The sequence below is a fragment of the Alosa sapidissima genome, chromosome 20, assembly GCF_018492685.1.
Source record: "Alosa sapidissima isolate fAloSap1 chromosome 20, fAloSap1.pri, whole genome shotgun sequence".
Classification (NCBI taxonomy): domain Eukaryota; kingdom Metazoa; phylum Chordata; class Actinopteri; order Clupeiformes; family Clupeidae; genus Alosa; species Alosa sapidissima.
In genome coordinates, this window is record NC_055976.1 from 15628525 (window position 1) to 15753524 (window position 125000).

The 125000-nt window shown below is 43.4% G+C and overlaps 5 protein-coding genes and 2 long non-coding RNA genes across 21 annotated transcripts in view; 3 read left to right on the forward strand and 4 right to left on the reverse strand.

Moving 5' to 3' along the window:
- The window catches only part of rnf130 (ring finger protein 130), a 50871-nt gene extending 17713 nt beyond the window's left edge, over positions 1–33158 (forward strand). For 2 of the 4 annotated variants that reach the window (XM_042074125.1, XM_042074123.1), the window contains exons 4-10: positions 8436–8686; positions 14782–14853; positions 20067–20149; positions 26917–27013; positions 28088–28292; positions 29715–29808; positions 30949–31670. In XM_042074125.1, coding sequence (XP_041930059.1) covers positions 8436–8686; positions 14782–14853; positions 20067–20149; positions 26917–27013; positions 28088–28292; positions 29715–29808; positions 30949–30964 — 818 coding nt within the window. In that variant the 3' untranslated portion in view covers positions 30965–31670. Of the gene's footprint in view, positions 1–8435; positions 8687–14781; positions 14854–20066; positions 20150–26916; positions 27014–28087; positions 28293–29714; positions 29809–30948; positions 31671–31792 lie in introns of those variants that run through there. The other 2 variants (XM_042074124.1, XM_042074126.1) reach the window with 2 other exon arrangements.
- A 5038-nt stretch (positions 33159–38196) lies between these two features.
- On the forward strand, positions 38197–51623 carry LOC121694133 (arrestin domain-containing protein 3-like). 5 transcript variants are annotated; one of them, XM_042074107.1, is made up of 6 exons: positions 38197–38804; positions 39747–39807; positions 40217–40364; positions 40568–40664; positions 49437–49693; positions 50018–51623. In XM_042074107.1, the coding sequence occupies exons 1-6, from the start codon at positions 38549–38551 to the stop codon at positions 50666–50668; spliced, it is 1470 nt and encodes a 489-aa protein (XP_041930041.1). In that variant the 5' UTR covers positions 38197–38548; the 3' UTR covers positions 50669–51623. The 5 variants fall into 5 exon arrangements, with proteins under 5 accessions (XP_041930041.1, XP_041930046.1, XP_041930044.1 ...); XM_042074112.1 differs by having other exon boundaries at positions 38787–38809; XM_042074110.1 differs by lacking the exon at positions 38197–38804 and adding an exon at positions 38853–39030.
- A 652-nt stretch (positions 51624–52275) lies between these two features.
- Positions 52276–54366, reverse strand: LOC121694146. Its single transcript, XR_006025678.1, has 4 exons — positions 53378–54366; positions 53010–53281; positions 52851–52910; positions 52276–52661 (listed from the first exon to the last, which is right to left on the reverse strand). It is a non-coding gene; the product is annotated as an uncharacterized LOC121694146 (long non-coding RNA).
- A 1952-nt stretch (positions 54367–56318) lies between these two features.
- Positions 56319–81647, forward strand: LOC121694127 (TBC1 domain family member 9B). 2 transcript variants are annotated; one of them, XM_042074092.1, is made up of 22 exons: positions 56319–56608; positions 58345–58455; positions 59018–59136; positions 59512–59734; positions 62054–62312; positions 63721–63928; positions 64793–64990; positions 65341–65529; positions 66408–66558; positions 68873–69087; positions 70116–70233; positions 70571–70856; positions 71445–71574; positions 71788–71886; positions 72071–72139; positions 72604–72844; positions 74194–74259; positions 76008–76079; positions 76884–76934; positions 77946–78002; positions 78165–78262; positions 78411–81647. In XM_042074092.1, exons 1-22 carry the CDS (start codon positions 56491–56493, stop codon positions 79071–79073), a joined length of 3741 nt encoding a protein of 1246 aa, XP_041930026.1. In that variant the 5' UTR covers positions 56319–56490; the 3' UTR covers positions 79074–81647. The 2 variants fall into 2 exon arrangements, with proteins under 2 accessions (XP_041930026.1, XP_041930027.1); XM_042074093.1 differs by lacking the exon at positions 76884–76934.
- On the reverse strand, positions 63303–70176 carry LOC121694148. The gene is made up of 2 exons (XR_006025680.1): positions 69790–70176; positions 63303–63667 (listed from the first exon to the last, which is right to left on the reverse strand). It is a non-coding gene; the product is annotated as an uncharacterized LOC121694148 (long non-coding RNA).
- zgc:152774 (uncharacterized protein LOC553526 homolog) lies at positions 74284–99951 on the reverse strand. Of its 5 annotated transcripts, XM_042074095.1 has the most exons (18): positions 99654–99951; positions 99474–99546; positions 98353–98485; positions 97236–97456; positions 96065–96212; positions 94563–94722; positions 93357–93485; positions 92780–92899; positions 92372–92475; positions 90801–90956; positions 89695–89814; positions 88504–88581; positions 86956–86995; positions 86499–86692; positions 85539–86226; positions 83253–83503; positions 82497–82676; positions 74284–74304 (listed from the first exon to the last, which is right to left on the reverse strand). In XM_042074095.1, the coding sequence occupies exons 1-17, from the start codon at positions 99690–99692 to the stop codon at positions 82523–82525; spliced, it is 2808 nt and encodes a 935-aa protein (XP_041930029.1). In that variant the 5' UTR covers positions 99693–99951; the 3' UTR covers positions 74284–74304; positions 82497–82522. The 5 variants fall into 5 exon arrangements, with proteins under 5 accessions (XP_041930029.1, XP_041930032.1, XP_041930030.1 ...); XM_042074098.1 differs by lacking the exon at positions 74284–74304 and having other exon boundaries at positions 81868–82676; positions 99478–99546; XM_042074096.1 differs by lacking the exon at positions 74284–74304 and having other exon boundaries at positions 81868–82676; positions 83253–83497.
- A 9178-nt stretch (positions 99952–109129) lies between these two features.
- Positions 109130–117307, reverse strand: pmt (phosphoethanolamine methyltransferase). Of its 3 annotated transcripts, none has more exons than XM_042074104.1 (12): positions 117061–117307; positions 115953–116127; positions 114915–115070; positions 114492–114628; positions 113927–114072; positions 113347–113535; positions 112377–112466; positions 112164–112253; positions 111374–111496; positions 110867–110998; positions 110508–110624; positions 109130–109567 (listed from the first exon to the last, which is right to left on the reverse strand). In XM_042074104.1, the coding sequence occupies exons 1-12, from the start codon at positions 117074–117076 to the stop codon at positions 109457–109459; spliced, it is 1482 nt and encodes a 493-aa protein (XP_041930038.1). In that variant the 5' UTR covers positions 117077–117307; the 3' UTR covers positions 109130–109456. The 3 variants fall into 3 exon arrangements, with proteins under 3 accessions (XP_041930038.1, XP_041930040.1, XP_041930039.1); XM_042074106.1 differs by lacking the exon at positions 117061–117307 and adding an exon at positions 116948–117023; XM_042074105.1 differs by lacking the exon at positions 117061–117307 and adding an exon at positions 116666–116866.
- Positions 117308–125000: the final 7693 nt, after the last annotated feature.

A 125000-nucleotide genomic window follows, 5' to 3' on the forward strand; every position in this document is an offset into this window, starting at 1 on the left:
ATTAACCCTCAGCTCAGTCCACTTGGCCCTGTTGACACTTATAACTTCACTTTAGAATTAACTGGTCAGATTTGATGCTGTAAACTATCAGCAGCGGGGAGGGCAAAAGAAAGGGAAAGTGTCTACATCCTCGTGTTTGTCTGTGTCTGTGTGTGAATGTGAATAGTTGTTTGTGGATTTGTACATTTTAAAAGGTGTCTGTTTTGGATGAATGTTGAGCGATTTTGTTTACATTCATGTGTGCTTGTGTGTGTGTGTGTGTGTGTCTGTTTGAATGAGACTGTGTGTGCATGTGTGTGTGAGTGATCGTGATCACGATCGCGACTTTGTGTGTGTAAAATTGAGACTGTGTTTGTGTGTGTGTGTTAGTGAGGGAGGGAGAGAGAGAGAGCGATATCAGCTCGTCAGCATCTCTGTCCCTAGCTCACGCGGCAGTGACAGCTGCTGCTGAAGTGCTATCTCTCTGTCAGAGTCACAGACAGGTGAAGGTCGGCCCCGCGCTCCCTTCCCATTGGTCAGGTACACAGAGTGTTTGGTTGAGTCATCAAGGTAAGGTCAGCCAATCTGCTCCCAGCGCACAGCCTCCACACCTCTCCTCTTCTACTACAACGACACTCTCCCCTTTAAACGAACAGCCATTAAAGGCTACGTAAACGTAAACCAACCTTTGTCCACCCCATCCTTTTTTTTTTTTTAGAATGGACCCCTAATTTGTCATGTTTTCATTCTGAAATTCGGCGGGGTGGAGGAGAGAAGCTCCAGTGTTGCGTATTGCGCCGTCATTCCGTGGGTTATATTTATCCCCTGGCGCGGTGGGACGTATCCTAATGGAAAGACAGACATCATTTAAAGTGATGTGGAGCGTGGGCGGCCACAGCTGCCCCGTCCTCATTAGGCCATGCACGTTCTGCCAGAGCGCTTTGTGTAGGCAAGCGAGCAGTGAGATGCAGAAAACCTCAGACCTTCCCAACATGGTACCACTTACATTCCTGACTGGAACATCCGTGGGATTGGATCTCAGACGAAGAGGCTCAAAATCTTAAATTATTTGGATAGTTTAAAAGCTGACACATGTCTCCTACAACAAACTCATCTCTCAGAATCAGACTACACCCGTATCAAATCAGGACAATTTAATCACATTTTCTTAGCTCATTACAATACAAAACAAAGGGGAGTTTGCATTCTGATTAACAAAAGAATCTCATTCATCCATAACACCACCATCACAGACTCAGAAGGACGTTTTGTCATCATAAAAATCTCAATTCACAATACCCCTGTAACAATTGCTAATGTTTATGGCCCTAATACAGACAACCCAGTTTTCTTTCAGAACCTCTTCACCTCCATCTCAACTCTATCTGGCTGTCCCATCATAATCGCAGGCGACTTCAATACAGTGTTAGACCCCACAATTGACTAGATCTGATCACTCTAAAAGCAAACGAATCTGGCAATCCACAAAAACAATAAAACAGTTCATGAGCGATTCTGGCACCCAGACTCCAAATGCTACTCTTTTTTTCTCTCCGGTCCACCACTCCTATTCCCGTATTGATTATTTTCTAACCAGCAACTCTATAATGAAAAGTATCTCTGATTCAACAATTCATCCCATAGTCATTAGCGATCATGCCCCAGTTACAATTAAATGGAACATAACTAACCAGCAGCAACCATCTAGCAAATGGCATTTTAATACATCCCTCTTACAAGACCCAAATTTCATCAGCTTTGTTGGGAGAGAGTGGGCATTCTTTCTAGAAGTGAACGACTCCCCTGAATCATCTCCTTCCCTTCTGTGGGAAACAGGAAAAGCCGTACTCAGAGGAAGAATCATCTCCTATTCAGTATACAAAAAAAAGAAGGAAAAAGAACAGGAAGTAGAACTCAACAATAAAATTAAACTGTTAGAAGAAACCAATGCAAGCAACCCAGGCAAAACTTAGGAAACATAAATTCAAACTCAATGAAACACTCAATAAACACACTCAATTTATGGCAGGAAAACTTCCACCATAGCAATAATCAGGTAAATACTTAGCAAATCAAATTCAACGTAACAAAGAAAAATCAACAATCCCAGTCATAAAGAACTCGGCAGGGAAGCTAACCAGTTCACCTAAAAAAAAACATGTTTTTTACCAGTTTTACAATAAACTATATTCTTCAGAAATAAACCCCAACCAGGAATTCATAGACTCTTTCCTAAACAGCATAAAATTACCACAACTCATTGAGACCCAAATAAATAACCTACCATCCGCACCCCCCCCCCCCCCCCCAGCCCCCCTTCTTGTCATTCCGGTCATCAATTTCATCCCTGATAATCATATCTGTAATCATCCTGGACGCAAATCATCCTTAGCCTTTCTGTTATTAATGTTATGTGTGTTAATAAGCCATGTCAATGTGATGTCTTGTTAAGTTACAGTATGTGTTTGTGTAATGTACATCTGTTTGTCCGATGTAGTATTCTTGTGCATGTCGTTGTAGTGTTCCATTTTCTGTAATGTCAATGGTGTTTGCCATAATAAAAAAAAAATAAAAAAATAAGAAAAAGGATGACAGGGGCAAGCTGGTGGCTCTGCATCTCCCATTGCCAAAGAACGAGAACATTATTTAAGAATATATGAGTCATGGGTGGGGGATTGGTTAGCTTTAATGTTGTGTGTGTGTGTGTGGGTGTGGATTTGTGGTTTTCTGTGTGTGTGGATTTGTACTGTAGTTTTCTTTGTGTGTGCGTGCGTGTGTGTGTGCGCTCTTCCACCATACAAGTATGTGTATTGGTGTTTTTTATTATGTGCGTCTCCGCACACATGCAGTGTGCGCATGGCTGTGTCTGTTCAGTGGGCACAGGGACATGGGGACAGCAGCTGTCCAGCTGGGTGTGTTCGCAGCAGTCTGCGCCAGGGCAGCGCGGGCCGGTCATAAAGGTAATGATTTATGGGGATGTCAACAATCTGCCGGCCAGTTGTTTTGACTAGCTGTGATTCACAATCGATCCCCATGGCCATACAGGCCATAAATGCATGTAGTTCCAGGTAAATCTTTGTGGATGTAGGTTTGAGTGAGTGAGAGAGAGTGTTTAAGTGAGTCATGAAGGCACGTGTAAGTTTATGTGGGTACAAAGTATATGAGTAAGCAAATTTGCCACCAAGGTATCAAGATATTTATCTTAGAATCAATACCTTTATCAATTTTCTTATCAATATACAGCATTCGTCAGAGCATTCCTCTATTTGCTCTGCAGTAAATTAGCTTTTATGACATTTAGATCAAACTTGATCTTGTTAACTCCTGTCACTTCTATGGTACCATGTATGGATGTTTAATGAAGAGCATAGTGTCATAACTGACTCCATATAGACAGCTGAGTGTCAGTGTGGGTTGGTTTCGCTCCTCTTGGAGGAAACAGTCTTTGCAGTCATTAAGGCAAGACCCAAGACAGACCCAAGACTAATATGGACAAAGTAATGTAATGTGATAGAGCTGGGTACTACTGACAATAATCCGAATGCACCATTTCCACATTTGGTCTGTGGAGCTATTTTTGAAGCGACGACATGCCCTCGAGTGCTAGTGTTGATATTACAATAGCCTCACGATTCAAAAGGCCTGGAACAAATTATTTCATCACTGCCCCCTCATAGTCATCATTTTATGAGACGCTGCTGTCATTGTTATGGACCACCGTCCAGGAGTGCTGTCGTGCTGCAGCTATGGATGTGGCAGCCTCTGTGTGCAGTGCTGCAGAGGGTACTGTGCTCGTCGATGAAAATGCAATTTGCAAAGCCACCCCCACCAACCCCTAATTCCCAATGGAAGCAGACCTGTAGATCCAACCTCACCAATGTCAAAGCTTTGCTGCCAAGCACACTCTCTCCTCTCTCCCCTTCAACCTCAGGCTCCGTTGTACCATCTACACCCCCCCCCCCCCCCCCCCCACCACTACCAACACACACACACACACACACACACACACACACACACTCCATCTGCCCACCCTCTTCTGTTTGTCAGTCAGTACAACACAAAGGTGCCCCGCATCACATCACCCCCCTCCACACACACACACACACACACACACACACACACACACACACACTCATCTCCCATAGCGCCCACTGGGAGATTAGCCCAAACTGCTGAGTCATGCGTCTGTGGTCTAAAGGGCACCTTAAAGGGGCTTTCCTCTGAAAAAAAGAAAAGATCAATCTTTAATCTTTAATGACTTCACCTCCCTGTATTTTAAAAGCACACCGAGGTGCTGGCGAGGAAAATGTGCGAAATGCCCCAGGTTATCATAATGACACGCGGGATTGACAGAAACACGTAAAATATGTAAATGCTAAAAGACCGAGGGGGCGAGGGAGGGAAGATTCTGGAAGATGGATGTGGTGCAGTTCATGAATCAAAGCACATGTGGGGCGGGGCATGAGGGAGAAGGCCTGCCCCTCAGGCTCTGATCTCCATGGCGCTCTTCCGATGGCATCGGGCTCGCCGGGTGCCGTCGGAGGAAGCAATCTCTTAGCGATGCCCTTGGAGTCAAGCAACATGCAGCCTTTGCCAGCATTTAATCTGGCAGGCCTCTCCTTAGGGAGGGAGGGCTCCACAGAGCATACCTGTGCTTATATGCTTCATTCAGACAGATGACTGAGAGGGAGCAAGAGAGATCTGGACAGATTTGTTTCAAGAAGCTCATAAGCTTTCTGTGGCTTTCTGTGGCTCCTATTCTAAGTGACTATCTTTGTTTACAATTTACCAAACAGCACTTAATATTTTTCCAAGTGTGTTTGAAATGTGCAAGCCTATGAGTACAAATATCTGTTCTTGTAGCAGGTTGTATAGAAACGGTATCTGTTCTATGGCAACTCCTCGGAGCATGCAGACCTCCAGTCCATAGACATTCCTGCATCTCCACCTCTCCACCTCCACCTCCACACCCCTCCCTGTCTGAGTCCAGTACCAAAAGCGTGGATGTCAGTTAGCCACGCTCCGCTGGGTCTCACCGGCCGCTTCCCTGCGGTGATGTAGAGCTGTTGTTCCGGGCCGCGACGTGGATGGAGACAAACGGCGTGGTATGTGTCCCCTGCCGGCCTCATCCGTCACCAGCGGAGCGAGGCGGACTGTCCCCGCTACGCCCTGCTGTTCCCTGCTGACGCGGCGCTTTCTCTCCCTCGCCCTGGGTCAGCCAGGTGAGCTCCTCACAGCTCCCGGAGCGTCCTCCTCCTGCTGTCATCCCTTGGGTCGTAGGCGCGTGACTTTACAAATGTTACTCGACAAACATTATATTACAATGAAACTGCAATAAGGATAATAATGTGCCAGTTGCCTTCTGCACCTCTGTTCTCTCTCCTTCTCTGGTTCTCTTCTGGCTCTGAATCTGTCTCTCTCTGGTCTGCCAATGGCTGCAGTAACCTGAACACCTTCGCACCCGACACCTCTCTTCTCACTCTTTCCACACGCTTCGTCCTTGCACTCCGTAACCTTTGCATTTACTCGACGTTACGACTGAGCTGCATGTCTAACTGTCATTCCTAACTCCACACCAACAATACTAATGAGCAGCGTTGTAGTAGTTGAAGCTAGCTGAGATGAGACTATTTCTCCTCTTTCCCTCCCTAGCTCCCTCCCATTTTGTGATCTGTTGTGAAACACTCATCATCCTGTTGCTTGCGAGCATTGGGGCTTACTGCTGCCATTTGTTTGTTAATTTTGACGCCTTAGCCGGTTATCTGTTAGTAGTTTTTTTTTTTTTTTTTTTTTAAGTTGTGCCCTGTGTTGTAGCAGACCTTGAGCTGTGCCCAACTCTTCACAAGTTTGAGATTCAATGGCTCATACTGGTAAATGTCTTTTGCATTATGTAACAGCAGCTTTAATGACAGTCTTAATGTCTCCACTAATCTCGCCGACATTGCAAGACAGCTGGAGAGTCCGGGAAGCAGTTGTTGGTTAGAATTCAATGCATGATTTGTAAGCCTTTGAAAAAAAAAAAATAGTCCATCCTGAAGCTTTTTCCCCCAACAAGCACATGGAGAGCTTGTACTGGAATTCTTTGACGGCATGGATTCCTTGATGACTCGTCTGTTCTCCCGTCTCTAAATGGCCTCTTCTTAAGCATACTGTTCTGCAAATACACTCTCTCTGTTATTTCCGATTAACTACTGTGATGGCACCAAGGTGCCGTTGCGCTGGCAGAATCCGTTATCTCCGAACTCCTTTACCCCCTCCATGCGCTTGCAGACATTAAGGACAGATCACAGGCGGTGGCCAATTAAATTTTAAGACCCATTTCATGTGACGCATCAAAAGCACACAGCCGCCAAAACAGGGCTGCCTTGGTCGTCTCAAAGACGTGAATTAGCACGAGAATCAGCCTTGGTGTCCTAACTTGTTACATTCTTCAGTCTACAACACGAGACTACATGCACTACATGCACATGTCTCAGATGACTCTGGCTTACTAGGCCTACTTGTTTAGGCTCTAATTGGCTTGGCAGTCTCTGCTTTAATTAAGGTATCATATAACCCTTGGAGACTTTGGGACAATGCCACCATGGCCCGTGGCAGAGGAACATGGAACAACAGAAACCTTTGTGTACTGTACCTAATGTTATACACAGCCAGCAATAATGGATGTCTAAAGCTTAACTGTGTGTGAAAGTCATAAGATCAGAGGGTGTGTGTGTGACAAGTTGAGAATGATTAATGATTATAGAATGGTTGACTTGCATAACTTTTTAGAAAAATAATGATTGAAGTACACTGGAGAGTAATGTTGGTTTGATCATTATAATCTGTCTATCCCAACACTGTCTCTATTCCAAAGCACTTATCTAAGAAAACTTCCATTGCTCTGTTGTCCAGTCAGTTAATATTAGGGTGGTTTTGTTGATAAATGTTTATTAGATGTGAAACGACACACATCCTGCGTACCGGTACCTACACGGCTTTCCTCGTATTTGTCCCGGTGACGTCGTGCCTCCAGATCAATGGGCGTGTATGACTTAAGGTGCCGCCAGGGGAAATTAGATTGCGCCTGTCCTGCGCTTATCAGTCTTGGCCGACCTTGGCGTTTTTCATCGGTGTGCGTGCGCTTTGGCACCCGTCGGAAAATAGCACCACCGACGGCAGCAGCAGCAACAGCATCGTCGCCAACGTCACCACATCTGCATCCGCCAGCAGTAGCCCTGCAGTCAGCCCCCCCCCCCCCCCCCCCCCCCCAGAACACACACACACACACACACACACACACACACACACATACACACAAACACACTCTCACACCCTACTCCCTCTTTCACAACACATTTTCTCCCCATTCCATCTCCCTAAAAATAACAGCTGTTCTATTACCCAGCCCCTGTTAGTCATTCGCTCATGTAAGTGCCCCGTTCAGCACTTTTGTTTTGTTGCTGGTGATTTTGTAACCAGTCTTCCCTCTGGACCCAGCCGAAGGAGCCTGTCAGCCTGAGATGAGGGCAATCAGTGTTTGCTTGGCAAAGGGGGAGGCAGCGGGGGCTGGTGGGCATCAGCAGGAGGGAGGGAGAGAGGGGGAGTGTTCGGCGCTCAATGGGGGCCTGAGCTCAGATCAGCATGCGCCATCCAATATTTATCTGGGCTTGTTCTCTAATGCCTGCCACCATGCCACGGCCCCATGTGCCAACGGCCCAATGTTAAATAGGTTAGTTTCCCCGTGAGGGCAAGATGAACTCTGCCTGAAGTTTGATCGGAGGTGAACAGATAAGCTGTGTGTGTGTGTGTGTGTGTGCAAGGGAAAAAAGGTTAGCCAATAGTAATCTACCCTCTAGGAATTAGTGTTTGTACTTGTGTGGTAGGCTAGATATGTGTGTGCCTAATCAAATGAACATTGTGGTAAATTAACTGCCTTCTTTTTCCTGGCACACGTGTGGCTGTGTGCAGGTGTGTTTCTGTGTCAGTGAGTACACATGTATGTGCGTCTGCGTATATGTGTGGGTTTGTGTGCATGTGCGTATGTGTGAGGGTGTTTATTGTGCATGTGGAAATGTGTGTGGCTTTGTGTGTGTGTGTGTGTGTGTGTGTGTGTGTGTGTGATTTGTATGCTGTGTGGCAGTTTTGTGTTAGTCAGTGGGTTAATTTTTCTGTTTCCCATCTGTTCACTCTCTTTGCCACCTTCTCTCTCTCTCTCACTCTTTCTCTCTCTCTCTCTCTCTCTCTCACTCTTTCTCTCTCTCCCTCTCTCTCTCTCTCTCTCTCTCTCACTCTTTCTCTCTCTCCCTCTCTCTCTCTCTCTCTCTCACTCTTTCTCTCTCTCTCTCTCTCACTCTTTCTCTCTCTCCCTCCCTCTCTCTCTCTCTCTCTCTCTCTCTCACTCTTTCTCTCTCTCCCTCTCTCTCTCTCTCTCTCTCTCTCTCTCTCTCTCTCTCTCTCTCTCTCTCTCCCCTCAGGCACGGGTGACACGGTGGCGGTGATGATCACCGAGTCGTATGGAAAGGAGCTGCTGTCGCTGCTGGAGCGAAACCTGACTGTGCTGGTGTCTGTGACGGTGGGCTCGCGCGGGCCGCCCAAGAACATCAACCGCGGCTCGCTAGTCTTCGTCTCCATCTCCTTCATTGTGCTCATGATCATCTCGTCTGCCTGGCTTATCTTCTACTTCATACAGAAGATCCGCGACACCAACGCGCGTGACCGCAGCCAGGTGCGACCCGTAACCTACACAACACTTCCACTTCCTGTTCCCACGTCTGATTGTCTGATATGGCTCCACAGGCTTCCTTCCATGTTTATGAGATGAAGTTTGTGAGGAGCCCATGATTGACCTACTTCCGCCTTTAGGAGATTTAAACCCTCCATACTGCCATATGCTCTGGAGTTGCAATACTCCCCCATTTCACTAGTAGTAGCCCACATCGCCCCATATCCATAAGGGTGTCAGTGGACATAGCTAGGCATCAGGGCTCGACATTAACAGTTGCCCGGTTGTCCTTGGCAACCAAATTGTGACAAGTGGCAACCTGCTCATCACCACTGTTTGCCCTTGTGGCAACCACATATTGTAGCCCACTTTTTTTCTTATTACTTATTAAGATGATTTTCATTATTATAAATAAATCGATGGTATTTGAGCATGCGTTGCTGATGTTTAAATTTACATTCGGATTTGTTTAGGCTACTACTTTCCCGCTCTCAGATATAATTGTTATATTTCCCACATGCGCAGGGTTCCTGCCAGTACTGGTTTATGACGTCAACCGCTACATCTCTATAAACAGTGCCATGCGGAAAATGAATGAATGAAATGAAATGAAAAGACGCAGAATGAAAGATGAATGAAATTCTTTGCAGCTTTTTGAGACATAGGCTACTGTAGAAGCATGTCGGGACACTAGCCTAAGCCTACTATAGGATCACTATAGAGGGTAAGGATATGATGTTACAGAACCTAACAGAAGTATTATTCACAAGAACTACTATAGAAATCACTATACTAGTTGCAAATTACTATAGTTATTTTTTATAAACCAGGACATATTATTATATGTATTATCTCTTTTCCCTCTTTCTGTCATGAAATAGGCTATGTGAAATAAGGTGAAATAAATTCAAATGTGTGTCTAAAGACTAATTAGTGTCGTCATTATGTTAGTATGCAAACAAATAACAGGTCATAATGATGGAAACCAAAACCTCATGCCTGGTTGCCAAGCTGGCAACCACAGGATTATGGCCAGCTACCAAGCCAAACAGGCTTTTTTAGTGTTCAATATTAAGCATCAAGCGAATTAGCGAACCTACTACCACTTACTGTTTTTTGGTTTGGAGTTTATAATGGTTGTGGGAAAATGTATGGCTGATGACCAAGGGGAGACTATAGAATAGATGCACCTCTGCAGCAGGCAGTAAAACCGAATAAAGTGAGTCACTCTTTTTCACTGTTTCTAATCCGCTGGTTGACCCACAAAATTACTTCCCATCACTGCGGGCAAAAACACGAATGTGTTTTGCTTTTCACTATGGGATTATTTGGGTAGCCTAAGTGTCTCCGGCAAGGGCACAAAGCTTTTAAAAACACTCCAAACTAAGAAAAGTTGCCAGGCCCCGGCTCTAATGATTTTGTGTATTTTTATTTATTTATTTATTTTCTCTCAGACGGGGGTAAAAGCACACAAGAAAAATCTAGTGGAGAGCCCGTCTGACATTTATTGCACATTTTCAGGACATTATCGCTAAGGGCCAGTGCATAAAGCCACGCCGAGCTCCTCGGCTCTCAGTGTGCATCAGCACTTAACACTTGCGCTCGCCCCCCGCTTCCCGAAATGAGGAAAAACAGCATGGGGAGTGGCAGCTGATATTATTAGCCTTTAGCCTCCCCTGATCATCGCTGCTTGACCTTTACGTATGTGTGTGTGTGTGTGTGTGGATGGGTGGGGGAATGGGGGAATGTGTTGGAGTGTGGCGGGGGGGGGGGGGGGGGTGGTTAAGGGGAGGGGTTACGAGTGGGGGTTGGGGGGGTTGCCTTATGAATATTTGATGCGCTAAATCTCTGCGGCCGTCCAGCTTATGAAAGCTTAATGATGGAGGGCGGTGGTAAAACCTTGCCTCCTCAGCGTCTGACTCCCCTCCTCAGCGCTCCTGCCCCCCGGCCCCCCCACCTCCTCCGCCACCTCCCCTCACCCCCGCCTGCTCAGTGCTCCGCCTGCCACACGCCTGTAAGGCTACACCACCCTGACCCACGAGGGCACTGGCTCCAGCCCCAGCCCTTCCTTCCTCCACCCTCCACACAATGTAGGAGGCCAAGTACTAGTCCAGAGACGGGGGGGGGGGGTCCAATATTGGGCACCCTTATAGCCAGTTCAGGTGGAGAATACTGATCTGTGTAGCCTCTACACAACCAGACAGACACACACACACACGCACGCAAAGGTACAGAAATCGGCATGATCAAAGTAAACTCCTATGTCTTACATCCTCATAATTATCTGTCTCTGTTGGAGTCATTTTCAAAGTAGGTGCTTTATATCAAAGGGATTTGTAGGGCTGTAGAGGAAAGGCAGACAGTACATTTGATCTGTTTTTGTAGTCTATGGTAATGGTATCCATGGCATTTGCACTGTTTGCATCTTGTTCTCCCAGCCTGTCTACAGAAACAGAACGCCTACGCACTTGATTTTCAGATGTCAGAGAATGGACTTGCCAGATCACATATTACTCCTCTAATGAAATTAGAAATGGGAAACACACGGGTCAGAGTTAATCTACACATATTATACAACCCCCCCCCCCCCCATACACACACACACACACACACACACACACACATACACATACACACATGTGTATACATATAGATGCTTACATTTAAAGGCAGTGAGACAGAGGGATGCATCTCCTTGGAGTGCGGTGCTAAATCACAGGGGTGTTTAATCAGGGCTAAATGACTGGGCGCAGGAAACAGGATCCAGCAGCAACACACACACACACACACACACACACACACACACACACACACACACACACAGAGCCATCTCCACTCTCCAGACAGAGTGCAAGAGGCCTTAACTGGCCCTGAGCTGTCTGTCTGGGTAGTGATTAGCCAGCCCCAGTCAGACCCAGGCTCCTTTATGTTGCTCAGCTGTAGTTCCATCTGTCCTGTGATCGTAGCTGAAGTTGCATAGGAACTGCAGCAATGCTTGGCAGTTGCAATGACAGGCATATGCGTGAGGAAGCATGTGTTAAAGCATACCTGCCAACCTATAGCTTTTAAAATATGGGAGATTATTGATGCTATGTGAAATGTATGAAATGTAGCCATACCCTGCATCGTGATCTGTATTTGCATATTTAGCAGTTTCATACTGTAGCCTCGCCTACACTCCAATTGCAACACTGCATTTCATTTGTTGCTTTTACCTTCCCGAAAGCGGTACGCTACACCTTGCTTTTTTGGCTTTTTATGCCTTTATTTTAAGAGGACAGTCAGGAGAGTGTCAGGAAGCAGGTGGGGGAGAGAGAAGGGGTGGGATGGGGAAATGACCCGTGTCGGACTCGAACCCGAGTCCCCGTGGGCGCATGGACCAAAGTGTGGTGTAGCCTGTTGCGCCACAGCGCCCCCTATACCTCCAACACTTCAGCTGCTGTCAGATTAAGTTCCGAGGACACAAGTAGCCAATTGTGTATCAACAGCACTCAATAGTTTATGTGATGTGTAATCATCAGTCACGGCAATTGTTCCCTAACAATTTGACAATAGATATTTCTCAAGCATTCAAGACTAGCCTGCTTGCAAGAGTGGCTACCTAGTGCGCACACACTCCCTGATTCGGTTTTTGGGTTGCCAGGTTTTATGACAAAAGGGTTGAAATTGATATGTGTATGATGTATTTCACACACAATCTGGCAACATGGGAAATATCACAGAAACAGACAAAACTAAAGGATCTTTGAGTTTATAATGAAGTTTGATGGTCATGCAAATTATGTGAGTTTTCCGGGAGAAATAGCAAAATGGGAGTGCGCTGGGAGATGATCCTGAAAAACCCGGGAAAAATGATTGTTGGCAGGTATATGTTAAAGGCACACTAGCACAAACACACACACAGGCACACACACACACTAACATACAGTACACTTGCACACCAAAGTACAGTCAAGTATATGTCTACCCTTATATACAGAACACAGTGAACCAGTGAAATGATTTGCACTGATAAACATTAAATTCAGCTTCCACACATGGAATAGTTGAACAATTTACTGTCTACCCTTTCCGATATGCCAGTGCTAAATCCCACCACTGCAGGAAGGGCCATCTCACCTGACCTTGTTTGGGTCATCATGTCTGGCCATCCTGTTTGTCCTCTCAGGACATGGTTACACGGCCGAGCCAGGCTGTGGCCACCTCATTTGCATTTGCATTTGCGCTATTTAACGATGCATAACTGCACCACGCCACTCTCGTTTTGGAGTCTTTCCAGGTTATGGCCAAACCACATTGAGGTCAGCCTCCAAACGCACCAAATGATATCGAAGATACCACCTCTTTTGTGATTAGCACACTACTCATTTCTTGTTTGCCATTATGTCTGTATGTTTGCCTATCAATAAGTTTATGAAGCAGAACTGGTTAAAAAGTAACAATACAATGACGCAAATGACAATACAAAGTAAATGGTGAACTGGCCAATGGACATTTTTACTGAAGTTAGTGTGGTTAGGCAGACAGGAAAATAACATGTGTTAAAAACTTGATAGACAACATTGCTAAATAACATTTTCTGGAGAACTAGCAAGCTGGCAAGTTAGCCTACATAGAGTTAGAAATCACAAACATTAATTTTGGCAATGATTCAGGCCTAGAAATAGTGGATTCGATTTTAACCAAACAACCTCTGTTATTTTTGACTTAAAACTATGATAACTAATTAAAATGGTTTCTTTTTAGACTGAACCAAACGTTTCCTTTTTGGGCTAATGTTATTCATACCTAAATACATGTATACACTTTGCAAAGTAGTTTTGTATGTTCAACAGGGCCTGTTCTAGCTTACTACATTTGGGTGGGTGGGTAGAAATTTTGGTTGGGCAACATAGCAAAGCGGTCAAAAAATGGAACAAAATTGACATAAACACAAAACTCATTTTATTTTGTTGAAAAAAAATGGCTTCGTATTTTATATCAACATACTTTATAGGTGTATGTTTGAAGTTTAAAAACACTGCCAAATATGTTTGGTAAAACCAATAGCCTACTTCAGCATAGTTGTCCTGTTGACTGTTTGCAGGTTATGCCATGTCTCGTAGGCAGAGAAAAGAGACATGTTGCTCTCAAACACTTTCCACTTAATCAACAGTGTCAGTGTACTGATATATGGTGTGGCTAATGAATTTTGTAGTTTATTTTGATACACTTAAAATTAGGGTATTTGATATTTTATTTTAAAATACATTTTGATGTATTTTTGCCCATCCCTACCAAACAGCTAACAGCCAGGCAGCTACAGTGCTTCACTCTGGGGGCATCTTTAAAATCATGCCGCCCAGAGTGTAGCGCTGTAGCTGCCTGGCTGCTCTAACTGTTGGCTGCAGCAACTCAAGCTAGATAGCATCGATTGTTTTTTTTCTCTTACCAACAGTGGGCTGCTCAGTGACTTTGAGAAACAGAGAGCTATGTGAAAAATGGCGTTTTCCTTTGTCAGGAAGGGGGTTTACCTAACACACATACCTACTGCACACCTATGTACCAGCTAGCTACCATTACACTCAACACCAACTCATCCAAGCTGGGTTTGAGGCTGCACACTGCACAGATGCACAACAACTGAAAAAAAAACCTGACTTTGTTTGGGTGGGCAAGTCACAATGATTGGATGGGCCCCTGCCTAGTTGTCCGGTCACCTCTGTGGCTTTCATCCCTTGCTTAAAGTCACACCTTCAAGCGATCCTGGCGTACGTAAATGCATCTCCGAGCTCTGCTTGGTCAATGGACTAAGCCGAGCGAAGCACTGCCAAGCATCGGCATTCGCATGGAAATACGACAGTGGTGATGTAGTGTAGGGGGAGGAGAGCTAAGCCTTAGCCCCACAGAACCAGGCATATTAATCACACGGGCTGGGCCTTGGCTGCCCCGAAGTGCTCCAGTTTTTAGTTTTGTAGGGAGCTTTCACGGCAGATAAATAAGCATAACTATTTTGCTTCTCCGCCCTCATTCCTATTCAGTGGATCCTGGAAAGGTTTTTTTTTTTTTATCAGTGGCAGTTTGTTTTACTCCTTTTTTATTTCTATCGTCCACTGCAGAGGCGGCTGGGAGATGCAGCCAAGAAGGCCATCGGAAAGCTGACCACCAGGACTGTGAAGAGAGGAGACAAGGTAAGACCTGCGTCCCATCTCAGCCGTCACATCCATTAGGCGACCGTTGACCTGTTTGCTTTATAGCCCCAGGTGCGTAGTGTGTGTTTTCAACCCATGTGATTGATTGAGTATGTCATCAAGCGCCCCAGAGCTGCCTCCATCCATATCTCAGTCCCATCAGAGGCTATAAAGCACGCTGATCCATAATGGTTTACATGGCTGGGCCCCAGACCTTGGCCTGAGACTATAACCCAGGCTCAGGATGTAATGTTCAGTGGACAGTGTTGACCAGCAGATCAGCAGCGTTGTTGACATTGAGCCATAATTGCTGGATGGGGCTTTCAGACTTTCAGGGATGTGGAGATTTAATAGCAGCAAGTATTCTTTGTTCTTGGTTTGAAATGCATATTAACTCCGATTCACCATTCACCAAGCACCATAGCATTGTGTTCTCTCAATATGTTTCATTAAAGAGCCTAATACAGAAAGGCTGAATACACAGAGTTGCTCTATTAAAGGCCCGTCCACTCAAAGCCAAAGAGAACTGTACTGTAGCTATAACAATATGAACATCCACACAGGTATCCGATAAACAAAATCATTTCTCAGTAATGTTCCTCATGTTCATTAATGTGCTGTTGTTAATGTGTCTGAAATTCAATGAATTCAGATTGGCTGTCAGCACTCTCCAGATATGATGATCTCATTCTTCATGCTGTTGTTGTTGTAGTCTGTGGTCTGGACATTGCTCGTCTTAATAGATGGAGCATTACTTAAGACTGTAGTTTTTCCTGTTATCGTCATCGTAATCATTGGCAGAGTGGACGCTGCCTTCGTCCATGCTCTTGCATCACAGACCATGGAAGGGGCCGCTCCTTATTAGAGGCGGGAGGTCAAGTGGAGGGCAGAGGCCGAGGTCAGGAGCAGCTGCAGCGGCTCTCGCTCTGGGGTGCGGAGTGACAGCCGGTGGGCCCCCCGCAGCAGGGTGGTCTGGAGGTGGCAACCTCACAGCTGCGTCTGAGGTCTTGACGGGCGGGCGGGCGGGCAGGCGGCTTGTCTCTCTCCCGGGCCCCCAGTCAAGGTCGGCCAGTCGGTTGCGGACATGAATAAAACATTGGCCTTGGCACTGGCCGCCGCAAGAAATTGAAACTCTCCATCTAGAGGAAGTCGGAGGCGGAGAATGATTGAGCATTGCAGGATGAGAGAGAGAGAGAGAGAGAGAGAGAGAATAAGGGGAGGGAGGAAGGAAGGAAGAGTGATGCCATTCCATCCAGGGAGGCAAAGGATTTTAGTCAGCTACAGTGAGCAGTGCTTCGGAGATCACCAGAGATTGACAGTCATCCAGCCTGGTCATGCTAGGGAGGAAAGATTTGTCCATAACATATCCACCCAGCATATTTTCACTCCAATCACATTCTCCTCCCTCCTTCCTTTCCTCTCTCTCTCCCTTTCTCTTTTTCTCTCTCTCTCTCTCTCTCCCTGCCTCCTCTGCACTGCTGTCAAAATGTTTTACCATTTTACAACGAAAACAGCCATGCTTATCCAAGCAATAATCTATTTCTCCCCTCCTCTCCTCTACCACTCACACACACACACACACCGCCCCCACCACCACCTACCCACCCACCCTCCTTTTGCTCTCCTCTCTCCCTGAGTAAATAGGTTTTTGCAGAGCCTCAGTCCACATCTTTTTCACAGGTTTTCTCTGTTTCACTGCACTCTGTCTGCCTGCTGCAAAGAGCACATAAGACGTTGGTAGTAATTGTCTCCATAAGTCGGTCTGCCTGTGCCCAAAATGATGGCTGAATCTCCAGCCCCTTTGCCCAACCCTGTTCCCCCTCACCCTAACCCCAGGCTAGTCTCTTTTCTGGCGCTTCTTGGAGGCGGCCCCAATGGAATGCATCGACCGATGAGACAAAGCCCATTAGAAACAGGACACCCACCAGGCATACTGTGACCTTGACCAAGGCTGGGAAAGGGGTGCGTGTGTGTGTGTGTGTGTGTGTGTGTGTGTGTGTGTGTGTGTGTGTGTGTGTGTGTGTGTGTGTGTGTGTGGAGGTGACGGAAATAGCTGTGAGAACTGAGGATGCTACCGGAAAAGCAGTGTATACCCACACAACCCTCTTCAACACTCTGTGAAAAACAAGTTAAGTGGCCATAGGGACCTTATTGTAGGAACACATTGAAGTGAATGGCCTTCACAGAGATAACATGCAATTGATCAATATAAAGCCTCTCGCCTTGGGAGTGTTGACCTTTCAGCTTTTCAAAAAAAAAAAATGTAGAAATTAGAAATTAACAGCATATAAGAAGACAAAAAAAACATTCTCAGCCTTTAATTATTCCTCGTCAAGGTAATTAACATTGTTTACTCAAGTATCCCTAATGAAGGTCAGGTCCGTTACAGAACAGCATGGCACACGCCAGCGGCGTGCCTCTAAAGGCTCACAAATCTCAGCGCTCATTTTCCCCAGAATTGATTCTTAGAATGGCACTTCCAAAAAAACGCTGTGGGTCAATTCAGTGACCGACACACACCAGTGTGTGACTCTCTGCACAGAGACCTTAAGGATAACACCAGTGATTTCACTTGGTCAAACCTGGACACTGGTATACATACATTCACACACATTCTCTTGCATACATGCACACAAACACATACATACATGCTGATACATGGTCTTGCACACACAGTGTCACAGATGCACTTTTATCTTCTTCTTTTATTGCATGTCACACCATCTGCAGAGGGATGTCTCAAAGGAAGTCCCTTGAGGCCTCACAGGAAGTGTGTGCAGTGTGAGTGGTAAGAGCTCGCTATCTGTCATTGAAGTTGACAAGGTGCAAAAACGGACACCCCCCGATCATCACAACTCTGGCAAAAATGTTCCTCTTTTATAACCAATAAAGGAACTAATTCTTTGGACTTTGAGGATTGTAAACGACTTCTGAAAAGAAGCCTGGAGATGTCGAGTCAAGAAGACAGAACTTTTAAACATAGACTTGCCTTACAGATTGAACTCCTCCCAATTCTTCTCCTCTCTTTCCACACAGCCATACTTGGACAATTTCCCTCTCCCCAGGCCCAGACGGGGCACTTTAAAAATGTATCACAACCTAATGATGTACCTTTGTCATTCTGATGACAAGACACCACTCTCTCTCTCTCTCTCTCTCTCTCTCTCTGTGAGAGAGAACTATCTACCTGCCTGTGTAATAAATTGCCTTCAGCACATCAGATGAGAACTCATGCTGATGCCCTTTTTTAACAGTGAAGACGGTGTGTGAGAACTGCTCAATTCTCCATTAGGCCTGAAGGAGGGAGCTCTCAGATCGCACCGTAAATGCTATAAGTGTTCTGGCTCAAGTGTAATGGATGTGAATGCTACCTCTGAAAAGTCCACCTCCCCCCTTTTCCCTTCTATTTAATGTTCCCTCTAATCTCAACTGTGGTAAATTACATGACCTCATTTCACTACATCTCTCTCTCTCTCTCTCTCTCTCTCTCTCTCTTTCTCTCTCTCTCTCTCTCTCTCTCTCTAATTCTCTCTCGACCCTTCTTGTTCATGCAACATAACTGAGGCTACATATAGGCTTGCATATTTAATGGCACAAGATGTCACAGATGTGGGGGTGTAACCGACATCCTCCCCCAGGTCCTAGAGACAGTAGAGTGACATCCCACGTTGACCCCACCACAACCACCCCCTAAAGCTGTTAAAGGGACACCAGGCAACGTTTTCGTGTTAATTAATCATCTTCGTAAGTCGATATATGGTTAAATGACTCATTACGGGGCGAATGAAGGCTCTCTCGCCCGCCCCTACTGCCTGTAGGAAGAATATCCCACTTGCAAGTTCGGTGTATCCTACCCACCGACCGAAGGAGGATTAGTTTACAGCACAGAGGCAGGCTAACGAAACGCTAGAGATTGTTGCAAACGTGTGTATAATGGCAGAGCCGGCGAAGAAGCAGTGAAAACCCTTGACGGAAGACGCAAAGAAAAGGAAAAGCGCTTCAGACCGAGCAGAGGGGGAGTTTCGTAGAGAAAAAGCATCAGGCTTGCCTGGTGTCCCTTTAAGATTTATCGAGAAAGTGGCACCTCTTATTCACAGACTGGCTGTGTAAAGACAGCTCGGCCTGGTTTGCCATAGAGAGCAAGGCCGTAGAGCGTTGTCCAGTGACGTATAAGTCTAAGTATATATACTTTTTTGATCCTGTGACGGAAATTTGGTCTCTGCATTTAACCCAATCGGTGAATTAGTGAAACACAAACAGCACACAGTGAACACACAGTGAGGTGAGTGCACACACTAATCCCGGTGCAGTGAGCTGCCTGCATCAACGGCGGCACTCAGGGAGCAGTGAGGGGTTAGGTGCCTTGCTCAAGGGCACTTCACCCGAGGCCCACTGGTCGGGGCTCGAACCGGCAACCCTCCGGTTACAAGTCCAGAGTGCTAACCAGTAGGCCACGTCAGGGGCAAGGGGGGATAGGTGAGAGGAGGAGGAGGAAGAGGAGGAGGAGGAGGAAGAGGAGGAGGAGGAGGAGGAGGCGGCGGCGGCGGAGGAGGTCTTGTCCAGGTTTCCTGACCAGGCTATGGATCTGTGTGAGCAGCACGGCACCAGGATGTCCTTCCCCTCTGTGGCCACAAGCCCTCTGTCAGCAGAGATGGATATCCACCCCAGACCATAAATAACACCAGCATTGATCCATCCTTCCTCCTCTCTGTGTCTCTTCTCTCTCTCTTTCTCTCCTTTCTGCTGTTCTTTCTTTTCTCCCTTTATTTCCTATTCACTCTGTCCATCTCTCCTCGCTTTAGTTTATCTCCCTTATTTTAATTCCACTCTTTCTTTTGCTTCGTCCTCTGACATCTATTATTTTTTCTCTCTCTCTCTCGCCCTCTCCCTCTCCCAGTTTACTGTCTTTTTTTTCCCCTGGCACACCCCATCTCTCAGCGACTCGCATGAACTGTGACGTGCAGGCAGAGATGTCGCCTGCCGTCGTCATGGCGACGGTGGTTTTTTCCGTGGATGGTGTCGCGGCAGGCTAACACATCTCACCTGGGGCTCGGCTGTCTGTGTGCTCTCACATTTCATAACGGCAGATTATTTCCACCATGCTTGTCCATGTCTGCATTTAAGTCTTTAGCACTGACCTACATAGTTTCCTGTTTTTTTTGCTGCTTGGCTGCTTTAAAAGCGTTATGTTGTGTTTTGCTCTTTCTGTTTAGGAGACGGACCCGGACTTCAACCACTGCGCAGTGTGCATTGAGGGCTACCAGCTTAATGACGTGGTCCGCATCCTGCCCTGCAAGTGAGTGTGTGTGTGTGTCTTATGTTTGGGAGTATGTATGTGTGTCCTGATATCGAGTATGTGTCTCCATTGCTGTGAGATAATGAGTTTGTGTGTGTGCTTGGATACCCAAGGGGCTCTTGTTGTTTACCTGCTTGCTGTACTCAGCACAGAGACCTTGTCCCTGAAGTCGACCTCAAGCACATCTCAAGGACTCTTTCTCTCTTTCTCTCTCTCGTTGTCTCCTCCTCAGACACACACAGCCAGCTTGGCTACTTGACCTGTCTGTCAGTCACTGACACAGCCAGCTGGAGAAGACACTGTCACTTTGATTCTATGACACTAAGTCTCACCCAACAAGCCCCCCCCCCATCTCTCCAGTGCCAACACGCTGTGGGTGCTACATACACGGCCTCAGCTCAGCTCCCATTCTCCCATTCAGTTCCAGTCATTAGCACCTCGTGCTCGCAACTCACAACGCAGCCAGGAGTTTGCACCAGCGCTGAATCAATGCTAGAAAACATTTAGCAGCTTACTAGGAAAAATGTGAGGGAGAGAGTGAGAAATACAGAGAGAGAGAGATATAGAGAGAGAGAGAGAGATAAAGAGAGAGAGAGAGAGAGAGAGAGAGAGAGAGAGAGGGAGAGAGAGAGAGAGGGAGAAATAGAGAGAGAGATAGAGAGAGAGAGAGAGAGAGAGAGAGAGAGAGAGAGATAGAAATGGGAGAACTGTTGCTTTGAAACCTGAGGGCTTGTTTAGGAAATAGGGTCCCGGCCATGGCCATGAATCATAGGCACAGCCGGCTCGGTGTTATTTTTAGCCGTGCTTTTGCCAGTGACCTACCAGACTGCTTCAGGAGCCCTTCACTCAAGACACATGCTTACTACACACAGACTGCCTCTCTCTTTCTCTCTCTCTGTTTTTCCTTCTCTTCACTGTCTTTTCTTTCTCTTTCTCTCATAGATACATGCTGCATACACCACACAGCAGTCTTTCTTCATTTTCCACACTATTGTGTTGCTTGGTGTCTCTTTCTGACACACACACACACACACACACACACACACACACACACACACACACACAATTCCTCTTTTATACACATACACATACACATGCATACACACTCCTCTGAAAGCCCTGGTCACCATCTGCCAGGTCCCGCCTTGGCCGCACAACTGGAAGTTGTCTTGTGCCAGGGAATGATGAATGTCATGCAGACATTCAGACACACACACACACAGACACACACACACACACACACACACACACACACACACACACACACACACACACAATGTGCCCCCAGGGCTCCTTCTGACTCATGTCAGTGAGACATGTGTGTGGGAGATGGCTGTCAGTCAGGGGCAGAGTGTGATGTGACAGCCCTGACATGTCACCCCGAGTGGCGGCTCAGTGAGAAGGAGAAAGAGAGAGAGATGGCAGCCGCCACTGCTGCCCTGCTGTGGCCCAGGAGTCGTGTGTGTCTGTGTGTGTCTGTGTGTGTCTGTGTGTGTCTGTGTGTGTGTGTGTGTGTGTGTGCGCATGTGTGCGCATAAAGTCAGAGGGCATTACATAGCTCTTGGGTGCTCCTTGTTGGTCCTCCTTGCTGCCCCCCAATCCCAATCCTCCCCCACCTTTCTTATGCAGCCCTTGCCACTAGTGTTGCACGGTGTATCGATACTAAAAAGGTATCACAATGTCTTCACGCAAAAAACAATACGATTTCCGACGTTTTTAGAATCGATACTTCCATCGATATCGATAGAAAATAATAACGTTCTGTGTCTGTGAACTGCTGCTCTCACTGCTCCTTGCACGCATCTAGGCAAGTGGGCGTGTCAATGTGATGAAAGCGCAATGTTCACGCCAGAATAACATGATGAAAGCGCCATGTTCACGCCAGAATAACATGATGAAAGCGCAATGTTCACGCCAGAATAACATTACCATAACTTGTAAACAATCTATTTAATCTTCGGTCAGTACTATTGGTAATATTTGTCATGGCATGTAGACTGCAATTTGTTCAATAATTATTGCCCAGATGTAGGATAGGCTACCCGAAATGAGCTAATTAAAGCCCACAGCATATAATACCACCAAAGCATGTTGAGTCCTAATAATAATAGCGGGTTATTGTTACGTGAGCAAATCATGTGATCAAAGAAATAGACGTAATGTAGGAATGCACACAGATATATTGCAACAGGTAATGGTGTAGACCTATCTAACGAAGACCTGAGTGGTTGGAATGTCGTACTTGTACACTGGGCGCAAAGAAGACTATCCTCACATTTTTTCCCTAAAGTTGCAACTGTCAAGGAAATCAGGAAGGGTAGACTATACTGTACATCAGATGGCAGATTAGTAAAGATTAGCCCCCTCTGCATAGCATTCAGTGATTTGCATACAGTCATTTCAACACTGACCTTGATCTAGCCTAGTTTGGCTATTTAAAGCTGCTTTATTGCCAAAACACAATGTAAATGAACTATAACAAACAATAAAGGACTTAGTCATACAAAATAGGCCTACTATTTTACTGACTATAAAAAATAATAATTATCTAGGAAGTTTAGAAGTTTAGAACCCAGAATTGACCTGAACACTACAAAAGTGCACCGAATTCAACACAAATGACTCAATACACTTGGAGGAGGTATGAGTCCTTTCTTTTCCAGATATCTTAGGATTTCGCTGTGGTATCGTTTCAGTATCGAGCATTGTGATATTTATGGCAGGTATCGTATCGAAGTCATAATTTTGATATCGTGACAACACTACTTGCCACTTAATCTACTAAACCCCTCTTCTACTGCACTTTTTACTGCACCCCCCCCCCCCCCCCCATAAACGTACAAATAGGCTGACACCAGACATAATTTCACTGCATTTCTTACATTCAGTAACTATATGCATGTGACGATAAACTTCCTTGTATCCTTGTATAGGCCTGCACACACACTACTTCACCCTCACTCTCGTCTCTCTTTTTTTCTCTTCAGTTTCTTTCTCTTTCACTCTCCTTCTTCCTCTTGCTGATTAGGTTCAACAGGGCTGTGTCAGTGAAATATACTGTATATGAATTTATGATTACTGCCTCAGTACTTTTACTTTTGAATGTACATATCAAACATATGAAAAAGAATGAGGTCATGGCTAGCTCTGTTTTTTTTGTTTTTTTTGATATTGCCGTGCACATTTTTCTTCTCTCTCTGACCTGTAGATTTATGCCTGTCTTTTCATCTTCTGTCTGTATTTTGCTGCATCGTGTAATTCAATCTCTCTGTCTGTATGACTGCATCCCAATATGACAGTTTTCTTTATCTCCCTCACTCCCTTTCTCTCTCTCTCTCTCTCTCTGTTTCTCTCTCTCTCTCTCTCTGTTTCTCTCTCTCTCTCTCTCTTCTCTCTCTCTCTCTCTCTCTCTCTCTTTCTCTCTCTCTCTCTCTCTCTCTCTCTCCCTCCTTCCCTCCAATGCATGTTGACCCCTCGCTGGCCATAGAGCAGGAGCAGTATCAGTCTAATCTGTGGATCTCCCCTAATTGCATTGAATTGCTATGAGGCCTGCCACTCGCTGCCTCAGTTGTTGTTGTTGTTTCTGCTGCTGCTGCTGCTGCTGCTGCTGTTGCTGGGCAGGGTCAGCAGTGATGCGCTGGCAGCTAAAGCTGCTGTCTGTTGTCAGATCAGATAGAGGAAGCCGCAGAAGCCACGCGAGGGGCTGGGACCTGTTCTCAGAGCAGATAGAGGGTGGGGAGAAGGGTGGGGGTGGGGGGGGAGGTGAGGCTGATGGCCGCCACTGCTGCTAATGTGACTCAGGCTCAGGAGCCTAATCCAGTTACGCTCTAATGGCCGCGGATAAAACACGCACTGGGGAGAAAATGAACAGTTGAGGGCTTTCTTCCCTTTTTGTCAACATCAGTGTAGGGATGTGTATGTGTGTGTGTGTATGTGTGTGTCTGTGTCTGTGTGAAGACGCACACATGTGATGGTGCGAAATAAACTTGGGAGGAGTCTCTAAATGGCTGCTCTAGATGCGTATCAAGAGAGTGTGATTAAATGGGTATTCGAGATACTTATCTGGCAAGGGGAGAGCAGAGGAGTGGAAAAGAGAATTAATGTCCGAAGATTAGAGGAGTGTAGGGGGAGAAAAAAAACGTGGAAGTGCATTTGGCTCTCAGCGGAGGGTTTTAGCTTTAACGAAGACGACGACTTAATATAGTCGAGAGCGAGGGAGAGAAAAGAGGGGTGGAATTAGAGCGAGTGAGAGAGAGACAGAGAGAGAGTTTTGAGGGGAAAAAAAGTAGTCACACTCTGTCATGGGACATGTTGGCCTCTTATCACATGGCCACACCCAGCGTCCACGCGTCAACAACAACAACCAGCCGTATCTCGGCCTGTCACGGCACGTCACGCCGCCCACACACACCGCCGGCGTCCCTCCCATGGGCACACCACCCTCCCACAATCAATAGCCAAGAGCGTAAGTAATGGCAGCACACTTGACCCGGCTGGGGCCATTCAATTTACGTCTTCCTGCATTACCCCTGCCTACCTACCTCCACTAACCCCCCCCACCGCGGCCTCCCTCGGGTCGGGCTCGAGTAGACAGGCTGCAACTGCTCATCTGCTTCCTGCCCTCAGGAGCAGTTCCATGGTCATTAATGACATCTGCCTAGGTTAGTCCAGTGCAGCCCAGTGGAAGGGTTTTGGTAGGCCAGCTGTAGTGGACTGGTCCAAAGCAATGCTGGCTGGCTGAACTGATCAGTAGTTTTTCATGGCGTGCAATGTGTTGTAATGAGAAATGAGAATATGAGAAATATCAGTTCACAATATCGGTCTACACATTTCAGAGTGTTGCAGGATATGCTGCAATGGACATAAATTAGCCTCCAACCTGGAGCTAGCATACTGTAAGATTTAAGATTAAGACTTAGATTAATATTTCAGCTTCCTCCTCTTACTTGTGGAGACAATTTTATCTCTGTTTTACAGTCAAACACTTTGACTTCTTCCTCCCCTGTCAGCCTGTCTCGTCTATGGTATATTTCATGCCCTCTTTAAGAGCCATTGCATTGTAAACAATCTCATCATTAATTCATAGAGCCCTTGTTTGTGTGCCGACTATGAAAGCCAATAAAGCCGCTGGCCTCTGGCTCAATGTGACAGGGCGCATGCTCTCCTTCAGGGCCCAGACAGGAACGCCTCTCATGGACCTCTATTGCTCTCTCTCGCACTCTCTCTCTCACGCTCTCTCTCTCTCTCATGCTCTCTCTCTCTCTCGCACTCTCTCACACTCCCTCACGCTCTCTCTCTCTCAACCAGGGCAGCCAAGTAAAGGGAAAAAAGAAGACTTGCAGACCCACGTCAGTGAAGCTCATCCTTCATCCTCGCTCACTCAACCAAACAACTTACAGTAGCCCCCTGTCTTTCCCTCCGCTGACCAACAGTAGCCGGCATTGTACATCTTTATAGGGGAAAATGCTTTAACTTCCCAGTCTGCCCGTGCACACTCCAGCAATAAAGTGCTGTCGGATCTTTATAAATGACTCAGTGATGTCTGACGAGCCCTCAAGCAAGTCTAAAATAACTAAACATTCTTTTGCTTTTCTCGCTCAACCAACAAAAAAAGTTGAAAAAAAAAGAAAAAAAGTTCAGTTAAATGTCAAAAAATCCATCCGCAGAATGCATCGTCCCACCTGGCTGCCTGCTTTGTATAACGAGAGCGATGAGTCGGCTCTCTTGGTCACTGTCCAGGCCGAGACGAGGCTTGCCGAAGGCACTTAGCAGAAAGAGACATTCCTTTTTAATGACATCCTCAGGTATCCTACCGTGATGCATTCCTTTAATGCTTTTGCAGCACTTGCACTTAAAGGAGTCGGGAGTAGGCCAGCGCGTTCGCTGTGTTGTTTTGTGTTGTATTAAGTGATTGCAGGGGGAGGATGAGGAATGCTTTGTTCAAGTAGCATCAGCCAAATCTGTTTGATGGATAGTCTTGGGCTTGGGGTGTACAGGGATCCCACTGCACAGCAGACAGTGGAGGATTCTCTCTCTCTCTCTCTCTCTCTCTCTTTTTTTATCTCCCTCCACTGTGCAACCTGACAGAGGTCATTTTGGCCACATAAGCAGCTTTGTCACCTCTCCCACCCCTCTGGTCAAATGGTGGCGTTGTTGAAGGGGCATGTAAACACCGTCTTCCTGCCCTGTGTGGATTACAAGCCCCTCCCTCCGCCACGCCAGCCCAGGCCAGGCCAGCTCCACTGTGCCCAACAGGGCTGTCTTTGTGCCGCCACGGAGGCCCGCAGGGATGAGGAAGGAAGTTTGAATAGCGCACTTTGATGGCCCACGCAGATCCTTTGAGTTCCTCTTTCCTGCCTGTCTGTCTCTCTCTTTTGCTCTGTGTCTGCCCGCGTTGGAGTCCTCCCCGCTGCGTCTACAAGCCAACTGACAATCGGCCCTGAGAGTCTCTCTCTCTCTCTCTCTCTCTCTCTCTCGCACGGCTTCCTCAGAGTGATTATACGCTTCTCTTCCTGTAAGAGAGAAGTCTTGTCAGGTTGTGTTGTTTGGTGCTTGGGGTGAAATGTCAAGCCCACGCTGAAAAGGAACTGTGCTCCTTTCATTTCCCATGTAGCAATGCACCCAGAGCAGCCTCTGTTGTGTTCCCAATACTGAATGGCTCACGGTCTGAATGGCGTGCAAATCATGCGTCTGCAAAAAGCGGCAACATTGTTAGACATAATGCTGAATGAGCGTTTGGTCTTTTTTTGTGTGTCTCTCTCCCGCAGGCACGTCTTCCATAAGATGTGTGTGGACCCTTGGCTGAACGAGCACTGCACTTGCCCCATGTGCAAACTCAACATCCTCAAAGCCCTGGGCATCATGGTGAGTTAGACCCCCCCCCCCCCCCCATCCCCCGTCACTCCTCATCAAAGACAGTCCGATTCTGCTGGACTAAAGTAATCACCTTGGAGGACTGTCAAGAAACAGCTGTTTGCTGTCAGCATCGCATCATCACCCCCACAAGTCAATAATGTCAATGTATAGCTGTAAGGATAGCCTTTAGTTGCCATAAAAGGACCCATAATGTAATTCTGAGAGCCATCAAGGCAAGAGATGGAGTGTGCCTCTGTTCATGAGCTGCCTTATAATGCCCCCTGCTGGAGATAAAGTGTAAATTCACATGAAAAGCCATGACTGCACAGTATTAAGGGCTTTTCAGATGGAAACCGATCCGACTTCTCTGTCCCGCACCCTCCCGCCTCGTCTGTCATCTGTCACAAGACAACTCAAAACTGAAGTGGCCGTACCGCCACCTCCAGAACTGAACATTTTTTATCTTGGAGGCGGGCAGGCAGGCGTTCTCAATTCGTGCACACAAGCGGCAAGAATGTTGGAAATGCGCCTGCCATGCCGCCACTCAAATCGCCTGCTCTACCACTTTACCGGGCAGCTTCTCATTTGAAAATGAATTCAATACTAGCAGGTGTCGCTTGTCATGTGGAAAGCCCTTTACTCTCCACTTCCACATACAGTCAAATGGGAATTTTGGTGTAATATTATTCTGTTCTGTCTGAATGAACATTGTCATTTTGTTTAGGTCGTTTTTTTTTTTATTTTGAGGCATTAAACTCTGAGAAGTTAGTAGAACTGTGGGCTGGTGACATCAAGCCATGAACACAAAATAATACAACAAAATAATTCAACAAAGACATTCATTTGAAGAAATGTATTTTATTGTTTTGGCAATTAACTGTATGGGATAATGTGTAGTGTGGGATAGACTGCCTGTCAGTGTTGAAAATTAAACCTCTTCAGGACAAAATAAGACCGCTTTTCAGCAAGTTGGGTTGCTGATCATCTTGTCAGTGTTGTTTAGATCTATTCTGGAGTGTATGTATAGTTGATTGTTTTAAGACATAATGGCCCCCTCTTTGCACACATACTGTATCCATTCAGCCCAACCTGCCTTGCGTGGACAACGTGGCGTTTGACATGGATCGGATACCACGCAGTCAGACCTCCAGCCAGCGGACGGCGCTAGTGGACCTGTCCAGCGAGACCACCATCAGCCTGGAGCCGCTGCGCCACTCTGGCACCTCACAGATCTCCTCCGAGGGAGAGGTCACCCCGCGCACTGGAGAAATCAACATCGCTGTTACCAGTAAGACACACACACTCACACACACACACACTATTGCCAAATGCTACACTTGCTCTCCTTTTCCTCTGAACTGGCTCCCTTCTCACTTTCTCAGCAATTCGCGAGTTCAAACTTCACCAGTGTTTTCTCTGTCTTCTGATAAGATTAAGTCTGTGTTGATTCTTGCTTCCTGTTTGACTCGTTGCCAAAAGGTTGTCCTGTGTGTGTGCTAAGTGCTGTGAGAAAGTCAGCACAGAGAGATCAGAGTAGCGAAAAAAGCTTAACTAAAAAGGCTGGATAAGGAATTGTTTGTTGTCATCTGATCCACTGGTATAGTGTTTAATGAGTCACTGTATACTTTGAAGGCAGAGCTACACACACACACACACACACACACACACACTTATTATGCTTTCAAACTCTATGCTTTCTCCATGCTACCTCAGTCATTTCACCTCACAGAAGGCTTGTCATTAATCCTAGTTTGTCAGCAAAAAATAAAAATAAAAACTCTGTGTCTGTGTAAGACTTGAGAGTGGCAGACAGACCCACTGCACTCTGTGGTGGATGGGGGACTACGGTGCAGACACTGCCATTCACTTGGCCTTGGTGCTCGATGGATCACAGGCAGTCTGTGTCCTCCACCATCACACCCCCCTCTGCTACTCCTTGGGCTTGTGTGTGGCCTATTCCCCAGACGCACACAGCCTGCACAGTAAGCACTCTAACCCGTTGGCAGCCCCAAGGGCTGCTGTTGGAGGATGTTCCCACCCAGCCAGCCCACCCTCCTCAGCATTCTCTTGCCTCTTGTTTTGTCTCCCTTGGTTTATGCTCCTCTCTACCTTTCTTCTTTTTCTTCTTCTCTCTCTCTCTTCCTCTCTATATTAATTTTAAGCAGCTCTATTCAGATGGTTTGAATGTTCATTCAGCAAACACACAAATGTGACACCATTTATGTCCAGGGTTTCCACACACTGTCTGTTGCAACCACTTAGAAGCTGTGTTCTGTCAAGCCGTCTCTACTGCCTACCCTTTAGAAGAGGTGTGTGTGTGTGTGTGTGTGTGGGGGGGGGCAGTGGGCGGGAATGTATTGCCTTTCTCTCCTCTTTCTGTGGGCGAATCTCGCAGTCGTGTGATTTTTTTTCCCCTAGAGGCTCCTTCTCTCACTGCTGTACACTGCCGCTCGCTGGCACTTTCTTCTCCTCACTCGCAGGCAGTGGACGCTCTTCTTTCGCTTGTCTCTCTGCCTCCTCAACTTGTTCCTCCCTCTTTGCCATCCTCCTGTCGCCACGTCAACTCGCCCTCCGATCCCCCACCCGCTCCCTCTGCCACCCGTCTTCGCTGCCAACCGCCAGGCAGATGGGGGGGGTGGTGACCCCCCGTTCCCCCCCCCCCCCCCACACCCAGAAGTGACCCCCTCCTCCTCCTTTCCTCTGTTGACAGAAGAGTGGTTTATAATCGCCAGCTTTGGCCTGCTCAGCGCCCTCACACTCTGCTACATGATCATCAAGGCCACGGCCAGCTACTCCAGCCTCGAGTGAGTGACACGACACGACACGACACGACACAGAGTAGGGATGTACAATTAGTTTTCAAGTACAATTTTGGCTTCCAATGGAAAACACTGATTATGTGGCTACATTCCGTCTTTTGACGATTTAGAAATGTACTTTTAAAGTAAGAGTTTCTATTTTCAAGTTACAGAAATAGTGCTGCAGTATGTTTCCAGAGTCATTGAGTAATAGTGTTAAATAATCTCGATTTCAATGTATTCGATTTCAAAGCACGAATTTCAAAATAATCGTGATTATGTTTTTTGCTATAGACGAGCCGCCATACTCTAAACTTGCTACACACACAGCTAGTTCCAATTATCCTGAGAAATCCATGGTTGAGCTCATTGGTCACACAGGCTGTGCCTTAGGTCCCAGGGAGTTGAAACTCAACTTATGATGCTGTCTAAACACAGTTACCCATTACCTCCCTTCACCTGCTCCCGGTTCAGTAGCTGACCAGATAGCTGACTAATCCCTTGTGTGCTTCCACTGGCCTTAATGATAAATTTAGCAGCTCTGTGAACCTAAGGCATCAATTTGTAGTGACTTGGTGTAACTTCTAATTCTAACATTAAGCATGCACTATAATGTGTTAACTGATTTGTGTGCCTTGTTGCTTCAGACAGTTCTCTTAACATAAAAAGGTTTTAAACACTCCAACCACTGTTGAAAATTGTGATATTTTTACACTTAAACTTTACAGAATCTTTTGTTAGAATGTTGAAAACTCTCTTGCTGAAGGGTTAAGGAATGCATGTTGTTTACTCAGACACTTAATTCATAATTCAAATGAAATGTTTGTAGACGTTCTGTAAATGTTGGGTTCCAAAACACTATATCCTCCATTTTAATGAATTTTCATAAATATTTTTTTTTTTTTGCATATTGTTTTCCAAGTAATTTCAGTAGAACTGTAATTGGGTATTGTTGTGTGATTTATCTATACTCAATCAAAACAACACAACTGCAATTTTATTGATATTACCTGAAATACATAATTAAGTGACATGACATTTAACATTTCTAAAAAAGGAGATATAGCGTTTTGGAACCAAACTCTTCAAATGTGGTTACTATTCCAGATGCTCATGCTCTTGTGTTTTCTCTCTCTTGCTTTCCAGCATGGAGGTGGAGTGAAAGAAGCCTGTCAATATTTTGAAAAATGAAGCCTTCCTTTCGGCACAGGCTCCCACTGTCGCTATTTTACTGTGCCATCTTTTGTGCTGCTTTTCTGAACTTATATCACTGTGCCTATTTTTAGATGTTTGAAATGAAAGCTTTTTGGATCAATTAAACATGTCGATACCCTCTGTACATTGTCTCACTGTTATTAATTTTGCCAATTAGCATGTAAATGTTTAAAAAATGTGTAATTGGAATTGATATCCATACCTTTGTGACAGTGACTGTTATGATATGTTGGAACAATTGGATATGAAGGCGGGAGGCCATTGAACAGATACCAGTCACAAGGTTGACTGCTTCACGTGTCCTTGCAATGCACAATGTTGCCACTGGATGTCACTTTTGGCACTTGTCAGACAGGAAGTACATTTGTGAGGGGCCATGTTCTTACTACAGAGGAAATGGGAAGTTAAGTTGTATTCTACCCAATAACAGCTTCATCCAAATACAGTCTACTCGTTCCTAGTGGTGAAAATAATACTGTGTAGTAATAAGGAAACCTTAAAAATCAGGTTTTGAAACGGTCTCTTTGATAATTGTGACCACAAATACATTTCCATTTGAAGTATATTCTTAATGTTGCAGGTTATTAATGCATCATCCTTCTGTGCATCAGTTTGTGTACTTTTTTCTGTGAAAATAAATGATTTCTTATGTATTCTGTTGAATTAATTTACTTAATTATTTATTTGAACACCTACTCTACATTTTCATTGTTAATACAATCTGTGTTGCATACATATAACGTTGTCCCTTAATGCTTTCTTTGTCTTTATGCAGGTGGACATTTTTTCAACCGAAATTCTCTGTCACCACGAAATGTCGTTTGTGAGATGGAGCTTCCTGATATTCAGGCCTCCCTGGACCTGTACGACGAGAACAAGTCGTGAGATTCAGACTGGTACCCCAGCCCTTCACAACACCCCTAGACCACCTCGATTCCCAACCCAACTCCGCCACCGTACCTCTTCAATTCGTCCCTGCATTCCCCCGTCTGGTGATAAGGCCTCGACAGGATGACAAAGAAAAACCCGACACCGACAACAGCAAACTCGGACTTTCTAAGAGTGCAGAATGTAACTGCTAAGACCATGAGGTGGTTTGGGGCTGGTTTTGTTCACCCGAACGGGATTCAGCCTTATCAAACACACTCAAAACTCCTCTACAAACACATAGCTGAAGATTTTTCGACCTCTCTTCTTCTCTAGAATACTTTTTCTTTGTTCGCAAAAGACTCGTTTTCTGTATTCTGTTCCTAGGTGAGGGTACTGTTGAAAGTGACCTTTGAGTTCCTCTTGCTCCATACATCAGTTCCAAAAACAAAACAAAACAAAATCAGCTCTTGGATTTTTGTTTGTGTGTTTTAAAAGCTTCTTGCCTCTGTGTACCTTAGTAATTGATTGTCCTCACTCTCTCTCTCTCCCTCTCTCTCTCCCTTCCCTTCCCTTCCTTCTCTATCCAAAAAGAAGCTCTTTGTTTTTACTGATGGCAGTGTTAAGAAAAAGGATGCAAAAACAGACTGAGACTGTGTCTATGGGCCAGCTGGCTGTATTGTATTTTGTGTGATGGTGATGACGGGGGGCCTTGCCAAGTTGACTCGTGTGTACTTGGCCAACCTCTCTCCACTCTCTCTATTCTACTCATTTTTCGAGATGAATGGAGGGGAACAGGGACATCACTAATAACTAGAAATCAGCATTTGGGACTCTGAACAAACAGCATTACCCCCTCCCCCTTAGCAACATCAGAGTTTCTCTGTATATATATATATATATATATATATATACAAAGAAAAGCATTTTAAATGTGTATTTAAAGAGATGCTAATGAAATACCCTCAGCGAGTATGAATCTCCAGTGTGTCTCCTATATGGGGACTTAGTGTATATATATATATACGGTATTTGCATATATACATATATATATGTATGACTATATATCTCAAGTGGCCTCTACGCGCTGTTTGTCCTTCTCGTCGTTCCCGGAGAATGGGGTGGAAGGGAGTCCTCTGTTCCATGCTGTCTCTTTGTGTTCCTGTCTTTGTATCTGATTTTGGGATGAACTTGTGACCTGCTCAACATTGGTCATGGTTGTGGGCTAAACATGTTACATACTGCCTCAGCATTAAACTTCTTATAATTGCCTACCAGTGTCTCAGCCACAGCCTGATCTGTTTTGCAGGGCTCAACTGAAAGCTGCAATGTGGTAATGCAAATGGATGTTGTTAAGAAACAAGTGGACACAGATTATTGAGACACTTTGTGAAAGCATTAGCCTACTTTGGAGACTTACCATAAATAACATGTAACGTAACATATCGTAAATAATATGGTGGCATACTTCAAGCTATTCAAGGCTGTTTTCAGTAGGCATCATTTGTTGTGTTCGTTTGAAAAAGTCAGTTTATAAAAAAATCCATGGCAAACATGTTTTGGAGATTTAAGAAGCAATGTATCAATAAATATCATGATGCATTTATACAAAAAATAAATAGAACTAGACCTAATGCAGACACTATTCCAGGGAAAGAGACTTAACATTTACATTTATTTATTTAGCGGACACTTTTTATTCAAAGTGACTTGTCAATTATATTACAAGGGATTACACAATTTGGGCTTAAGTGCCTTTTGGGCTTAAGTGCCTTTTCATGCTACCACCGCCCACATGTCTAAAAATACAAAATGAAAAACCTATATGGTGTTTCGGTAGCTTGTCTGTTTGTGGGTTATGGTAGCCTACTAACAATAAAGGTAGACTGATGAAAAATTATATCTACATTATGCAATATAATGTAGGTCACTTTTAAAACATCTCAAAAAATATGTGCAATAAATACACATATAATTTGAACATTTGCACAGTAGCCACCTTTCCTCATAATTGCACTTGGTAAACAAAAAGAATTCTACCTGTAGATTGGCCTATAATAGTCATCAGGGTCTATCAATCCCAAGTAGAATACATTTCAAAGTGTGCTTGTTCTGGAGCAGTTCAACGGTAGCAGACAGTGCAATATGCTCGGCTTTATTCAAGGATTCCCAATAGTAGGTCATTTTTCAGCACCGTGCATACAGGTCAAAAGTTACGTGCTTTAACACACATCCGAAACGACATTTTTGCTAGTTGCAGCGCCCCTTAGAGGTGAAAGGACACCAAATTGTATTTGTGTCCTCATGATGGAGTCCCGAGTTTTGATACATTAAAGTGTTGCTGAGATATGACCTTACTCTCTGTTTGGCAGCAAAAATCCTTCGGGTAACTTTTGTGACGCATGGTCTGGGGGCAGTGGGAGTGTAGTGGTTAAGGAGCTGGGTTAGCGTGTATTAGCCTGAAAAAGTTGTGGGTTCAATTCCCAGCTTCCACTGTGCCCTTGAGCAAGGCACTTAACCCCAAGTTGCTCCGGGGGACAATAATATTGACATGTGTGAGTCACTTTGGATAACAGTGTCTGCTAAATTAATTAATGTAAAATGTAAATCTGAAGATCGGACAAAACTTGTGTCCTGTGAAAATTTAGTTTCCCTTTCCCTAAAATCCAATATGTTGGAAAATCCAATATGGCGGAAATTGACGTCAGAGGGTGCATTGTAATCGGCTTGAGCCAAAGATTCTTGAAAACCGAGCATACGGGTCAAAAGTTATGTGCATTAACGCAATGTCCAAAATGCCTTGACTAATTGCAGCGACCTCTATGGATCAAAGTCTCCCCCCTATGGATCTCAAATGGTCTAGGAGCGGGAGGTGGCCAAAAAAATGGGCTTCTGGGAATAAAAATAATAATAAGAAGAAGAAAACTTAAGAATAACTAGCGTCCCTGCTTTAGCAAGCACACTAATGATACATTTCTAATACAAGGATTTTATTTGTCACATACTGTACAGATTGAGATACTTTGTAAAACATGTAATGAAATGGCATTTAGCTGCTCAACTTTCCTGTGGACAGGTATCACTAAGTTTAAAGAAGAAACCCAGCAAACACATACCCTTTAGGGAACGCTCAGGTATTGCAGAAGTACCAATGCTTCCAAGTACTGTTGATTTGATTGCCAAAGTCTTTGATGGCTGTTTGATTCAAATGGGGAACTTGGTACTTCTTGGTGACAGATTTCATATTGAAACAAACACATAGTGGACATAAAGACATAAGCAAAGACATCTGTGAGTGCTTGAAGAATCATTAAAGGTGCCATGTGTAATGTCAGCCAAAAAATCAATTCATACTCCACATTCCATTAAAAAGATGGGGGCAGTATACCTACAGAAAGTGAGTTGGTTTACCCTAGCGTAACAACCGAGAAATGGCATAGTCCCTCCTCCGATCCAAGCCTACTGTCTATGCTCCGCCTCTACCTTCACAACATATGACACCTGTCAGGCTGTGGCTAGTAATTTAGCATGCTAATTCAGGTTGATATCTCTGCAGCACTGTGCCTCAATTCTTACACATGGCACCTTTAAAGTAATGCTTTATGAGTTGTGACAGACAAAGTCCAGCAGTACAACCGTGCATGGCAGGTGAGATCAGTCCCTGCCATTCTGTCGTAGGCCTTCCAATTCATAAACAAATGGGATGATGTTTATTTATGTTCTCTTTTTACCAATAATGTTTAATAGGATTGTTTTTCCTCGGGTTTTTGTTTGTCATTCTCATCATGCCCTCACCCCCTCAATTGTATTTCGTAAGCTACTTCTGCTTTTTTTCAACTGGTAGGCCTATTTCATGCTTATTCTAAGTTGTCCCATGTACATGTGCAAGAGAGGATGACTGTGCAAGGCAAACCAATATTTTCCAGGCATGCAATACTTGTAATTTCCTGTAATCAGGTTTCTTCACTTTTGATGATCATCTCAACTCAATCTCTTTCTCATTCAGTTATTTAACCATTTGGCATACCATTTTCCAGTTTGTGATTAAAAGTGATTGTTTTGGACAACAGTGAGTACTTGTAGCATAACAATTTACATATGTCTTGATATTGGAGAGGTCATCTTCGCATTCTCAAACTCGAAAAAGAGATGCCAGATTTCAATGGGACTCACCTGTTAAAATAAAGGATAAATAAGATAAATATAGCTGCAAGCAGCAATGAGGGGGCCAAGCAGATAGGCCGGAGTAACCATGGCAACGAAATGCTGTTAGCTCAATGCTGCAATCAGACGTATGGCCATAAGCTGTCAAAGCAAGTTTCACGTCTAGCACGTCAAAAGTTACAAGGCAAAATGCATTTTTGCTAATTGCAGTGACCCTAGTGGTCAAAGGTCACACAATTTTTTCGGCATTCACCTGATGGGGTCATGAGTGCATGTACCAAGTTTGGTTTTGATACATGCAACGATTGCTGAGATATGAGCTCTCCTCCTGTTTGGCGGCTTCGCCACAAATTTCGATTGGATGTGACGGGCGAACGCTTCTATCAATTGTTACAGAAATACATGAAGTGACAAGGCATGGTCTGAAGATGGTCTGTGCCAATTTTGGTGAAGATCAGATGAAATTTGTGACCTGTGCGAAATTGTTGGTGTTTTTGATCAAATCAAATATGGCGGCCGAATAAATTATATTGATGTGACAAGTTGCCCTCAGTTGACCTAAGGACCTTTCACAGTATTACCAGACACCACTAGTACAATTTAATTCTAAGCACAGCAGCAGCTACAGGCCAAAAGGCATGTTTGTGAATTACAGCGCCCCCTAGAGGTCAAAGGTCAATTTCTTGAGGGTCTTCCTGATGGGGTCATGAGTCAATGTACCAAGTTTGGTTTTGATACATGCAAGGGTTGCTGAGATATGAGCTCACTTCCTGTTTGGCGGCTTCGCCGCAAATTTTGATTGGCTTTTACGGGCGAACGGTAATACTTCCGAAGACAAAAAGTGATAACTTTTGTGAGGCTTGGTCTGAAGATGATCTGTGTCAAATTTGGTGGGAATCAGAGAAAGTATGTGACCCCTGATACATTTTAAGTGTTTTTGATGAAATCCAAAATGGCGAAAAATCCATCATGGCGGAAAATGACGTCATAGGATGCGTTGAACTCTGCTTGGTCCAAGGATTCCAACAATACCTGAATTTTGAAAATCGGACCAACAGGTCAAAAGTTACGTGCATGAACGCACGTCCAACTTTGGCCTGTTGGTGGCGCTAGAGGGTTCGAGTTGCCGACATGAAACTTGGTGACATGAATCATGGGACCGTCCCCAATCAGTGTGCCAAATTTCCCAACTTTTTACCATACGGTTCTATGGGCTGCCATAGACTCCCATTGCATATAATAATAACTAGATGTACCGCAGAGCGGTACAAAATATGACCGCCGCCCAGTCCAGCACATGTTTTCCACAAAAATAAGTCACGCTGAAAGGCATATATGATTCTAACTGTCTCACTGAATTGCATTATGCACACTCAATTCTCACTGGTATCTGCTAGACAACAAGTACCAAAACATGATTAGTTCATAGATTTCACATGTAATATACATTTTATACAACCCCACCCCCATCTTGCCTGGTCATAATTCTGAGAAATTCTTGAATTGTGTGCATGTGTGCGTGTACATGTTTATGTTTATGTGTGTGTGGGTGTGTGTGCGTGCATGTGTGTGTTTGCCTGTTTATGTGCCTGTGTGTGTGCATGCATGCGTATATATGTCTACTGTGTGAGTATGTGTCATACATACTGTAGGATTACTGTGAATGTATGTGTGTGCGTGTGTATCTGTTTATGCACATGTGTGCATATGGAATGGGTTTACATGACCGATGGTTCCATGCTATCCATGTGGGGTTACATGCCCACCAAGTTTCGTGTACCCCGGTCTTACAGTGTCCCGGGAATCCTTGACGGAAATTTGGACATGCGGGAAAAAAAAGAAAAAAAAAAAAATCTGACTAAACCTATATGACCGCCGCTTCACTGCGCGGCGGTCATAATAATAGGAAAACGTAGAAACACAACGAGGTCCTCGCAGCTTCCCTGCTTGGCCCCCAATAAAAAAATGATCATGTGCTGGAGCAAGCAAGCTACATTGACATGGACATATCAGTATAGGCCAGGCCTATTTGAAGCCAAAAGTTGTCTGCTTATCAACTAACTTCCTGCTTGTGTGTGAAGATAATGTTAGTTGAACTATGAAGTGAAAATAATTGCTTCAACATTTTTGGGATTGAGAATAATTTGCATGTTTATTTTGTAACTGACGTGACATTGCTGATTATTTTGCTCTTAAATAGCCTAGGCTGCAGTTCTGACTCCTATGAAACATCTAGGTTAATGTTCCTCAACTATTGAAAGCATTCGGGGTGGGTGATTGCCATGATTGCACAGCTTATTTTACTGGGGTTGTGGGCTACATTACAGTGTGCAGTTTTTAGGTGCAGCCTTTGGGGGCGGAGACGACGGGGTGCTTATTGGCTACTACAAGCATTGCCTCTTTGCTAGGAGCTCATTGAAGTAGGCTACTGACAGACCGACGAAAACAGTCGGAGGACGCTATGTTCGTTTTGGGACGTCCCTCTCTTCACTGATTGACAATGCCGGGAACTGTGAAAGATTTTTCAGTGAGCTATGATGCCATAAACGAAGAGAACACGTTCACCTGTGGTGATTGTATTAAAGGACGTGTGGTTCTGCAGTTAGGAAAGGAAGCCAAGATAGAATATTTGTTCATTAAAGTCAAAGGAGACGCAGACGTCCGCTGGACCGAACGACACGGCGATGACGACCGAACATATTCAGCTCACGAGAGATACTTCAAATTGAAACAAATGTTAATATCAGAGGAAGCTGGTAAGGTAACTGAAGGTTGTCTAGTTGTAGCAAACTGCTAAAGTCGTGTTTGTGTTTCTTGCGGATGTAGCATTGCAGCAGTGCCTGAGACCTCTTTAAGAGTTGTGGGCTATCGTGCTGCACTCTGGTAACCCAAGAGAGGGAGGGCCTGAAATAAGGCCAGCAAAGCCCACTGCAGTCATGTCTTACCTTTTTGTCGTGGACGGAATATTGTCGTAAATATCCGGTAGGCTACTCCTTAACGATTTTTTCTTAATGTAGCCTAAACAGACGTTGAGTAACCCCATGCCTATCCGTTCGATAGTTATTTATTGACTCGTGTAGCCTGTGTTAAGTTACGCCCACAGCCCGAAGACAAATGTAAATTTTGGCCAATTTTACATGACTAGAGCGACAAGTTTGCACGACCCAGCTCGCGCTGAAGGTATGCTGCACCATTTCAGATGAACTTTCTATGTCAGTTAACATACTCTCTGCCCTTGTCTTGACTTCAAATAATGGGAAGATGTTTATCTGGTAGGCTTAACTATTTGGGTATTGGGATGCAGTGTTCTAACATTACGCTCGGAAATTCAAAAGGACTATAGATGCCATGCATCTGTAAACAGCAAATCTGAAAACAGTCTGTGATGTAGGCTAGTTAATAACCTAGTCAGTATTTATCCATTGCCCTGAAGTTATTCTGAAACGAGTTCTGGATTAATTATATTAAAACACAACCATGTGTTTTAATATAATGAATCCATAGGTCTTATGAATGTTGGAAAATTGTACAGATGAATGACAAGTAACAAGAGAATTAGAGGAACCAAGGCTGTTTTAAACGTTTTGGTAGATGAAAGGAAAACGTACGTTTTATGTAGTTTATTTCACGCAGGTATATTGGCTCCCCTTTGTCTTAAAAACATGCCTAAAGGTTATATTTGTTTTCATGCTAAACAGAGAATACTAAAGTGATCCCTGGGACGCATGTGTATCCATTTTGCCTACAGATTCCTGAAGGGTAAGATTATAAGCATATATATATATATATATATATATATATATATATATATATATATCAATATACAACAACCAGGGCTGCAACTAATGATTATTTCCATAGTTAATTAATCCGTCAATTATTTTCCTGATGTTAATTGATAGAATGTAAGAAAATGCTGAAACAATGTTAATCAGTGTTTCCCAAAGGTCAATAATATGTTCTCAAATGCATTTTGTCCATTAGTTGACTAATTCAGTAATCAATTAATTGTTGCAGCCCTAACAACTCATATTTCAGATTTTGAAAATGCAGCAGTCTATTAATCACTCACCCCCACTCACATATATTAAGTCCAATTCAGTGCAAGTCCTTCCAATTGCTGGTATGGTCTAATTTGTCTTTTCTTTCAAATAAATTTGGTTTCTAGGCACTTTCCATCATCCTTTGAGGGACACCATGGCAACATTAGATACAAACTCGAGGCAAAGATGAAGCGATCCTGGAAAGTGAAAAAGAAAGCATCAGCCAAAATAAACTTCGCAACCAAGTTAGATGGAGACACTGCTCAGCTAATGGTGAGTGTCCCAAACAGATGAGAACATAATAGTAAAGCTAATTGCATAATAATAATAATACATCATGAATTTAAGCCATTGCTTTGCACAGCACAATTGGCTAAATAATTGAACGTGGATGTAAAAATTGTTGTCTGCTCTACAGTGCTCTCTTGTGGGTAAACTTTGTACTCTCACTTCTATGCTCTTGTCTTTATGTGCAGTCACCCCAGTTCGGAGAAAAAGACAAAAAGATGAATATATTCTCCTCTGGTAGCCTTTCTTTTAAAGCTCAGCTTGAAAAGACAGGATACGTGCCAGGTAAAGAAACATTTGTTTTGTCTATACAATGATGTGCAGTTGCTAAGGGACTGTTCAGTATTTATGGAATGGACCACCGGATGAAAATAGGGGAGGGTCATATCTTTTTATTCTTTGTTGAGGGAGGGTCACCCAACGTTTGTATTCATGAAAACAGCAAAATTTGGGCCATTGCCCAGGGCCTCGCGTCTGATGGCCCTCGCACCTGGCCAAAGATGGCAAGTATTCTTCATTCACGTCTATTATAGCCTAAAGCTTAACGAGGCTTAACGTCCCAAAACAACTATCAATGATCATCAAATTTCTCTCTCATATTGCTCCTCATAACCACCCACCACGTCTGAATCCCAGGACGTAACGCACGGGACCTCATAATAGGCTCAAGATATAATTCCAAAGGAGACAGATAGGCTACTGCATTTAAAACGTAAAAAGATTGAACAAACCTTCCCGATCTTTGAAATTGCGATCAGTGACTGGCATCAGGTGAACGAAGCTTTTCGAAGTTGAATAGGCTATTAAAAACTATTTGCGCACCTCCATGTCACAGGAGAGACTAGTGAGCTCGCCCTTCTATGAATTGAAAAAGACTGAGTTTTGCTGAGTTTGCGGCAAGGTACGTGTAATAAAGTGACTAGGCTTCACGGTTAACTTAAAGCCCCCCTGTGTAAGAAATTCTCCCATCTAGTGGTTAGGAGTTATATAGCAACCAACCTCTCAAGCGCTGCCTCGTTTAGAACTACGGGAGCCGTCACACATCAAAACTGACACTAGTTCTGGAGTCCTAGCACGTTGAAGCATAAACTTCTCTCTGAAAGCGTAACTCTCGCCAAAATGCACCCTAGGGTGTATTGTGAATGTACACGAGTCAAACGTTCGTTTAAAAGCATAATTATGTCTGAAGCGCCACTTTCAAGCTTGTCCGTGTTGTGGAGTTTTGAATGGGAACTATTTTTTTGATACATGATCGCGTCAAAATCGCTATTTTTAAAACACTGAAAAGGCTCGACACAGCATGAAACTTCGATCGAAGTATCATCAGTGTCTCTACACATGAACTCGAGCATTGAGAACATTGTTCGTGTACACAGTGTTCACTAAAAGAAAGGTTTTGAACAACTCACTTGGGTTTTGTGCTCGCTGCCATCAGTCAAGGAGTGAGTTGTCCAAAACCTTTTTTTTAGTAAACTATGTGTACACTAACAATGTTCTCAATGCTCAAGTTCATGTGTAGAGACACTGATGATACTTCGATTAAAGTTTCACGTTGTGTTGAGCCTTCTTAGTGTTTTAAAATAGCGATTTTGACACATCAAAATAGTAGGCTATACGACTCCCATTCACGAAAGTTTGACTCGGGTATATTGACAAAAACACCCTAGGATGCATTTTGGCGAGAGTTACGCTTGAATAAGCAATAACAACATATTCATAACATGTTGTGTACTATTTTATTGCCATTGCTTGTGTGCAATGCCAATGCAACTCTTTCGGACCGAGCTAGCTAGCTATCGTTAGCACAGTGAACGGAAAGTGAATGGGAACGGCTAGGTAGTAGGCTACCGCAGCTAAGGACTTTGGTTAAACTATATTGTTGCAAACTAAACTGAAATAACACGTTCAGCAACTTTGTGGTCTATTAGTCCTAGCATAACTATGTTAGGTTAGGTTGTCAACTGTCTCTGGGTCTAGAAACTAGAGATCAAGTGAGTTGGTGACAGATCATGAACAAAGTTAGTTCTCTTTATTTATTTCGTTGGAAAATACAATGTCAATGTCGGACTGTTAGGAAGATATGACTTGTAGAAAATGGGCTCGTAACTTACATTGCTAAATGTAGGGAAATTCTGCAGATGAATCCAAGCTAATGTTTTTCTATGAATCCAGACGCCAAAGACTGAGCTGTATTCGCATGGTATGTCCCTTGCTGGCCACCGGTATTTTAACATGGCGCATGTACACGGCTAGTCGCCCCTGTGCTATGTAGATTTAAATGAGGATTTCTAAGCCAATAGGTATGCTTCGAATTGGTGGCGGTCATAATTAAACATGAATGAGGCCACATTTATGAATGGTAAATGTTGATTTAGTTAACAAACAACTGAAAACGTTACACAGGGGGGCTTTAAATGTGTTTATTCCTTCCAACTTAAGGCATACTCTACATCACTCTAGCATCCTGTAGATCACTCTCTGACCTGACTCACTGGACCCCCTAGTGGTTCTGACTGCCTAACATTCACGATGCAACATTGAACATTCCCTCCCCCCATAGTCCACAAAGACACTTCTTTTTTTTTTTTTTCAATGAACAACAAACTCTAACTACGAGGTAGGGGCTGACTACCCTCCTCGAGGCACCTACAGGGTTTATTCTGCCCCTGAAAGGACATAATCCTTGAGATAAGTAGGTGCCTTCCTAACTCTCATTTGATGACGCACACCCTCCTCCAGACACTGTTCAGGAGGTGCTTGCTCAACAGTCTCTGGTGCCCGATGCTCTGCCAGAGGTGGGCCGTCGGATCCACTGGTAAACTTTCTTCTTGGAGACTGGTGGCCTCAGTCAGTTTCTGATCATACCGTGGACAAATTTGATCCTGATTTCGTCTTACCAGCTTACCATCCTGTGTTTTCACCTTTCGTGATACTGGTCCCGTCCTCTCTATGAGCATTGCCAGAATCCACTTTTCTGGAGTCCTGATTCTCCGGTTCATGAGGAGCTCAGCAGGTGTGACTCACTAACCCAAGAAGGACTTCAGCTGTGTTGGGTTCGTTGGTGGAGGAGCGTTTGTAATTGCTTGAACTTTGTCAGCCACTGGTCTGAGGGGTTGATCGATACTTAAACAAGAATCTGGATAGCTTGGTCTCCACACTCCCCTCCCCCATCTTCTTAATTCCGCCCTTGAACACGCGCACAGCACCCTCTGCACAGCCATTTGAGGACGGGTGGTAAGGTGCTTTAGTTATGTGTTTTATGCCGTTTTTCTGTAGGAATTGTTTGAACTCAGCACTGACCATGCTTGGCCCATTATCGCTGACCACAACAGCTGGAATTCCATGGGTGACGAAGATGGTCCTCAACTTTTCTATGGTCGAGGCTGACGTTATGGTCTGCATTGAGTGGGCCTCAATCCACTTAGAGTAGGCATCAATGACAATCAGAAACATTTTTCACTACTATTTAACACTGGCCCACAAAAATCCAGATGCAGCCTCATCCATGGTTGGTTAGGCCACTCCCACGGATGTAACGGTGCTGATGCTGGGGTGGCTTGGTTGGACTGACACGCATGACATCTGCGCACTGCTGTCTCCAGATCTGTGTCCATGTTCGGCCACCACACATAGCTGTGGGCCAATGCTTTCATCCTAGAAACTCCTGGATGGGCTTCATGCAACTCTTCAATCATGGTCTGTCTCCCTTGAGGTGGTATTACCACTCTGCTCCCCCACAGTATGCACCCATCCTCCACGCTGAGTTCATGTTGTCGTCTCACATAGTGCTGCATTTTAGGGTCTGTGCACACATTAGGCCAAGAGCTTTGCATGAGCCAGTGCTGTATTCTGGACAGTACATGGTCTCTCCGAGTCCAGTCCCGAATCTGCTTGACTTGCAGCGGTGTGCCATTTATGTGTTTCAGGAGCATCACCACCTCCCCTTCTCTGTGTGTGACCATGGGTGTGCTTGGCAGCGGAAGCCTGCTCAGAGCATCTGCATTCCTATAGCCGCCAGTTGCGGGATGCCCTTGTTTTCACCCAATAGGCCAAGCAACGGCTTGTGGTCTGTGATAATGGTACAGTGCTTTCCAAACAGGTACTGGTGGAATTTCTTTAGGCCGAAAATTATCGCTAGAGCCTCCTTCTCCAACTGAGAATACCCCCGTTCTGCTGATGACAGTGACCGTGACATGTATCCTATGGGTCTGTCTGTGCCGTTTGGAAACCTGTGGGATAAAACTGCTCCCACACCATATGGTGATGCGTCACAGGACAGGTAGAGGGGTTTAGTGTCATCAAAATGCACCAGCAGTTGCTCTGACTGGAGACACGCTTTTGCTGCCGCGAATGCCTGACTTTGACATTTTTTCCATTTCCATGGTGTTTCTTTTCTCAGGCGTTCATGTAGAGGCTCAAGCACGGTGGACACATTTGGCAAGAATCGGTGATAATAATTAAGCATTCCCAAGAAGGACTTCAGCTGTGTTGGGTTTGTTGGTGGAAGAGCGTTTGCAATTGCTTGAACTTTGTCAGCCACTGGTTGAATCCCTTTGTGGTTAATTCTGTACCCCAGATACACAACTTGCCATGAACAGACATTTGTCTCTCCTGAGACGGAGTCCTGCTGCTGTCAGTCTTTCCAGTACTGTCCCTAAGTTCTGCAGGTGACTGGCATCATCGTCCCCAGTCACCAGGATTTCGTCTACTCTTACCACTACTTGAGAAAGTCCTTGTATTAAGTTATCCATAGTGCGCTGAAAAATGCCTGAGTCCTGGTGTACTGGTAGAGTCCACGATGTGTGTTTATTGTTGTGAATCTTTTGGAATTTTCATCCAATAGAAGTTGCTGGTAAGCCTGAGACATGTCTAGTTTTGTGATCCTCTGGCCCCCTCCCAGCACCGCCAACAAGTCCTCTGTCTTCGGAATTGGGTAGTTGTCTAACCTGGACACTGGATTCACTGTGACTTTGTAGTCCCCGCATATTCTTATGGTTTTGTCTAGTTTTACTATGGGAACTATTGGGGCTGCCCACTCCGAAACTCACAGGCTCTATGATGCCTTCTCTCTGTAATCAGGTTAACTCTGTTTCAACCTTCTCCTTTAGTGCATATGGCAAGGGCCTAGCTTTAAAGTACCGAGGCTTGGCCTCTGGGTCTACGTAGATCTTAGCAGTAGCACCCACTAACGTGCCCAGCTCACTTTTAAACACTTCCCCATGTTGTGAGAGTGGAGCATTTAACTCCTGCTGCTGACTTACTTGCAGTTGGAAAATGGCTGTCCAATCTAGTCTAATCGCCTTGAGCCAATCTCTGCCCATCAGGTTTGGACCCTGCCCTCTAACCACCAGTAATGGCTTTATCTGCCCCTCCCTTGTAGTTGACCTGTACATACATCTTGCTTAACACATCTACTCTGTCTCTGGTGTAAGTGTAGAGGTTTATTTTAGCAGGATGAAGTTTTCCTCCCCCCATCTGCCTATATGTTTCCTCATAGGTGCACGCCTGCACCTTCTCCAGCATGTTGGCTGCACCCCGTGTGTTCCCTCTGTTCTGTCTGGGCTGCCTGCATTTTCTCGCCAAATGTCCTTTTTTCTGGCAGTTGTGACAAACTGCGTCTACAAAACGGCAGTCTGCAGGCCCGTGAGTTCCGCCACATCTAAAACACCCTGCAGCAAACGGTTTCTGACTTGAGTTGAGGCCACAGGCTGTAGTTTGTGAACAGGCCCCTCCGTTCCAGGCTGCTGCAACTTAGCTACATCTTTCATCGCTGTTTCATCGCTGTTTCCATAGCTGTCGCTAAAGTCAGTTTATCATCCGGTTCTGCTAACAGACGGCGTTGAATGTGGTCGTTGTTTATGCCACACACCAGTCTATCCCTAAGCATGTCATTGAGTGATGTTCCAAATGCACAGTGTTCTGTGAGTCTCCTCAGTTCAGCTACAAAGGCTGCGACTGACTGGCCTTGTTGTCTGACTTTTTAATGAAACTTAAAACGTTCTACAATGATGCTGCGCTTTGTGCGAGCTCAAAAGCATCAATAAGTTTGTCAGGGAGCTATCTCCCGGCTTACCCGGCTGACACAAATTCCGCAGAATGGCATATGTCTTTCCTCCACATGCACTCAGGAATATGGCCCACTTTTGTCCTGCATCCGTGATTTCATTAGCCGCGAAGTAGAAATCCAGCCGTTCAACATACTGCTGCTAGTCATCCGCCTCCTGAGTCAAACTCACCAAGTTTTCCATAGGTGGCCATCGTAATCCTCTACTGAGTTTATCCTCGTCGCCAATGTAATAAAGTGACTAGGCTTCACGGTTAACTTAAATGTGTTTATTCCTTCCAACTTCAGGCATACTCTACATCACTTTCTAGCATCCTATAGATCAGTGTTTCCCAATGACTGGGTCGTCGCAGGAGATTTTATTTGGGTGGTCAGCACAATTTATGTTGTCTAATACAGCGGTCCCCAACCACCGGGCTAACCGGGCCGTAGCCTACGACATGAGTTTAAAAAAAAATGCATGCAAACTAAATTAAATTTAATTCGCAATAATGTCACGTTTTTACATGACATAGGCCTATATGCAGTTTTTTGATTGCACGCATGTTTGCATTTTGCAAGGTCTATTTTCTTACGTCTGTCTGTCCCGCCTTCAACACTTTTACATATTGCCTTCAGCGCTGCGCAGCTTCAGGTCAGCTCACTTCACCTTCTTAGCGAACGGTAGTGTCACACGGAGTTAGCTAAACTGCTAGAATGAGCAACAAAAAACAAGCATCTTTAGCAGGTCACTGGCCAGAGTGTTTGAGTTGCGAGAGCCGCTGCAGAGATTTCTTACAGAAAAAAAGTAACCGTTAGCTGCACATTTTAGTGATGAGGACTGGGTGTCAAAACTCGCTTACCTGTGTGACATATCTCACACCTCAACCTGTCACTCCAGGGGAGAATGACGACTGTCTTTAAACTGGCAGATAAAGTCGCTGAATTTAAAGCCAAGCTTGATTTGTGGGGACGACGAGTGGCCCGGGGAGTATTTGTTCCAAACAGTAGTGGGGGTTTTGGGAGAGACTGAGGCAGAGCCCTTTCTCTCGCAGCTGGTGCGCGATCACCTTGTTGCGCTTTCAAATGAGTTTGAGCGTTACTTCCCATCCTCCAAAGATCCACGGCAAACCAATGAGTGGGTCCGCAACCCATTTGTCAATATTGAATAGTCCTAACTTGTCAGCGCAGGAGGAAGAGCAGTTGATCGAAATTGCAAATGACGGTGGTCTTAAGAGTGTGTGTATAAGGAAACCTCTCTGGCGGGTTTTTGGATCAAAACCAAAGCAGAATATCCCGAGATAGCCGTAAAAGCGCTGAAAATGTTGCTACCATTTCCCACCACGTATCTATGCGAGGCCGGGTTTTCGGCAATGACTGCAACTAAGACCAAATTGCGCAATCGACTGGACATTTCAAACACACTAAGGGTGTCACTGTCTTCCATCACCCCCAGATGGAACCTTCTTGTTGCAGGGAAACAAGCACAGGGCTCCCACTGATTATATTCGTAATGCACGTTTAGTTCCCATGTTTTGTTCCCATATTTTGTTAAGCATGTTCACACTTATAGATGTAGCTTCAAGTTGTTCAATATTCATAGTTCATATTGTTCAATTTTCACTTCTTCAAGTTCATGTTTTTCACATGTTTAAGAGATCGTTACCTTCACTGTTCATACATAACTGGAGCTAGTTCTTTTCAAGTAATGCGCATGCACAACGCATATGGAACATGGAACCCCCGACCCCCCCCCCCCACCCCCGCCGGTCCGTGAAAAAAACAATTGGAAACAAACCGGTCCATGGTACATAAAAGGTTGGGGACCCCTGGTCTAATAGGCCTAACTTTTACCATTTAGCCAGGAAAGCTATTAGTTTTCCATTAAAATATAGTTTGTTTACCACAGTCACTGCAACGCAACGTAGCCTACAACATCACTCTTTAGAAATACAGGAACAGCCACTATGCTGAAGAGTGACAACTGCGTAGCATGCAAGAATACCCCTAAGAAAAGTTTGAGAACCTGTGGCCTAAACAACAATATGGTTGCATGCAGGTTGCATGTTAGATCTGAAGTGAAATGGGTCGCGATGGTCTGTCATTTTTAAAAAGTGGGTCCCCATAAAAAAAAGTTTGGGAAACACTGCTGTAGATCACTCTCTGACCTGACTCACTGGACCCCCTAGTGGTAACATTCACGATGCAACAGTACGCAAGAAAATGTTTCTGAGTCAGGATATGGCGAGTCAATGTCATTTATTTGTCCAATGTTAGCCCAATGTTACAGACTATAGTGCACATCTTATCAATAGTTTGAATGTCGTGTGTGTTTCTGCTCATTGACAAATAGCGTGCAGCACAGTTCGCCTTTGTTAGGCTACACTAGTTTGGTTTTGTGATGTAATAAATGGCTTATGGCCAAATATGTGACTCAGCTAATGTTATAGGCTATACAATTTCCCAAGCTGGTGTAGGCTATTAGCCTACTATTAAAATGCACCGACAATAGGCTACGTGTAAAGTAGGCTATCGCATGATTTCATGCACGTATAAGTGAAAAGGGCCTCGCACCTGTTAAGTTCGCACAGGGCCTCGCACCCCCTTGTGACGGCCCTGCAGCTCCTCCTAAGACAGCGGGAAAAAAGTTAAAATATGTGATAAACCCGTAAAAAAAAGTTGACAGGTATGTTTCGTCCCGGTGAATATTTGTGAAATTGTGCAAACGACAGCCTTTTTAAGGCATTTCAAGGAAGGAGTGGTAGCATGCAAGCTCCCAAATTGACCCAGTACAGAAGGCATCAATAAATTGTTGGGGAGGGTCGTGCGTTTTTTCTCAATCACTTTGGAGGGTCATAGAAAAATTTCTTGCTGGCAAGGGAGTGTCACGTCTTTTTTGACTAACGCTCCCAAAACTCCTCCGGTAGCCCCTTAAATAAATAACGAACAGTCCCTAAACTGAAGATAACATATTTCAATGTAAATTGTGTAATTTTATTTTTTCCCTCTTTTAGGAGAAATGCTTGTCGTTCAAGCAGAGATTGATAACTCTTCATCCCGTAATCTCAAACCTAAGTACAAACTTGACAAGAAAATCACATACATTGCACATTCATCAACCAAAATAGAACGAGGCACTATATTCAAAGAGGAGGGGTCTCCAATCCCATCTAAAGATCATCAAACCGTCACCCAGGAGTTGATGATTCCCACGTCCCTTCCCCCAACCATTTTGTTCTGCAAGGTCCTCCGACTAGAATACAAATTAAAGGTACCCTAACTTCCCCATTACTTTGAATAGAGATGGGGTCCCTTGATAACTGTGAGAGACAGTGTTTATCCTTTTTGTACATAAAGGGCTGGTTTCCTGGGTAAAGATGTTGCTTAATCCTAGACTAAAAGTGAGCTTTTATAAAGAGCAACATTGGCAACAAGCTTTTAGTCTAGGACTAGTCTTAATCCATGTATGGGATACTAGCCCAAACGTGTTTACAGGTAGCGTTTCAAATTGAGTGAAGTTGTTGTCTGTCAGAGAGAATACAGTCTGAAGCTGCTCCGAGAATGTTGTAGTTGAACCACTGCCACCTTTTTACAGGTCTACATTGATGTTCCATATGGTTCAGACCCAGAGATCAAATTCCCTGTGGTTATTCTGCCGGTGCACAGACATGGTCCTTGGATGTCAGGAGGGCCAGTACCCTTTGGCCAGCCTCCTCAACCAGGAGCTGCTGGACCTCCACATTATTTGTACCCACCAGAACCAGTGCGCTATCCCCATCCAGGTCCTCCACCAGCAAACCCGATAGCAGCCAATCCAGGCATGCAACCGCCTCCATTCTTCAACCAAGCAGGAGCAGCAGCATATCCAGTCCCAGCTGTTTCTCTACCAATGCAACCAAACGTAACCGACCAACTGCCCCCACCACAGTATGACCAGGTGACACATCCAGCGCCAAGTGCACCACCTTTGTACCCTACGCTACCTACATCCGATTTTCTTTCATCTCCAAGTGCACCGCAGTACTTTCCTGGGGCAGCTGGCCATGATTTTCTGTCCAACCCAAGTGCCCCGCAGCAGTATCCAGGGCCTGCTGCACCTTCGTTCTTATCATCCCCCAGTTTGCCGTCTGCTGACCCTGGGTATGATCCCCCTACCTATGAAATGGTGTTCCCCAATCCACCGGCATCTGGAAGCTCTCCAAACTCAACTGCCTCAGATCCCACACCAACTAAACCTCCATCCTAACCAAGCAATGCCTATTTCCTAAGTGCCTAAGTCCCACCGAGGTGGTTAGTGTGATGACATCAGTAAGGTATCCATTCATTTCACTCCATCACAAATAAGTGCTTTTCATACCACAGCAAATTGTATGTACAGCTCCAAGCAAATACGTCATATGTCATCTCAGTGGAGTTACACAACATGTTCACAATGTAAATGAATCCAAGAAAAGGAAAAATAACAATGAAAACGGGTTGCTAGTTGTCCCCGATAGATATAAATAATAATAATAATAATAAAAGAAACACTGGCTTTAATTGTATACTGAAGCTCTAGAGTCCTTTAGTCATATTCTCATGTTCTCTCTTAGCTCTATCACCCTGTAATCAATGATAATTCCTAGTTCAATGCATATGAGACCACTTCTTCCATTGCCTCTGAACATGGAGGGTTGTGTCTTGTATCAGTCATAGGCTGCATGTTATGTAGAGTTCATTTCATTGTCTGTCTTGCATTAACAAACATCTCAGTACAAATCAATGTATTTATGTAAAAGCAAAAATTCATTTCACAAAGGTGCAATCACTGCTGCCCGGTTTTACAAAGTAAACCTCGAAGAAATACACTCTGGAGGAACACAGAATGCACTGCAATGTTTATCCGGCTACGCATTCATTATTGTAAGGGAACATTATCTAAGAAAGACATTTATAGTTTTGTAGCAAACCAGTAATATGATTTTATCTCCAACTGGACTTAAAGGCAGCAAAATGTATATTGTTTGAACATAGATTATGCATAACATGCATTATTTTAAATAGTAGACATCTGAATTTATAGTCATTACACTTTTGTACCTGGCCAGTGTATTAAGCAAGCAGTTTCATGAATGTAGTGGACTACATGCAAACTTGCTGTTCATTACGTTCATTGCGAGATTTTGTGTGCTAAACAAAAATAAAGGTGTATAAAGAGTGAAGTCGTTATCTTTATTGGCCATTCTACACTTTGTAGTTTGGCATTTTAGCCACTGACATTCCTCTGCTGCTTTGACAACCTCAGACACAACCATCGACACTATTGATGTTCATGCTGTTATATACCCTGTTATATTGTCAAACTTGTAGCCCAGTATCTAATGATCCCTGTGTATGTGGTAGTGGTACAGGTACAGACACCACATTGAACCACATACTTGTGTTTTCCTAAGGCTGTATCATATGAATTTGTTATAACTTTATTTGCTTTCTTTGTCTTATATAATTTGGCTCATTGTTCGCCAAAAATAAGTTGATAGGTTAGCACCATTAGGTCTACATCATCATTTCATTGACATATCAATAACATTAATGTCATGCTATTGTATAACATCATGTGTACTGTTATATGAATATTTTTTTTTGTATGTACTTTACAGTACAAGGGGAGACTTTGAACTGCAGCTTTAATCTCAGGCGGGTTTGGTCAAAATAAGCAATGGAACAGTGTGGCACCAAGGTTACTTCCCATCTACAGTATGTGGGCCACAGACAGCCCCTGCCTCTGGGTCCTCACTTCTGCCTGAGCTTCTCTGTTAATCGGTTTGCCTGTACCAGCAAAGTACACAAAGGCTTTGAATGGAATCTAAACAGCATTAAGATGTAATTTAGGTACCGGTAAACATAAATGAGACCTTGGTATTTAGGTAACTGTCAGGAGTGCTGTTCTTTTTTCTGTAGGCTACACAGAAGATAATAGGAAAGCTTACTAGGGCATTAATCTCACCCTTTTCTTGATTATTTTAGTTTTTGTTATAGCCTACATCACAATAGACCCGAACAAATATACTGTAAACATTTTTATTTTATTGCAGAATTAGTGAAAAATGTAATTTTACTGTTCTATACAAAAGGAACATTTGAAATCCTGTCTGAAAGAGATGTCCTCTTCATTATTTAGAACCTTATTTTTGTACTGAGACTATTCTCATGTGCGTCCAGTTGATGAATTGGGAGTGGAAGCAGACATGGAACCTAGGCTGTAAAAGACAAATACAGTACAGACATTACACTGCGCCAGTGCATTTATTAGTGGTCCAGTACACACTTGGTCCTGATGTGGTTATTTAGGCAAAAAGCTGATAATAGTTATTTAGGCAAAAAGTTCCAGCGCTTATAATGCCCCGCTGGAATCCTTATGCCCTGATATTTTGTGATGTTGGGCATACCTGTGTGTCCAGTTGGTGGTGAGTACATGGGGACTGGAAGTAGATAGATGGATTCCTCAACTGTAAAATAGAAGCAGAGAATATAAATTATTACACATTATGCTGTGTGTTGTGGCAGCAATGCATGTTAAATGGACACTTACTCAGTTAACTACCTACCTGTCCAAACCCAAGTCCCCACTGACACACATTTCTGTTGTTATCCTGGAGGTGTAGTGTTGTCTGAGCAGTATGGGCACATACTGTAGCTGGCATACTGTCGGTGATGTGGCATCTTATGTGAAAACCAAAATGTGCCACCTCTTTTCCTGTTATTATCGTGGGTCCTTCTTCATATCATTGTGCTGGTGCACTGTAAGTAGTGACATGTTTGTGTGTGTCCAGTTGATGCTGAGAAAACGGGGCCGGAAGTAGACAAATTGACCCCTCTGCTGTAAGAGAAGAGCACAGAACACTAAAACGTGAAACGTGTCTGTGGCAGCCAAGCCTGTTAATGGACACTGACTCGGTTAACTATGTAGGCCTACCTGTCTAAACCAAAGTCCCCACTGACACACATTCTATCATCCTAGAAGGGTTTTGTGCTCTTTGTGTGCCCGGATTGATGCCCGATAGCATAGGTGTCACGATTGTCCCTTGCTAGACGTCGTAGGCGTCTTCCTACGTCGGTAGGTACTGCTGGGGGCTGTGGTGGTGGAACCGGTACCAGGGGAACGATTCGGGACGGCTCTTCTGCAGGGACTGCCTCACGTTTGCGGCGCCTCCCCCTTTTCGGGCGCTTGGGTCTGCTAGGCTCTTTGGGCCTCATGTCTGCAGGAGGCAATGGTTCGAGTGGGAGATCTCTGGGAGGCACAGCGGATGTCAGGTAGTTTGTGGTGTGCAGCCTCGGGAGGAGCCTGGGCGCGGTGAAGGTCAGGGAGTCAGGTGCCGGGTCGTTTGTGTGAAGCCTCGGGAAGGATGTGGGCTCGTTTTGTTTGGGCCTCACACGACTATGTGCTGCAGGGAAGCTGTCCTGCTGCACCACCTGCGGGAAACGGGACCTCGGCTCCCACTCACGAGGCCACCAATCCTTGCGCGCGCCTGGATAAATGGTCTCCGGTGCGTCCTTACCTTGCTTTCCTCTGTCTTTCATGGTGATACCTTTGAAAGATAGAAGCCCAGTGTAGGCCTAACTGTCTGGTAAAATAAAGAAATGAACTGATGCTGCCTCAGTTAAGAACTCCCACTTAGTTTGAAAAAGTAGCCTATAGGCTTTGTTTCAATTTAACGTTAGATGTTGTGAAACAGTCTATTCTAAATGCAAAATCAAGATAAATGTAGGCTACTGTAGACTATCTATTAGACGTTTAACAAATTTGATCTTCAGATTATTACGTTTTTCGAGAATTGTCTGAAATTTACATCAACTGAAATTAGCCTAGATGTGTATTAGTCTATTCAAAATGAAGTATAGTCTCATCACGAAAACTAGATTTTCTCTTGACTGATTATCTCTCGTATGGGACAATAGCCTCATCTGATTTTATTAGGCTAAAACAAAGTGTAACGATGACGTCAAAGAAATGCATTATGGCCATTATGACATAGCTCATCATAAACTGTCTGCGCTTGTATGAAAATGAACGTCACTGTTCTGAACAATCTAACTGTCTATTTCAGATATTCAGATTCAGAGAGATTTATTCATCACATACATAGTTATATTAGTATATAACAAGCAGTAAAAATGTAAGTCTGGTTAGCTTCATGACTGTGTAAAGTAGAAATAATCTAAGTAAACAGATAAGATTAAAAGCAGAAGTTAATAATAAATAATTCAAATAATAATAAAGTGACAATAATAATAATAATAATAATAATAATAATAATAATGTTATTAAAATGGGATGGAGTCCATGGTGTTCATAAGAGTTGGCATGTCCATGTTGAGGAGTCTAATGGCCTGAGGGAAATAGCTTTTCCTTAGTGTATCAGTTGTGGCCTTTAAACTGCAGAAGCGCTTGCCTGACTTCAACAAACTGAACAGACAGTTACTGGGAGTCCTTTATGATTTTAGTGGCTCTGTTCTAGCAACGGCTGATGTATATATCATGCTGGGAGGGAAGAGAAGTCCTAGAGATGCGCTCGGCTGAGCACACACTCTCTGCAAGGCGTTGTGGTCTTTTTCAGTGCTGTTGGCATACCACACAGTGATACACTGCGTCAGTATGCTCTCTATGACCCCAGTGTAAAAAGTTTCAATTTCAATCATATATATTGTATATTGCCATATTTATTCACATTTTCTTATATTATTCATAAGATGAAGCCTTGTCCCTTGGGTTCACTGTCATTTCCGCCTGTAGCCTACTAAACAGAATCCTGGGATCATTGTTGTAGGTCTGTATAGTAACCATTACCCTGGAATAAGTAACAGCCACTCCACAGGGGGTTACATGGATGGTTACTTCCATATTCCATACTAGGGGGTAATACAAGGAAGAAAGTTCCAGGTAAAGATGAAATGAGAGTAGGCCTATGTTTATTGGGCGTCATTCCAAACGGCTCCGGAAAGTATTCTGACCCTTTCAAGTTTTCCGCATTTTGTTATATTTCAGACTCATCTTGAAATGGATTAAATTAGTTTTTTTTTTCTCATCAATCTACACACAATACTCCAACACTCCACAAAAAATCAGGTGTTTGGAGTGTTTTTTAAATTTATAAAAAAAAAAAAGTCTGAAATATTCCATTTACATAAGTATTCAGACCCTGGCAGTTGGGTTAGCCCCTTGAAATATAGAAGAGGGTGCGCACATCTGAATGTTGAAAAGTAGGTGCTGGACTCAAAAAGCGACGATAAAATGACAAAAAAGTCCGCACACTATAGAGCTCCATTATTTTTTTTTCTTTTTATTCACCACATGTGACAGTGGTGCCCCCCCCCCAATCCCATCCTCCCCCACCTTTCTTATGCAGCCCTTGCCACTTAATCTACTAACCCCCCCCCCCCCCCCCCCCAAACTTCCTTGTATCCTTGTATCCTTGTATATAGGCTATGTGTAGGGTACTATTTAATAAAATGCATTTGGAACAGATGTTAAGGTATTTTTGCTTGAAAACACAAATGTTGTTGTGTGATGGAAATGACAGTTAGACTTTTGGAATAAAATGGCAAAAATAGGCCTAGGCCTATATATTATTTAAGAAAAATCATCACAGCCAATATTAGGGCAGGACGTTGAAGAATTGAAGAAAAACAAGGTTTATGGGCAGGTTATGGAATATAAAAAATAAAAATATAGTGAGTCAAGCAATTATACAGAACCTCAGATATATTGTCAAGGCATGCCGTAGGCCTACATTATTTATTACAAAATAAATTAGACATAGTCGTTCTGTGTGATTTTACATTTTTTTTCCGTAAATCAGCTACGTCAGGGCGTACAGTGCGTAGGGGCGGATCTGCACGCTGGTAGGAAGCTACTGTCTATGGTAGGAAGGGACTGATGCAGTAACAAGACCAAGCTGACGGCCCATGGGCTCCAACTCTGCGCGACAGACAGCAAGTCTGTCAAACCGAGCTTCTCAAGTATATATTTGGCAAGAAAACCGTTAAACAACTTTTTTGGTTCAAAGTCATACTAAACTGGTCACCAGTATGTGGATAACACCCGAAGAGGTGTTGCTTGCCAATGCTCTATGGGTTAGCGAAAGGGCGAACCCCTTCTTCATTCTACAGCGAAGAAAGGGACATGGTAAAGGAGGAGGCATCACTGGTATGTTTGTTCGTGGATATAATGGCGCATGACACAAATGCTACCACCTAAAAACGTGAAAGACATAACATTTCAATGCGATTCGTGTGATCCTGTGGTTAGATGGCTAAGATTGGTAACGTAGCTAGCTTCTGGTAGCCTGTGTTGACGTGGTCGGACGGACAGGCTAATATAAAGTATCCCTGCTAACAGCTGACTGGCTAGCCAGACAGCCTACCTACTACCTGACTTTGTGTTTACATTGTCATTATTTGCATCTTTCTGTCTGCAATCACTTACTGTTCGTCAATCTAAAACGCACTCGTATCTAAATAAATGCCTAGAGTAAGCTCTTCCATTGTCATTAATTATAGGCATTTGATGTGTGTCATGGGACTTGAACAATAGAGATTGTTTTTAGCTAGGATTCAGATCAGACGTCTTGTTGTTTACCCCAGAACATCAAATATGTTTGCCAGTTAGCTTAGCTCCTGAGTTATTCATGCTGCTCGTCCGAGCTAACGTTCTACTGTAGTGCACATATAACCGTGGCGCCCAGAGTTGTTATTCATAGGCCAACTATTTCAGAAAGGAAAAGTAAACAATGAAAAGCCTCACACTTTGGTTAAGTCCCTATTTTATACTAACCTATATTTAAGCCTACAAATTCAGTGTGTTATGGCTCCTATTTAAAAAAGAAACACAAACTCACAGACTTATCTTTATATAGCCTATTATATTATTGGTGGCTTTGGTGACTTTAAAATCGAGGCTGTCTTAATGAAGTGAATTATAGCAACAGGCACCTTTTTTCAATTAACCAAGAATATGCCCTGTGGTATTCTGAAATGTCAGTTGTGGCCGTGTTGATGATTGCTGTTCACTATTAATACAGTTATTTGAACAATGTTGAGACTGAGGTACTGTAGTATAGTGAAAGGCTGTCTTGCTGTTTTTTTGTTAACATGGCATACCTGTGTTAGCTCTTGGTTTTACACGCTTGAGCTGCACATTAACTAGTCATGTGAGTCCACTAAAAAGTGCAACTGGCATGGGAATAATGCTCATTTGAGATGTTTCTTAAAAACTTGCAATGGCTCCAATAGTCACTAAGAATGTCAGGGTCAAAGAGGGAAGAGAATTGAGGGGGCTTGGGATTTGTGCAAAACACAAAAAAGGGCAATCAGTTCTGTTGCTAGTCACAGAGGAAGTACGCCTAAGTTACAAGTAGGGTCTATTTCAATTTAGGAAAGAAAAAAACTGTGGTCTGGCCTAATAGCTTAATGGTAACATTATTGTCTGTAGTGTCCAACTCAGGGATTTGGCTATTCAACAAGGCCCACCTGAGCCAGCAGTTAGTGGTGGGTCTTTAATCTAGGCCAAGTACTGTTGTGTGTCATAAGAGGGGCAAAGAATGTGTTGAATTAAATGTTTGTTTCAAACACAGTCCTGAAATAACACTATAAATCAGTGAATGAAATGGTTTTGTTGAAAAGTTGAAAGCCAGGCTCTTTTGATCTGTAGACTCCTGTGTGTGATGAAATGATGCACTGTAAGAAGATGGCCCTGAAGCAGTTCTCTTGTCTACTTGTTTCTTAATAATTCATCATAACTGATTATGATGAACTGTTAAATGTACGTGTCTCATGATTTATAGATGTAAATATGAATTATAGATTTTTCAGAAAGAAATTTCTGTAGTAAGAGTTTTTTCTTCCCTCTATATTACCCCCCCCCCCCCCCCCTCTGTGTATCAGGGTTGCTAGTGGGGACGCTGGATGTTGTATTGGACTCAAGCGCTCGTGTGGCTCCCTACAGGATCTTGCATCAGACTGGGGATTCTCAAATCTTCTGGAGCATTGCCTGTGGTGAGTCAACAAAGCATGAGACACACACACTCTCACATCCACCGTCACACACATCACACATCACTCGGCAATGTTTTTTTTTTCTTTTGTGTGTTTGTTTATTGTATTCGGTTATTTAGTGATGATTCAATAATGGGCTAATAAATCTCTTTCCGGGTCCAACGGCTTTCAGAGCCGCTCGTTTTTCTCCATAGACAGCATAAATAAACTACTAAGTAGCCTTTAAGAAAATTGTCATCCTACTACTCGCCTCAACCTAATAAAATTCTATTTTTTGCGGAAGCATGGACTTGGTTGTATCATCTGGCTGCGCAGCTACAGTAATAACTCTATTAAAGTTAAGCGATGTTGTTTTACTCTCACTAAAGCGGAGGTGATGGTGACAAGGTTTACAATTTGCGAAACGTTTTTTTTGATGAAAAAGCTGTTGGGCCCGTGACGCCAGACTTAACAACCGAATTGATGGAGTATGTCATAGTAAAGCACTGATCTGTGATCCCCCTGATGTCATCAGGTGTTTGAGTGAGTCACTCTGTGAGGTGTCTGCCTCTGTGTTTTGCAGGCTCCTCCAGAAAAGAGATCACAGAGCACTGGGAGTGGCTCGAGGCCAACCTGCTCCAAACGCTGTCAATCTTCGACAATGAAGATGACATCACCACCTTTGTCAAAGGGAAGATCCAGGTGAGCCCAGACAATGCCAGTGGCATGTGATGTTGTACGTAAGTGTTATATCCCATCGTTTCTGCCTCTGCTTTTCTGACAGGGTTTTATGTCCTGCCTTGAGTTGCTGTTAGCCTGCTGTTTCTACTTATTTATCTAATACTCTGTAAGGGTCCCAGGGGACCTAATTTAGAAATGTCAAAACATGTTCACAATACACTCAACAAGCAGTTCACGTTTTTCTCTACCCTCTCCTCTCTCTCTCTCCCTCTCCTCTCTCTCTCTCTCTCTCTCTCTCTCTCTCTCTCTCTCTCTCTCTCTCTCTCTCTCTCTCTCTCTCTCTCTCTCTCCCCCTCTCTCCCCTCTTTTGTCTTCCTTCTTCTTTCCCTCCTCCAGGGCATCATGGCGGAGGAGAATAAGAGCCGGCTTGCGCAGGAGGACGAGGACTCGGGAAAGTTCCGCGAGGCGGAGCTGAAGATGCGGAAGCTGTTTGGGATGCCTGAGGAGGAGAAGCTGGTCAACTACTACTCCTGCAGCTACTGGAAGGGCCGTGTGCCGCGGCAGGGCTGGCTCAGCGTCAACCACATCTGCTTCTACTCCTTCCTGCTAGGAAAAGAGGGTGAGAGAGAGAGAGAGAGAGTGTGTGTGTGTGTGTGTGTGTGTGTGTGTGTGTGTGTGTGTGTGTGTGTGTGTGTGTGTGTGTGTGTGTGTGTGTGTGTGTCTCAGAGAGAGAGAGAATTTGTGAATGGAATGTCAAAAATTCCCTATTGTTAGTCATCCTTAAAACGTACAAAGGCCTTAAGAAGGCTTTCTGCAAAATACTGTATAAGAAATTACCAGTATTCTAAAGAGGAGAGAGGGAGGGAGAGAGAGAAGGGGAGAGAGAGGGAGAGACACATCCTGAGGAGAAGTGAAAGAAGCTGAATTTTAAATTGCTGCATCTTGCAAAACAAAATGAAGCTGGCTGTGAGGAAGACAAAGCCTCTCGCTGTAAATCAGGTTAAGGGGAGGGTGGGGTGAGGTGGGGGGAGCAGGAGACATTAGTGGAGAGACCAATAGGCAGCAGTCATTTATGACCAGTTCAATCCTCCAGCAGTTACCTGCCTAATTCACGAGCATGATGCGGAGAATGTGATGCAGTTCATTATGGGAAACGCATTTTTTTTTTGCCACGAGTTGTGATGAGCGTGAATCAGCGTGCTGCCGTGGCAATGAGTCAGAGAATGAATATGAATGAGGCTTTTACAAGAGTGAATGAGAGAGACTGACAAAATGGGAGTCTGAGTAAGTAGGAGATGAACACCTCACCTAAATGCGGTACGCGTTACTTCTCCCTCAAATTCCTCAGTGAAATCTAATTTAGCTTAATGGACTCGGGTCAGACCGGCTTTGTTTGCTGCTACATGCTTGAGTGTTTCCTCTTTAACCTAAACACTGTCTCTTTGTCCCTCTTGCTGGTATGACTATCACAGCCTCCCCCTCTCTACCTTTAAGCAATGCATATGGCCCCCTCACTGTGCACTTATTCTTTGCTCCTCTCTCTCTCTCGTCTCTAATGCCACGTCTACACGAAACCAACAGGTGTATTTTTTTCTTACCACTTTCACACCTTAGGTATTTTTGGTGAGTTTAGAGCTCCCTCTAGAGTCCCGATGTGTTTATATGTTACTCTGCTGTTGTAAATAGCAAACTTCTCGCGACTTATGCCCCCAGTACACAATGCAAATTGCTTTTGTTGTGGAGGTGAATGATTAACAAAAGGCAAAAACTATCTCCAAAGAGCTATATCTACTGACAAGGTAACGTTTTACGATTCTCACGAGTTTTGGCGGGGCGCTGCTCTTGGAAGTTGCATGGCTGGTTTTCTCGGTAGGGACTTGCTACTTCTATGCTCTATAGCTATACTAGGTGAACGATTCACCTATTACAAGTTTGTTTACCATCAAATTGGCTTCATAAAGGTGTAAATCTTGCATAGTGTGCCTTTAACGATACCGGTAAAGAAAAAACTTGTGTGCACACAGAGATGAAAGCGGCTAAAAGTGCTGTAGTGCATCTGCCAGACCAGTCGATGGCGCTGTTGTTAAAGCAGTTTATTAAAGCAGTCGCATGAAATAAGGAGACTACAGACAATGGTTTTCAATTCAACTGTTAAAATAATAAAGTTAATTTTCGAGGTATGTGACAGCTATGTGGAATTTGAACTGGTTTTACGTTTTGCATTAGGTCTGGTATACTGTAGAGCATGTTACACTGGAGAAAACATTAACATGCATTAGTCATAGGTTGTAGTAAGCTAATGTTTAACTAAGTGAAGCTAACGGTGTGCTTCTTACTTAGCCACAAAAGGCTGATAGCTTGTGCACATAAATCATGACCGGGGAAAGAAAAAACATTTTAATATGACAAACAAGTGATTTTGGTTTGTTCTGACAAGCAGCGTGTCAGGTTGAGTGCATTGGCTGAGCTGAGGGGTGGGGCTACTGTATGTCATCATAAAATTGCAGGCTTTGCCGTCTACACGGCAAAAGTTAACAGGCGGTTTTGAAAAAATCCTACTTCGGAACCCGGTTTCCAAAAGCGATCGGTTACAGCCTCCTAAAATGCCGGGGTCGTGTAGATGCAAGGCCTAACCGATAAGATAAATTCACCGGTTTCAAAAAACCAGCATCGTGTAGATGGGCCCTTAGCCTCATATTTTATCTTAACATCTTCTACATCCTGTAGATTTGTGCAATTACTCTGTATGTCTTGCAGTGCCACACACACACACACACACACTCTTTCTATGAGCTGTCCTTTCCTCTTCTCCTCACACACCCTCATTCACAGACTCACTCACACTCTTGCAATTTTACAATGAGCCAATCAATCTCTGTGACCCGTGAAAGGCGGCAATTGAGATACTCACACTCTCTTTCTCCCCCCCCCCCTGCAGTGACCCTGATAGTGCAGTGGACGGACGTGACTCAGCTGGAGAAGAACGCCACACTGGTATTCCCGGAGAGCGTGCGTGTGAGCACGCGCGACACGCAGCACTTTTTCTCCATGTTCCTCAACATCAACGACACCTTCAAGCTCATGGAGCAGCTGGCCAACATCGCCATGCGCCAGCTGCTGGACAACGAGGGCTTCGCCGCTGACCGCTCGCTGCCCAAGCCCTGCAAGACTCTCAAGAACGTCTCCGCGCTCAAGAGGTACAACTATGGATGTCAGGGGGAGGGAGGAGGGAAGGAGGATCGCAGGCTGACTAGTCCGTCCCAAGGGCTGGCTGTTATCGCTGCTAGCATAATTAAAATGTCAAAAAGACAGAGCGGGAGAGAGACTGAGGGTGTGTGTTTGTGTGTGTGTCTGTGTTTTTGATGTGTTTGCCTGTGTGTGTGTGTGTGTGTGTGTGTGTGTGTGTAAGCTGTGTGTGAGAGCTCTACTCTAAATGGACCTCCTTTAATGAATTTGATTATCTTGAGAGTACTGCCAATACTATTTATGAGGCTTTAGTGGCCCTGAATGAAAAGACATCCTAGCCATTCCCTGTATACATGTGCTCTTTACCAACTTGCTTAGTCACACAAATGTCCACATCCCTCCACTCCCCTTCGTAGAAATCAATGCTTTTGGAATATGGCTGCCCATGCATGACCCGGCTGTGGCATGGCACTGTGTGTTTGTGTCGTAGGGTGTGTTCTGTCACATGGTTGCACTTCCTTATCGGTTTTTCAAACAGCAGTCATGTGGGTCGGGAGAAGTGTCCTCAGTGTGTTCCGCTGTTTGCTCACTTCTGCATGGGAGTGCAGAAAGTGGTCGAGCCAGCCAGCTGACCCATCCTGTCATCCACTTCCATATTGCAGTTGAACTCTGACCCCTCCCAAACAAAACACTAAGCAAAAAAACAAAAACAATAAGTGCTTGAAATCTATTTTAATTGTACAGCTAGATGCTCCACACAGGATATACTGTATCTTCTAGGCTGGGGTGCTGAAGCCTGGTAAAGCCTGTATTCTGTATTCATCCAGAAGCACACAACGGTGTAGGGAATCACACTCATGTCAATTACTTTGATAAGGCCAAATTATCCATGGTAATAATTAAGCTGTTCCCTTTAATAATTAAGCTGTTCCATTAATAATTAAGCTGTTTCCTTAAAGGAACAGTTTGCAATTTGGTTTTGGTTTTGGAAAAAGTTGTTGATATTTGAGCTCAACGGCCTATCAAATTACACCCTCCCTTCTGTGCTCCTGAAGCTCTGTGTTGATTGGTTGGGATTGTTTATGTTATGGTTCCAAGTCTGAGACACTACTGCTTGTTTGTATTCTTTTTACAGAACCTGGACTGTGTACAAACACCACAGTTCTTTTTAGCAGCAACACTGAACACTTGACTGCCAAATTCAACAAAAACAAAAAACAAATATACCTTTTAGTATTTTCTGTTCTTTTCCTGTTTGTTTCTTTTGTGGTGAAGTGCTCCCTCGTCTGTTTTGAAATCCTCAATGAAACCCTCTGTTTTGGCCTTTTTGTAGTCTTGAATGAGAAGCTGTCGCAGAGAAATCCACCTACAGAAACACAGAATACTGGTGCATGTTATGACGTTGATGACCCGTTCTAGGGACCTGGATGCCAGGGCGAAGAACGAGCGCTACCGGGCCCTGTTCCGCCTGACCCACGACGAGCGCCTAGACGGGCACACCGACTGCACTCTCTGGACGCCCTTTGCCAAGATGCATGTGGTGGGCCAGATGTTTGTGTCCAACAACTACATCTGCTTTGCCAGCCGTGAGGAAGACATGTGCCAACTCATTATCCCTCTGAGGGAGGTGAGGGAAGCCTACTGCACACACACACACACACATTTCGCACACATGCACACACACACACACACACACACACATTTCGCTCACATGCACACACACACATTTCGCTCACATGCGCATACACACACACACACACACACACACACACACACACACACACACACATTTCGCTCACATGCACACACACACATTTCGCTCACATGCGCATACACACACACACACACACACACACACACACACACACTCACACACACACACACACACACACAGCATATACACACTCACTCCTGTAGACACGTGTGTATGTGTAGACACTAACACTACACCTTACCACACAGAGCAGAGCAAATTCTGTGGAGAATGTGCACAAATTAATGATTAGTTTAGGAATAAATTATATACAACTACTTAAGCATTATTATAATGTACTTGCAGTCAAATAGGCTTGATTGTTAAATACTTTGCCCATTCGTGCTGGATGCTGCACGACGCAACATTGAATCTCCCGCCGGTTGCTGCATAGCGCAACATTGAATCTCCCGCTGGTTGCTGCGTAGCGCAGCATGCTTTTTATTTCATGTTTCTAGGTGTACAGAGGCTTAGATATTAAGGTTTTGGTAGACGTTGACAATTCTTAGTATTTTTTCAGAAAACCCTCAGGAAATAAGGTTATTTAGTCTAGAATGTCATAGGATTCTATAGGCGTTTTTAGCAGGCATTTTAGGAGTAAATGGGTTAATATGTGGTTGAAGTCTTGATAAGCTTGTTGTGTTTCAGTAACACACTTAAGTGTAACTACATTAGCAGTGTAATCCCAGTGTAAACACGAACCGTAATTCCCGCACGCCGTGTCCTGCTCTGTCCCAGGTGTCCATCGTGGAGAAGGCGGACAGCAGCAGCGTCCTGCCCAGCCCCTTGTCCATCAGCACCAAGAACAAGATGACCTTCCTGTTCGCCAACCTGAAAGACCGCGACTTCCTGGTGCAGCGCATCTCTGACTTCTTGCAGCGCACGCCTGAACGGCTGTGGAGCGAAGGCGATCAGCTCCCGCTAAGCGGCCAATCAGTGAGTCAGTCATTCAGTCGCTGGAGCCGACAATTGGCCGAATTAGCTGTCAATCAGCAGGTACTGACTATCACTGCCTGTGTACCCTGATGTGGTGTGACCCATCCCTCCCCCACCTGAAGACCCCTCCAGTCCCTCTGGTAGTGGTTTGTTGTGGTTGTTGTTGTTGTTGTTGTGGTTGTTTTTGTTTACCTATTTACCCAGTTTTCCCCCCTCCAACCTAATTACTGCTACATTGCTTGCTTGGCTGTGTCTTATCACATAATTCACATACGTGCGTTTACAACTGAGCCGCTAAGCGTCTGATTCAAACCGAGTGTCTTCTCTCCCCCTGACCGCTCGACCCGTAGGGGACGCCCAGCCCCACCACCCCCACCTTTCCGTCCAGCCCGCTCTCCTTGGGGGCAGGGGAGCCCCTACAACAGCACCAGCCGCAGCCGCAGCAGCGTTACTACTGCCCCGACCTGCCCACTGCCAAGCAGGGCCTCCTCCGCATCTACCAGACGGACGTGCCTGAGGAGATCATGGGCCCCAAGGCTGTGAGTTCCATACTGCTGCTCTGTCCACCACCTAGCTTCTCAGGGGTCAGGCCGTGTGACATGGACTGTCCATGGCTGTGTCAGGGTCAGGGACGCCGTGTTTCCTTTTTTGCACTTGTCACCGTCAGCTTGAGGAAGGTTCATGCAACCCAACATCAGTAGAATGCATTATTTCCTGGTGCTTTCTCTGATGCTCAAATTTCCTTCATCAGAACATCCCAGAATGAAATACCTGTCCTAGTTGGCTTTTATGTGATGAAGGTGTGAATCAAATCCATTGATCCGTATAGATTCTGGATGTAATGCTGACCACACAAACATTCAAGTCAGCATGCTAATGTGCCTTCAATTTAACAACATTTGTTTAGACCTTGATATGTACTTGATGCATTCATTGTCACTTGATGACTTTGGAACTCCAAAGTGAACACTGACCTAATAAAAAAGAATGCTCTCATGTTGCTCTTTTTGCCTTTGTGCCCCCTTGTGGACAGTAGTATGCATAGCATGAAAAGAAAAAGTTTCTTTCCTACTTTCTTTCTTTCTTTCTTTCTTTCTTTCTTTCTTTCTTTCTTTCTTTCTTTCTTTCTTTCTTTCTTTCTTTCTTTCTTTCTTTCTTTCTTTCTTTCTTTCTTTCTTTCTGTGTCTCTGTCTGTATTTCCATCTTCTCCTGCCACCTCTTCATTTCCCTTGTTGGAAGTCGCTTTGGTTAAAACACGTCAGCAAGTAATGCAATGTAATGTAATTTCCTCTTCAGTCTACACACATCTTTTCATCTGTCTTTTTGTCTGTCTCTATCTCTCTTTAACACATCCACTTGCCCGGTCGTTCCGTGTTGTCTTACAAAAAAACCTTTTCTCCATCTCTCTCCATCCCAGACAAAAGAGAAGATGAAGGAGGAGGCCTGGAACATCCACTTCTTTGAGTTTGGCCGAGGGGTGTGCATGTATCGCACCTCTAAGACCCGGGAGCTGGTGCTCAACGGCATCCCGGAGAGTTTGAGGGGGGAGCTGTGGCTACTCTTCTCTGGTAGGAGCCCTACCTTCAACCAGGGGGGCGTGTGGGTGGTGGGGGGGTTGGTTCAGTTAAGGTCAGTTGCAGCTGAGTCTACAAGACCGTAAGGTGAGGCAGTTTGAATGGGGGTTTTTTTTGATAGATGATCTGCTTTGTGTGTGTGCTCGAATGTCAAATGACTGTGAGTGTGTGTGTGTGTGACTGAGTGAGATGAACATCTTATTTGCGTGTATATTTACCGGAAAGATGTGGGTGAAGTGTAGAACTTGTGTGTGTGTGTGTGTGTGTGTGTGTGTGTGTGTGTGTGTGTCTCTGTCTCTGTCTCTGAGTAGGAGCTGTGGGTGAGATCTTATCTGCTTGTATATTTACCGGAAATATGTGGCTGAGGTGTCGAACTTTGTGTGTGTGTGTGTGTGTGTGTGTGTGTGTGTGTAGGTCAGTATATTGTGCCATTACGTGTCATGGAAATTCAGGTTTTTTGTCAGGGAAAAGTCATGGAATTTAGAGTGGGAACCCAGGTGTTGGCCTTGTTGAAGCGTGCAGTTGTGCGCTCTACTGATTGGCGGTTAGCCAGTATTGGTTTAGGGGCAAATAAGGGTGGAACCAGTGAGAAGTGTAGTGAGCCTAAACAATGCCAGGAGCAGTCTGCGCTGATTTTTAGAGTGAGGGGTAGCTGTCAATCATCATTGAGAAGGCAGAGGCAGGGGTTGGGTTGTGTGTCAATACCAAGTAGTGATGATGACGTTGCAGAAAATGTAACTTTCAAGAGAAGTGTCTGATTGGGATGCACTCTTAAAACATGCACATTTTTAATTCATTTTGTTTGAAAACATTTCAAAGGCGTAGAATTGATCTTAACCCTCACATTAACACCAAAGATAGTCTTGAACAGCTGAGGAACCATCTCTATTAAAGGAGAATTCTGGTGTGATATTGACCTAAAGTGTATTGAAACATGATACCGAGTGTGAACGTATGTCTCATAGCCCATCTCGACTTGTCCCCTGCACTCCAAAATCTGGCGCTAGTTAGCCGATGCTACCAACAACTTTTTCAGTAGTGGTGCTTCGGCATCGGGCTAGCCATGCAAATAAATCACTGTTTTACACCCATTTACGAGGCTCAATGTATCTCCACACTTCATTGGTAGACTTCCTAGGGCCCTGACATTTAAAACGAGACATTGAGAACTTTGAAAAAGCACTGGTAGTTTACTTACAAGACGATTTATACAGACAGTATCTTCACGAAGTTTAACATTTGCAGCCATCTTGAATTTAGTCACGATAAGTCGAGCAATGAGTAAGAATGAACAGGTATGATAAGGGATCAGATTCCAAAAATAATTCAGTGGAAATGCATGGATTCCAGTTTCTTCCAGTAGCAGCAACTGGAATCCATGCATTTCCACTGAATTATTTTTGGAATCTGATCCCTTATCATAGCTGTTCATTCTTACTCGTTGCTCGACTTATCGTGACTAAATTCAAGATGGCTGCAAACGCTAAACTTTGTGAAGATACTGTCTTTATAAATCGTCTTGTAAGTAAACTACCAGTGCTTTTTCAAAGTTCTCAATGTCTCGTTTTAAATGTCAGGGCCCTCGGAAGTCTACCAATGAAGTGTGGAGATACATTGAGCCTCGTAAATGGGTGTAAAACAGTGATTTATTTGCATGGCTAGCCCGATGCCGAAGCACCACTATTGAAAAAGATGTTGGTAGCATCGGCTAACTAGCGCCAGATTTTGGAGTGCAGGGGACAAGCCGAGATGGGCTATGAGACATACGTTCACACTCGGTATCATGTTTCGATACACTTTAGGTCAATATCACACCGGAATTCTCCTTTAACACACATTATTTTTCTATGTGTTTGAGTTTTTCAAACACGTTTCCCACTAATCATCTGACTCTGTGGAGAGATACTAAATGGAACTTGCCCTTACTTGGCTAGTTGCCATGGCAGCTGTGACCGTTGTTCCAACATGAACTTGTGACCTTGTTATGACTCATCGTTTCACATGATCACCTGATACTTGCCCTGTTCATAGCAGCAACAACATCATTACTAAGAGGTTTTGGCGTTAAGGGAGTGTTCCAGGGCACATAACAATAATTCAAACTACTTGGGTATCAGCCTGTGCTGGAAGACATATTGTAAAGCAAGTTGGCCATGATGTCAGAAAATCTTGCCATTGTGTTTTACAATTCCTTATTTTCTTTGTTTTCCCCTTTCCTCCCTTCATTCTTCCTTATTTTCTTTCTTTGTTTCTGTCTGTCTTTCGTTCTCTCTTTCCCTGACCCTCTCCCTCCATCTTCCTCTCTCAGGTGCCCAGAATGAGATGGCCACCCACCCGGGCTACTACGCTGAGCTGGTGGAGCAGGCCATGGGCCGCTGCACGCTGGCCACCGAGGAGATCGAGCGGGACTTGCACCGCTCCATGCCCGAGCACCACGCCTTCCAGAACGAGATGGGCATCGCTGCTCTCCGCCGCGTGCTGACCGCCTACGCCTACCGCAACCCCAACATCGGCTACTGCCAGGTGGCCACTCGCAAACTTATCTATGGCATACACACACACACACACACAGATAAAAACACTAGCATAGGCTACTACTAAGTGAGCATGCACACTTAAACATGCAGGTGCTACAGTCTCTACTAAGTGAGCATGCACACTTAAACATGCAGATGCTACGGTCTCTACATAGTGACCTCAGTACTAATATTTGCTTTGTCCAAGTGTATGAATATAGAGGGAAATTACTGACTAAAACCTTATAGTTTACCATGCTCATTTAGTACTATAGACTAGTACTAAATGAGCATGCACACTTGGACACGCAGATGCTACCGCCACAGCCTAGTGACCTCAATATGTGCATTGTCCAGAGGGAAACTACCTACTAAAACCATATAGTTTACCTTTCCTGTGAGGTTTACAGACACGCATACACACCACCACACCACCGCACCCCACCCCCTGCCACACACCCCACACACACACACACACACACACACACACACACACACACATTCAGCAACAACAAACAGTCAAACACTTGAACCGTTGAAAGCAAACATAACATGACATGCTTCTGGGTGTGTATACAAACACTCCCACATTCCCAACCCTCAGCTACCAGTACTACAGAAAATGTATGTCATTTACCTACTAAGGGATTCACAGCATGTACTGTACATACCCACCAACACACACACGCAAATACATAGTCATACTCACCATCTAGGCTGACCACAGTCTATTTCGACCCTCTTTTAAGCAGTAGTAGGTCAAGGGTACTTTCCAGACCACAGAAACAGCTTTTAAAATTAGACTCCAGAGAGTAACTTCCATCTTATCGCTCATGAAATATGCATGTGTTTTCATCTGGGTGTCTTATGGGCACAAGGACTGCTTTGTAGTATCTAGTTACAGCTTTACACCATCAGATGGATTTGCATCTGAAAATGTTGATGCATTGTGTTGATGTTAATTATCTCTCTCTCTCTCTCTCTCTCTCTCTCTCTCTCTCTCTCTCTCTCTCTCTCTCTCTCTCTCTCTCTCAGGCGATGAACATAGTGACGTCTGTGTTGTTGCTGTATTGCACTGAAGAGGAGGCCTTTTGGCTGCTGGTGGCTCTGTGTGAAAGAATGCTGCCGGACTACTACAACACCAGGGTCGTAGGTGTGTTTGTGTCTGTGTGTCTGTGTGTGTCACATGAATTTGTAGAAGAGAAGCATCTGGCATCTGTATTTTTTCTGTTGAATTTTCTGGGGTGATACTGAACGCCTGGACTTCTGGGAATACCACATACCGGTATATATATATATAAGTTACTAAAACTATGAACAGCTACACCTAAATCCTGTGTGTGTGTGTGTGTGTCTGTCTGTCTGTGTGTGTGTGTGTCTGTCTGTGTGTCTGTCTGTGTGTCTGTCTCTCTCTCTCTCTCTCTCTCTCTCTCTCTCTCTCTCTCTCTCTCTCTCTCTCTCTCTCTCCCTCCCTCCCCCTCGTCCCTCAGGGGCCCTGGTGGACCAGGGTGTGTTTGAGGAGCTGACGCGTGAGTGTCTGCCACTGCTCTACGAGCACATGCAGGAGCTGGGCGTCATCTCCACCATCTCGCTCTCCTGGTTCCTCACGCTCTTCCTCAGCGTCATGCCCTTCCACAGCGCCGTGCTGCTCGTCGACTGCTTCTTCTACGAGGGCATCAAGCTCGTCTTCCAGGTCTCCCTGGCCGTGCTGCACGCCAACATGGAGCTGCTGATGGCCTGCAACGACGAGGGCGAGGCCATGACCATCCTGGGAAGGTGATAGAGAGAAGGAGAGAGAATGGGGGGGAAATGCTTGCACCGTATGATTCATGCTAGTCATTTGTGCTATCTGAAACTCCTTGACATATAAGTTCATGTTTTTTAATTGTGTATTTCAGGTAATATCATTACAATTGCAGTTTTGCAGTTTTGATTGATGAAAGATAAATCAGATAACCGTAACTCAATTACAGTTGCACTGAAACTACCTGGAAAACAAAATGTAAAAAAATTATTTATGAAAATTCAGTTTAATGGAGGATATGGCGTTTTGGAATCAAACTCTTCATTTAAAAGAGCCAACATGTTTTCATTGGTTTCCACTGTAGTTGAGTTAATTACCATTGAAGAGTTAGGAACAGTGAATGGCCTGTTTTTTTTATTTTTTTTTATTTCAGTAATGTGTAGAAGCATTTCTGATATATCACATGACAACTCTTACCAAAGCCATTTTGGTATGGTTCGATGGCCATTTTTCACAATAGATGGATGTTGATGTAGGTATCGTTAGCTGGGGAATAATAATGAGAGGCCCAGCCATTGTGTTGGAAAAGTAATAATAACCACTTCCTGTTTTCCAATTAGGTATTTGGATAATGTTGTGAACAAGCAGACCGTGTCTCCGCCCATTCCCCACCTCCACGCCCTGCTGACCAGTGGGGACGAGCCACCGCCAGAGATTGACGTCTTTGAGCTCATCAAGGCCTCCTATGAGGTGAGACTCTGTTCCTTTGATCTGTTTACTTTACATCTAACACACTTGGCATTAGTACGGTTTTCCATCACTACTCATTTACAAGGTCCTCATTAATCATCTGTGTTCATCATTTCTCTTTCTCTGTCATGCACAAATACAAACTCTCATACGCCTACACACACACACACACACACACACACACACCATCCTCTTCTCTTTGGCCTCGAGCAGAAGTTTGGCAGCCTCCGTGCAGACGTCATTGAGCAGATGAGGTTCAAGCAGAGGCTAAAGGTCATCCAGTCCCTGGAGGACACGGCCAAGAGGAGTGTGGTGAGTGTCTGAACTGAGCATGCACGACACATCACTAATTAATGATGTTTTTGCTTGGCCAAGCTGGAACTGATTGGTGTGTGTGTGTGCGTGAGTCTGTGCGTGTGTGCGTGCGTGTGTGTGTGTGTGTGCGTGTGCGTGCGTGGGTGTGCGTGTGTGTGTGTGTGTGTGTTCATACTTGCAGGTGAGGGCCATCATGACTGATTCAGCCTTCACCATTGAGGAGTTGGAGGAGCTGTATGTCCTGTTCAAGGTGAGCTGGCGTGTTTGAGCTCCCTGGTAGCTGCATTCAGAGCAGTTGTCCAAGCTGGTGTGTTTTAGCTCCCTGGTAGCTGTACTCAAAGCAGTTGTCCAAGCTGTATGTCCTCAGGTGTCCAGAACAATAAGATCATGTCCAGGCATCTTAGAGCGTTGAGGCTCATTAAAAAAGCTCATTAAATATTTGTTGAATTTTATAGAACTTCCCTGTGACCTACTTTTGATGAAAGCATACTGCCGGTCATATTTCACACAACAATGTGCAACAAAAATGACTTGCTCTAAAATTGCTTGAAGTGTGTCTAAAATGTGGTTCTGTTTAGGTCAATGTTCCTATGTCTGCATGTCATCCCATGATTTATTTGTTGTGTGTGTGTGTGTGTGTGTGTGTGTGTGTGTGTGTGTGTGTGTGTGTGTGTGTGTGTGTGTGTGTGTGTGTACATCCTTGTGTGTATTTAGGCCAAGCACATCATGAGCTGCTACTGGGGTGCGAGCAGCACAGCGGCAGAGCGCCACGACCCGAGCCTGCCCTACCTGGAGCAGTACCGCATTGACCTGGGTCAGTTCTGCCAGCTCTTCTCCGCACTGGGTCCCTGGGGCTGCGGCATCCACACGCCCACGCTGGCCTCGCGCCTCTTCCGCCTGCTCGACCAGAACAAGGACGGCCTCATCAACTTCAAGGAGTTCGTCACGGGCCTCAGTAAGCGGGTTAGGGGTGAATCAGAGTCTTGGGGGAATATTGGCGTCCTGGCCATATTGGAGATGTAATGTAGGGTCTGAACTAACACATTTTCCATGTCATCCAGATCAGCGATTCTAATAAGTAAGTGAGTGTTTGAAACAAACACTGGGGATGGACTTAAAAATATAGCTAAAGATATAAGATTGAGTTGAGTTTGGTTCATATCTAGAATGCACTGTTGCATTGAGGTTCTCTCCCTGCTACTGATGGCAGTTCCATTTTCAGGGAGCATGGGGTTGGTGAATGTATTGCGTGACCTCATGCTGCCTGGAGTACTGGTAAATAAGGCTGTCAGATGGATAATGGGAGTGCTCGCCGACTGTGGTGACCTCCGCTGGTGTCATTGTTGGTGCTGAGTCATGCTGCAGTAACAAACATACCTGGATCATTCCGTGTCAAATCAGATAAGGTTGTTGCTGCGTCTCAGATTTTGTTCAAACCTTGTCTATATCATCAATGGGTCACATATCATGTCATCAAATGCTATGTTGTGTTTAACCTGAGGGGGTGCCAAAATCTATTTTTTATTGTAAATGTTTATTTTGGTGTTCCCAAAACACCTGTAACTACATGCATTTATTCTGTGAATAGGACTTGGGACAATATTGGTACTTTACACACTAAATGTCCACATACTTAACTATTTCCACATAGATTTGTATGGTCCTACTAGCTACCCCACATACCATTTCAGTTGCATGAAAAGGACACAAAAATACTAACATGCCTTGTTGTATCCTTATTATTGTCACGGCCTTTTGTTTTGGAGACTTCACATGTTGGGACAACATTAACAAAAGATTATATTTCTAGAGAAAATACTGATTGATGGCTGTTGTGTCACAACAAAGGAGTTTTAAGACTCGTTTTGCATGTTTTTTTCTGAAACTAGGGACTTCTATAAAACCAATGAGACTGTGGTACAAACTTTTAATGATTGAATCGTACTGAGAACATGTTTGTCTTCCATTCTACAAAGTTTGGTCAGGCTAGGAATAATACTTTTTAAGATATGAATGTCCAAACATAAGATAAGGCTTTTTAGAGAGTGGAAACAATCAAGGACAATTCCTGGATTTTGTCTGATTTGACACGGAATGACCCACCTACTGTATGTACTCCTAAAAAGGTTGTCCTGCACTTCTTTGAGAGGCCTAGTCATTTGAGAGGTCAAGACTTTCTGTACATCCTATGGAAGACTGATCAAGAGTCTGTCTTTCTTCTTTCTCTCTCTCTCTTTCTCTCTTTCTTTCTTTCTTTCTTTCTTTCTCTCTCTCTCTCTCTCTCATTGGTCTCATTGGTCTCAGGTGGAATGTATCATGGAGACATGACCGAGAAACTCAAGCTCCTCTACAAACTCCATCTGCCTCCAGGTAAGCAAACACTTATCTGTTTGTACTGACATTGTGTGTGTGTGTGTGTGTGTGTGTGTGTGTGTGTGTGTGTGTGTGTGTGTGTGTTCGTCCTAATGGTAAATGGAATGCAATCATTATTGAATGGCAGCAAGGATGTTTGTGGTAGACTTGTTTCTGTATTTCTGAGCAGAAGGAGAAGCAGTAAAGTAAGTTGTTAAAGTAGTAGATCTAGAAGAAGAGGATAAGAAAGTATGAGACCCAAGACTAGACCTAACAGTATGATTGTAGCAATTAGTAATATAACTGGGGTGTGGTCGAGCAGCAGTAGAAATAGCACCGCCTTAGAAACAGTTGACCCAGGGTTGATTCCTGAACTCAATGCTGCGAGTCCCTGTTGCTTTGGAGAAAACTCTGTTAAATCCAACTCGTTTTGCTTTCACTCACTTTAGAATAGTCTATGTTCTTAACCAAGACTGTCTGACTGAGTGAAAGTTAACAGAAGCCAAGCTGTGTGTCGATACTGGGTGAACTCCCACATTTTGGAGCCAGAAGTCAACTGACACAACAGATGCAGGTTTCCTCGCCTGATAGTCAGCACAAGTGGAGGAAGTCCGTTATTTGGAGTCAGCAGGCGCTTCTGTGACTGCGTGACAGAACAAAGCTGTGAGGGCTGCAGTGTGTGTGTCCAGAGGACACTGCAAATGCATTTACACTAGACACTCAGGGCCAGATGTACTAACGCTTTTGGGCCCACTTCAGGCGTATTTGTTTCGCAATGTGTGTGTAAAATCATTGCGAGGTATGTACAAACAGGCCGCAATGATGTAAAAGCGCAAACTGCCTGTCGCCGGTGCTGAAAGTGGCAGATTGCGTTTGTCATGTCATGCATATGCATTCATGGGAGGATCCAGGGGAAAGTGGGAGTTTAGCGTAAAAAGATGGGAGGGGAAGAGTAAAGAGCGCTTAATTATGTATTCCGGGGTATGTACAAAGACTGCTCCTGAAAGCGCACGTCTATTCTGCGCCTAAATACTTTCTTCTTGTAAAAGCAGGTGTTAATCCAAATTGCAGTTCAATGTGTCAATAAGAGAACCTTTCAAAGACAACAGAATCGCTATTTAGAGCACCAGTTTTTGTGGTGAAAGTATTTGTACTACCAAAAGCAACCTTAATTTTCGTTGGCCTTTCGAATGTCTTACTTTCACTTTCACGTCATTCACTTAAACTTTCCTACTTGCTAGATTTGACCAATCTTCCATAGCCTATGTGCACAAGTAGTTTGAGTAGAACTACTGATCTTCATTATCTCCCTACTTGTTTACATCTTATCATGTATGGTATTATTTCATGATCGCTAAACGTTTGATTATTTTTAATGTTGTCATCAGTTAACTTCATTCAACTGCGCTTGTATGTAGGCGCTGCCATTCAGTTGTGGACGTTCGTGAATTGCGTTTACGGGCGGAGAAAGGCAGAGAAAGGTGCAGTTTACACTAAGGATTGAACGATTGATAAATACGACGGAAACTTGGGTCTGACAGCGTTCGCAATCTGCGGTGTGTCCATGACGCTGATAACGCTATGTTCGCAAATGTACATACATCTGGCCCTCAGAGCTGGAGCTGTTTTTGTTGATGTGAATTTATTTTCTTTTTTTCTGTGTGTGTTTGCAATGTGTAATATTTTTAAGTGTATTTACAATGATGATCCTTTTCCTCTTTCTCTGACTCTTTCTCTCTTTCTTTCTTTCTCTCTCTCTCTCTCAGCTTTGTGTCCAGAAGAGGCAGAGTCAGCACTGGAGGCAACACAGTTCTTTACAGATGATGACACACTCCAGGGTATAGACATTTTCTCTACACACACACACACACACACACACACACACACACACCCCTCCAATCAGTTTCTCTCATGTACATAAGTAAACACATTCAGTCATTGGGCCTAAATTTGCATACAATGGCTCAAACCGTTAGATTTAGTGCAGTGTGCACTAAGTGAGCTCTCTCAATAAACAAACAGAATTAGAAACCTTACGAACTGAACCACTGTAGGTCTCCACATTGTGAACGGTCCCCATAAGAGGTTGTCTCCCCTTACTCATAGGAATACATGTATCTGTGTTCTGTGTCATCTTCAAGGGTACCTAGAGAATGTCCCTCTGAAACTCTGCATGTGTGTTTTTTCCTGTGTATCCTCTCCCCTCGCATGTTTGCATGGGGAACTGCCAGTCCCACTAACGTGTAACATGACAGAATGGATGTTGAGCTCTGTTGAACCTCATTTTCCTCATACTCTTGTTTCATCTGTCTCCTCTCATCTATTCTCTCTCTCTCACTCTCACTCTCACTCTCTCTCTCTCTCTCTCTTTCTCTCTTTCTCTCTCTCTTTCTCTCTCTTTCTTTCTTATTGCTATCTCCTTCCTTTACTTTCTCTTCCTTTTCACCTGCTTTCCTCATCTTCTGCTCTTTCTTATCTGTTTCCTGTGATCTCTCTCTCGCTCTTGTGCTCTCTATCTCTTGCTCTCACTATCTTCTTCTCCTTCCTTCCTTCTTTCATTCCTTCCTTTTTTCTTCCTTCACTCGTGCTCTTCCTCTCACGTTCTCTCTGTCTCTTTCTTTCTCATTGTCTCGCCACTCCAGATTCTCCCTTCCTGTCTCATCTGGATTTCCTGGTGCAGGAAGTTACTGAAGGTTTGTTTCTGTGTGCCCCAGTAGAAGTGAAAAGCCTCACGACTTGGTTCACAGTTTTACTGGGGAGTTCCACTTGAGGCCACCCACCACATCTGCTCTCACACATTAGTAGTCTATTGTATGTCATCCATCAGTGGTGTTGGTATGGTGTTGTGTGTTTTGGGTGAAAGAATATTGAGCTTGATTTCATCTCACTCATTCACATTTACATTTTATAACACATATGTCTATCCACCCGGGATCAGTTGGGGGTGGCTTTATGGTTTTCTGTTCATTAGAATTCCGTTGAATCAGTCCATCCTCCCTCACTTCACCTGACCTCATCGTAACCTCAAGCTTTGTATCACTCCTTTATCACCACTGTTGACGGTTACCTTTTCATTTCATCTCTTCTCCATAACTCATTTCCCTGTTGAATTTCCACATTCATAATCTGGTGTAACCCTCCTCTGTGTGTTCTAACATGTTACCTCTAACACCACTCAGTATAATCCTGGCAATCTGTTTACCTGTTGTAAACTAATTTCACACCGCGGTGAAGGGTAGTTGCCATAGTATACTACAAATCAATATTGTGTGTTGTTATGTAAATTGCTCTCAGTCAACTTTCATAATTAAAACATTTCAATATTAAAACATTAAACACATTTTACAAATATAATGTATTCAACCAAGTTATTTGTTCTGGAGAATATTTGGTCTAGCATCCATGCATATTTTGAGGCCTATGATCCTTTTAACTGCTGTGTATAAACGACCTGCAACATCCTTTAGCCTCAGTCTAAACATGATGCAGAACTGTGTAAATATAAGTTCAGGAAGTGTCCCACCCTCAAAGTCCCATTGAAATACAGACCTATTCTGCACTATGGCAATACTAAGGTCATTTTAAAAACATTTACATGTATTAATTTAGCGGACATGTCTCTATTACTTTGGTGAGTGTGTGTGTGGTGGGAAGCTGACTGCTAGCTGGCCTGCCTTTGCTGATGATTGATTGTGTGTTTGCAGGTGAAGAGGTGAAGGAGGCAGGAGACTCTGGAAATGGCGACTCTGAAGACAAGAAAGGTGCACTGCTTAGCAGAGCAAGCTAATATTTGTAACAATTTGATGGAGATCTGTGTGCTCTTGATATTCATTTAAGTGGGCAATGAATAACTCTGACAAAGTTATTGATTGGGGTTTAAGACAGGAGTAAATAGCCTGCTTTCTACCGTTTTTCTCTTGCAGAGGAGAAAGTGAAGGACTATAAATATTACCTAAGAATGTGGGCCAAAGAGAAGGAACCCAAAAAAGAGACGATCAAAGACCTGCCCAGGATGAACCAGGTACCCATTACAGTAGTTGACCTTGTTTGACTGTTGTGTGAGCTTTCATACTGGTGTATGCAGTTCTATATTGAGGCTGCTACCTGTTCTGGGTCAATGCTCTGTGTAGTGTTGATGGCCTTGTCTGGTTTTTGCCGTCTCTTCACAGGAGCAGTTTATTGAGCTGTGTAAGACGCTCTACAACATGTTCAGCGAGGACACCCTGGAGCAGGAGCTCTACCACGCCATTGCCACTGTGGCCAGCCTCTTGCTGCGCATCGGTGAGGTGGGCAAGAAGTTCTCCAACAATGGGTCCGGCAAGAAAGTTCTAGAACCCCCAGCCCAGCCCCAGCCTCCGCCTTCAGCCGACGGCCCAGAGAGGGAGGACTCCAATGGGGAAGGCAGCTCGGGGCAGTCCCTGATCTGCAAGGCTCTGGCGGAGGCCCAGTTGGAGACGGTGGGGCCCCCTGGAGGAGGTCCGTCAGGAGCCGGAGGCTCGGACGAGGAAGGGAAGGACGACACCTCGGTCTCATCCTACTCGGTGGTGAGCGCTGGCGAGCTCCAGTGCGAGGACATCGCCGACGACACCGTGCTGATAGGCTGCGGCGGAAACGGGGCGGGGGATAAAAGGCGAGGGAGCGCGCCGGACGCCGACTGGTCCATCACCTTCGAGCAAGTGCTGGCCTCCATGCTGACGGAGCCGGCCCTGGTGGACTACTTTGAGAATAAGCGGGACATCCAAGGCAAGATGGCTGCCTGCAAGACCCAGAGGGCTGTGGAGAGGCAGATCAGCTCTTCGAGTGACCATGAGCTGGCCCAGCTGTCCACCTGAAAGAACGCCCACCAACAGACGCGGCCGAGTTGCACTCTCGCTTACACATACACCCATACACACGTGTGTGTATTTGTGAGGGAGAGTGCGCGTAGACACACATGTATAATAGTATGTGTACAGTACGTGTGAATGCAGGCCCATATCAGCAGGCGAAGGGGAGGTATGTGGCTACGCAAACATGCATGTCTGATAATAGCATGCAATTTTCCACGCACTTCTGTGTACTTTACACGTGGGTGTGTGTCTACGTCAACGTATGCAATGTGATGGGCAAAAGTGTTTATTTGTAGACACAGGCAATGACCTTGGTTTGCTATGGAACCTCCATTCTATTCCATCCCATTCTCGTTATCAGCCCAGATATGTCAGCCCTGTCCAGGTCTGTCCCTCCACGGGGAACCAGACACCGATTAGATCATGGCTCCACAGGCTGTATAGTTGCTTGTCGTTCTTCAGCCATGGGGAACCATCCATGAGTTGGGCTCAGGGCCCAACAGCTCTGATTCAGTTGTTGATATTTGGGGTCTTGTCACCTCATCTAAACATGAGGCCTTGTACCATTTGGGTTTTTTTTGTGGCTTTGTTTAGTCTTTTCTTCTGTTTTTTTTGTTGAGAGACACTATACACACGTCTGTAAGATGGGGCTGTCCCAGTTCAGCAGGTTCATCTAGACCCTCATCACTGTAATTTATGTGCCATTACCTGGATGGATCTGTGCAGTGAAGCAGTGTTTCAGTACGGTTTGTGTCAGAACTAATCTTACACTAAAGCTTTGGTTGGTGATGCTAGACTGTAAGATCTTTGTTTTAGAGAGGGACTCACATTAGACATTCCCTGCAGAGGGCAACAGGATAGGGTTTTGTTTAGCTCTTGAGCAGTGTCTGGATGCCAGCATGTCATCTTCAAAGTGTCATCTTCTGTGTGTGTGTGTGTGTGTGTGTGTGTGTGTGCGTGTGTGTTGTTTGTGTGTGTGTGTGTGTTAACATTTAAAGCTTCCTTGACGCTGTTGAGGACTTTGCCTAGCAACCTGCAACGCTCACAACCCCAGTACAGAATAGAGAAAGTGGAAGTTCCATAAGGTTGTTCCTGGGCCAGTAGCATATGCCGTGGTATTATTTTAACTCTGCCTTTAATTGGCAAAATGTCTGTCATCAGCAACAATAAGAGGTTATTTGTTGAGTTGGTCAGTATTAATAGGTTCTCTTCTTTATGTGAAAGTTTTTCCTGTAAATCTCTACTCCGTTGCTATAATTGGACCATAGCTTGGTAAAAATGTAATAACGCCAGGCAAATCTTTATTGTTATTCAAATACGTAACACTATCAGACGGGCCTCATAATCACAATGCACAAATTGGTTTACACTACTACTGGTAGTTACAACTGTTTATTTCTAATCAAGTGGAAATACCATTGATTACACAGTATTTGGAAATGGTCCACAGTGCAGTTATCTAGTATTACATATGATGGGCAGGATCTGTTCGGCGGATGTCGTTAGACCAATCTGTATTATTTGCTTATAAATTGCTGGCTTTTAGAGTTTCTAGTCTGTGCATTTGTTCAAAACATTTCACCAAATCTAAGCAGGTCATGTAATTCCATGTAACATTTTTGTTTCTATCAGAATTTATTTGGGATAACTGATTACTTTTACTCACTGCTCAAACACACATAAATGTATGTGCTAATCTTTATGCAAAGCTATTCATTTGTCTTAAGCTGTATATAGAAGCATATCATATTTTCTTATATAAAGTGTTTTATTGTTAAAAGTCTATGTAATACAATGTAACTTTTATCCTATTTTAAAAAGCATCCTCGATTCTCTTGATTTTAAACATATTTTACATTGTAAGCAAGATTGTTATTCAATAAAGTACCTTAATTTTACTCATGTTCCTACACCAAATACAGTGGCTTATATCTCTAGCTGCTTTTCATGGATAAGACATGTTCCACTGTGTTGAGACTGAGAACTAAAAGTGTACTGCGTCCGGTGTCCCTGTTACCGCAGGTCTTTTGTGAGTTTGCCTGTAGCAGTTATAATTAACTCAATAATTCAATCTCTGACTTTTGATGTCGTACATAATCCTCATCAATGGATTTATGCCTGTAAGACTGAAGCCTGGTAAAGAGGTGTAATGTGTATGTTTTCCCCCATTGAGATTACATTTGTATGTTTTATTTTCCTTCTCACTTTAACATACTCTCCCTTTACTTACCCAACACACTGATGGTGAATTAGAAAAGTCCGCCTTGGTATGTGTCTGTATTTCCACGTGCATCTTAACTGTGAAAATGCTTTAACAGAAACAGACTGCTTGTGACTGGCTACTTCACGTTTACATGCTTACAGGTGTCTCACAGTAGTTACCACACACCCACCCCTTTGCCAGTTCCATGTGAAAATGTTCACCAGTGTCGGTGTTTGGTGCCTCAAATACCAAGTATCGTCTCCACAGACTACATGGAGTTATTTATTTCATAATGCTACACTAGGTGGTTTTCGATGATTATTGAACTGTACTGTATCACATCATCTTGTGTAATAAACGAAAGTACCATTAAATGAGTCGTGTTGTCGTGCTATTTTGTCTGCATGCTTTATGGAAGTAGCAAGGGTGCAGACTGTACACAGCTTGGTGCTATGGCAACCACATAAAGGGGTTACCATGGTCATAGTACAACAACAAATCCTCACAAAAATGATTAGCTAACAACAGAGAGGGTTAAAGCGGAGCTAGTAATCAAGGATCTTTGCTAACAAGACAAAAGCGTAACAAAGACTAAATAATAAAAATTGTTTTATTTATTTTTAAAAAAAGTCTGACATGAAGGATATGACACTGAAAGAAAGAAGTGTGTTAAAACTACCTGAGACACATATTTGGCATATGTGTGTGTGTGGATTTAATGCTGCGTTGATTTTTGCTCTTTCACTGACAGACTGAAGGCAAGAAGATTTTGTTATGGTTAGATGCCCATGTAGAAGTGGACTACTGATGCATCTTTCTTTCAGCTTAAAACCTGTTTGGAAGCATAGGACCTTGTTCAAAGTACACATGAATTATCATATACTATGTACAAATGCTTGCATTAGTGGCATGTAATTTACAGATGCAGTCCCCAATTTGCTTTTAATTTTGCTAGACGTTGATATTTGCAGAGCTGCCAAACTACTGGTAATTCAACTCCTCCCTTCCTGGGCTTGTCTGCTTCTCATTTACAAAGCCAGAGATAAACTCCTGTTTTGTTTTGTTTTTAGCGCAAACACTACACAGAGAGCTACAAGGAGCAGTTTCCTGAAGTATACTAGGGTTAGAATCACAGACTGCACATTTACACAAACTAAGGATCAAAAGAAAATCCAGCGAAGCAAGTAAGCTTATACAGTAGGGTGTACACCTAAACAGACAATGTGTGTGTGTGTGTGTGTGCTTGAGATCAAAGGCTGTTGGCCTCAATGATCTGTTGAAGGATGCTGTCCACGTCGCCCGTGTCGTAACTGATTCCCTGCAGGTCCAGGTGGGGCAGTATGGAGGACAGAAGAGCCACCACGTTTCTCCTCATGGTACGCAGGCGCTCCATAGTGACAACGCTGCCACAAAAGAAGGAAAAAGAAAAACGTTTTTTTTCAACACTACTAAATAAAGCTAAAGATGGAGCTCTAATGAGAAGACGCACACACGCATGTGTGAGTCACTTCCTCAAACAAACTAACCACCAACCATCACGCCTCAAGTGAGATGAGAGGCAAGTGTCAAGTGTGAATGTGTGTTTCTTTGACTGTTGGTGTGGGGTTTGTACTTTCGTGCTGTACACTTTAGGTGTAATTAATTTTCACATGGGGACATCTCCAGTAGATACTTCCTGCTTTAATGTGTGTGTGCTTAGTGTGGGTGTGTGTGTGTGCGTGTGTGTGTGTGTGTGTGTGTGTGTTTGTGTGTGTGTGCGTTCCACCCAGTACAGTAAGTGGGTTGTGTATGCATGTGTCTGTATACATGTATGAGAACATCTCTCTCATTCACAATTACTGCAAATTATCCTGTGTGCTGTGTGTGTGTGTGTGTGTGTGTGTAAACATGCATCTGTATTCATGCAGGTCAGGACACGTCTCGTGTGTGGGCAAGCACAATTACTGCAGATGATGGCTGCGTGACCTGTGGTCTCTCACCTGTCAAGTTGAGTGCTGGTGCTCTGGTCTCGCGTCTGTCTCTCTCTCCTCTCGGTCTGCTTTAGTCTGGTCAGCAGCGCCTCTTTCTCCTTCTTCAGCCGCTGCACCTCGGTGAGCAGGGGCTGCTGCAGCTGCGTGGCGGGGTACTTTTTGTTGAACAGCTCATCCGTGGGGCTGGACTGCTGCTCTCCCTGTTGACCCATCTGAGCGACGCTCTTCTGAGGCATCGTCGTCTGGTCATTCTCCTGCAAGAGACAGGGACATACATTCAGGTAGCCGCCAAACAGGAAGTGAGCTCATATCTCAGCAACCCTTTCATCTATCATAACCAAACTTAGTACATGGAGTCATGACCCCATCAGGAGGAAGCTCAAAAAATCTGGTGTCCTTTGACCTCTGGGGGCGCTGCAATTAGGGAACATGCCTTTTGGCCTGTAGCTGCTGTTCTGCTTAGAATTAAAATGCACTAGTGGTGTCTGGTATGTAGGTGAACGGGAGGTGTTCACTTTTGGTTTTAAGGCTTTTTCCATCCCCACTAAAAAAATGTCAGAGTGTGTAAATGGCATCATACGAGCATCATTAATCAAACCACTAATAGCTTTACATTGCATAAAAACAAAACGAAAGGATTGTAATTATAGTTACTGTATATGTAGTTTTCTGCAAAAGAATGTAGTTTTGCTCCTATTTCATGGATAGAATGTATGACAGCATATGTCAGAAACTACATTTGCATTAGTGTGGTAACTGCATATTTAGCAAAGTTAATCACTCACTCACTACCCAGTAAAAGCTGCCTTTGTAGAGCTATAATTTCTTCTTTGATCTGCCTATCGTCTCTGCAAATCAGTAATCAGAAATCTAATGGCCCTGTCAACACCTGAATTCCAGCACAGTGCATGAGAACTTCAAGCCCTGTGCCTACAAAGCCCTGTGCCTACAAAAGACAGTTACATCTTAGCTTACATTGACATTGTAAGGTAAGGATGCTTGAGGAAGGGACGTAGCCTACTATCTTAACTCTGCAAATGCAGGTTTTATTGGGTAATGAGTCACTATTAAAAGTTAGCATTTTTCACGGATAAAGTGGAGTCAATTAGAGTCTATATTACTCCTAATGCAACTTACTCTGAGTCCCTCACCCACATCCTGATAGTCTGAACCAGTTTTATCCCATTACATTTTCTGAACATTTAGAAACTGTGTCTCATATGAAAGTGTCTTCCAGCCCTCTTGATATAGCACCTACAACGGCAATGGAATCTGTTGGCGCTCTGTCTATAATAGTTCCTTGTTGATAGTGTTCCTGATTATTTTAAAACTGCTTGTGTGAACCCACTGCTTGAAAAAGCTAGGCTTGATCTCTCTCTTCCTCAAAACTATAGACCAATATGTACCTTTTATATCTAAAATTCTGAAAATAAAATAGTGCCCCAACAATGTCTCTTTGCACTGGAAGATGACAATATCTTTTAAAGGTTTCAATCTGGTTTCTGAAAATATCACAGCACTAAGTCAACACTACTGGAAGTCACCAGTGATCAGCTGATGATGGCATGTGCTCTGTCCTTGTAAATCTTTAGTGCACTTTTGAGACAACTGATCACAACACACTGTTAGATATACTGAGGCACTGGGTGGGAATATTTGCCTTAAAATGTTTTTTAGCATATCGGCCACATGTTCTGTGTCTCTGTGAACAATGATGTATGCCCATTTTATTCTGGTGTACCACAGGGCTCCATTATTGGGACCAATTCTGTTTATACATCCTTCCCCTTGGGCACATTCATTAAGAACATAGTGTACCTTTTCTATGCAGACGGTACACAGATATACCTTCTTGTTAACTCCTCAGATCCAAGTATGATGTCTTTATGATGTCAAAAACTGGATGTCAAATCCTTTTTTTTTCAGCTAAATTCTGCCAAAATAGACATCCTTGTGATTGGGTCCCAACACATGGGGAAATAAATTCTGCGATCTACATATCATATCAAGCCTGTCGCAAAGAATCAGGAATCTGGTTTGACAGTACCGGTAATCTTAAGTTTTGAACACATCATGAAGCTTGTACAATCATGGCCCCTAGGCTCTGGAATTAGTTTCCTCAAGTTGCCCGTTTTTCTTTGTTTTTTTATAGATCTAATTGTTTATATTTTGCAACGTTGTTTTTCTTTACAAATAAAGATTATTATTATTATTATTATTATTATTATTATTATTATTATTATTATTATTATTATATTAGTTATATTAGTATTATTCATTTCTTCATTGTTGTACCTTTGCTGCATCTGTTTGCTTTCCTGCAGTGAGCTCCATCAACAATTGCCCCGTGGTTGTCAGGTCAATAGTTGGCACTGTGCTTTCCATATCTGGTGTGGCACACACACTTTCTGCTGGGGGCACACTCTTGTTTTCCACATTATTTTGGCCTGAGACCAGTGCCTCGCTCGGAACGGTCAGACCCTGCTGCTGACCCTCCGGCTGACCGCCGCTGACTGCCACCTGGGCAGCCTCCGCTGCTTCTGCCATCGAGCTGTTCAGGCCCAGCTTCCTGCGCAGGCGCTTGGCCTCGCGCTCCAGCTGGCCCAGCCTCTGCGAGAGGATGGAGCGGTCCAGCTCCTCCTGGGCCAGCGAGCCCACTTTCTGCTGACCCGTACGGCTCAGTGGCGGCACCACCACCGTCTGGGCCGAGGCAGGCGTGTGCGACCCCGGGGGCACCATGGGCGCGTGTGACCACACACCGCCGCCAGACAGTGACCGGCCCTGCGGCGACTGTGGCGGAGCGACGGCCTGGGCCTGCTCGTCGGCAGAGGGCTGTGAGGACTCAGGTTTGCTCTCACTGGCCTCTGTGGCCTCTTCGGTCCTCTCCTTCTTTTCTCTGTCTGGAGCGGCGTGTTCAGGCTGCTTTTCTGAACATAACTTTTTACTCATTTCATTTTGAAGCTCCAAAGATTTCCTCTTGTTGCTGAAGGATAAAAACAGAATAAAAGTCTGAATAAAATAATGTGATGTGTGTATGTAATACCCAATTAACAACCAACTTTTCTTCATGCTACCCTTTATGAGACCATACATTTCAATGTGTAGGCTTTGTGAAGTGAATGATATTGTATCAGTATGTTGTTTCGGTATCAGTGTCAGAATGCCTGCTATACCATCCTAAAAATGTATATGTAACATGAGAACATTGAAGACTGAAGTCATTGTTTAATTCACAAACAGATGGGTGTCCCGAACCTGTATGTCCTTCTCTCTTTGGTCCCTATGATTTGAATTTTTTCCTCCATATCCTCCTCCTCTTTGGCTTCCTCCTCTTCCTCTTCTTCTTCCTCCTCCTCCTCCTCCTCCTCCTCCTCATTCTCCGTCTCTTGCTTTGCCGAGTCAGTCCGGGACAAGCCTCGAGCCAGGGGGCGCCGGCCTCTCTTCCTCTCCTGTGAAGCCATGTAGACACACATGGGCATGAGCGTGAAGCACATACGGCACACACATACCCTCACAGACACACATCAGGGACTCTGCACAGGGAAACAAACTGAGAAAAACATTGCTGTGACTGATTAAGTCTCCAGCATTCAGTGATCTCAAAGAACCACTCACACACACAGACACAGACACACAAACGGCCACACACACACACACACTTACACACACCGTCATACAATGCACAGTGTATTTGCAAAGCATAGTAATTTACCTCCTGAGACTTCCCTCTCTTCCTCACACGGACCTGATCCCTAGAGATAAGGTGAGAAGAAAATTACAGTAAGTTATCACCACATTATTCTTGCAATGATGAACGACTTTTGAATGTTTTATTTATTTTCTTATATTTTGGATGGCTTTATGCCTTTAATCAGACAGGGGTGCATTTCTACAAAAGTTAGCAACGATGTTGCTTAACCACCATGGTGTGACGCAACTTGCGCTCAAACAACTACTGTATGGTGTAACATCTGTTTCTATCGTACCTGTGGTGCAAATCACTACGTTCAAACACCGTAGTTCCAACAACGTTGTTGATGGTGCAGTGATGCACATCATTGGTGGAAACGGTGACAACTACCCCCTAGAAATTCTCTCCCACAGCCTATTCATGGGTTTCATCAGATCCCTAGCAATAGGTGTATAAAATCAAGCACCATGCAGTCTGCATTCATACTGGTAAACTAGGTGCTTGATTTTATACACCTATGACGTCCCTTACCTGATGAAACCCATGAATCTGTGTCAACGTTTTCTAATTTAAACCACAAGTGATTAATGCTGCCATTGTCATTAGCAAAAACCTAAACCTATTGTGAGCAAATAAAACAGTTTAGTCTAGGCTAAGTGTCAAAAAATGTATAGCCTGCATATCAAAATTTGACGTTATCGCCCAACAATATTGTCTGTCTGGTGGCTCAATGGTAACGTGGGAGAACTCTGCTCGCGTGATCGGAGTTCACATCCCACCTGTAGCTTAATCACTTTTGACTAAAGTAGCCTCAGCCTAGTCACAACAATAATTTTTGACCCTACACATTTATGTACTACAGTGGGTTGCATAAGTTTACACCCCCATGCTAAAGTTGACTAAAAAGAGGAATACAAAAATCATCTTTTGGAAATTGACCTTAATGAGGAAAAATCCAACCTTTAAGGACACCAATTTTCTTTGTGAATGAATAATGTACCGTAAATAAATAAATGTTCTTCATTGAAATACAGGGGGCATAAGTATACACCCCCCTGTAAAAAAATTGCATTGAGAGATGATCTTATGGAAAGTACCCCATTCCAATATCTAGGTATAGTGAAGGGTATGTGATGATGTGGGGCTATTTTAATTCCAAACGTTTAGATTACAACGGTTTGTTACTAGAGAAATGGCTGCAGTAGTGGAAGTCAGATGGAAACCCCCTCTACAGAGACAGCTTCAAGGGGCAGAAAAAGAAGTATAAAGGCCATCATGTAGTGTAGTTTAAGTGTTGGTATACTTTAAATAGCCAACAGTTAGAGACTGCTTCTTTCGCACACGCACACACACACGCACACACATAGAATGCAGTTGAGTGACGGATGTGGTCACAAACCACAGGTGAAGAAGTCAACAGACGCCTACATGTCTGTTCCAGAACCTGTACTTGCTCTTTCACATCTTCACTCACTCACTCACTCACTCACTCACTCACTCACTCAGAAGGCAGACACACACACACACACACACAATTATCCATGCACCATGCAGATACTGTGCCTTAACTGTTTTTTGACGGTCTTCTCGTAGCTGGGGGCTAGCTCCTCTTCTGTTTCCTCCGCTTCCTCCGGCAGATCACAGCTCCTGTCGGCCACAACCAAGTCACCAACACACATCAGCATCGACACACACATTTGCCTCAACACATTATGCTCTCTGGAAACACACAATTAGCCAGCACTACACAGGGGGCATTCTTGCACGTACTGTATGGTAGGCTCCTGTGCAAAATTAGCTTGATCTTATCACATGTCTGTGAGGGCTTTAGCTGCAAGCTTAGCTTTTTTGAACTGTGGGAAAACAGTCTGACGCATTTAGTAGCAAATATCTACAATATCATCAATGTCCTTCACAAGCATCTTGCATATGACAAGTGTGTTCAGGCTGTTAACAGTTCCTTTTTGAAGGGTTCTGGTTATTGCTAGTTTTAGCCAAGTCAGTCTTGCTTTAGGGACCATAAAATTGAATATTAAGTTTTAGAACATTTTTTTTTGTTTACTAATTATTCTTTATTTTTAAATGATTTTACCTTGTGTGTTCCTTGTGTGTTTTATGTTTTCTTTTTATTATCTTTACCCTTTGAACTATTCTTTGACTATATTGCCCTTCTATGCTTTTATTTGGTTTTGTTTATGTAAAGCACATTGAATGACCTCTGTGTATGAAATGCACTATATAAATAAACTTGACTTGACTTGAATATTCTTTTCCTGTAACAGTGCTGTACAAGAGGTAAGTGGGCTGCATTTACATTTACATTTGCACTTTCCTACTCCTCAGAGCACTCAAAGCGCTCTGCAGGGTAACGCCTCACATTCTCCCATTCACTCACACATTCATACTGTACATCAGTGGAGGAGGCTGCCATGCAAGGAGCCAATCAAACATCAGGAGCAGTTTGGGGTTCAATGTCCTGCTAGAGGACACTTTGATAGGGTCAGGAGAAGACGGGCTTGAACTGGCAACCGATTACTAAACGAGTCCTTAGACACCTTGCTAATTAAATTGACATCTAATCGTGCAGATTATTATACTACATTGTGTACTACATTGAATGCCAGGCCCTTTACATGCAAGTAGTGGCTGCAGACCAGCAGAGGTTCCTGGGACCATCAAGGGGCCACGCTCACTAGCTTACCCAGAGATTGGCTTTGCTCATGGGGCTTCCAGTGGAGTGGATGGGAAGTTGGCTCTTACCTGTTACGTGTGATTGGATGCTGGCTGCAGGTCCATCTGTCAGGAGCTGATCCAGAGAGAAGATGGGCCGGCACTCCCCGCCACTTCAAACAATCTTCACACTGCAACCACGCCACCTCTCTGAACACACACACACACACACACACACACACACACACACACACACACACACACACACACACAGATAATGAACTACTGAGAAGAAACAAGGAGACAAGGAACGTCTGAAGGGGTGCACTGATTATATTTCCTATTTTTGCCATTTATTCAGCAGGCTGCTAATACAGATTGATTCCATGGACACAAAATCACTGTGACTGGCAATGTCTCACTGCGTATGTTTGTTCTCAAAATAAGAAAGTTGATGGCAGAGACAAGGAAGAGTTTTGCGTGACTACAGTGACTACAAGTACATAACCATATGTAACCTCTTGGAAGACAACAGTAGATTACACAGTCAGCTAGGCCGTATCTCATGCACACCATCTATTCAAAGATGAAGTGCTTGAGTGGGTTTTTAAACACTAAGACAAATATGTGTTTATTTCTGTGCTGGACAGTAATTGGAACATTGCAAGAGTAGAATGTTAATATTACTCTGATCAATAAGCACAAGACTACTCTGTGCTTGAATAGATGAATAAAAAACGTAAATCACAATTTATATTTGTAAAGCAATGTCATTTAAATCAGGACACAACATATTGAGACCAGGGGAGTGAAAGGGATACAGGGGAGAGAAAACAGATACTGTCTAAGGCATGTGGGTTGGATTTCCCTTTCTAGTTCCGATCCATCTACTTGCTAATAAATACATCCTTATAAGGATGTCTTGTATTTGATCTGTTTGGGTTGTTGAGAACCGTTTTGCTTGAGATGTCTGCTGTGGTAGTTTTTTGATTCAAGTGTTTCTCAGATTCAAGAGTTCTAAGAAACATACACACAAACACACACACACACACACACACACACACACACACACCACACCACACCACACCACACACACACACACACACCATTCAGGTGTTTCCTTGGGTATATAAACTCAGAGGAACTAGGCGGTTTAACCGCGTCAGAGCTCACACAGCTCTCCACGTCTCACTCACTCTTTTCCAATTTCCTCCTCTTCCTCCTCCTCTTCCTCCTCGTCCTCCTCAGTGCTGTGCTTGCACAGCACATTAAACGCTCTCTCTTTGGCTTTCTTCTCCTTCTTCTCTCGCCAGTAGTCGTTGAGCTTGAGTCCCAGAGCTGCTAGCGTCAGTCTGTGTGAGGCAAGCCCAGCACAACACAACACATTCATACCAACAATACCCAATCATCCAGGGGTGCGTTTCCCAAAACCATAGTTGCTAACCTGTTAGCAACTTAGCTGATTGGCAATGGGAAATTGCATTGCAACCAACAAAGTTGCTAACTTAGTTAGCAAATATGGTTTTGGGAAACGCGCTCCAGCATTACTTTAAACAAGCTTTAAAATCTTTTGGTAACACTTTATTTATGTATTTAACATACATGTCATATGTACATGTAAGTAATTAACTGGTACACTTAATAGGTTTATTCCACTGTATCAAAGAGTAACAAGGTTGTAGCAGCACAGCTGTTACATGTACACTGAAGACAATGAGGCCTTGACTGGAGCTAAGGATGGTTTGTATATCAAATCTATCATGACCAGATTTACCCCATCCAGCAGGTCTCAGGTCAGCTCTTTGCCTCTGATGAAAATTTAGGCAAATTACCCACAAATACATAATACAAGTACAATGATAGTACCTGATAGTACATGTTGTTACACAGGTTGTACCACTGTACCTAATTAGGTAGGTACACTGTAACAGCGACACATTAAAATAAAGTGTTACCCAATTGAGATTGGTTGTGTTATGATTCCCGTTAACACTTCTGTGCTTACAGTGGACCATTGATAAAGTATTTTTTCCATCGATTATGATTTTTTTTCCTACTGTAAAACATTACCAGAGTCAATCGAGAACATTTACACAAGGGTTTTGACATAATTTATGAAGACATATGACTGGAGAGGCTCTGAGCTTAATGAAGTGCATATGTAAGTATGTAAGCCTGGTGTATAGGATTTCAATAACAGTGCACCTCTAGGGTTCAACCACTAGAGAGATCTTTTCATAAATGGAGTTTTAAATGCAGGCTTGGGAAGAGATATTGACCAGGTCTCTCGTGTCTCCCAATTTTGCTGTTCGTCACAACAGCAGAAAAATGTCCCCACGTTCTCCCCTATCACCACTTGTTTTCCTTCTCAGTTGGGAATTACATGCATGGATCCTGTTCCACTCTTACCTATGTAGTGACACATGCACAAACAAACACCTTGCTAAACAAATGCATCTGTTGGCATAATTAAGGCCTCTCTGGATCTCAACCACTCTAACTGAGACAGAGCATGCGCCCCCTGCCTTGTAGTGGGCTTTGTGAGGGTGATAGGCACATACAAGCTTAAGAACTGCCATCAGCTGGATTTCAAATGTGTTTTGGACAAGCCTTGTATCTCTAGTTGTGTTACTAAAAAGGCCACAGTGTTTTTGTGAGTGGTGTGGAAGGGACTATTCTGAAGGGGAATACCAGTAGTCTACTGTGGTACACCACACTGGCGGCACAGTGTGTGGTCAGGATGGGAAATGAAAAGTGATGACCAAACCTGTATTCTTTGGTGTACTCAAAGTCCTGCTTGTTGTGAGCTGGCTTTAAGAAGTTACACTCGATCACTCCGATGACTCCGACTCCGGACCGTTGGCCTGAGGACTGAGAGACCGATAGAGGGTATTGGGTATTGTCTTCATAAAAAGACATGAAGGAATAAACAAACAAACAAACACAATTTGCATTGTTTTTAAACACATTTGTGTCCAGATAGGAACAACACAGTTTGTGTTGTTTGCTTTTTATTTGTTACGCAATTTATGTTGAAAATAACACAACTTGCATGGAAAACAACACAACTTGCATTGTTTTTTTAACACATCTGTGTCCAGATAGGGACAACACATTCATTTTTTCATTCATTCAAGAGTGCAGGGCTGTTATAATACGTCAAGATAATCCTTACTTTGATTTGGCAGCCCACTTTCTCATAGGACTTGATTAGTCGGTTCTTGTGGTACATCATAATGCCAAAGTGGTCCTTGTTCTTGCGGTTAAAACCGAAGGTGATTCTGACTCGCTCGTTCTGTTTGTGCTATGTCAGGAGAACAACGAACATGGCAAGCACGACAAGGTGCCAAACTGGCTAACATGTAAATATCTTCACTCATGGCCACCCTCACAAATATGACTCACAAATACTGTGGTTTGATCATCAAAATGATATACAATGTAGGAGTATGGTGTCATTTGCAGAATACTACCCCTTTGTGGCACCGAGGATCTCTTAATTTTTTAATTAAATGTTTTATGTATCTGAGATAAAAAATATCCATAATTGAGATGACTGAAATGAACACGTATTTGAACATGTACACCACCCAAAGTTACATTTTTTTTTTTAAAATGTAATGCATGAAAACACGAAAATGAAAACATGAATTTGCTACGAGAGGCTGAGAGCAAATACTTGACACAGATGGAGAGGCAGCTGGAGAGGTCCAAGGCAGCCTTATCGTTCCCAGGACCTTGAAAGAGGATACAATAAAGTGTGGCTTGTAGACATCATTCTCAATCATGGACAGGTTTTTCGCCACCAGTTTGGTATGAACTTTCCGCTGTCTGAGAATGATCTGAATCCTTGGCTTCAGGTAAAGAATACTCAAATATGCCTGGAGGAGGAGGAGATACAGAGAGAGAGAGAGAGAGAAAACTCAGGCAACTGAAAACACTATAAAACAGCTATCATTATCATACCATATCACATAGTCTAATGCAGCACTCCTACTGTATTGTTATTACAATGTGATTTCAAAACATCCCTCTACAGCCTCCTAAAGTACATGAGTGTGCCAAGTGAGAGGACTGCAAATGGATCATTTCAAGCAAAGTGTGTTATTACTACTATTACTAATTGCATACAGTGACAATATGCTGGTAAAAACAAAAAAAGGATTATTTTGTCTGACTACACCTTGTAAGGAAAAGTAGGTTCTAGAGCTGCTGTTTGCCTAAAGTATGGTAGCCTGGGTGGAGACGCTGTCTCCAACACAGCTGATAAAACACATTAATCATTAGAAGTTGGTCAAACAGAAACAAGCTCACTTTCCTGGCACCTGGATAAATATGGGTCATTTCCACAAACTGCACGGCACTATGTGGTACTGCGCGGCATGCAATTACTTCTGCCCCCATTGTCAAAATCTGCGCACTGTACCAAATACACCGAGTCGCGCCGATCTCCTTTTTGGTACCCCTCCGTTGGGGTACCAAGATTATTTGGTCCTGGTACGGTATGGGTATGCAGTCATTGACTGGGCGACAGAAAATCGTCCAGATGGAGAGGCAGGCGTAGCCGAGTTTCACAGAAGCAATTTGTCTGTCTATGGAGTTTGAATGGGAGTAGTCTATGTGACTTTGCATACTCTTGTACAATCACTACATACGTGCTATGTCCCAACAAAATACAGATTCATGCAAGTTGCTTCAAAGAAGTACTGCGTCAAGACCAATGCATTACTCAGAATTATGGATAATTGCTACATGTATAAAATAGCAATTACCTCACAATGTTTTAAAAAAAGAGTGTGAAAAACACACAAATACACCCGGTATAAGACACTTGCACGCATGCAAACACATACACCCACACAAACCCATCACTTTGCTTCCTCCGTCTACTTTTAACTCTGCATCTCATCATGCAACGTTTCCTCCACACCTCCCTCTGCAAGGCCCTGGTGACCCACCCTGAGAGAGTAGTCCATCTCTGGGATGATCTGGTCGGTCCGGCGGGGGCCCGAGTAGCTCTTCTTCTTCTTCTTCTCCATCTCCACGCTCTGGATATCTGGCAGTCGGATGTCGTGCTCGTCCGTATCAAAGTCAAACTCCGGCTTCCCGTCTTGGTTCCTGTTTGTGACAGACAGAGACCAGACTATATTGAGGCTTGCTTGTAAGAAAGATTAGTATGAACATGTAAGCTACTGCACCACACATTAAGTCTAAGCAGCACATTTAGTCTACTATGCTGACTATTCATGAGATTTGATGTGCCACAGTAAAGGCTAGTCCAGTGAAGTATGTTTGAATTGTAGCTTTCAAATCTGCTTTCTCACTTTTCAATGCAGTATCCGTCATAGATGTTATCCTTCACTGATGACTTAATTTATTTTCATTTAACCAACTTATTTTCTAATCTAGCACTTCTGCATGGGATTTCACCCTTTTCAGTCATTTCACCTTTGCCTGGGAACCCAGACGAATCTGAGAGCGCAATTCAACTTGCTCTGACAGATCTGTCTGGCCTCCCATTCAAGCTGATTTCCGAGTCACCAAAAGCCCAGGAACCCAAGGGCTTTATATAATGACAGACAGTAGGAGGAGGATGCTTACTGATTTTGTACACTATCAATGGTACAACGATCAATGGAGGATCAGTAAGCATCCTCCATTTCCAGAGACTTTCTAATGAGGAGACACAGCACTCAGAAAATCCTCCATAGAAATACATGGGGCTAGTTTGTAACGGCAATATGTCTACACATATCCCACCCCTTCCTCGGTAAAACGTTGACATGTCAATACATTGAGCCAATCATGTGGTGTGATGTGAATACATTGAGCCTATCATATGGTGTGGTGTGAAGACATCATGCCAATCATGTGTCGTGGATTCACGCCCAAAAAGCGTTGCAATATGGCCACCGAGTGGAGGGACTTGCCTAAAAGGACTTTGGTTGTACTGACAGCTACATGTATTTTCTTTGAAAATGAGTAAACAACTACATTTAAAACCTTTGTTTCAAGAAATATGTGCTTACTGTACTTCCTAAAGGATTTAAACATACCAAGTACAGTAACCACCATATGTGCTTACTGTACTTCCTAAAGGAGTTAAACATACCAACTTAAAGACAAAATCTGGCATAATGTTCAACCCAGGGACTATTAAACCCTAGGTTGTTAGACCGAAGTTTCCCTTTAAATTCAAAAATTGTCAAGGCCAATTCTCTATTGAGAAGTTTGGTGTTAGCCAGGTAATTGTTACCCTTGAATGCAATTTCTTCACAGCATCACCTGTAAAATAGTTTGGGTCTATGTGCCCGGGTTCCATCCCAGACCATCTCTCTCTTCCGCTTGATTCCTATCACTCTCAACTCTCTCTTCGAAAGGCGAAACCCCCAAAAATATATTCTACCAAAGGCTTATACAAGGCTTTCCATCTGAATCAAAAAGGAGTACTGATAGTGACCTTCGGATGTTCCAAATGAGAATCTTGGTGCCCTTCTTCCCAGGGATGGTGTCCAGCTGCTGGTGTAGCTCCTCCTCGTTGTTGAGGAGGGAGTGTGTAAGGATGGCGTTGAGGCTGGCCTCCGAGTCGTCGGTCACTACTAACGCCTGTGAAGCGGTGGTTAAGGCCACAACGTCCAGAGTGGATAGAGACAGATATATATTACATGAATCTATCTATACATCCTTCTCGTTGCATCAACATACACACATGCACGAACAAGATCCACACACATACACAGACACACACAAGAGCGACTTTTGCCAGGTTCTATCTGTGTTTCTTCATTTTCTTCCATACATAACCTGACAAAAAGTCCTGTCCTTCCACTTCTGGCTCATGGGATCTAATCTAGGAAAAAAAGAGGCACGTTCGACATGCTGCACTGCACAGATCTGGCTGATAGTGATGCATGCTGCACTGGCAGCACTGCATAAGGTCGAATGAGCCTAATATGAGCGGTACTCGGTAAGTTGAGTAGTTGAGAGAAAGTAATTATTTTCTGATCCCGTTTGAATTGTGACATGAATTTCACATATGACATTTGGCAATCTACAAGATTATTTTACAAGTCAAGAAAGTATTGTTCATTGACAGACTGCAAAAGATACATTAGGTTTTGTGTGAATCTGCTCAGTGGACTACACATCTCGTAAGCCTTAAACAGTATACGTCAACAACGTTGTAAAACAATAAAGCTGAGCTGTCAAGCTACAGCTTGTATGTTTGCACATCCCAGTAAGGCTAATGTTAGCTTCAGTTATGTCGCTGTAATTACGAACTTAATGCTATAATTCAATAGTTATAAGACGTTCTTTACCAGAAATATTTGTCTTTTGACAAACATCATATCTGTAATTCAAGGCACAAATTCAGGGCCAGAAAATAATTGGTCTCTCGCCATTGATTATCTTTCATAATTTTTTCACAAAACACACACACACACACACACACACACACACACACACACACACACACACACACACACCCACACAATCCACATCCATTCATAAAACTCTCGAAAGCACTACAAAGCAAAAAAAAAAAACCCATCCCTCACAAACACATGCACACATCACATCCACATGCAGTACTACAAGATCAGCCACTGCACTGGACTATGGGAGGATATTGGTCTGCTGGTTGAATGGCGCAATGGGCACCACCACAGCCTGGGCCTTAATGGCCTGCAGGAAGCTCTGAGAGAGCATGCCCACGCTCTGGCAGCCCCCATTCTTGGTGAAGATGAGGGCATCCAGACCCAGGCGCATGGAGCCCGACTTGAAGCCGTTACCATAGACACCGATGGGCTGGTGGCTGCCCTTCACAGAGCCCTTCTCGGTAAAGCCAAAACTGTATGAAGATGAAACGGGGGAATCACTCATTATTCATACATTATACATTTCATGTATGAACTCACAAAATGTGTGCACAATACTGTATACAGAATGTACTTAAACAACATGAGGCAAAAAGGGAAATGAAACTGAACAAAAAAAAAATACTACAACAGGACAAGATGATGGCTAGAGGAAGACAGTAGCATGCCTTTCATTACTGTACATCTGCCATGCAGATACTGATGCCATCAGCCCTGCCCATAACATGTCGACAACCTGCTAGTAACTAACAACATAATTGGTGTACGTGGTCCTTGATATTCCTTTCATTTGCTTTAACACGCAATCATGCTTTTGGAAAACAATGGTCTGTAACACATAGTTATGTTATGTTATTGCAAATGCTTTTATATACCCTTGAGGTACTATAGAGCGCCTGTATTGTTATATAAACATGCCTTAAGTACAGCATGTAAACTGGATAGACATTCACACAAATATTTAATGTGGTCATCTCACTTTCCTCATACATGCTTTGTCACATAAGTACGTACTTGCTTTGGAATGTGACTGGATGGGTGATTTATGGTTTCGAGAAAATACCAGCCCATTAAAACCAACTGGGATCGTTAATGAAAACACACAACGCTAACGTAACTATACATTTTTGTATAATCTTTCATTTGACTGTACTTTTCATTTAACAACAACAACAACAACAACAACACATAGATGCTGTGAGTGCTCTACATCTTGTTGTTTTTTGTTGTCAAGATAAAAATAGAGCTTTCATGGGTATACTGTACATAACTAATATAACCATTTGTTTGTTTTTTCTCTGGGCTAAGGCCATATCCCAGACCTAAACAGTGTTCAGTCTGATCTCAGTATGCAGCTGTTGCGACGTACCTTAGCATTTTGTGCAGTTTGTTGGGGGTCATCCCACTGCCATTATCTGTGAATGCCAAACACTGCTGGTCCTTTACTTGGACTACATCTATCCAAATCTTTTTAGCAGTGACACCTGGGTCTGAAGCATTGTCTGTTTAAGAAGAGACAATAGTGGCAATTTTAGTCAATTGTATTTGTATAGCACATTTAAGAACAGGACATTTAAGAATTTAAGAACCCCCCCCCCCCCCTTCCCCCACACACACACACACATACATGCCCACGCACATGCAAGCACGAACAATGATGACTTTGCTACAGATGTCTAACATGGAAGGGGATAAACACAAACATCGAATGCTCCACCCTGCACATCTGCACCAATACCAACACACAGAGTGGACTGGAGTCTTGTCTCTGATTGGACAAATTACAAGAACAAGGTAGCAATGTGTTGACACATTGAATTAACATATTAATTTCCAATTTGGCATCCAATTTGGCTCGGAATTGTGTCTGAACTTTCCTATCCTTTTCACCTAACAGTCGTATAGCATTACTTTAGCTCATGTTAAGTAGAATTGCCTTGGACAGCCAGAAGGTATTGCTAGTTTAGCCTACTGAGACAGACATGTGGACATATGCAATAGGAAAAACTTAAGTAAAGAATAAAAAAACATTACATGCGCAGCTAAAATACATGAGGCTATAGGCTACTGCCATTCACGTCAATTGCAGAATAGACGATTACTGTAACCGTGACCTCTAAACATACATGTCGCTTGGCAGTTACATATCCCAAAACTTCTCCCCAAAAATAGAAGTTAGTGCAGTTAGTAGAATGTAGTGCAGTTATATTCTATATGAGCCCAACAAGATTCCAAGCATGCCCTTGGTGGGCTGTTGCAACAGCAAGAGTTCTGTATGCAGGACTGAAGCAGCAGGTGGATTTGGCATTCAAAAGAACATAAACAACGGCAACTCCTACTTCTTTAACCTGATTGAAAAAGTACACGGAAGTAGGCTAACATAACTTCTTTCGTTTTCCAACAGCCTATTGTCAAAGGCATGGGTTAATCACCGGCTTGATGAAACGCCAAAGGACAACTCATGCCTACTCACTTATCTCACGTTCATACCTACTAGTTCTGCAACTGCACTGAAGGGCCATGTGTGACTTGTTGAGTTGCTGTTCAGGTAAGACGGACTCATCTGAAAGCATAAAATAGCATTCATGGATAGGCCTTCATGGTACACGGCATTTTGAACATAAGTTATTGAATTTTATTATTGCAATATAAAGTATAATGAATACTTACAGAACTTAAGCGAATCCCATGTTCGCTTAACCTCGCCATTTTGTGTTATGGTCGTTGCGCAGTCCTCCACACGTCACCTTCAGTTTGTGCTCGCAAGTTTAACAATGCGCACATTTAGGACCTGAGCGACACCATGAGTTGCTTCCTCTTCTTAGCCCCAGCTTGCCGTGTTTGGACGCGTAGCGAGTTTGCATAATTATTCTCGGGAACATGTCAACCGTAAAGCGAGCTCAGTGTGTCGTTGGATTTGGTTACTGTTTGCAAACTCCCGTGAGAAGATATTGTTTGGTAAACTATATGTAAATGTATTTTCGTAGGTGTGTGCGTGCGCTCGTGCGCTAAGATGTGTTCTGCATAAAGCAGGATATCCGCAGAAACGGACAAGACACCTTAACTGTTGTCATAGTTAACCATAGATTCAGTTAGAATAAAGATATCGAAAATCGAAGATATCGAGAAAAAAAAGATATCGTCTACTGAGAAAACAAATTCGGTTATTGTAGCCTATGTTTGTTACGCAATAGGACATTGTCACACTGAAGGATTGGTTGCATTAAAGATAAAGTGGTATGTGATATTCTGTAATATGTGTAAACTTAAACTTTAATACAAACAATATAGACTAGGCTATGTTTTTTTTTTAACAAACAACAACAAAAATATATACACTATGACAGCTTCCACACTGACAAGTTGATATGAAAGTGTCCACTCTCCCCTCAGCCTACTTTAACCTGATTGAAAAAGTCAAAGACAATGCATAGCCCACAAGTAAAGAGTCAAATATCTACACATTTCCCTTGTCATTCTATGCCAATGACTAATTTATTACATTAATGGAATACATAAGCAGTTGCATTACATTATTCCTGTGTTTTAAAACAATAGCAATTCATAAAATGATTAGACTGGTATTCACCAATGATATACTGTTCCAGTTTATGTTAAACAAAACAATGAGCTTACTGTACAATGAGCTTCAAGGTAGTCATTTAGTCAACCAGTCATGTTACTGAAACTCCCTTAGAACCTCCCCCATATGTGACATATCAAAATATTATTGTCTTTCTTAATACTTCTGTCTTTTGTCTTCATGACATTTTAAATCAGAATGTATTTTTCAACAAAAAATGCCCCTTATTGTTGTCTAATATTTTGTCCTGCAGTGTGACAGTACAGTAATCACACCGATGGACATGTCCTGTCACATTAAAGGATGTTTCAGCCTTTTGGGTCATCTTATTATTCAGTCAACAAAAACTTTTGCATGATTTTCGATAATTAACTTAGGCTACGTTTATACGGTGAAGATGAAAAGAGAAGATGCAGAAGTGGCGTCTCGTCTTCATTTTTTTTATTCGTGTTTAGACGAGCATTCTCAGGGGGAAATCTTTGTTTATATGAAGACGCAAGAGTATGTAATATTCGATTGGATATGCATTCCAGACCGCTGGGTGGTGGTGTGATAGAACCCCGGTACGTCACGCGCAGACATTCTAATTTGACAGTTTAGCCAGAGAGGTAATCAAAGATCTTTGGTTTAGCCGTTTAGACGGAGACGCAACCCGGGTCGTCTTCAAAACTCTACACTCTGGAAGGAGTCTTCAGATTTTTGCGTCTTCAAGCCCTGATGGCGGGGGCGCCGTGTAAACGAAAGGCACTTATGATAAAATATTTTGTCGTCTTCCTTCACAATCGTTCTCGTATAAACGGACCCTTAATGTCAACATAGAGGTACCACACCAAAGGACAGCAAAACATACCAATTTTGAGACAAAACTTATCACGGGCATATGTCTTGGGCTTTACAAGTGGCTTCAGTGACATGGCCTTTAATGGGGTCCTTCAACTAAATACATAAGATATGGTGTCACACTAGAAGACATGGTTTTCAGTGACATAATATGTAAAGTTTTACTCTTTCATATATGGTGGAAATATATAATCACTTTTCTGTTTCTCATTTTAAGGTACAGATATGCAAAGTATAATTTGTTGAACCATGTTTGAAACAGGGTAGAGACATGATGGGCCAATCTTGAGATTTGTAATACAAAGGAAAAACATCTGAAGCAAAATTGACCATTTTAGCATTTTAAATAACATTCATTGCTATCTTCTGACAATGCCATGCCACATCAACAACCCATTGATAGAAAATAAAACCATGTGAGAAATTTAGAGGGAAAATTACTCTTAATGGAGCTGTGAGCTAACCTGACAAGCCAGACCCACATCAAGATGTAGGGTCTGGGGACTCACCATTTCCAGTGCTCAGTCTAAGGGGTAGGATAAACAGTTGTCTTTCAAATTCCCTCTGCACACAATAGGATAGCTCTACAACTCATGAGTCCCATGCGTTTTCCCACCAGTGGAGCTAGTTGGCTAGTTTTTCAAACTTTTGCCAACTTAAAAAAAAACTTAACTCGTGTCACGCTGTTCACCAACAGCAACATACATCTTCTTTGTTTTCAAGTAGAAGGGAATTCACACAGAACCATTGCAACTCTGCCATCATTATGTTAAGCCCGCCTACCGACTCTAGGCCTATACACGATGTGATTGGCCTGGTAGAAGTTCTGAGGGATTTTTCCAGCTCGCAAGCCAACGGAGAGTTGCTAGACTACCCTGACAGCAAATTGCATTTGCTGCCGCTAGGGTGCGTCTAGATTTCTAGGCTAGCTGTGAGCAGTAAAGAGACTGAAATGTGACCCAGACTAGACACTGCTTTTAACTAGATGTACCGCAGAATGGTACAAAATATGACCGCCGCTCAGTCCTACACATTCTCTCCGCAAAATTAAGTAATGATTGTCAATTTGTCTTCATCTCCTACTCCATCCCTTACTTTTGTGTATGTAAATGAGTGTGTGCATAGTGTGCTGGTTTTTGTGTATATGTGTGCTTCTGTGTGTGTTGTAGCAGACCGCTAACGATTCTTAATAATACAAATATCTGTTAGTATCTATAGTATTCAATAGTATTCACTGGGCTTATCCAACTGGGTTGCTTAAACGTAATTGGGGTGTTAACGTCCCGCAGTCGGCTGACAATAAAATGCTGCTTGGCCAAACCTGCATGAAGAGGGCAGTAATGCTGGTTTTTGTGTATATGTGTGCTTCTGTGTGTGTTGTAGCAGACCGCTAACGATTCTTAATAATACAAATATCTGTTAGTACCTATAGTATTCAATAGTATTCACTGGGCTTATCCAACTGGGTTGCTTAAACGTAATTGGGGTGTTAACGTCCCGCAGTCGGCTGACGATGAAATGCTGCTTGGCCAAACCTGCATGAAGAGGGCAGTAATTGCAAGACACGGAAGCTCTATCGGAGAGAGTTAACGAGGACATGTGAGACATGGCGGGAGCATTTTGAATAGAGTATTCATATTGGATAGTTAGTTACATTGAATTCCGCTGGATTGTTCCTTGGAGGAATTACTATGAAGCAGCACGGATCCTGCGCAAAATAGCACCAGCTCAAACTACTTCGTGTTGAGCACGACGGAATGGATCGGCGGCATGGAAAGATGTTTGTGCATGCGTGTGTGTTTATGGCTGTGTGTATATGTCTCTGTGTGGAATTCCATGAAACTTTGCATGCATTCAGAGGGTGTCATAATGATCCTACTCTTCAAATTCCGTGCAGTTGTGAACCTGTCAGCCAAAGAAACCTGTGATTACAACGCCTTGTTTTTGCTTTTTCATTTGGGCTACTGTATACCTGAAATGAGTGGATATGGGATGGGTTGACATATCCCCTTGAGACCAACATATGAAAAAAGTTGGTCATCTTAGGCCCTACGGTCGAGATATTCACAGAAAACAGTGTCCGGCCTACCCTCCTTTCGGGGGGCTCGGTGCGGCGGGTGGGTGACGGTTCAAAACGAAAAAACTATGGTTCCTTGTCATCCTTGTGAGGCTACATGCCCACCAAGTTTCGTGCACCCAGGTCTTTCAGTGTCCCGGGAATCATTGACACAAAATTACTGGAGAAAAAAAAGAAGAAAAACAAACTCTGACTAAACCTACAGTATATGACTTCCGCTGGAAAATTAATTGGTCAGATGTCCTACTGGCTGACTTTTACCGCATTCAACTTTTGGTCCAATCAGTCTATACCATGACACCTAACCAAGCCCAGAATATCTAAAGTGGGATTGGCTCTCTGCAAATTCTGACTCCCTGAAGCGTACAGTATGTGTCTTGAACTAAATCTTACACAGCTGGTTCTTTCCCCTACCCACCCTAATAATAAACACCCAGATAAATCAACCCTAAAAGACCTAATACTCACCAATACACCACAGAAATATCCTGTAGGTGTTTTCGCAAATGACATCGGTGACCATTGTACAATAGCTTGTGCCAGGGACACCAGACTTCCTGAACTGGCTTCTCTGATTCATGAGAGAAATGCTGCATGGGCTTTAGCAAGGAATTCCGACTCTCAGTCTGACTGGACTCATATCAGGTACCTCTGAAACAAATGTACTTACTGTATCGCATAAGAAAATGTAAATCTGACTTCTTCCTCCAGTCAGTTTCTAGTAATCTGAATAATCTCTCCAAATTCCGGAAAATTATTACCGGTAAATCTCTAACACACCTTGTTACTGACACTGCCCTCCCTCAACATGTTGTACAGGATGCTCAACAATGGTCAACTAAAAATGATAATTAATTTATTTAATAATCATTTCATTAAAACAGGGAATCTATTTGACCAAATCCATCCTGACAGGGCTTCCCAGTCTCATGTCTCCCCATCTAGTGACTGCTTCTCTGGTTTACCTGCCCCTCTAGACAGGGATAGGTTTGACTAAATGCAATAAATTGATCCTAGGAAATCAGCTGGCCCTGACAGTCTCAATGCCTCTCTTTTGAAACTGACAGCAGATGTTATAGCAGAACCTTTAACATACATTTTTAATTTGTCTCTCTCTTCCAACGTCATTCCAGACATTTGGAAGTCAGCTTATGTGTTGCCCCTCTTAGATCCCTCTACTCTTGACAATTACCGCCCTACAGTACTCAGGCCACCCACACGGACATTGACTCATACCCCTCCTCCGCACTGGACTGTATCAACTCCAACATCAACAGTGTCACCACCTTCAAACGGATTACCACTTTACCTACTCAGAAGCCATGGATGAACAGTGAGGTCAGACTCCTGCTGAAGGCACGAGACATCGCATTCAGATCAGGTGATCCTCAGGCCCATCGCTCATCCAGGGCTAATCTGAAAAGGGGCATCAAAAAGGCCAAGCACAACAACAAGTTAAGGTTCGAGGATCACTTCAAGAAGAACTCTGACCCCCAGCACATGTGGCAAGGCATCCAGGCCATCACAGACTACAAAACTACTAACACCCCCCTACCACCACACCTCCTTGCCTCTTTTATGGCCACTTTGACAGGGACAACAAGGAAAAGTAAGTATAAATATATACTCTTTTGATCCTGTGAGGGAAATTTGGTCTCTGCATTTATCCCAATCCATGAATTAGTGAAACACACGCAGCACACAGTGAACACACAGTGAAGTGATGTACACACTAATCCCGACGCAGTGAGCTGCCTGCTACAGCGGCGCTCGGGGAGCAGTGAGGGGTTAGGTGCCTTGCTCAAGGCCACTTCAGCAGTTCCTACTGGTTGGGGTTCGAACCGGCAACCCTACGGTTACAAGTCCGAATGCTAACCAGTAGGCCACGGCTGCCCCAGGAGGTTGCCATCAAGGTGTCTGCAGAACACCAGCCTCTCACACTCTCCCCCACCGATGTGTGTGCGGCACTTAGCAGGACTAATGCACGTAAAGCTGCTGGTCCTGATGGCATCCCTGGATACCTCCTCAGGGCCTGTGCTGTGCAGCTGACTGAGGTTTGGACTGACATATTTAACCTGTCACTAGCCCAGTCACTCCACTGCAACGAGCCTTGCACTGCACTGGACCCCTTCCAATTTGCCTACCATCAGAACAGGAACACGGAGGATACTATCTCTACGGCACTTTACTTCGACGATCTAGATTGAGGTCCTTTGGTGTACAGACTGGCCTGACGTAGCCATACTCAGTTATATTCAGGGTTTGAGTCTATAATACGGCATGATTGGGACATGATTATGAGGTGTGTTTCAATCGATACAGTGGCGGTGGGGGTTTCTCTGCACTCAATTGGATAGACCTAACCAATCAAAGCAAAGGAATAGCCTACCATGAATCCTGTAGGGAGAACAGCCCAAACATCCTTCTTCTCGACAAATGCCTCGCTGTTTTCTGATCGTTTTTAAAGTTATTGCGCTGTCGATATCTTATACAACAGCCATGATAAATCTCTAGCAATCATCTTTAGCAACAGGCTTTTTGTTGTAAACAAAATCAACCGAAGCGTGCTCAGGTGATGTGATAGACTAGGCACCGTTGCTTATCTGTCCATCATCGTATAAAGCCCACCCAGACAATTTGATTGGTGCGAAGTCTGCCAACTGCTCTGGTTCAGGTATAGTCGCTTCTCAATAGAACAAGTCCAGACTGAATTTCCCAACCTCAAATTTTGTGGGCAGGGATAAATTCAGGCTGGCTTCCAAGTCATTTTATGACTCTGTGGTGGCATCAACCATTTTATGCAGTGGTCTCCGTGGGAGGTGGCATTGCCGCAGTAAAGGAAAAACAGACTGAATAAACTAATTTGCAGGACTGGATCTGTCCTAGGTTCCTCATTGTGCAAGAGGAGGCTGTCCACTTCTAGACTGAGGCTGGACTAACCCAAAGCATTCTGGAGGTCCATTCTCTAGAGAGATGAGTCCAAAGTGGAAATGGTTGGTCAAAATCAAATCAGTCATGGTTGGTTAAAAGCCTATCATCGTAGCCAAGGGAGAGAGCAGTCACCCCATCCGGTCTCGAGCCAGGTGTTCGACCGCAACACCAAAGAGCCAAGTGCATACTAAGTGCAACCGTAGTAAACAAACGGCATAAACATGGAACGATGATAAATGAATGTTGTGTGTTTTGCTTGTCAGGTCATTGATGTTCATGCATAACTCTTGTGAATTCAAAAGTGTCCAGTCCCACGGACACGGTTTCTAGGGTCAGAATTGAACTGGTATGCTATGGGAGAATGACCATCTCTATGTTGTGTGTTGGCCCAGTGATTCCTGGTGTAGCCAATTTCCGGTACAGTACATGCACTTATCTTCTTAGTCCATCTCTCTTTTTTCAAATAGTCTTTGGGCATTTTATGCCTTTAATTGGACAGGACAGTAGAGAGAGGAAGCAAGCGGGATTATGGTATGGGGGCTGTAACCAGACTCCCCTCCCATCTTAGTCCATCTCTGCACTTAGGTTTATTTTCTTGTTCTGAAAAGTTGTCACTGTAAGTATTTTTTGCACTGCTGCCATCCTGGAGGTAATACATCACACCACCCACCCCTACTGTCATCATTCTTGCTGCCATCCATCCTTTATTTCAGTATGTAGAATGTGAAGTTCTGAGGCTGCTTCTGGATCTGATCTTTTGGACCTGAGCAACTACCACAGTAACCATGATTGAAATTTGGATTTTTGCTCAGCATTAGGTCTAGCTCAGGTCTACGAGAGGAATAGAGCTGTTCTGCAAGAAGAAGCATGTAAAAAAAAAAACGCTGACAGAGAGACCAAATAGTTGCTTGTTGAAAATGTTTGTTAAAGGTAGGAACAAGGCTGATTTGGTTGCTTTGTCGACAAACCACACCCTGATTGAAGCTCCAGAGTCCTTAGCAAAAAGAAGTTTATGGAAGTGTACTGCTGGTCTACTTATTTTGAACTAAGCACGTATAGCTTGCTTTTTGTGTACTGATCAGATACCGGTACACTAAATTGAATTATACTTGGCTTTTACTCATAAAGGTTTAAGTATATCTGCCTATACTTGGTATTTATACTTAATTATACAGATTTCATTTCATTTTATTCTGGGCAGCCGTGGCCTACTGGTTAGCACTTCGGACTTGTAACCAGAAGGTTGCCGCTTCGAACCCCGACCAGTAGGCACGGCTGAAGTGCCTTTGAGCAAGGCACCTAACCCCTCACTGCTCCCTGAGCACCGCTGTAGCAGGCAGCTCACTGCGTCGGGATTAGTGTGTGCTTCACCTCACTGTGTGTTGAGTGTGTTTCACTAATTCACGGACTGGGATAAATGCAGAGACCAAATTTCCCTCACGGGATCAAAAGAGTATACTTATTCACTTGGCTTATAATATTACCTTCCGATAAACTTGTATTTTACTGAGGATTTACTTTAAGTACTATCATGAACATGAAAAATTGTTGCAGGTTTGAGCCCAGCTCCTCCTGACAAATTACTTAACCCCAAAAGGGCTCCCGATGTGCCGATTGGCGCCCTGCATGGCAGCCTACGCCATTGGTGTGTGTGTAATATAAATGCAATAAATAAGCAATATACTGTAATGCAGCTTATTAGTAAACAATACACCTACAGTATAAGTTCACTTGTAGTGCACCTAAATGTTTACTATTTTTACAGCTCAAAAATACTTAACGTATACTATAATGAACTAAAAGGTGTGCTAGAAGTATATACTGTAACTAGTATCTTCACTAGTTTACTTAGAGTATTGTTCTCAGTATGAGTTTACTGTTATAAACTGAAAGTGGGCCAATTTAGTTCAAAGAAGTGTACCACAAGTACATTTACACTAATCAACTTTCTACCTAAAGTAAACTTGGGAATTATACTTCAACCGCACTTCCGTTTACTTGATAAAATGTGTCTGCGTTTTTAACTTGTATTATGCCCCAATCTTAAATACCGGTAAAAGGGTTTTAATAACTTGATCCTTGTCTCCAAGTGTGCCTGAAGTCAGCATTGCAGCTTTGTTTCTACAACAGTCCTTTCAAACTTCAAGAGCACCTTACATGTACCTGGGGTCTACCACGTCCATGACCTGAGCATTCGCTATACCTTCCCTTTTTGTCTGTTAAAAGTACTTGCTGCTATTGCGGCAGAGGCTATTGACTGCAAGGTTTTTTACATACTTTTTACATTATGAAAATCAACCACTGTTGTCAAATAAACAATGAAAGTACATCAGTGGTACATCATGTTTTTTGTTAGTGTATTCTTTTAAATGTATTATGAATTAGGGTTTAGTTACTTCTGCCAGTGTATACAGTACATAGCAAATAACTATATGAATGGTATTTATAAGTATACATTTCCCATAAATACTAGATAGCTAATGTACCGGTACTACATAATGTACAGTATAAAATAAAGTGCTACCATAAAATGAACTGGTTAATAAGGTCCAAGCTAAGTACTGACATATAAATATTGAAAAAATATTGAGTTGTATTGACTAGGGTTAGTGGTCTGATGATTTGTAAATCCACTAATCCAGCTTCTTTGTTTACAATCTCATGAATATTAAAGTATGTAATATAATCAAAATATGTAAGAAAAACAAGTGTGAGTGGATTCAAAAGTTGATATTTTAATAAAATAATTGCATCACAGTCATTTGGTCAGAAAAAACAAATGCTAATTGGCCTTTTAGGGTACAATCAGAGACAAAAAAATGCATCATAACTAGTTTCACTGTAAGTAAGCCTCACACAAAATACAAGGATTCATAATTCCAGCAGTGTCAACCAGCACTCTCACTTACACATGTGTGAGTGTACAGACACACACACACACACACACACAAACACATATACACACTTTTTGCCATCTTCATAATTTCTCTCCATTTTCAGCATCATCATCATCTCTCTCTTTCTCTCTCGTTCTCTGTCCTATCACTTTTTGGTAGCATAGAATAATCCCCAACGTTGGTCCCCTAATTCACAGCGTTGCAGTTTTTCTGTCCAGCCTTTCATAATAGCATCATAGTCTTCTTTAGAGAATTCCTGTACACAGTGAAACACACACACACACACACACACACACGTTGTCACAATGTTTTATGGATCAGAGACACCTGCAGGAATACAGAATAGAAGATACACACAGAAACCCAATAAATTGGGTAAAGAGGATATACTGATTCTGTGGAAGTTTGGATTATGTTGAAATATTCAGTGTCTTTTCTACTTAATTAATTTACAGAACAGGAGGACACGTCACATCTCTTTTGCATTTTCCTTCAGGTCAAACCAGCTTGTTTACATATTTGACATTTTAAATGTCTACCATTTCACTATCTTCCTCTTCTGTCTTTCTTAGTTTGCGATTCAATAAACTCAAAACTGAATTTAAACTTCTATCAGTCTATTAATATTAAAATGTATAGAATACATCTTACATCTTGTTGGGGTAAATGTGTAATAACCATTTAATATCTATGTTATTTCTGTTGAAGGGTCTGCGAATATATTTGCATCTATTACACAATCTGTTGCTTGTTGAGTAAATGATTGTAGATTAACAATAAAGTAAAATCAATTTGAACTGAACATTTTGCTTGTTTGTGGTGATTACTGTGAACTTCTACTGAGCATACCAACTGTAACATTGAAGACCATGAAAGTTATTGACAATGAAGTTATTATCATGTGTTGTGATATGTAAGGGATAATGTATAGAACGCCGGTCATTATTGGGAAATAAGTCCCGACAGGGCGGACCGGCGTTCTATACATTATCCCTTACTTAAAACATTATGACAGATGATGACAGCATTCTTTCATTTTAAAGTAGGTCACTTTGTTTACCTAGAATGCCTACTGCATGTGGAGGTAATGTGGTATGTTGTGTCTGTACTGCTTATCGCAGTGTTTGTCAGGAAGCTAAAAATAGCCTTAATTGCGTGTTTATATTGTGTTAGGGTTCAAGCTCCGCCCCCCTCACCTGGACAAACTCCTCCCGCATGACCTCTGCTTTCTCCAGCTCGCTCTTGATCACCTGAATGAACTGCTCTGTTCGGTCCTCAGCGCGCACGTTGGTAAAGCCTGCCTCCTCCAGGAACTGACATGTAAATACAGTCATAGGAATAAACACACACACACACACACACACACACACACACACACACACAATTACAGACATTACTATATCAGAACACTCCAAGTAACTATTTGACTAAATCTACAAGAATTAGAAAATTATGATATTTTAAACATACTTGAGAAATGGTGTAAAGCCATTGTAATGGTCAAACTCATGCCAGTAATGAAACTTGGTGCCTATCCTTACACACATACACACACCTGTCCATATCTCTTTGGCGTGTAGAGGATGTATCCTCTCTGTTTAACGTAATCCTCAAACTGGGGGCTCCAGGGCTTCTCCCCACTGCAGTAGTCACTGATCAGCACCTTGCCACCAGGCTTCAGCCACGACTGCACAACAGACCAGCAAGGCACAGAAACAGAGTGTGATCTTGATACCATTTCAAAGGGTATGTCCATATCAGAGGTATATGTCAAACTATGTGGGCTGGTTTAAGCCTAGTACTAGGCTAATAGCTTTTCCAATGAAAAGCTTAATGCACGTATGGGAATCCGGCCCAAGGTGTTAGAAATGTTTATGATGCTTCAGCAAAGCTGCTTCTGCTATGAATTTTATTGCTTGGTCTAACAATCTCAAAGTGTTTTCCAAATACTGTGTTTTGTATGCTGTATACATTGTAAACTACAGTATGTCTGACAATGTTGGGTTTGTTTTAAACCACACACACATATGCCATGGCTACAGTCAAATGCAAATATACTTACATTGAAATTTTTGAAGAGCTCCAGTTTGTCACTGATGTGCAAAATGGTGTCTCTGCTATACACCACATCAAAAGTGCCCACAGGGAAAACCCTCTTTGTGGCATCAGCTACTTCAAAGTGCACCTGTCAAAATAACAGTACGTTCTGAATAGCCAACGACTTATAAGCCCATTCTTAAAGGAGAATTCCGGTGTGATATTGACCTAAAGTGTATTGAAACATGATACCGAGTGTGAACGTATGTCTCATAGTCCATCTCGGCTTGTCCCCTGCACTCCAAAATCTGGCGCTAGTTAGCCAATGCTACCAACAGCTTTTTCAATAGTGGTGCTTCGGCATCGGGCTAGCCATGCAAATAAATCACTGTTTTACACCCATTTACGAGGCTCAAAGTATCTCCACACTTCATTGGTAGACTTCCGAGGGCCCTGACATTTAAAACGAGACATTGAAAACTTTGAAAAAGCACTGGTAGTTTACTTACAAGACGATTTATACAGACAGTATCTTCACGAAGTTTAGCGTTTGCAGCCATCTTGAATTTAGTCACTATAAGTCGAGCAACGAGTAAGAATGAACAGCTATGATAAGGGATCAGATTCCAAAAATAATTCAGTGGAAATGCATGGATTCCAATTGCTGCTATTGGAAGAAACTGGAATCCATGCATTTCCACTGAATTATTTTTGGAAACACTCGGTATCATGTTTCAATACACTTTAGGTCAATATCACACCGGAATTCTCCTTTAAGTATGTGGGACGTTATTTTGAGTGGCTTATCTGCATACCATAGGCAGCTTCTCTTTGACTGCTCGCTCGCAGGCAATTTCCACCATGTTTGCAGACAAATCCATTCCCAACACTTCCACGCCAAAGTTCTATTAGTTCAAACACACAAGACTCATTAGACATACTACTTAATGCAATATTTGGTATATCAAACAATTACAATATATGTAAAAAGATAATACAACCATCTTTAAATTGTTTCTGCCTCCTACCTTTGCCATGTAGAAATCTCCCCCTCCTATGCCACAACCAACGTCGACAACTTTTTGCCCGGGTGTGAGGTTCAAAAGGTCAACAAACTCCTGTTGGAATTCCAGACAATGTCAGGACAAGTATTAACATGTGTAACGACAGTTTCTTCTAGTTTACATATAATATCATCATGCACAATACATTTAGCTGTACACATTTTTATTTTATTTTATTTGACTGCCCCCATGGGGATTGAAGTCAAATAAAATAAAATAAAAAAACAGAGAGCAAGTGTGCGGACCTTCTCTGTTACTGGATTAAAATGTAAAAGGCCTACTGTAGCTAGATGGCAGTGCAACATGGCAGAAGGCATTGTTGCACCTGTCATCTTGCAATAGGTCAATAGGTCACTCCTACTCACTGTAGTTCTTAAAGCAAAACACTGCAATTCTTTTACCTTAAAATAATGGCTTTCAGACTCATTCTAATGCTACAATGACTTATACTGTAATACAGAGAATGACATTGCCAATAAACGCCGAGAATGCTTGATATTGTACTATGTAGCGTTGTTGATCGGGTAGGATCATGACCCTTTTTAGTCGTTTTTTGACTAACTGGGTACCGTCTTGTGTCAAATGGCAATGAATATTGACTATCTAATACTATCTAATACTATCAAATATGGAATATCTTGTTGAGTTGCTTTAACAAGGGCTACAAATGTAGTTATAGTGTATACAGAGTTACATCATGAAGCTAGGGGCTGATTTAGCTTTGACTCTCACATCTATACTCCTGATGATGCCACAGCAACCATCACTCAACTCAGCCATACTAGCTACTCTCACCAATCAAACGCTATCACCTGACCGATTGGAGTACGAGACCCGCCAGGGGAGGCACCCCAACCGCCCTGTGCGGCCGGACGCCCCTCCCCGAACCCAGCGGGTCCATTGGTGCTACATTTAGCCTTTCGACCCACTCCACCTTCGTGGTGCTGGGCCCTCCCGTGCTGACGTAGCCGGCGCCGAACATCTTCTCGTAGCGCAGGATGCCACGGCGCGTGTACTGCTGGTTGTCCAGGAACTGCTGGAAGGTGCCGAAGCCCCCCTGCTGGGCACCCTCCCGCTGAGCTTTCTGCAGAAGCCAGCACACCTGGTTCTTGTTGTTCTTCATCTAGGACGGGAGAGGGGGGTAGAGAGACAGACAGACAGAGAGAGAGAGAGAGAGAGAGAGAGAGTAGGGGATAAAGCGAAAAGCAGGGGGAAATAGGTTTTGATCAAAATCATGCTGGAGGGGAGGTGTATGCATTCCATTCCCAAAATACCAATAATATAAACCTGAAAAATGAATAGTACAAATAACCCATGCTTAATATCACTTACAGATACCGGTAGTATAACAAAGCACTAATAAAAAAAATCTATATTATTGAAATATCAAAATGAAATCCTGAAAATCTCTATGCCTTCTAGGCACCACTTTGTATGTGTTCTCTGACTCCTCCACTCTGAGCTGTAGTTGGGCAGCTGGAGTTGAATAGCACACACACAGCTCTGTGTATTACCTTGACGTAGGTCTGCACTGTTTTGGTCAGGACAATGTCAAAGCCAAAGGCCTCTTTATCTCCCTGCCACTGTGCTGATGTCATCAGATGGTTGTAGAGGGCCGGAGTGCGGTAGTGGGTGGGGTTGAAATCTCTTTTGCAGTTCCCTGAGGAGGTCAAAGAACCATTGTCACGGAACTTCCGGAGCCATCTCATATAAGAGAACAGACCTTCAGCAGTATTATTCAATGATATATTTCTGAGATTAATATAGTCTATGCCTTTTCATGGTGTTTTACATATATATACAATGGAGTTTTTCTTTGACATCCATGAACGAAGGTGAGCTTGGCCGCATATATTTTCCTGTACTTAAGCCAGCTGAATATACTTCATTATGTGCCAATTATCTTCTACATCAGTGAGATCAGGTATGAAGGTGGGGTTATTGTAGGTAAGGGTGGTGGAAAATGTCCTGTACTTAGGCAGCGCGAATTTAATACCATGTGACACAAACAACTACATCAGTGAGAGTGGGTACGAACGAGGTGGGATGGGGGAGAGAATGGCCTCTCTGATGTGTCACCTGATTGGTGGAAGCAGGACTCCCTGAAGAAGAGGTGTCCTCCAGGTCTGAGCCAGGACAGCATCTTCTCGATCAGTTTCCGCAGCTCCTCATCGCTCAGGTACATCATCAGCCAGTTAGAGAAGATCAGGTCGAAACTGAAGGAAGAATGAATATGCTCTGTGTAGATCCCACAGCTATGATCCCTAGCAGGTATTCTGACAAAACTACATATCAAACATATAGAAAATAGAAAAAAAAACTACAAATTGAAAGAGTAGACCAATACCTTATTACTGAATCGCCTTTAATATCTCTTTATCTATTTCCTCTACAATGTCCCCCTCTTTTTTATTATTTCCCCTAGAAGATATTATAAGGTATATTAACCAAAGGAAATGTTCCTCTCTTAATATCAGTGCCTAGGGGCTTTTCCCCTCATACCTGTTTTGGGGGAAATTAAGTTGAGTGACGTCATCCTGGAGGAAGTCAGCATTACCGAGGTGACTGTTGTCCTCCCTGTTCTTTTCCACAAACTTCTCCATGAAATCCACAGCTGTCACATGGTGGGCTTTACCAATGAGGTGACACGTGTATCGTCTGGAAGGGTGAAAAGCCAAACAAAAGGGTCAACACTAGGTCCTCTAAAAGGGGTCACAGTGATATTGTTTCAGGAAAAAAACAAGCTTTAAACAGCAAACATCTTTAGACAACCTATTTTATAAGTGCACACATTTCTCAGCAAAAAACAATACAATTGAATACATACTGCTGTCACTTGTTGAATTAATGATGATAGACTAGTTGATTACATATCTAAAAAGTGTATATTTTGTAATGTAATACATACAGGGGGTCTTATAAAAGGTGTACTGATTTGAATATCAATATACTGTTTTTTTTTATTTTGACCCTTATGATTACCTGACCTTTGCCCTAGTGTTCAGCTAACCCTGTGTGCAACCTTAGTCTTCACTATGAGCCGGAACCTATGACTTCCTATTGTTGACCCTCATATCAATCATTTTATGATGGAGGATTCAAATAAAGTGGGAGAGATCGTACAGGAAGTGTCAACACAAGCATGATTCAAGAAAAGCATGCCTGCATGTCTGATAACAGTTGCATTGATAACAATGACGCCCAAGTAGTGTGATTAATGTGTTACTGCTTCATTCATTCTTAGAGCTTAGTTAAAGTGTACATGCCAGGGCCAAGATACTTTAAAATGTAAATGAAAATGTATGAAGCACATTTAATAACAACAGCTCTTTACAGTTGAGGTTAATCAATTAACAAAATAAATGTGAAAAATGACTAAAACATAAAATAAATTAAAGCATAAAACATTAAACATAAAGGCTATGAGAATTTAGTGGCTACGGTAAGCACGCTGTTAAATCAACTTGTGTGATTTTAAATGGCTATATGATCATCAGTTCTGTCTTTATCCAGGTGGTGAGAATAGTTTGCAGGACTGACCCTATGCCAGCCCCTAGCTCCAGGACGTCTTTGTTGGCCACACTGGGCAGGAGGGAGAGGATCTCGGGGAGCTCGTGCTCAGTGAGCAGCTGGGCATTAGAGTCCAGCATCATTTCCTGGACCGTGGCTTCTTGAGAATGCTCCTTCCAGAATTCAGTCATGGTCTGACGCACAGCTACAGAGAGAAAGAGAGAGAGAGAGTTCTCTTTTAGATAGTTTAACATCACCTCGTCATTATATAATCATGCAGAGATCAACATAATTTACTAAGCTTGATGTGGCTTATGTTAACTCGTTAATCAAGACAGTGCTGGCAGCTGTTACTTCTTCATAGGAATAACAACACAATTATGGTGGAACCACTGACTTCAGAAGGATATCTCAACACATTTGGTTTGGTATGTGAAGCATTAGGTACATTTCCACCAAACTTTTATTTTGTAGAAGTGATTTCTAAAAGTAATAGAATGCTAGCGACTTTGCTGTCAACGTGATAATAGTTAGACCTGTCATGAAAGATTACAAATCAGGAGAGATCGTATTGCTCGAAAGAAACTCCATCTGAAATTCTGTAGGTACTGCAAATGTGAGAGGTTTCTGATGCGCCGGCGCCCCTAGCGTAGGCCTACATCTTCGTCTTTAACCACAAATGAGCCTTCCACCTTCTCTAATAACATGTCAGGATGACAGTTTAGTCCGTGAACATCTCTTACCTGCTTCCATATCGAGAACGTAATACTCGCTTGTAAGTATTTACAAAATAAAAATCAGTCTCAGTCAGTCTCAGTGGGTTATTAAAAGTTGTATATAAAAAAAATAGCACAGCTCTTTCTGAACAACTATCTTCACAAACAAGTCACAGCAGCCAATACGAATTAGATATTAGAGCAGGTAGCCTACACTGACTGTGTACGCCCCGGTACGCTCTTTAAATAGCCTAATGTATGGTTGTATGCTGAGAGTCCATAAGGGCAGTGTCGATAACCTATACTGACCATTCCAATGCGCCGACTTTGAGGGGGGAGAGGATGGTTACGTTACGCATGAATAATTACATTACAGAAATACAGGTGTAGCGTTGGCAAGGGATTTCCCCCTTTTTTCTTACCTTGCGAGTTGACCATGCAGTCTGATAAAGCTACCGTGAGGTGCTTGGGTGGGAGGTCCGTTCTGTGTAGTTCCGCCAGGACAGCAAATCAGCCACATCATTCAGTGCAAAGGCGTGAGAAGAGATGGAGCGCGAGTCGTCTGGAATATATTTGTCCATTTAAATAATGATGCAACCCAGAGCATAATTACAGTATTGCCCGTCTTCAATTTAACGATCAGATCATTTAAATTCGGCCACTACCGTTAGCCTGTGGATATGCTGACGCATCCAAACACTATTGTAGTGTGTGTGTGTGTGTGTGTGTGTGTGTGTGGATTGCGCAATATTGCCTCATGCGGCAGGGGAAGCCTAGCCTGTAGTTTGCAGTTACAGGCTATAGAGCGAGCAACAATTTCAAATTAATGATGGTTAACCAGAGAATGGTAAAGGATCCCAAATATATCTGTCATAAATAAATCTGGTATCAAAATATATCGATCATATCAAAGCCATTAGTCAAGTCTATCTATCTATCTATCTATCTGTAATCATCTTCTTCTTATTATAATTATCAATATCATTATCCTTGTTATTATTGTTGTTATTATTATTATTATTAGCAGTAGTAGTAGTAGTAGTAGTAGTAGTAATAGTAGTAATAGCTGTTGTTGTTATTTATGTTATTTGTAAAATAGTATTTATTGTTGTTGTGGTGCTGGTAATATTACTCACCGATCCCTTATTCATTATTATATAAGTTAACTCTTTGACCTGTTATTGTGCATCCAATATCAACACTATAATTCACATACATCTTTATTGCTCAACCTAAATGTGTGAACTTGATATGTGTGTATTGCTCTCTTTGGCAGACTGTGACCTTGGTGCGACTGTCACCTTGATTCCAACTGCTTCAATGTGTAACCGTGTCACCGATTATTCCACTTTCTTACCAGCCGAGTTCCAACAAAACATTTACCAAAGTTCAGTATGACTGAGAGTTCATCATGAGGTGATGTTGACCAGAGTCCCCTCTCTTCGCTTTTGCCCTTTTTCGACACTGTATGAAACCTTTGGCCAACCACAACACAGAGACCTGCAAAAACAAACAAAAGGCTAATGATTGATGAACTTGGATGAACATGGAGACCCTTTTTAATATGTGTGACTAAGTCAGATCAACCATATTTGTTCATGTGTTTATGTGAATGTGTGAAACTTATAATGTGTGGAACATGAGACTATATCAAAGCTAACCAGGTGCCAAGCCAAAAAGTTAAAGGTTGGAAAGGTCTCTCATAACCTTGCTAAGTAAAATGTAGGATCGCAAAGGCTTGTGTTACTAAGACAGCTTTCAGCTGTGGTGAGTTTTGTAGTGCTGTATTTAGTGCTCTACTGCCTTGCAATCCTCCCATACCCACTAGATGGCAGCAGCTGAAACCGTAATGCCTCACAAAATAACTAATTCACTGTTGTAAAACATTGTGGGTAAAATAAGTCACAGATCTACCAAAATAGTTATGTATTCTTAGATATGTTTTACATTGTAACAGTGTTATGTAGTTTTGGACCAACACTACATTTGACCTGGATTCATTCATCTTGTGCGCACACATACAAACACACACATAGACAGAAACACATAGATATACAGAGAGAGATAGATAGATAGAGAGAGAGACCATTCTGACCTTGGTTGCTGGGACTGTTAAAGAATGCTTGACTTTTATTACTGCTGTTCATAACAGCAGTTTCGGGGCCCTGATTTAAGCCCCTGAACCTCCATACCTCAGCAGAAAAGCCAAGGAAATTAAGATGTGTGTGTGTGTGTGTGTGTGTGTGTGTGTGTGTGTGGATCAGAACAGAGGGAAGGAGGTTTATATTGTGTGGGGAAGAGAAGTAATGAGAAAGAAATCTTATAAAAACACAAGGGAGGCTGATTTAAAAAAAAGAAAACATTTTCAATTTGCTCTATAATCTGTAATTCCTCCTGTGCCCCATGTTACTTACTGTAAAACATGTAGTCATAGGTCATCAGGAATCTGCAGAAGACTGCAGGAGCTGCATTCTTGTTTACATTAAGGATGAGGACTCATTTACAATAACAAGATGAGACATATAGACTACAAACACAGAGAGAGAGAGAGAGAGAGAGAGAGAGATGTATAATGTCTCTGAGTGCTTGCTGAAATGGACCCACAGGGATACATCACTCTCTCTTTTGCTTCGTTATGTCTTGAGATTTTCCTTGGACCACTACACCCAGTAAATTGCTTTTGCTAATATCTTCTTTCAGTAGTACTGAAGAAGACAAGACCCTTCAGTCTACATCCTTTCTGAGCTACAAGATTAGGAACATTACAGGAACACCGTCAATAGTTCAGATGAACATTGTGTGGTTCTATGAAAATGGATGTTGCAAAAATTCCAAATAATAACCTTCGGCGACAGAGCCTTCACCTCAGCAGCACCCCGACTCTGGAACTCACTCCCCCAATCTGTCCGTGACTCCCCCTCACTTTCCACATTCAAATCCTGTTTAAAAACATACCTCTTCTCACAAGCCTACGACCTCCCCTACCCATAACCATACCCTTGCCCTCTCCCCTCCTCATACCCCATCACCCCCTGCCCCTACCCCGCCACCCTCCCCCCCCCAACTCGACCCCCATTGTGACTGCTATTGCTCATGTCTTGTCCTGGATGTCTGTACTGTTATTATTCATTCCTCATTCCAATATTGCTCTTGTCTTTGATGCTTGTACCATTATGATTTACTTTTTATTCATCAATTCATTGCTGCTCTTGTGTGCGTGTGCGTGTGTGTGTGTGTGTGTGTGTGTGTGTGTGTGTATGTATGTGGTACTGTTGTCCTTCTTTGCTTCCCCATTCTGTAAGTGACTTTGGGTCTTTGAAAAGCAGTATACAAATAAAATGAATTATTATTATTATTATTATTAATATTTGCAAAGGCATGTAAATATTCTATGTTAATGGCCTTGTCTTTGTGCAGTGGTTGGCTAGAGATTACTGTACCCTAACCAGCATTTGTTGTAATGAGAAGTGTGAGTCTGCTAAGCAAATATGATTCATTATCTGTTTCTTTCAGAACAGTGATGGTCTGCTGCCTTAGGGATTTAGGAACAGCAGCAGGTCTGTCACTTGTTTGTGTGTGCGTGTGATGGTGAGGTGTGTATGTATGTGTGTGTGTGTGGTGTGTGTGTGTGCGCGTGTGTGTGTGTGTGCGTGTGTGTGTGTGTGTGTGTGTGTGTGTGTGTGTGTGTGGATGTTGCCAAATGTTCCCCTAAGATTTCATGGTTACAGATTCTTGAACTCAGCCATCATTTTCAGGTAGTTCTCCCTCACTATCTCCCTCCTCTCTCTCACTCTGTCTGCCTCTCTCTCTCTCATCTTGCTTATCATCTCTCTCTCTGTCTCTCTCCTTCATCTTGCTTTCCTTCTCATTACAGATGGCAAACTATCCTTCTCATTTCCTCCATGTCTTCAAGGCAATCAAAATCAAAGACACTCTCAGTCCCACTCTCCATTCTCAGTTCCACTTTTCATCTCCTCCGCTGCTGTAGGTGCTCACTCGCTCCCTCTCCAACTTCCTTAATAGAATTTATGGTGCTCCGGTTGCACACCATAAACACCATCAGACTCAGGCCAGCCAAGCAAGCCTCAAAATACCTCCCCCATCTCCTCGGCACATAGCACTGGCTATTTCAAAGCACTTACAGGTTCTGCACTGGCAATAATGGAACTTGCAGGAAGTTAATGGACGAAGTCTTTCTAATTTAGTCTCGGAGATTGCTCATTAGTAGTTCTCTATGGTCCTCCTCCTTATGTCTCCCCGAGCTGCAACCCTTCTCAGACCCGTAATGGACTTCTCACACTTCTTCTCACTTCTCGCCTTTAAGTGCCTTTGATGTCCTACACAAGGCCATGTTTACTTCTCTTAATGGGTCACATCCTTCATTAGGTTAATTATAGACACAAGAGGCCTTGGTCGAGCACTGATTTGCGGATGTTGGTGCACAAGTGTGCAGTGATGACAGTCCACTTCTGGGAAGGATGCTGAAGAGGTGCAATTGTGAGGATGAATGTCGATGAATGATGAATTGAAAAGGACAGAGACATCCGAGATTTATTTGTATATGTTTTTTTTTTTGCTGTGGTTGCAACTGCAGTTGATTCACTTAAAGCTTGGCTTCTGCATTTTTGGCACATACTGTCTCTTTGTTGAGATGTTTCTTGTTTATTGTAATGGGTAGCGGGCAACCATGGCATTTGGATTTACGCTATGCAGGCATATGCACACACACACTCATACACACACACACACACACACACACACACACACACACACACACGCACACATACACAAACACACACACACACACACACCAGTACACAATGCATTTATTTAAATGCACTGAGAAGAAATATTCCATGCATCAGAATGCCAGAGGAGCTCTCTCATATTAGTTTGCTAATGCATCTGTCTCTCACGTTTTCCATCTCACTCAAACTCTCTCACACTATCCCTAAATATTATGCTGCCTTTGTGTGTGTGTGTGTGTGTGTGTGTGTGTGTGGTTGTGTTTGTGTGCAGTTACTTATGAAGACAGCAATCAATCATATATTTTCAAAGCGTGTAGCCTCTCAATAGCATCTGTTTCATTAAAAAAGCCTTTCAGCTCAGAGAACATGAAATGCCAGTTCCTTCACACCTCGACATTTCAACTCTCACTCATCTTGTCTCATATGGTCTCTCTCTCTTTTTCTTTCATGTTTAACTTATTCTCTCATGTTTCACATTTAACTTATTCTCTCATGTTTCACATTTAACTTGTTCTCTCATGTTTCATATTTAACTTGTTCTTTCATGCTTCATGTCATGTTAACCTACAAACAAAGAGCTATGTGGCTCACTCCCAGCCTTGTTTGAAGCCAGAGACAGAAAGGGATTGTGTATTTAGTCCCCTGGGTGTCACGGATCTGGGGTTTGATGCTGTTTGACTCTCTGCCTCTCTCTCTGTCTGTCTCTCTCTCTCTCAAATTCAAATAGCTTTATTGGCATGACAAATAGTTAGACATTAATTGCATAAAGATATCAGAACATACATACAGATATATTTGATGCTCTCTTTTAGATATTATAACATATACAGATATATACAAATCTCTCTCTGTCTCTTTGTGTGGTTTGTGGTATGTGACTACATACAGTATGTGTGTATGTGTGTTGTGCATTTAATGTCAGTAAGGGAACATCTGTGCCTTCCTCCAGGGACCATATATTTTCATTAAATATGTGTGTTGTGTGTGTGTGTGTGTGTGTGTGTGTGTGTGTGTGTGTGTGTGTGTGTGTTTCTGTGTATCTGTGTGTTCATAGATTGAGAGAAACCTCCAGAATCCTTCACACAGACCCCATGTCAACCCCAGAGGAGGCAGATGGCTGTCAATGAGGTCCTCCGGGACAGTTAGTGTACGTGTGTGTGTGTGTGTTTATTTTGTACAAAGCTGCCACAACAGTTTAGATTCCCATGTTGTGAAAGGAAAAGACAGCCCAGATCCACAGCAATGTCCGATAAGACAATTTGTTTGTCCTGGTTAATTCTAGAACCTTCTGCGCTAAAATGGTCTCAGTAGTGAGCATCTTGTGTCACAGCTGTGTCTGTCTAATGGTGTCTACTCCTTTAAGAATTGTACGTACTGGTGTGTGTGTGTGTGTGTGTGTGTGTGTGTGTGTGTGTGTGTGTGTGTGTGTGTGTGTGTGTGTATGTCTGTAAGTTCCTGACACTCATGAGCTCACAGCTGCTCTGTCCCACGGGCTCCATTTAGCTTACAAGCAGGAATATCTCCATCTATCCCTCCTTATCCCACTCCCTCCTTCTCTCTCTCTCCTTCCTTCTCTCGCTCTCCCTCTCTCTCTCTCTCTGTTTCCCCTCCGCTCCATCCACACAGCTGCCTCCTCCCTCCTTTCTGTCTGTCTCCTTCCCTCTATCTTTCATGTTGTCTGTGTATCAATCTCTCCCCCCCCTCGTTCTTTCCCCCAGGTATTGTTTAGGGCTTATCTGCCTATTTCAGGGGTGAGCAGTTAAATTTAGACCCAGAGAGCTATCAGTGTTTACAGCCTTCACATCTCTGACATTTTAACATCTCCATCTACCCCCCCCCCCCCCCCCCCCCCCTCCATCTTTTTTTCTTCTGTGCTCCCTCGTTTCTTCTCACCTTCCCTTTATCCCTCCCCGTGCCTCTTTTATGTCCCCCTTTCATTTTTATCACTCCCTTCTCTCCTCATTGTCTACCCATTTTACTCTCTCTCTCTCTCCTTCTCTCCTTTGTTGTAATCACCGTGGAGACAGGTAAGCTGCTCTCCTTCGCCACGCCTCATTGCTTTGTTAATCCAGGTGTAAAACAAACATCCCATAAACACTCCTCTCCCCCCAGAACAAACACGCAATTAGGCTGCACTACAAACCCCAATCAGCCGCATGGTGTGACCCTAATCAAATGAATAAATAATAATGATGCGCAGAATAGACCAACATGTTTATGCAAATTCACACAAACCTCCCCTTTTCTCCCTCTTCCCTCTTCTCTCTCTCTTTCTCTCTCTCTCTACCTTCTCGCTTGCTGTAAGTTTACCTCCTCTGCTTCTGCAGTAATAACCCAAGCGAGAGTTATTTATGAAAACAATCTTTGCTTCTCTCGTTATCTTTATTCATTTTCCCCTACTCTACTCACTGGCCCCCCTGCAATCCCCCTCTCATGTATACAGCCCACCGGTACTTGGCACAACCCCCAGATTGACTGCAGGCAGCTGGAAAAGTGTGCGTGTGTGTGTGTGTGTGGGGGGGGGGGGGGGGTAGTGGTGTAGTAGCTGGTGTGTATGTGTGTGTGTGTGTGTGGAGGGGTGTAAACTCACTTAGCTTACATAAGTGCAGCTAAAGGCTGGTTCCTACGCAGCCACTAGTCAGAGTGATTGATAAACCTGACTACTTCAATTGCGGACTCTGGGGCAGCAATAAAGCAGAGATGTGTTTAAGGAGGCCTTAGATAGCGCAGTGCTTTCTCTCAATTATACTCTGTGTGTGTTCTCTGCTCTCTTTCCTGGTGCTCTGTCTTGGTTAGATGTCCTCGGAATTCTTTGTCTTTCACTTTGAAGTGTAAAGAAAGGTGGATTTGGTCGTCTGCCAATACTGTGTGTGTTGAAGAGAGGAATCAGTGTTGTACTGCACTTAGACAGACTATATTTACAGGTTTATATGTCTATGGTGTTGCATTTTGAGTTCCTTTTTCACTATGTTGGGCACGGCTTGACTCTGACTTCATGCCAAGCTTGTACAAACATCCAATCAATAAGCTATTTCATCATGAACTTCTGTAACAGTTCAGCATATTTTGCAAAATAAAATATTATTTTAAAAACAAAGCAGGCCAGGGTCTAGCATCTAGTGCTACCTTAGTTATTTAATGGCTTTTATGTGCCTATTACTATAAGCAAGATGCTGAAACAACAATCCACATTAAAAATTCAGGTTTAATTGATGCTTATCAGATCGAAAATGAAAAGGACCTACTGTAGTTTCACCAGTTCTAAGAATGCTTTCTGATGGTCATGACTCTTACAAAATGCAGTTTGAAATATAAGATGGCGGAAGCAGAGAAGAGAAAACAAGGCCAGCAAAATTTTATGGGATTATAAAAACAGGGAAATGTTCAAATGATACTGGAGTATACTAGCGTGGGAGTGAAAGAGAGTGAGAGGGGGGAGAGGGAGAGAATTTTGGAGAAAGAGAGAGGAAGGGAGATAGACTGAGCAAGTGGTTCAGGGTTAAGGCATGAAAGGAGGCTGAGACGCAGGAGGGGGGGAGAGATAAGTGAGCGGGCAGAAAGCAAACGGCTGATGAAGAAAGCGAGCTAAGAGAGAGGAAAAAGAGAAAGAAAGG

Coding starts and splice junctions, on each gene's coding strand:
- LOC121694127 (XM_042074092.1), top strand. CDS start 56,491: ATGTGGATAACACCCGAAGAGGTGTTGCTTGCCAATGCTCTATGGGTT. Junction 70,234..70,570: donor CTACAACACCAGGGTCGTAG/GTGTGTTTGTGT, acceptor CTCGTCCCTCAG/GGGCCCTGGTGGACCAGGGT. Junction 76,080..76,883: donor AGATGATGACACACTCCAGG/GTATAGACATTT, acceptor TCGCCACTCCAG/ATTCTCCCTTCCTGTCTCAT.
- LOC121694133 (XM_042074107.1), top strand. CDS start 38,549: ATGCCGGGAACTGTGAAAGATTTTTCAGTGAGCTATGATGCCATAAAC. Junction 40,665..49,436: donor AAAGACAGGATACGTGCCAG/GTAAAGAAACAT, acceptor TCCCTCTTTTAG/GAGAAATGCTTGTCGTTCAA. Junction 49,694..50,017: donor GACTAGAATACAAATTAAAG/GTACCCTAACTT, acceptor ACCTTTTTACAG/GTCTACATTGATGTTCCATA.
- zgc:152774 (XM_042074095.1), bottom strand. CDS start 99,692: ATGGCGAGGTTAAGCGAACATGGGATTCGCTTAAGTTCT. Junction 92,900..93,356: donor TCTACAAGCCACACTTTATT/GTATCCTCTTTC, acceptor TAGCACAAACAG/AACGAGCGAGTCAGAATCAC. Junction 86,227..86,498: donor AAAGAGAGAAGGACATACAG/GTTCGGGACACC, acceptor TTTATCCTTCAG/CAACAAGAGGAAATCTTTGG.
- pmt (XM_042074104.1), bottom strand. Junction 114,629..114,914: donor CTTAATTTCCCCCAAAACAG/GTATGAGGGGAA, acceptor TTCTTCCTTCAG/TTTCGACCTGATCTTCTCTA. Junction 112,254..112,376: donor GAGATTTCTACATGGCAAAG/GTAGGAGGCAGA, acceptor TTGAACTAATAG/AACTTTGGCGTGGAAGTGTT.